The 142,388-nt window shown below is 33.4% G+C and overlaps 15 protein-coding genes and 2 long non-coding RNA genes across 37 annotated transcripts in view; 8 read left to right on the top strand and 9 right to left on the bottom strand.

The window, feature by feature from the left end:
• The window catches only part of LOC132036160 (putative pentatricopeptide repeat-containing protein At4g17915), an 8,306-nt gene extending 4,125 nt beyond the window's left edge, over positions 1–4,181 (top strand). For 4 of the 10 annotated variants that reach the window (XM_059426417.1, XM_059426419.1, XM_059426416.1 and 1 more), the window contains 6 exons: positions 1–945; positions 1,083–1,143; positions 1,944–2,140; positions 2,231–2,311; positions 3,646–3,813; positions 3,895–4,181. The exon at positions 1–945 is cut by the window's left edge and continues 769 nt beyond it. In XM_059426417.1, coding sequence (XP_059282400.1) covers positions 1–640 — 640 coding nt within the window. In that variant the 3' untranslated portion in view covers positions 641–945; positions 1,083–1,143; positions 1,944–2,140; ... (1 more) ...; positions 3,646–3,813; positions 3,895–4,181. Of the gene's footprint in view, positions 963–1,082; positions 1,144–1,943; positions 2,141–2,230; positions 2,312–2,543; positions 2,788–3,645; positions 3,814–3,894 lie in introns of those variants that run through there. The other 6 variants (XM_059426418.1, XM_059426420.1, XM_059426422.1 and 3 more) reach the window with 6 other exon arrangements.
• On the bottom strand, positions 4,126–6,292 carry LOC132036162 (uncharacterized). Its single transcript, XM_059426425.1, has 2 exons — positions 5,738–6,292; positions 4,126–4,929 (listed from the first exon to the last, which is right to left on the bottom strand). The coding sequence occupies exons 1-2, from the start codon at positions 6,079–6,081 to the stop codon at positions 4,677–4,679; spliced, it is 597 nt and encodes a 198-aa protein (XP_059282408.1). The 5' UTR covers positions 6,082–6,292; the 3' UTR covers positions 4,126–4,676.
• A 3,196-nt stretch (positions 6,293–9,488) lies between these two features.
• On the top strand, positions 9,489–14,090 carry LOC132036289 (aspartate aminotransferase, mitochondrial). The gene is made up of 10 exons (XM_059426592.1): positions 9,489–9,760; positions 10,118–10,203; positions 11,508–11,714; positions 11,849–11,954; positions 12,071–12,175; positions 12,248–12,420; positions 13,032–13,191; positions 13,326–13,421; positions 13,531–13,625; positions 13,737–14,090. Exons 1-10 carry the CDS (start codon positions 9,587–9,589, stop codon positions 13,807–13,809), a joined length of 1,275 nt encoding a protein of 424 aa, XP_059282575.1. The 5' UTR covers positions 9,489–9,586; the 3' UTR covers positions 13,810–14,090.
• A 934-nt stretch (positions 14,091–15,024) lies between these two features.
• Positions 15,025–21,047, bottom strand: LOC132035967 (shaggy-related protein kinase eta-like). 2 transcript variants are annotated; one of them, XM_059426151.1, is made up of 13 exons: positions 20,878–21,047; positions 20,819–20,841; positions 19,258–19,347; positions 18,970–19,029; positions 18,621–18,893; positions 18,470–18,544; positions 18,337–18,393; positions 17,237–17,377; positions 17,083–17,133; positions 16,896–16,991; positions 16,680–16,763; positions 16,476–16,577; positions 15,025–15,570 (listed from the first exon to the last, which is right to left on the bottom strand). In XM_059426151.1, exons 1-13 carry the CDS (start codon positions 20,927–20,929, stop codon positions 15,475–15,477), a joined length of 1,200 nt encoding a protein of 399 aa, XP_059282134.1. In that variant the 5' UTR covers positions 20,930–21,047; the 3' UTR covers positions 15,025–15,474. The 2 variants fall into 2 exon arrangements, with proteins under 2 accessions (XP_059282134.1, XP_059282133.1); XM_059426150.1 differs by having other exon boundaries at positions 20,819–21,047.
• A 9,421-nt stretch (positions 21,048–30,468) lies between these two features.
• On the top strand, positions 30,469–32,810 carry LOC132036170 (peroxidase P7-like). 2 transcript variants are annotated; one of them, XM_059426434.1, is made up of 3 exons: positions 30,469–30,716; positions 31,254–31,445; positions 32,128–32,810. In XM_059426434.1, the coding sequence occupies exons 1-3, from the start codon at positions 30,495–30,497 to the stop codon at positions 32,677–32,679; spliced, it is 966 nt and encodes a 321-aa protein (XP_059282417.1). In that variant the 5' UTR covers positions 30,469–30,494; the 3' UTR covers positions 32,680–32,810. The 2 variants fall into 2 exon arrangements, with proteins under 2 accessions (XP_059282417.1, XP_059282418.1); XM_059426435.1 differs by lacking the exon at positions 31,254–31,445 and having other exon boundaries at positions 32,128–32,796.
• A 6,763-nt stretch (positions 32,811–39,573) lies between these two features.
• LOC132037067 (peroxidase P7-like) lies at positions 39,574–42,891 on the bottom strand. The gene is made up of 3 exons (XM_059427504.1): positions 42,618–42,891; positions 41,864–42,055; positions 39,574–40,205 (listed from the first exon to the last, which is right to left on the bottom strand). Exons 1-3 carry the CDS (start codon positions 42,831–42,833, stop codon positions 39,654–39,656), a joined length of 960 nt encoding a protein of 319 aa, XP_059283487.1. The 5' UTR covers positions 42,834–42,891; the 3' UTR covers positions 39,574–39,653.
• An 8,204-nt stretch (positions 42,892–51,095) lies between these two features.
• On the bottom strand, positions 51,096–56,142 carry LOC132037049 (probable serine/threonine-protein kinase PBL7). The gene is made up of 6 exons (XM_059427481.1): positions 55,840–56,142; positions 54,440–54,687; positions 53,396–53,531; positions 52,723–52,981; positions 52,479–52,611; positions 51,096–51,641 (listed from the first exon to the last, which is right to left on the bottom strand). Exons 1-6 carry the CDS (start codon positions 55,994–55,996, stop codon positions 51,390–51,392), a joined length of 1,185 nt encoding a protein of 394 aa, XP_059283464.1. The 5' UTR covers positions 55,997–56,142; the 3' UTR covers positions 51,096–51,389.
• Positions 56,143–59,099: 2,957 nt separating this feature from the next.
• Positions 59,100–60,513, bottom strand: LOC132036977 (DNA repair protein XRCC3 homolog). The gene has a single exon (XM_059427400.1). It carries the CDS (start codon positions 60,399–60,401, stop codon positions 59,532–59,534), a length of 870 nt encoding a protein of 289 aa, XP_059283383.1. The 5' UTR covers positions 60,402–60,513; the 3' UTR covers positions 59,100–59,531.
• Positions 60,514–70,500: 9,987 nt separating this feature from the next.
• On the top strand, positions 70,501–74,040 carry LOC132036540 (phospholipase A1-IIdelta). 2 transcript variants are annotated; one of them, XM_059426896.1, is made up of 3 exons: positions 70,501–71,725; positions 72,498–72,718; positions 73,752–74,040. In XM_059426896.1, the coding sequence occupies exons 1-3, from the start codon at positions 70,718–70,720 to the stop codon at positions 73,957–73,959; spliced, it is 1,437 nt and encodes a 478-aa protein (XP_059282879.1). In that variant the 5' UTR covers positions 70,501–70,717; the 3' UTR covers positions 73,960–74,040. The 2 variants fall into 2 exon arrangements, with proteins under 2 accessions (XP_059282879.1, XP_059282880.1); XM_059426897.1 differs by having other exon boundaries at positions 72,498–72,755; positions 73,752–73,877.
• Positions 74,041–79,011: 4,971 nt separating this feature from the next.
• Positions 79,012–85,068, top strand: LOC132036248 (plant cysteine oxidase 4-like). 2 transcript variants are annotated; one of them, XM_059426531.1, is made up of 6 exons: positions 79,012–79,176; positions 80,108–80,483; positions 83,099–83,244; positions 83,470–83,617; positions 84,497–84,703; positions 84,794–85,068. In XM_059426531.1, the coding sequence occupies exons 2-6, from the start codon at positions 80,384–80,386 to the stop codon at positions 84,910–84,912; spliced, it is 720 nt and encodes a 239-aa protein (XP_059282514.1). In that variant the 5' UTR covers positions 79,012–79,176; positions 80,108–80,383; the 3' UTR covers positions 84,913–85,068. The 2 variants fall into 2 exon arrangements, with proteins under 2 accessions (XP_059282514.1, XP_059282516.1); XM_059426533.1 differs by lacking the exon at positions 79,012–79,176 and adding an exon at positions 79,206–79,224.
• A 4,372-nt stretch (positions 85,069–89,440) lies between these two features.
• Positions 89,441–92,958, top strand: LOC132037551 (uncharacterized). Of its 5 annotated transcripts, none has more exons than XM_059428078.1 (4): positions 89,763–90,121; positions 91,141–91,292; positions 91,360–91,404; positions 92,762–92,958. In XM_059428078.1, the coding sequence occupies exons 1-4, from the start codon at positions 90,023–90,025 to the stop codon at positions 92,805–92,807; spliced, it is 342 nt and encodes a 113-aa protein (XP_059284061.1). In that variant the 5' UTR covers positions 89,763–90,022; the 3' UTR covers positions 92,808–92,958. The 5 variants fall into 5 exon arrangements, 2 of the variants coding, with proteins under 2 accessions (XP_059284061.1, XP_059284062.1); XM_059428079.1 differs by having other exon boundaries at positions 89,763–90,082; XR_009409919.1 differs by lacking the exons at positions 89,763–90,121; positions 92,762–92,958 and adding an exon at positions 89,441–89,606 and having other exon boundaries at positions 91,141–91,522.
• Positions 92,959–98,075: 5,117 nt separating this feature from the next.
• On the top strand, positions 98,076–100,388 carry LOC132036592 (probable transcription factor KAN2). Its single transcript, XM_059426960.1, has 6 exons — positions 98,076–98,376; positions 98,680–98,756; positions 98,865–98,898; positions 99,008–99,149; positions 99,258–99,477; positions 99,566–100,388. Exons 1-6 carry the CDS (start codon positions 98,094–98,096, stop codon positions 99,722–99,724), a joined length of 915 nt encoding a protein of 304 aa, XP_059282943.1. The 5' UTR covers positions 98,076–98,093; the 3' UTR covers positions 99,725–100,388.
• Positions 100,389–100,618: 230 nt separating this feature from the next.
• Positions 100,619–100,969, bottom strand: LOC132038339 (glycine-rich cell wall structural protein-like). Its single transcript, XM_059429019.1, has one exon. The coding sequence runs from the start codon at positions 100,967–100,969 to the stop codon at positions 100,619–100,621; it is 351 nt and encodes a 116-aa protein (XP_059285002.1).
• Positions 100,970–115,089: 14,120 nt separating this feature from the next.
• LOC132037462 (uncharacterized) lies at positions 115,090–118,393 on the bottom strand. Its single transcript, XR_009409896.1, has 3 exons — positions 118,340–118,393; positions 117,904–118,039; positions 115,090–115,462 (listed from the first exon to the last, which is right to left on the bottom strand). It is a non-coding gene; the product is annotated as an uncharacterized LOC132037462 (long non-coding RNA).
• A 1,911-nt stretch (positions 118,394–120,304) lies between these two features.
• On the top strand, positions 120,305–121,749 carry LOC132036920 (uncharacterized). Its single transcript, XR_009409709.1, has 2 exons — positions 120,305–121,068; positions 121,164–121,749. It is a non-coding gene; the product is annotated as an uncharacterized LOC132036920 (long non-coding RNA).
• Positions 121,750–122,883: 1,134 nt separating this feature from the next.
• LOC132036430 (uncharacterized) lies at positions 122,884–127,125 on the bottom strand. 2 transcript variants are annotated; one of them, XM_059426771.1, is made up of 5 exons: positions 126,926–127,125; positions 126,737–126,815; positions 124,120–125,138; positions 123,373–124,035; positions 122,884–123,236 (listed from the first exon to the last, which is right to left on the bottom strand). In XM_059426771.1, the coding sequence occupies exons 3-5, from the start codon at positions 125,128–125,130 to the stop codon at positions 123,201–123,203; spliced, it is 1,710 nt and encodes a 569-aa protein (XP_059282754.1). In that variant the 5' UTR covers positions 125,131–125,138; positions 126,737–126,815; positions 126,926–127,125; the 3' UTR covers positions 122,884–123,200. The 2 variants fall into 2 exon arrangements, with proteins under 2 accessions (XP_059282754.1, XP_059282753.1); XM_059426770.1 differs by having other exon boundaries at positions 124,120–125,143.
• Positions 127,126–133,387: 6,262 nt separating this feature from the next.
• On the bottom strand, positions 133,388–137,135 carry LOC132037147 (pentatricopeptide repeat-containing protein At3g20730-like). 3 transcript variants are annotated; one of them, XM_059427606.1, is made up of 3 exons: positions 135,020–137,135; positions 134,433–134,699; positions 133,388–134,122 (listed from the first exon to the last, which is right to left on the bottom strand). In XM_059427606.1, the coding sequence occupies exon 1, from the start codon at positions 136,943–136,945 to the stop codon at positions 135,155–135,157; it is 1,791 nt and encodes a 596-aa protein (XP_059283589.1). In that variant the 5' UTR covers positions 136,946–137,135; the 3' UTR covers positions 133,388–134,122; positions 134,433–134,699; positions 135,020–135,154. The 3 variants fall into 3 exon arrangements, with proteins under 3 accessions (XP_059283589.1, XP_059283591.1, XP_059283590.1); XM_059427608.1 differs by having other exon boundaries at positions 133,388–134,211; XM_059427607.1 differs by having other exon boundaries at positions 134,418–134,699.
• Positions 137,136–142,388: the final 5,253 nt, after the last annotated feature.

Below are 142,388 nucleotides of genomic sequence, written 5' to 3' on the forward strand. Positions count from 1 at the left end.
GAAAGGATATACATATGATGCATTTGCTTACTGTACAGTTGCAAGTATGTTACTTAAAACTGGGAAGATGAATGAGGCCAATGAGTACCTGGGCTATATAATTACAAATGGTTTTGACCTTGATATGGTGTCTTTTAATACCATTGTTAATCTATATTGTAAAGACGGTCAGCTGGATAATGCTTATAAGTTATTGTACGAGGCAGAAAAAAAAGGGTTGGAGTCTGACAAGTACACCCACGCTATCTTGATTGATGGCTTGTGCAGGACTGGTAATTTCAAAGGGGCCCAGCAACATTTGGACCAAATGAGCATGATGGGTTTTGATTCTAACTTAGTTGCATTGAATTCTTTTATCAATGGGTTGTGTAAAGCTGGTCACCTTGATCATGCTTTACGGATGTTTGAATCAATGGATGCCAAAGATTCTATAACTTACTCCACTATGGTGCATACTTTTTGCAAAGCCAGGAGATTTCGTGCAGCATCTAAGCTGCTACTATCGTGTATAAGAGGTGGCATGAGGATTCTTAAATCAGATAAACGTGGTGTTATTGATGGACTTCGTTGTTCTGGATTTTCACAAGAAGCAAGGAAGGTCCAGTCTAAAATTCGATTGGCTAAGATACTGCAAAATTAATTAAGGATGATGATCAACTTTGCCAGTGAAGTATTAGCCTTATTTAATTGGCTAAGGTTTTGAATTATGACGCTTTATGGAAGCTGAAAAACCTCAGGGATCATGCAACTGAGAATACAACCTACACTAACCAGCTTTAAGTCAAGTACTCGATCCTATTGTAAGAGGCAAACACAGTGACGTTGCTGTCAGGAGGTGTCAATCATATACCTTTCTTCACCCGAAGGATAATGCTGACATGCTGTTAAAACTGTGAAGAGTTATTATGTGGAAGTAAAGGCATGCTTATTACAGATGCTAAACAAGTAGGTGCACCAAAACTGTCAGTCATTTACATTTCCAAATAATCTCTGTCCACTTATTTTTTTGTTATGTTTAGTATTGAATTTCAAACTAGATAGTAGAGTACAATCAATTTAATTAAGGATGCTCTTTTCTGCAGCATGCCAGGCTCTGAATCTGAAATCATTAGGCTGTTGCATTTGGCTGAAGATAAATCAAAGGTGAGGATTGTACTCCTCTTTTTCCTTAATAGGTAGAAATGAAGTGTTCTTACATATTTGAGCCAGATTTCTTCTTTCTCCTAGTTGAAGTTTCTTTAGATGTGTTGATTATAACTCTGGGAACAAAGGTCAGTTAAGCTAGATAGTTAGTAGGGATCACTGTTACATGATCAATAGATGCATCCGGTGTTGGTGCTCTTTGTCCTCCCCACTCCTTTTTTTAGACCTTTTAAAAATAACAGCTTAAGCATCTCAAACCAAAAGTTAACTGCCTCCGTTCTATTTTACATGATGATATTTCATTGGCATGTAATTTAAGATATTAATTGACTTATATATCAAATGCGCTACTATAAAAGAAAATGTTAAAGTAACATTAAGAAGTTCGTTTGATGGAGAAAAAATCACCTCAAAGATTTTGAATAATGTAATGAATTTGAATACTTGAAAGTTGTGAAAGTAGTTTATTTATGGAATTGGCGTCAAACATATTGGAACGTCCCAAATCGAAAGTCTTAGATCTGAGTCTGAAAAAGTAGTTCATGGATAGCCCTTTGGAAGTCAAAAACTTATACTTTGACTTCCACATTTTCCTCCAACGGCGAATTTTTTGTTTATATTCTTTCCTTGGAATTCTACTTCCTTTTCTTTCTGTAGTTTTCAAGCTCAACATATTTGCAGTTGTGTTGGTTGTAAACAAGAATGAAATTTCATGCACTAGGAAATAGATCCTCATGTGGAGTAATTATTTAAAATGTACCTGAATTAATTACTACCTGCTTTTACCCTGTTTGTCTTAGGATTTGATGAGAGCTACGGTATAAATGAATATGCAAACTCAGCTACTAGAAATGGCCAGACTGACCACAACTATTGCCTGTTGTCGAATTTATTGATAATTGATGTTGTGGTATGCCTGTGATTATTTATGGATTTTAATGTGGTTGCACAATGGGTTACTACTTGAGGAGAAGCTTGCCTATTGAAGTTTGAAGTTGTAAGTTTCCTTCATCTTCATTTTCCGAATTGATTTTCAGAGCGGTTTCAGTCGTGAACTTTTTCCTTGCTCTCTATTTCGTTTTGACAGGAGATTGCACAATTTCAAAGATTTGGGACAAGTACGCCAGCTTCTAAAGCTTCTTTTGTCCAACGCCATGAACTAAAAGTGGTGAGTTGAATATCTGTTTTTACTCCCTCACTTAGTTAAACTTTCATTGGTAGGAAAAGAAGGAAATTTATTTCTCTCAAATTTTGTTCCTTTAATAGTTCTCCTTAACGCCTGAGATATTTGTAAATTTTCTTGGTAAGATAGCACTTTGCTATCTTGATTTGAGAAGCGTTTACACATTCTTGGAGCAAGGCAGTGCACAAGTTTAAGTTATAAATGATTTCCATCTCAGGAGAAGGAGATAGCATCAAAATACTGTTAAAGGAACAGGTGTATTTTTCGGTTTCTTTTATGTTGCATGTCCTTTCCAAGGCAATGACTTAGTAAAGTAGTACTGCATCAAAGCTTTTAAATCCACTTACTGTCAGAGCTGACTCTTACAAGGTAACTTTGTCCTTAAATCTGCAAGAATAATAAAATGTGAGATTGAAAATTCGAAGACACTAGGAAACCCCAAAGCGAAAAAAAAAGAAAAAGTAGTGGGTCGGGCCTAGGTTACATGGAACTTATTTTACTGGTTTTCCTGTTCTAATTGAAGGTGAGTGGAAGGCTTACGCTGATATGTCTTTTGAAATCGTAGTAGTACTTTTGGAACATTAAGGAATAAAAGCAGTAAACGCATTTCTATCTTCTTTGGCTAATTGCATCGCTCAAAAGTCAAAACTTGATATACCGTAGAAAGCTGTCTCTCGCATAACTAAATGTGTTATACCTTCCCTCTTTCAGTTACCTTTTACCTTCTTATGCTTTCTGTATGCTCTCAGACTTTTGGGCATTCTCTGGTAGTGTTGAGTATTAAAAAAAGGTTTTGGAAAAACACTTGTCATTGGTTCTTTATATGCCCCACATTTTAGGATTTTCAGTCATTTCAAAGTAGAAGTGGATTGCCAACTGTTAAACCAAAGGCTAAAACTTTAGTTGATCAGCTAATATCTCCATATATATTTTCTTTGTTTCCTTTACCTCCTTCCGCTGCCTTTTTCAATATATGGTTCAGGTTATGTCAAGCTGAATAGGCTTCTGAAGTTTTATACTCTTCCTCTCGTTGTCAATGTGAAATCATGGATCTTAGGTTCAACTATTCACTTCTTGTGATTCAATTCCTTCTATTGCCCTTCACTTGTCTTTGGATTTAATTGACCTTGAGTGGCTTTTCTTTTAATATATATGCTTGGACTAAGTTCTTAGTGTAAACTATAAACTGTCCTTGTTTGGTTCACAAGATGAGATGGGATGAGGAGACACAAGGATGACATATCTTCTCGTCCTTTCTTTAGTGGTGAGATGAGGGGGAATCAAGCTGATGTATCATCTCATATTGTCTTTGGATGCAGAATGATCATTAGGAAGTCATTCTAAGCCCAATATAAAGGATTATTGGTATTAATCATCGAGAAATTCATCAAGGATGACTTAGCAGAGATGCCTCATCCTATCAGCACACAAATCAAACATGCATTTTGAGGTGGCGATACATAAACTGAGAATGGGATCTTTTTTAGGTACCCTCTGTTAAAATGTGTTCCATTAATTCATAGTTAAATTATTTTGGTTGCTTATCATGCTTTTGCCATTTCTAACAGCACTGCTCTGAAGCCAAAGGAAACCGAAGAGCTGTTGACGTAGCAGATTACACAAGCAAAGAAAGGGCTAGTCTGATATCAAGAAATCAGTCTCCAGCCAGACCAAGAGTTGAACTTCACAGTCGAAACACTCAAGTTGCTTATAAGGCTGGCTCAACCAAACTTCTACAAATAGATCTTTTATTACAAAATCATATTACATTTCCTTTTTTTCTTTTTTCGAAAGAAAGAATAATAATCTCTCTTTTTATATATTAATCGTTTATGATATGGTTCTTATTGTTTTCCTGGTAGGTGTCATTGCTTTTAGATGCAAAAAGACATTCTATGTTAGCATTACAACTTCCATGATATACTGCTTATTTGTTTCCCTGGTTTAGCCTTAGCGTCATTACTTTTAGATGAAAAAAAGTTCATTCTCCCTGAACACCGCAAACGGTGCTCAATAACTTGTGCTTCTTTACCTTATTCTTTATGTATACATTATGCAATTCACATATGAATTGTTGTGGAAGGTGCATCAAATTGGCTGTGTTGCCTTGAGCTGTCAAATTTAATCAGAGTATATATCGATGATTGTGATATGAAAATGTTACGGTAACCAAGTACTAGAAAATGACCACATCATGAAAAATGTTTTCATGAGAAATGACTTCCGTCGCACCAAATACACCTGTGAATTATTTCCTTTGGTGTGGCGATAGGAGTATAGTTGGCTAATAGTTTTAGCCTAGTAGTACTGTTTTATGTATTACCCATGAACAGAGATATTTGAGTGTGTATTAAGGTAAATTAAGTCGGAAAAACCATGGGAGAGTAAAGGCAACGACAAAGCAAGCAAGAAGGAAATTACAGCAAGATTGTTGACATCTCCATCTACAATCATTGTGTGTAGCAGAGGAATTGGATATATATGAACTTCTTCTGGCCTCTATTGCCCTGTGGTTCCATTCTACCACCATTATTCTGTTTTGCGTCTCTGGTAATGTTCTTGTTTCCACATTTTTGGCTGTCTTCCCACATATTTCGCATGATCTGTAACATCACAAGATACTGCTCTTACATACGTAAACTCAAGTAGACTTTTAAATCTTATTTGTATTAAGTATAACTCAATTCTAAGGTTGGCTGTTTGAATTTTCACTATTGTTCATGTCAATCCATTTAAAATCTTATTTGTATTAAGTACCCTAAGAAATTGACCCTTTTTTCTGTTTCACTTAATCATTTTAAGTACCTAATTTCAATTTTTTTTTTTATAACTGTGGTGTTGGGATCAACTTTCACACCTTTTGACTAATTTCATGGGGTACTTGTTACCTCCCACCAGGTACGGAGTAATTTTGTCCATCAGGAGTTGGACAGATGAGAAGAAATCACCTAATATTTGTCTCTGCTAAGATTTGAACCTGAAACCTCATGATTCTCGACTCACTTCAATAACTACTAAGTTGATGCGAGTACCTAATTCTTTAATACTATACTTTCCTTTTAAGGAGTATTTATTTTTTATCATACGTTAAGAGAGAGCAAGTGAAAGCACTAGTTGGATAGATAGACTAGGTCATACTTCTTATAGGGGTGACACGTTGGCTATCGAATCAAAGTAGGGTTCCAAACCTCGCTTATATTGACACACCCCGATTGTTCCAGCATCAACCCCTCAAATATGGATTATTTTCTAACGGTATTATTTTATTCACGTCCATATAGGGCAGTTATCTGCTACAAACAGGTTAAGATACACCACATGTAAGTATAATAACTCTTTCAGTATGTGTAAGTTAAAATCCTTTAAAGCATTAATACTTCAACAAAAAACAAGAGGATAATACAATGTTACCTGTTGCCTCTCTGATTGAACCAGGCTTCAGCACAATGGCGATGACAAACACCAAGCTCAGCTTTACAATCACAACCCAGCTCCAACATTTCCATGGATTGATCCTCATTCAAATGACATATTCGGCATACTTTTTCTGTTCCCTGATTTTCGTCATCACTCTCTAATTTGTCATCAATATTTATTACAACTTCACTACCTTTCTCTGTTTTTTCTCCGCATTTAGTATCTAAATTGTTAGTCTCCTTAACTTCTTCGTGTGTTATCTCAGCTTCTTTAATTTCTGCAATCCCTGGATTCTTCTGTGTTTTTAAGTCTCCACTGGTTGCTGCAACATCCTGCATAATTTGCTAGAGACCCTCTTAGGATTAAGGGTTTGTTTAGTGAAAAATTCAAACTTTTGAGGGGAATAAAGGAAGGAAACACAGACATGGAAGAAGGAATAAAGAAATGAATGTAAAAAGCATATGTTCTTTACAAAATGACCTGAACATGCTTTGCTTCAAGTCGTCATTTAGTATGCAGGAAGCTTTATTTCAGTGTAGAGTTTGTTTAAATTATGGAAATATTTTTCTAAACTTTTAAGATTTGCTTATTATGGAAAATATTTTTTGTCAAAGCGGTTTTCGAAAAAAATACTCTTTGTTTTGAGAAGCATTCGACTAATCAATTCAAAAATATATTTATCAATATTAGAGCAACAATTCTTTAAAATAATTATTTTTCTTAAAGAAATGAACATTTTTTACTTCCCAGAAGTTTAGCCAAACTTATACAGTGAATTCGACGCAAAAGGTTTTTAAGGAAACTACTACTATGATTTTACATGGAAGAAGCAAGGAAGAACGTGGATAAAATTCACAAATAATCATTTTAAGCATTTTTTTTTTTTTTTTTCCAAAGATAGGATCGGAAAGTGTTTAGTAAATAGTATTTCTACAACAATGTTGAGTATACTTTGAGGGGAAGAAATCTAGGGAGGAAATTAGTTAAAAGGGGTCTTTACAAAAATGAATAGATGTATATGACTCTCATAACCTGTGTATACATGGGAGATTCTGACATAACACAGAGGTAATCCGCTATATTTTGTAGAGGGTCATTTAATCCATTAGGAGTTCATTTTAGTAAATATTACTTTTAATTTAAAAGAAAAAACGTGGTAGAAAGAAATATTAACCAAAGTTAACAACTAAGATACCAAAACCAACTTCAAGCCCCGTGTGAAAGAAGTAAGATATGATTCTTCTACACTTGTCTAGTGTCTGAATTCCAGTTAATTAAGTTTCTAGACAGTATAGATCCTTATTTCCACCCAATTTACCGAACAAGTGCATATTAGCTAAATGCAAGTCATTCTGTTGGATCCTTTTTATATGAGCTTTATGTGATGGAAACTATATACAATGGAAGCAATCAAGATCATCTTCCAAGTAACATAAATAATTAGTAAAATGTAGATACATTTTAAATAAATATAAAATCGATACATACCTTTTAAAACTAGAAGACACCCACAAAATTCAATTTTATTTCTTTCTGGGATTTTTCTATTGTGTAAAACTAAGTAATGACCGGAGTCAAAGTTATGAAGGCAATTTCTAATTCAATTCTTCTTTGTTTCCAACTCCTTTACTTATTAAAGTTCTAAGTCAATTCGGGTGCAATAGGAACCGCAATACAATAGATAAGGGTTAGTAGAATTCTTTCAATCTGATATTCCCTATCATAATAAACTATATTATCTCACTAAACATTAGTAATTGCACTTCTTATTAATTTTGAATTCCACATTAAACACTGATTTGACTTCCCACAGATTACAACTTACAAGTATCAATCAGTTATATTAATATTGACCGTTTATTTAATTAATCAATAATTTTTTTATACTTTCGCTTAACTTATTTCATGTGTCGGATATAAAAATCACCAGCAGAACATACATAATACAATTTATAAGTTTCTTTTAAAAGTATTATCAATATATAACCGAACTGAGTCATGAATTGTATTAATAAATTTTTACATAATATATTGTTATCATCCAATTTATTAGGTTAATTGAGTTAGCCATAATGAAGCTCAACTATTAATAAATTAAATCACAATCACAAACAATATACATTATTCAAAATAACTATATTCAAATTAAGAGTATAAAACAAATTCTTATCTCTAACTGATCTTGTTAAATATATTGATAATAATGTGCTAGCATAATAAATTGAAATTAGACCTTTTAATTAAAATAAATTATATTTAATCTTGTATTACAATCATATTGATGGTGTGTCAAACTTTTCCTTTATAAAGAAACACACCATTATACAAATGATCTATTTAGTGGCAAACTTTATTAAGTTAAATAATCAATTGTTCCATCATAAATATTATGATTAATAATGAATCTTTTGCTTCTCGAGTGGTGTCTAACAATGGCGTTTGGGCTGCGGACGTAAAGCCTGACCTTATATCTATTTCTGTTATTTTAGTTTCCCCCTAAGCATTCGTTGGTCTTAAAAGTTTAGCTAAGATATATTCAAATTCTTTCTTATAAGTCAGATAAACCTCTCTACAATTGAATCTGACACAATTATTTTTTTAATTATTTATAATTCGTTAAGAACAAAGGGCTATTTACTCCTCACGACCAAAATTTTATTAAGAGATTCAAAGTATAACGAAGTAAATTTATGAAGAAGTCAGGGGGATACAATAAATATAAAAATAATTTTAACTATATATGTATAGTGTAATTTTCTGGCGATTATTTAAATGAAACCTCGAGTCCCCTTTTAACTCCCTTGACCTCGACCTTTCGTGATAACAAGAGCTTTAGCTTTTCTTTCTTTTTTTCTTTTGTCTCTTTGAGATTTGATTCTGTCCCTTCAATTCCTTGTTGAGATAGTGCCAACTGATTCGGAGTAATATTTTACTAATGTATCTACCATTTGGGGGTGATAATCGTAAATTCCAAAAAGAAGAATCCATCGTGTATTTATCAAACGTACGCTTATTAAGTTTATCAAGAAAATTTTGACTCCTTTTGAAATGAAAAAGAAATTATTATCTTCAAAATATTAGCCTAACATGGTTGGAAAGAAAATAGCCTTACATGCAATAAATTACAGTAAGAGTTATTCTAGCAGCAATTTCAGTTAGTTTTATCCTATCCATGTTCTACTATATGCTGCCGCTATTTTATTTTGAGATAACTTTTTTCGTTTCAAACACTTTTAAATGCATAAATTCTTCTTCATATGATTTTAATGTAATCTTAACATTGATATTATTATTATTTTTCCAGAAGAGAAAAAGATTAATGTCTACATTCATTTTAATGGTAAAATAATTTAATCTCCATATTTGAAAATTAGTCACTAATATAGTAAGTATTATTGTCCCTACTCCAAAATTCACAAATAAAAACTTTTCAACCCCCTATAATTATAAAATAGGCATTATTTTAAGAATTTAATCTTACAAGTAAAACTTAAATTTAAGGGCCTTTAACAGTTCGACAAAGATAATCACATCTGTTATAAAATTTAACATACATTAATTATATTTAACACATATATATAGTTGGGAGTAAATACGAGAAGCAGTAGAGATAAATGTTGGCAGATTAGTATCATTAATGCATCCATGTGTTTTGACTCATTTGCCCCTAAACAAAGCAACAACATGAGCTATTTTAGTGTTTAATGACAAGGTTACGCTTCTCAAGGGAAAAGGCCGTTAGTTACACATTGACGGCTCGCTCAGTCTTCTATATAAAGTCCAATCAGCTCTATCTTCGACAAACACGCCATTGATTATTTCTCTAAATCCTCTCACCGAGCCATGGCTATCCGAGCCGCTATTTCCGGTCGTAACCTCAAGCTTAGCTCGGCGTTAGGAGCGAGATCGTTGTCGTCGTGGTGGAGGAATGTTGAGCCGGCTCCTAAAGATCCTATCCTGGGCGTTACTGAAGCTTTTCTAGCCGATCCGAGTCCTGATAAAGTCAATGTTGGCGTTGTAAGTCTTACTTAGCTCCCTTCCTTTGCTGATTTTGTCTCTGTCTATAGGTTGAAAGTTTGTGTAAGAATAGTCATCTGTTATCTCATATAGTCGATCTCAAATATTTTCAATTTATTGGGATTGACATGTACTCTCCCTCCAAATTTACGCACACTCTTTAAATTAATAAACCCCAATTTTCCCTGAAACTTCCTATCTAGTATAAAATGGGAATGGGACGGAGGGAGTAGTAGTAATTCGTATGTCTTATACTTTTTCAGCTTGAGCTATTTAAGCAAAAATGAATGAACTTTTTTTTTTTTTAATTATATTTATTTATTTATTTTAATTAGTGTGTTGTTGTGATTGGTAAAGGGAGCTTACAGGGACGACAATGGAAAACCGGTGGTACTGGAGTGTGTCAGAGAAGCAGAGAGGAGGATAGCTGGCAGTCACAACATGTGAGTCATTTCTCTATGTTTGTCCTTCCTCGCTGGAAAACATTACTGTGTTTAAGTTTTTTGCTATTTTATACATTTATTAAGATAGGTGCATTTAATTTAATTCTTAGAAGAATACAAACTTGCAACAGTTGCCGACTAATCTAGGATTTAAAGGGGTAGTATATACAAATTTATACTACCCCTACGTGTCAATTTAAGTGTTTTATTTTTCTTCTTGGTCTGTTCCAAAAAGAATGTCTCTTTGTATATTTAGTAAGTTGACAATTCAAACATCCTACCTGACAAAACCATAAGATTCAAAGGACTTTATAATACATTATGCACATCTTTAATTTAAGACACAAGATCGAAAAATCTCTTTTTATTTTGCATAATGTTTTGACTTTTTAAAAGATATTATTAAATTATTTGTATAAACTAGTAGGAGTATATAATTGGAGTATGAGAACATGGGTGCAGGTGCACCACTAATTGTATAATCTGCTTCTAAACAAATGGTGGTGTCATGTGACTGTGAGAGTGTATCTGTGAGTGCATATTTGTGTATATAAAGCATCTTCTTTTAAGTCTCTACAGAAATAGTGGCCCCATATTTTCCACTAACCAGTTTGATTCTTGAGGTTTATATTCTCATTTTTATGGCTATATGGATGGTGGAGATGGATCCCTCCACTAATTCTATCTTCTGCTTTTGTATAACCTTTCTTCCAAGATGAATTATTAATATCAAATTTACCTTTGCACAATTTAATGGCGTTTTATTTTGAAAAGTTCTGCTCTTTAAGTCCCATTTCCACAGTATTACAGAGTTTGACTAGACACAGGGTACATTATTATTTGACTTGTGTATTTTATTCACTGTGGTAAAAGAATAATTAAAATAACAAGTGAAAAAGTTTTTTTTCCTTTTTGAAAGGAAAAAAGTATCACATCGACGTTTATTTTAAAATTTACATGAATTGAGTTCTTAAATTTTGTGATACTGTCTGTATGTATAGTAGTAATATTATTAGCAGAGTCTGTCAAACATTTTGTAATGTACCAAACTAGACAGTACTACTTTAACTTCTCTATGTCAAAGTTTTGATTTTGTCTTTAGAAATCTATTGGATTTGTTTAACACAGAGAGTTATGAAAGTACTTGATGTGGAAACATGACAATGAAGTTGAAAATTTAAGAATGAAAATGTTTTCAGTATTGCAAAAGAAGGCCAGGATTGTTACTTAAAAGAAAAAACCTGATAACATGTCGATATTTTAGCTTAATAACATGCTCACATTGACAATTCATCATTTACCAGGGAATATCTTCCTATGGGAGGTAGTGCCAACATGATCCAGGACTCGCTGAAGTTAGCCTATGGGGAGAACTCAGACTTGATAAAAGATAAACGCATCGCTGCAATTCAAGCATTGTCTGGGACTGGTGCATGCCGAATTTTTGCAGATTTCCAAAAGCGCTTTTGTCCTGATTCACAGATTTATATTCCTGTTCCTACATGGTCTAAGTAAGTACATCTTGCTGCATCATTGTAACTTCTTGATTGATCTTCCTCAATTTTTTGCACAGTAAAAATGAGTATGAAATTGCCATCAAAATTTCCTAATTTCATGTCATTTACTAATATGAGATTCTTGGCAGTCATCATAACATTTGGAGAGATGCTCATGTCACTCAGAGAACATATCATTATTATCATCCTGAAACAAAGGGTTTGGACTTTGCTGCTATGATGGATGATATAAAGGTATGAAAGCACACAGTTGTGATGTTTTCCTTGATGATTGGTTCCCCTGTTTCATTGCTCCCTCAGATTGCCATTATATGTTCTATCCTGACCTAATACAATTTCCTTATACATAGAATGCCCCAAAAGGATCATTTTTTCTGCTTCATGCTTGTGCTCATAATCCCACTGGGGTGGATCCGACAGAGGAGCAATGGAAGGAGATCTCGTACCAGTTCAAGGTAATGACTTGTATATTTTCTCCCCTTTTATTTGTCATAAGTCTCATATTGAATTTATTACACTGGTTCCAGGTGAAGGGACATTTTGCTTTCTTTGACATGGCCTATCAAGGATTTGCTACTGGGAATCCAGAGAAGGATGCTAAGGCTATCAGGATATTTCTTGAGGATGGTCATCCCATAGGATGTGCCCAATCATATGCAAAAAATATGGGCCTATATGGCCAGAGAGTTGGTTGCCTAAGGTAAAATACTACTCCCAAGATCATATATTATTTGGCCTAGTTAAAATCTGGAGAGTCAAACTAACTTTTTAAAAATCATAGTTGGGTCTATCTTTTAAAATTATCTTCTATTTCCAAAATTAGCAATACTACTTCTTCATGTAGTTTCTAGATCTGTCTTTTTCTCTTTCGAATAACCAAAACTTTAAACTTTTTCTTATACTTCATCATTTATACTCACTAATTAATTATACCATTAATCATATTTGTCATAACTCTGACATACCACATAAAAGTCCATATAATAAAATCTCGTACTTATCCCTATATTGCCCCTGTACAAGTCTCTTACGACAAAAAGGTCTCCTTTCAAACACGGGATCTGATATCAATGTAACAACAACTAAATTCTAATTCAAACTAGTTGGTATCACATATATGGATCTGATGCTTCCATTGTGTATGTGGTGGCCTGAAGCAGAAAATTTTGTTCTATGCATCAAGCTTGTTACACATTTAAAGAATATCGGAGAAATTTTTGGATTATTTGATAAATTTCATTTGTTGTTAATACACAACACAAAGTTAAAAGACTTCTAATGCTTTTGCTGTGATGCCTCAATTCACTGCAGTGTGGTCTGTGAGGATGATAAACAAGCAGTGGCAGTGAAAAGTCAGTTGCAGCAACTTGCCAGGCCCATGTACAGCAATCCACCTGTTCATGGTGCTCTCGTTGTTTCTACCATCCTTGGTGATCCAAACTTGAAAAACCTATGGCTTGGGGAAGTGAAGGTAAAAATCTTGTTAAACCTCATATTTCTCCAAGGCCAAGTTGTTTGGTGTTGTGTGGCTACTCTTTAGCTTTCTACCAATTTCGGAGCATCATATGTTAAACGTGAAAGTTTGACTAAGAGTTCTTTTTCCAGGGCATGGCTGATCGCATCATCGGGATGAGAACTGCTTTAAGAGAAAACCTTGAGAAGTTGGGTTCACCTCTATCCTGGGAGCACATAACCAAACAGGTATTGAAATCAATGACTTCTATCATTTTCTATTCTTGCATATATGTAAACTATAAGAAAATTACTATGGTTCACCTACTGCCCCATTAACGTTCAATACTGCCTACAGATTGGCATGTTCTGCTATAGTGGGATGACACCCGAACAAGTTGACCGATTGACAAAAGAGTATCACATCTACATGACTCGTAATGGTCGTATCAGGTATAGTTAGTTATATTCAGTCACCAATTTCTGCTTAATGCTCCTGTGTTCTTATAGAAATTACATCTGATTGTGTTTCCACTGTTTTTTTTATGATTCTTGTATGTGCAGTATGGCAGGAGTTACTACTGGAAATGTTGGTTACTTGGCAAACGCTATTCATGAGGTTACTAAATCTGCTTAAGGTCTAATATGATGGATTCAATTCGAATAACCAGCTAGAGGAGGCTGTGGAAACAACATTTTGTGAATTTCTTTTCTGATATTGGAAAAGTAAATTGAGATAACAACATTGTTGTAATAGCTAAGTTAAAATAATCGCACTGACAGAGGGACAGAGAGTTATGATTCTGTGAGAATTTTGAGGTGTAGACTTAGTCATTAGCAACGAACGTTGAGGCGGCGAAGTTTATATACTATTGTTTGAAGGAACTCCTATTTTTCACATACAACGTATTTACATGATATTTATGCCTTGGAAGTATATTTGCCGTTATATAAAATTAATTAATTCAGGAATTTTAACAAAGAAAATTATTAAACCATTGGATATTACGATATTGTGATTTCCAACTAGTTGGAAGGTTTTCTAATGTGGACACCAGAGCCTTATCGAGATTTTAGTTTGCTCGAAGAAGATGTATTTGGGTCAAAATCTCTTACGACTTCGTTAGCTACTACTCTTCCTGCATACTTGATGGTTTATTACTTTATATATATGCATGTACATATAACAATTGTTATATTTAAAAACATGTAAAAATGCCAAGTTTTGAAAAATTTATAGACCATAGGATTACCAAATAAAAGATTAAAATAACTAACCTAATTAACACACACTTCTACCAGGGAGATCTTTTTGATGGCTAGCTTTACCGGACAAAGATTAAACGCAAACTAGACCGAACTAAATAAGATTTAATCTCGTCAAGTGGGCTTATTCTGTTTACCAAGTTAGCTTATTAGCGCCTAACTTTTACTGGACAATGATTACACAAATTAGACTGAACTAAAATGTGTATCAATATCATACCAAACATTACAAAAATAAGATTGAATAAAATTACTTAAAAGATTTCCAAAAAGATGAAGGTTTTTCAATTGTGGACAACAGTAATTTCTGACTACTTCCTCATTTGCTGATTTTCCTATTTTTTTCCAATTAAAGATAACGTAATAATATTTTGAAAATTCCTGACATCTTTGACTCCTCAAGAGCGTAACCAGACTAAAAGTTTGGGAGCAAGTTATTTTTCCTTTATAGAATTATTCAAAACGTACATTTTTCTTCTTTATGACCTTTGGTTCCCTGCTAATTTTGCTCTAATAATACACATCTACCTACAATGTTTAATTGTCAAGTTGGTACTTTCAAAACTGCATTTAACCATCATTAGTATAAGAGAAACAATCAAATATACTTCAAAGGCAAAAAACAAACCAAAGGTTGCAGAGGAATAGCATATATGCCTTACATTCAAGAAACAAAAAAACAGAGCTAGAAACAACTGCATATAAATACAACTACAACCAAAAGCTAAAGTCCTAGTGCACCAGTAGGTCTCTCAAGGAAATCTGCTTAACTAGACATTACAATATTTATCATTTTATACTCCTATCTAAAATCTTCTTATCAAAAACAATGTACAGAAGAGGCAACAGGTTGCTACTATTAGCTAAGATGACATAGGTAGGCAGGATCACTTCCTTGTAAGCCAAACAGCGACTATACGCATACAACTTTTACGTGCGTATATAGCCGCTGGTTACGCCAAAATGCATGGTTACATTAATCCACAAGGACTCCCTATATTTTCTGATACACCAACTCTATATTACATTAGTACAATTACGTTGCAGCGGGCAAGGGAAAATTCAAACCAATTTGCCTCCACACATGCTCAGGGATCAGCTTGTTGACCAAATCAGGTGAAGCTCCAGTTAACTGCAAGAAACACGAATAACATAAACACAACTTTCATGATCTTCAATATCTTGCAAGAAGGGAAAAGTTTTGACTCTTGAATCAATTTATAAAAGGATCCTCTTAATCGCAAAGAAAGAAAGGTTCAATACCCCAGTCCACTAGTAATAATGAGAATGTATATCCAATGCAATGGGGACCTCTGTTATTGGTCAATATATTTCTGCTAAGTATAGGGAAATAGAAGCTTTTAATAAGTGATAACTTTCTAAAACCCATCAATTATTTGAGATGAATTCTCATGACAAACAATCACTAAAACCAGTTTCATTAAATGATTCCGCAATAATTGGCAACACTATTAATATGATAGCTAGATCCATGCACGTGTAGACAATCTTTAGGTCTCGTGTTTTGAAGTGGCGGAAGGACAAAAGAATACGTGAGTGACTGTTATTGAGAGGATAAGACAACGGATTATCAAAAGTAAAGGAAGAAACAAGATATGCGACAAGATGATGATGCACTTATAAGTACAAGAAAAAAAAAGGACAACACGCAGAAGTCATGAGCTAATATGTAACGCATCATTTTTCTGTATTATTCGCTTTGAAAATCCTTTTTCACGAAAGGATTTACTTTAGTATTTTGTTTCTTGTATTTATCACTTCGAATGAGAACAACATGTGCCGCTCCACCGCTAATCCAACCTCCTTCCCTTTTCATTTATAACAAACATCTAAATAATGGAGAAGGAAAAAATTGCTCTAAGTAATGAAATAAATCTTTACATGGTTGCATAGAACTTCATAATCATAAACGCAGCTAGTAAGTCAACAATTCTTCAAAAACTCAAAAGGTAACTTTCTAGATAATAGTTACGAAGAAATATAATATTAGTAAAGAGAAGATTTCAAAAAATTTACCTCTTGTTTAAAGTTGAAAAGAGGTGGAAATGGACGTCCATTTGGGAGACGGGCATTGGGCTCACGAAGTTCATCAAAGAATTGATGTGCACATGCCTCTAGCTGCAAGGAGTAAAAGCGGGTGAATAGACTGATACAACAAATGGTTTGTAGATGAAACAACAATACTTTCAAGAATATCACTTCTAAAATGAGATAACTCACCGCAGTACAGCGAAGACTTGGTGAATATTGGAGAAGCCGTGAGGCAAGATCAATTGCTTCAGGAGGCATTCTTTTATGGAATACCTGAAACAACGGAAATCTTTTGGCTCTCTTTCAACTAAACCTGATCTTAGGGGTAGTTAACGTAAAAATATTTCAACAAGAGAATGATCTAGTGCAGAATAACTATCAAAATACAATAATAACACATAATACCTTGTGCCAAGGATGAGCTTTTATCTGTGGGAATCTGAAATCCGTGTAGTTTGGGTTCATACATCGAATTTCTTCCCGAGTAGGAGTACCAAGGACCTGTGACAAGGATTCTCATTAGCAAAAAGAGAACCATGTAAGTGTGTTGTCTGAGATTACTAGGATGTCCAAATAAAGTACAAAGACGCACCTTGATTATCTCTACAAGTTGGTCTACTGCATTTTCGCCAGGAAAGAGTGGCTGTCATAGTTTATGATTGATGAAAGCTCAATTAAGTAACAAACTTCTATCAAGTAATAGATGATAAACTATCCACTTGAAAACAAAGATAAATAACACAAACCTGCCCCAGAAGAAGCTCAGCAAGCACGCAGCCTGCTGACCAAATATCAATTGATGTTGTATATTCTGTGGCACCAAATATGAGTTCTGGGGCTCTATAGTAGCGAGAGCAAATGTATGAAATATTTGCTTCACCATTCACCTGTGCATCATAAAGTTCGTTAGTATCAAAATGCATCTCATGAAATGCTTCCGTTTCTGTTATGCGCAAAACAATTCTCCTGGCGAAAAGAGACGCAAAAAGAATAAAAAAACATGGATGAATGTATTGCAGTTTTCGACCTGAGAAATCTGAAATGCTAGAGCTAGTTTGCTCTCACTCCCACAGTTAAAGAGTAAAAATACATCCACACTGTGCATGTCAAAACCTAATTGTATTCGCAAAAAACTTCTCTTTAATTGCAAACAAGAGTCGTAGGAACCTGACAGTCAAGTGTCAAAAGTATCAGATGTCTAAAAACTGAAGGTCCAAACAGTATCCTGCTCACGAACTTCTCTAGCACAACACTCGAGGATGGCCTCCAGTAGAAGAACTGAATATTCATAACTCACAAGGGACCTGAACTATGGTTGGCGTCAACAAACTTAAAGCGCAAAAGATAATGGTTCAGAAAATAAAAGCAGACAAAGGCAGAGGCGGATGTTGTAAGCTGAGACCTTCTACAGAACCTCAAATAATCTAGAGATATATTCACTTCGAAGTTATTTATTTCTCAAGGTTGTTTCCATATATCCAGGTTATTCTCTTTCAGTTTCATCTCTAGGGCAACTATAAAGTAGTCATGAGATTCTGCATCCTTCGGGTGTTAATTCTCCACCCACCAACCAATATTATCTCAAAATATAAAGAACTAAATCTTGCTCCGAAATGTCTTCAGACAGTGCCTTAATCAGCGCCCATTCATGCAAATCTAGCATATAAAACTCGGAGTACATGAAAAATAGCCTAATAACATGAAACTAAGCATACTCAACGAAACCTTCACAGCACAAGACCCAACAAAGATTGGAAGACACATTAACAACATTGAAGGTGGCAACTTTTTAACTGCAAATTGCAGCACTTACAAGGACACATTAATAATGAAAGAACAAACCTACCAGGACTTTTGCACTTCCAAAGTCACACAGCTTGACTTGATGGGTCAGAGGATCAACCTTCAAATGACATACAATTTAGATTTAGGTCAATGTTATCATACAATAGGAATGAAGTGGACTCTTGTTCACATACCAAAAGATTTTGAGGTTTCACATCTCTATGGCAAATCCTTGGAACATTATGAATGTAAGCCAGCCCCCTGAATATCTGACAATAACAACTTATCAGAATCACATAATATCCAGTTGCAGAAGAGGCATAAAAAGAAAGGAGAGATGTAAACCTGATACATGTAAAGTTTGACATATATGAGTGGCATCCTTTGATTTGAATTGCTATAGTGCTTTAAAACCTTGTATAAACTTTCAGGGACATAATCCATGACCAAATTAAGAAAAAGCTCATCTCTACTTGTTGTGGAAAAGAAGCAGTGCTTTAGAGTAATGACATTTGGGTGATCCATCAAGCGCATCAGCTGTAGTTCACGATTTTTATACCGTTTGTCCTGCAAAACCTTCTTGATGGCTACATTCTCTCCAGTTTCCAAGCATTTTGCCTAGAGACAACAACGTTAGGTCATTTCTATGTACAAGAGGACTGATGCAAATTTACAATCAAGTCAGCTCACAAACCTGAAACACTATTCCAAATGATCCTGTACCGACAACTCGCTCTGCCATATAACTAATGGTCTGCAGAAAAGTAATATGAACAAAGGTTAAATATTTCTAAAAATAGCTTGTTTAGCGAAGGAGAATGCAGAAACAATCACATGATTCTCTCACTTAATTATCACGAGCTTTGACACCAAAGATTAGGATCATCTTAAGTATGTTCATAGATTAGAACTAAGATATTACAAAACATTGAATCTCAAAAAGAATAAGAACCAAAGAAACTGATGTATCTCAGGTACACACCCTTTTTGGTTCTCCATTCTTGCCTCCAATTGTGGTGGAGATTATGTGACCAGTCACCGCACCATTACCCTCAACAACAGCTGACATTTCCTACAAAGAAAACCAAGCAAGGTCAAACTGAAACGCCAAAAGAACTCCAACTCATTTAGAAAATACTAAGAAGCTGTAGTTACCATAAACTGTGAGACGACCTTACAGATTGTTCAACAGAAATAGAAAAGCAGCTAATGGCAAATATATATATATATATATATAGGCTTTAAGAAAGCATCACATGCTAGAGGCTTGTAATGTAACTAAGACAAATACACTATTTAAGGAGAATCAGCCATCACAATTCACATGAAGCAAACACTAATAAAAACTTGAAGCACAATTTACCTAAATATGAAGAAAAGCAGCTAAAAAGCTTTTTTAGAAAGAGGGACTTGCAAGCTACCTAATCAACCCAAGAAAACATCCCATGTAATCCCAAACACACAAAGTAGATAAAAGGGTAAATAAGTCACTAAAACAAAAAAAGAAAGAAAAAAAAAAAACTCATGGATCTAACCTTAAATATGCACTTCATACCAACAGCAAGAAAACTAATACTGTAATTATTTTTCAGGTAAATCAAACCAAAAACCCTGAAGCATAAGCTACTCAAATGTACAATTTTTAACATGTTAAAGAGCTAAAAGAAAAATATCTAAAAGGAAAACAAAAAAACAAAAAACACTTTTGATGTCTCTCTCATTTTGCTTCAGAAATACAATATTTTCACCAAGAATTATTTTCAATGTAAATCAAACCAAAAACCTGAAGCACAAGCCACTCAAAAGTACATTTTTTTAACATGTTAACAGCTAAAAGAAAAATGTAAGATGGAAAAATAAAACTAAAAACACTGGTCCTTATGCTGGCCGTATGACAACTCCTGAAGCTTAAAACGATGAATATACGCTGATATACAGCAGATATACTGTTGATATACGGATTGTATATGTGCTCTCTCATTTTGTTTGGGAAATACAATATTTTCACCAACAAGATCAAGACCAGCTGAAGAAACACCTCATTGAAGCAACAAACTCAAAAAAAAAAAAGGAAAATAAAACTAGAAACACTGGGCCTTATACTGGCCGTATGTCAACTCCTGATGCTTAAAACGATGGATATACAGCACATATACGGTTGATATACGGATCGTATATTGTGTTCTCTCATTTTTCTTTGGAAATCAACTGAGCAAGAAGACTATTTACTTGTAAATCAAACAAAAAGCTTGAAGCAGAATCTACTCAAGAGTAAAATTTTTTAAGAGCTAATAAAAATGTCCAAAAGAAAACAAAACTAAAACATTCTGTGCTCTCTCATTTTTCTTCGAAAATACAATATTATTTTCTCCAACAATCTCAATTCCAGCTGAAGAAACACCTCATTGAAGCAACAAAAAAATTCGCCGGAAAATACTCCGGCGAACTTTCCGATGACCGGAGAACAAAGGAGATCGAGCTAAGATCGAAACACAGAAGAAAGAGAGTGTGAGTCTCTAACATTAAAGTAGTAGTAGTAGTACCTTTTCGGATTCCGGTGGTGCGCCGGCGGCGGTGTTTCTTAAGGCTGTGGCTCCGCCTTGGTCCGGCGGATGATTTTCGGGGGGCTGAGGACCCAGTGGTAAAGAGGCCATGTGATATGCTCTTTCTTCTTCTTCTTGTTCCAATGCTGCTTGGCTTTGCTACCACACTTGTTTCCTTTACTAATAGAGAGTAAGTAATAATTTGCTTTATTTTCCCCCAGCCTTAACCCCCCACTACGATTTCTCTCTCTCTCTCTCTCGATATTTGTGTTAGTTAAATGGAAAATTTCTTAAATAGCTAGAGTTTATTTACGGTGTAATTACGAAACATAGCTATACTTTGTGTATTTTTAAAATATAGCTACAGTTACTGTATCAGATAGAAAGTTGTGTCAAGTGTGTATCAGCTATATCAGCGAAAGAGTCGTATCAAGCGATACTATCTCTATCAATGTGAAATTGGGCGAAAGAATTGTATCAGCATTGATAGCTACGTTTTGTACACAGTAACTACGTTTTGTATTTTTTTTTTTTTAAAACAATAGTTACTTTTCGTAAATACAATTTAAAAGCTTGCCATATTGCCTAACCACATTAAGTCTTGAGAAAGTGATTTCCCCAAAATAACACATTAAACTCTTGTCTTTTACATTAAAAGTAATTATATTTAATGAAATTTATTAATCTTTCAAATTGTGACTATTTTTTAATATATAATAGTTTTGCTTTGGTAAAAATAATGGGTGAAAAGATTATTTTTTTTATTTTGAATAAATTGATATGGACTAACTGTGAGCTTGCTTATATTGTCGAATTCGTATCCGAATAGAGAAGGAGAGATTACAATAGGCTGATGATCATCATAAAGCTAATCAATTCACGATGATTCTTGTGATACAAATAAATTATGGCCCTAGTTTAAATTTGCATTATGAGGTATAAGAGATTTTAAATTCAACAATTTTTTAAAATGAGTCATATTCGTTTATAATTTGTTTAATGAACTCATTGAATCTTACACTTACCATTATAAAGTTTTCATTAAGGTTCCATAACTATATACATATTTGTTCTATTTTATAGCAATTTTATTATGACAATCGGTATAAACAAATCAATTTATCTTTGTCAATTCTTGTAATACATATTGATATACTATAGGTTTCATGTCCAGATCGACAATCAACATACAGCTAATCAATTCACGATAAATGTTCACACATAAATTCATACGGACTCAACTTAATTTAAACTCGAATAATTAGGTATAATAAGAGAGTATAAATCTACCGATCAACATTAATGTAAAAGTCATATTTGCTTACAATTTTTTCTGACCGTAATCATTTAGGCATGCATAACATTTATCCTTAAAGTCTTAGATAATGTTCCGTAGTATATACATAGTACACTTTAGCTCTTTCTATCTATATATATTGCAATTTTAACGTCATTAGTGCCTCAACAACTTTTGCTGCTATTTTATGGTACACCCACTGAGGCGTACAGTACAATAGTCTGTTAAGCTTTTAGCTTTTTTGACTAGCAATAGTGATAATTCTTCACCTTTTTTGAAATTTGGCTCTTTTGTTTGGCAGTGGCTTTGCATACTTTAGCTTTTCAAACTTTCAACTTCAATCATTTAACAGCACTATGCTAATAGTTTGTCCCTTAAAATAATATATTAGGCAGCAAAAAGTGTTATTGAATTACTTTTTCTTTAATCCTAAATTATGCTTGCTACTTTTTATTTTATATTGTCTAAAAAGTGTTATTTATTTTTCTACATTTCATTATAATGCAATATTTCTTTTCTTTATAAAATATTTCATTTCTCAACCAAAAAATGAAAAATAATTGCATATTTGTATGCCAGCCAAAGACAAATACAAGTATCAAATTATGATTCCGGAGTTTTAAAAATACAATATGTTCGAGCTAAGAATATCAATAGTTGAACTCGTCAAGTTTAAATTATGGATCTGTCGCTGATAACAAATAGTTATGGAGTAGAGTCGGTAGGGGTGTGCATAGTTTGGATAAACCCGAAATTCGAATATTTTGGACTTATATTTTGAAATTTTCAAATTCTGGATTGGATTTCGGATTTAATTCTTAAAATTTTTGGATAATGGATCGGATTTTGGATTTGGAACATCTGATTTTTGGATATCCGAAAACTAAATTGCTTATACCTTATGTTTAGCCTACCCGACTATCCATTAGATACTAGTGGCATTTCCTATATGTCCAATCTAATAAGTCAAATATACTCTACTCATTACACATCAACCCATATATTAAAAAAATTACTAAGTTGCCTATATGAATGTCATTCTTTATTTATATGATTGTTATAGCAACAAGGAACTACTATATATTAAGGCAATTTAGTATGAATATTTTATTTGGTTGTTCATTTTTGTAAAAAGAAGAAGACAATTCAACTTATCGACCGAATCGAAAATCTGAATTATCCAAATCGATTTATCCAAAACCAAATTTGAAAAATTCGATCCAATTCGAACGCATTTGGATCAGATTTGGATTACATTTTGCAAAATCCGAAAGCCAAAATTATAATCCGAAATATACTAAACCCGATCCGATCGATGAACAGGCCTAGAGTCGGACCCTAACCAACTCTCTGAATAATAATATTCCAAGTTTGTTTCAGATTTCTATGTCATCAAATAATCTTAATGGCATTGTACTAGTTGGTTTTTCTCTTAGATTTATTCTTGCCATTATTTGTCACTCATTAATTTTGATTGTTTGGCGTCTGACTTCTTTAGGAAATGTATACCTTTGTTTAAATGTCTTAATTTATCCAAGCTAATAAGTAACTAGTTTTTCTTTATTTGATGCTATGTCTGAATTTGTCTTGGGCTTGGCTAACAAGTTACTATACATACTTTTTATTTGTAACTAATCTTTTCCTCTTATGAATTTAGGACAAAAACATTCCCAAGTACATTGGAAGAAATCTTTTTGGTATTGCATGTGATGTGTTTCTCAAAAGTCAATAGTTGTTTAAATAACTAATCAATGTTTTCTTTCTTTTCTTTTTGGCAGAAACAATGTTTTTAATATATTTGTGTTTTTTGTATATCGTTTGTTCATCAACGTTAGAATGAAGAGAGTACATTAAAAATTAGCAAACAGACAAGAGTTAATTTTTTAAGGGAAAAGGTGCAAATATAACCCTTAACTTTGCCATTCAGAGCAGATATGCCCAGAGGCGGAGCCAGGATTCGAAATTTGTGGGTTCGGGATTTTAATTCGATTAAGTTACTAAGTTCTATATTAACAATTTATACATATTCAATGATTTTTTCAAGACAAATACATGGTTTAGACCAAAGTTATTGGGTTCGGCCGAACCCCCGTGTCGTATGCTAGCTCCGCCCTTGGATATGGCCCTCGTTTAAAAAGTGGTGTATATATGCCCTGCCGTTACAAAATGGTGCAAATATAATCTTTTGCTGACGAAATTTTTTGTAAAAATCATTTAGCTTATTTTTTAATTAAAAAAACTACGTTAACAATTGGAAAACGTTTATATTATACTTCCTCTGATCCTATTTACCTGTCATGTTAATCTAATACTAAATTCACTAATTAACCCTATCTATTCTTTATCTTTCACCAAATTAATCTCTCTAAAATAAATACTCAGTCTATTAGGCAACTATTTTACCTTCAAGAACAATTAACCGAAGGTAAAATTAGAAGAAAAAAATATTTCTTGATTTATTAATATGAAAAGTATATATCTCGAAACAATAATAAATATAACAAGTAAATAGGATCGAAGGGAAACTAAAACTGATAAGAAAAACATTGAGAACTGGTACTCTAAAGGGTCGTTTGGTTTTGTGGATAAGAAATAATAATCCCAGGATAAAACGCGGGATATTGGTTGAATTTTTATTTGAGATTAGTTATACCACTATCACTACCGAATAATAATTTAGGTTATAATTTCAGGATAAAACACCAAAATGATCAAGATGCCCTTTCCAAGACTCATCTCCCAAAGTCCTTTAGAAAATCTAAGTTAAAATTGAAAATACAAATTTATCCCAACTAAAGCTAGTGTAAAACCGAACATATATTTTGTATTTTATCCTGTATATCTCATTTTTACTCCATAAACCAAATATCTACAAATAAAAGTATATTTACTACATAATTGTGTATATAATTTTGTTATAATAATCTCGATATAACTTTGTCACCAACCAAACGACCCCTAGAAACTACATACGCCATTTGGGTATTCCCAAACTCAACTTTTGAAATGTTGAGAATAATTAACTGGTATGAGGGTATAATATTTCCAAAATTTAAAAACTACTGTACACAAACCGAAACAATAAATTCATAGGGAAAGTTATTTGGATAGAGACGAGCAGACAATATAGGAACAAGAAATTAAGACCAAAGCATTAGAGGACGAGTGTTTTAGAAGGTCCATTGCATGTGCCATAACATTGGGCCTGGGACCTATCTATCTCCAAGGTAAACAATGTCACTAGTTTAAAATCAACAACATACATAGAAGTTTATTTTATAACCCCACTTAAAATTACTCCTCTTATGTTTTATAAATAAATGATACTCCAATTATTATAACCAGTGGAAAAGTCGAAAACATATGCATTATATTAATCCAATGACAGAACTTTTTCAATGTTATAATTATTTCATTTTAGAAGTTGAATATGCCTTTTCTATAATCTCGAGCAATAAATGATTTTGCAAAGAAAAGAAAGTCATGTAGGAAGTATTCACTTAGAAATTATATAGTTACTTTTAGAGCTTGTATGGATGGGCTAGAAGCCAAAAGCCATAAGTTGGATTTCTAGCTTATGACTTTTTGCTTATTTTTGTTATTTTGGCTTAAAAATAAGTGCTTAAATACATTTCTTTATTTTACTCAAACAGGACAAAAGTGCTTAAAAGCTATTTTGACTTAAAAGCACCTACTTATAATATAAGCCAATCTAAACAGGCACTTAATTCTTATATCAATGTTCCTTATGTTCCATTTAAAAGCACCTTCTTATATGTTCCAATTTATGTATCATGTTCCAATTTATGTATCACCCGTCGGAGAGAGTCAAACGAGTTTTATTTGTTACCGTGATTTTTTAATATGTCCTTCAAATATTTCGACTTATAATACCTTTTACATAATTTTCAAATGTATAAATCTTATTTCTAAAACCTAAAGATGTCCATTTTTGAATTTACTGTCAAAATTAAACAGTTTAGCTCTCGAAATTTGAATGGTGTCACATAAATCGAAATAAAGGGATTAATATTTGTCGAGCAACTACATGAAATGCAATTTGTTGCCTTTTTTATTTAAAAAGAACGCTTTATAAATGTGTTTCGTAGTCAAAAGCTGGCAAGAAAGAATAATATTGTTCCCAAATGCCACAGATGTTTATGACAAAACTTTTCACACGTTGCCTAAATTAAAGCTAATATGGTCTTAAGCCAAATTTATTGCAGTATCAATTGAGATTATAGATCAAAGATGGCATTGAATGTAAAAAAAGAAGTCTTGGGTATATAAGAAATAAATAATCCTTATATAAGGTGTCTTTTAATTGTCAGAGTAAAATGAATAAATAATGATCAGTACTTCACAATTTAGAAAAGAACCGTGTCAATAGTGTAAAAAAAAAAAAAAAAAAAAAAAAGGCCAGCACAATTACAACGAAATAGGACATACATAAATTGGTCATGCAACATAGGAGGATTAGGGGGAATTAAGTATGAGTATAAAAAATTCATTCTCAGGTTGCATGTATAGTTTTGTTTATTTAAGGATATTCAAAACAATACAATGGACATGACATGATAGTTCAGGACCTATTTTCTTCGAATGTTATAGAAGATATTTTTAAAATTTCTTATCATGTTAGTTTCCATCATTGTGACCAGATTATTTGACCATCCAACTACAACAAACTATTACATCAGTCAGTAGATAATTATTTTAATCCATTATTTGTATTTTTAAGATAGCTAAATTTTGCTAGAGTTTAAGTTTTATGCACTGACAGTGTATAAGATTCTTTACACCATCATGTAATTCAAGAACATTTACCGTGCACAACACTTAAACTCTTATATGAACTGTAACTTGCGGAAGACATTTATAATTATTCAATATATAAACTGTTTGGGATCTTGGCACTTTTAGTCCCTTAAATATGGATAAATTTTGATTTTGATTCTTGCGAATTATGGTTAATTATATTCAATCTTCAATTAATTAATATGTTTCCCTTTAATCTATAGGATTGGGAATCATCATAAATTTAACAAATTATTAAGTGTTATTAATACTACTATTTTGGTCTCCTGAAGTTAATGTATATATGGCATTTGTAGCATTAGATGCAATAATTTGAAGCATGTTACTGAGAAATTTAAAACGTCCAAATATACCTCTAAACAAGGTTCATACATATCCTAATGTAGATTTCATTGTTAATGCGAAGGACATATTTGAACCTTTTCAATTGTTCATAGTGTATTTTGAGACAAAAGATGACGTTGGTGCTTCTATGAGCCAATAGGCTAACAAATATACTCTCTATGTCTCAATAGGGGCAAATTTATAGACTAAAATATGGGATACGTGAACTCATGGTCTCTCCGTAAAATTAGATATTTCATGTATATATTTTTTAAAATTGATATAATATTGTCTGTTGGCACCCATACTACAAGCAGGGGTGGTGGAGCTACAGTGTAACGTGGGGGTTTGGACGAACTCAGTAGCTTTGTGTAGACTCGGTATTAACATTAGAAATTTCAGGTATATGACAATAACTGTGGATAGGAAAGGCCATTGTATCCCGAGTTTTGTGGATTCGAAACCTACTTTCTGCAGTTTGTTTCTTTTTAGCTAAGAAAACACAAAGCTGCATGTATGCGCAAATTTCTTTTTAAAACTTTTAGCTTGCGTTTGGCCATAGATTTCCAAGTAAAATTTGAAAAACTTGATTTGGGTGAAGTTTTTCAAAATTTGAAAATGTGTTTGGCCATAATTTTTCAAAACATATTTCACCTTTTTGCTTGAAAAACATGAAACATGATGTATACCCATTCTAAAAACTATCAAGAATGTGCAGATCTCATTTAAAAACATTAGTTTCTTTTCTTCCTTGTTACGTTTTCTCAGCAATATATTAAAATAAAAGAAAAAAAAGCATAAAATTGACAATTAGAAAATTAAAAATCATGTTTAAATGCAATTATAATGATAACGTTTATATTTATATAATGTTTAAGTGGTTCGTTGCTTTTTAAAATATATATTGAGTATTGGTACTCATTTAGTTTGACGGTTATTAATATATTAACTTGAGGTCATTGTCCTGTCTTAAAATTCAGAACCCACAAGCCTCAAATTCTGGCTCCGCCTCTGACTACAAGAGGATTAAATGGTGCACTTGAATGAATTTGAATTATATACTTAGAGGACTAGAGATAAATTCACGCTTAACATATACTTGCCTTCTCTGTTGCATTTTTGCGGTACACACATATTCTAGAAATCTTAGATTCGCCTCTGATTTCAATTTATCACTCTTTTTTTTAATCAGTTAAAAAAAAAGACACGTTTCTATAGGTTTGAGTACTGCTATACTAGTCGGCAACAATTAAGTGACGAAAATTAGCGACATGCAGGAAAATGAGACATAACTATAACTTTTGAGTAAAAAGCCATCTCATTAATTTCAGGAAAATGAGACATAACTATAACTTTTGGGTTTTTGCATGTTTTTCCTACTCTTTGGATTTGTAATCCGGAAAATGAGACATAACTATAAATTTTGGGTTTTTGCATGTTTTTCCTACTCTATAAGATAGACATAACTATAAATTTTGGGTTTTTGCATGTTTTTCCCACTCTTTGGAAACCAGCCCCCCACGTTTAAGGGACCCTGCCAGCTTGCAGTACTCTTGATGTCTTCTTTGATCTATTCGTCACAATACGTACCTCGATGATTTTCGCTTGCTAGTACATAGAGTAATAGTAGGTTTTAGTAAAATTTATTTTTTGCATATATTTAGTATACGAATACAAGGTTTCAACAAAGTTATGAGTTCGGCCTAACACGTAAGTCTGACTTTTACATTCGCCGTTGTAGAGACAGATCCAATATTTAAAGTTTATGAGTTTCTATCGCAATTTTAAGTTAATACCACCACAGCTGTCCACAGGACTGTAGTTGTTACTGGAAGAAACTTAATGGCCTGAAGGATGGTATGAGGGAGTGGTCTGTGCAAGATAGATATGCTCTCACTTCTGGGGGTAAGTATTCTATTGCAAGGAGTTACATTGCTATCATTGGAACTCAAAGAAGACTTGATGTGGCTGAAAATATTTGGAGTGCTGCTATACAGCCTAAACACAGGATTATAGCGTGGCTTGCAGCTCAGAACAAGTTATTGACTAAAGAAAGGCTGCTGAAAATTAAATTCATATTCCAGTTGAGAATGTACATTGTTGTTTATGCACATCTCAGCCCTGGAGACTGCTGAGCATTTGTTCACTGATTGTCCTCGCATAATTTCAGTAAGAGATGCACGGGGGGGTATGGTTGCACCACTGCAAACCGGAGAGGTGCATCTGATTCTAAGGAAGATCAAAGGGAAACATTGGCCTCAATTCAAGAAGGAAGCTATTGCAGCTATCTGGAGTGCTATGATTTATCATACATGGAGAGCCAGGAATTGGAAACTGTTCAAAGGAGTAAATTTACATAGTGAGTTGGCTGTTACACAGATAATGAAGGAAGTAGTAGAAAGAATTAGGTCATTAAAGATGTCTAGGAAGATACATAGGTGTAGGAATTTTTTACAAGTTCTTACTGTGTAATTAGTTATCCCTGAGGCTTAGATTCCTTTTCACCTATGTATCCCTGAGGCTTAGATTCCTTTTCACCCTTCCTAGAAGGTGGTTAACGGAACTAGGTTCTCTTTAGTTTGTTATTTATTTTTTATTAATAGTAATTTTCACAGTTACCAAAAAAAAAAAAATTGAGTTCACGATAAAATATTTAAAGATATTTGATACTATATTTTTTTTATTTCCGCACACACACACACACTCTCCATTTGTTCCAAATTAACAGTCACTTTAGTTCAATAAACTTATCCCAAAATAATTATCACTTTAAAATTTAAGACTAAAGTTGTCATTTGTTTCCAATTACATCCTTAATACTAAAAAGTATGCACACTTTTTATTAAATAGAAGTTAATTAGTAAACTTTTTTGTACTATTTGTTATTTTCTTGGCATAATATGCGACAGTTAAAATGAAAAAGATAAAATATATATTTGCAAAAATTATTGAGTTCCTGAAAATCAGAATGCTCCCGGGCCCCGGGTGCATGCTAACCAATCAAAGAAAAAACGCGGCTCGGCAGCTAAGTTTGAATATCATACTAGGCTTTAATTTGTACACATGCATATTTTCTCTCTAGGTAGTACTTGGTTACTCAAAAGTAAACGGAAAAGAAGACTCAAAACACTTTTTGTGACTCTCAGTGCACGTAGCTACTTGTATATAAAGGGCCTCATGCATGGTCATAATATACAATCATTCAATTAGTTTTATCTTTGCATTAGAGAAAATAATATGGCATCCTTAACTAGGAACGTCTTTGTCGTTTTGACATTTTTATGTGTTTTATTGAGCTTTGTTTGCTTTAGCAATGCCCAATTGTCGACCAACTTTTATGGCAGCTCGTGCCGTAATGTGGCGGTAATAGTGAGGAATGCGATGAGACAAGCCGTGAGTAGAGAGCAAAGACTTGGTGCCTCGATTCTTCGCTTGTTCTTCCATGATTGCTTTGTTAATGTAAGTTCCCTTTTTCATTTCTATTATCCTTAACGTATTTTAATACGTTGTAACATGTTATAAATCTATCTTATTTTTTAGATTACTAATTCTGTTTAGGTATAATTTAGATAACTTGACAGTGGAAAAAATCTTTTACCCCGTCAATTTATAAGATCAGTAAATTACTTTTAATACCAACAGATTAATAAGTGGGCCAACTTAATCCTAAGTAATATTCATTTGAGTTTAATTAAGTTTTATACTCTATCAGCGTAAATAATTTTTACACCATCAGATTATTCGAAGGATATCTACAAGTACACGATCATTTTAAGATATTAATCTGAAATCTTAAAACTAAGTTATGTTACCTATTACAATGGGTAATATTTTTACTGACCATTTATATTTGTTAAACGCTATTCGATCACTTACCCTTAAAAAGGTTTTAAATGTACGTAGATGTGAACGCAATATCCGGCTAAAAGTTGAAGGAATGCACGAAGAATTTGTATATTCTAATATTGTCTTTTTGCTATGGTTACAATTACTTAGGGGTGCGATGCATCAATACTGCTGGATGACACAGCAACATTCACGGGAGAAAAGAATGCAAACCCAAACAGGAACTCAGCAAGAGGATATGAAGTGATAGACGCCATTAAAACTCAAGTTGAAGCCGCTTGTCCTAATGTTGTCTCTTGTGCCGACATCCTCGCTCTTGCTGCCCGAGAGGGCGTTTTTCAGGTCAGTGAAAAGGAAAATCTATTTATAGTATAAAGTACAAATAAAAAGGAACGGAGGGCGTACCATATTTAGTTGGTGCAACATAACTACTTATAGTAGTGAATTAAAACGAGTTTAAATCCTATGCTTTGGGTGGGGGTAAAAAATATGTTTATAACATTTAAGCAATTAAGGATAAATCTCTATTATACACATTAACATTTAACTATAATAACCTGTTAACCTGAATAAAATTGAGACTTAATTCACATACGCTTAGCATATAGTACATAATATTTTCACTATCTTTAGATTTTAATCAATTGTAGAGCAGGTAACCTATACCTTATTTTTTATGTTACTTTATTCACTTCTGTGGATAATTGCGCACATGCATCTGTTTTGTAAGCAACGTGATAATGTCACGTTGTCAAAGATAAAAAATGAGTTCCAAGTCCAATGTAACTTATACATGTAACTCTTTTTTAATAACCACTAATTAAAAATGTAACTAACATACTATTATAATTTAAAATTCGCTGATAGTGTGAACAAATCTTTATAAATGTAATATGGATAACTTAAATCCTTAAATATTTAACTCACTAACGTGTTATGATATGTTTACACTAAACTAATATTGTATTTTTTTATATATATATATATAAACTTAAAATCTTTGTGACAATATATATACGTACAGGTAGGAGGGCCAACATGGACCGTGCCATTGGGCAGAAGAGACGCAAGGACCGCAAGCCAAAGCGCAGCCAACACCCAAATCCCCGCGCCAACTTCCAGCCTTTCAACTTTGATCTCCATGTTTTCCGCAAAAGGCCTAAGCGCCGCCGACATGACGGCGCTTTCTGGGTCCCACACAATCGGTCAAGCCCGTTGCACCACTTTCCGGACCCACATCTACAATGAGACCAACATCGACACGCAGTTCGCCGCCACACGCAGGGCCACGTGCCCTGCTTCTGGCGGCGACGCGAATTTGGCCCCGTTGGATATACAGACACCGAACCGGTTCAATAACGATTATTATGAGAACTTAGTGGCTCGACGTGGGTTGCTTCACTCGGATCAAGAATTGTTTAACGGTGGATCTCAGGATGCGTTAGTGAGGAGTTATAGTACTAATGCTGTTGCTTTCAGACGTGATTTTGCAGCAGCTATGGTGAAAATGGGGAATATTAGTCCACTTACTGGAACTAATGGAGAGATTAGAAGGAACTGCAGGGCTATTAATTAACCAATAAAATAATTATATAATTAAAATAAATTATCATGTACTGCTTTGTTTCTCTTTTCATAAATACTCTGATTTGCAGTACTTGAAATGATGTATTTCGGAAACAACTTCTCTATCTCCACAAAATAGGGTAAGGTCTGTGTACACTCTACTCTCCCCACCCTATTTATGAGATTGCACTTGGTACGTTGTTGTTTTCACATATAGACTTTGATTACTAGCAAGTTGTAGTAGTTATTTTATGGTACTTAAGAGTTTGCAAAAAGTATAATAATGTCAGTCGCTATGAAATAAATTGTAACCTGCGGAAGACACTCATAATTATTTAATATTATAGATTATTTTGGTATCTCGAAGGGTGCAGGTAAGTACTTAATTACCATTCATTATTTACATTTCATTAAGTTATGTCATTTTAATTTTTAAGATTGTGAATTATCTTCACACATTTAACGAATTATTAAGTGCTAAATCATTTAATTATCGATACTAAACGATTACTTTATTAAGTACTACATATTTAATTTTTTTAGTAGCATGTACATTACTTTTTAACAAATACAATTATTTAAAAATACAATTTTACGAACTTTAAGATAAGTGTTGTGTCACCTAAACTTAAAACCAATAATTTTTTTTTGACAAAGCATATAAATAAATGTTAAATCTCTTTGAGAATGAATAAATAATAAAAAAGGGAAAAACTTAATTTTTTTTTCCTTAAAAAGGTGCATTTTCTTAAAAATTTGAAAATAAATCTAGTCTTCCACATTTAGTTTTAAAAAACGGGTTTTCCACATGTTAAGAAAATAATTAATTTTTTTCAAAATTTTATAAAAATTCAGTTTTTTTCACATTTTGGCAAGAAAAACATTTTTCCGGATTTTATTTGAAAAATAAAAGTGTCCTAAGAAAATGAAATCAAGATTTTTTAAGACATTTTAAAAAAATAATCAAGTTTTCCATATTTTTAACAAATCCATTTTTCCATATTTAAAAAAAAAATCATTTTTCGAGCTTTTTTTTTTCTTTTTCAAAAACGGGTTTTAAAAAAAAAAACAAATTTTCAATTTTTTTTTTTTAAAAAGAGTTTTAAAAATCCTTTTTTTAAAAGAAAATTGATTTTTTAATCCATGTTTTTAGTTTTTTTTTTTTTATTTTTTAAATGGGTTTAAAAAAAAATCAAATTTTCAAATTTAAAAAAAAGACGGGTTTTAAAACTCATTTTTTTTAATGAAAATTCGCTTTTTATTTTTATTTTAAAAAAAATTGACACGTTTTCCGAAAAAATTAAAAAAAAAAAAAAAGAAGAAAACAAATAAATACACATGTGGCAAGGAGAGTGTATGTCACTCTCCCATATGAGAAATCGGCGTTTGGGGGGTATTATTCGTTTTAAATAAGTTTAGGGGGTAATCAGGAAAGGTAAGATGTGTGAGACACACATTCGGGTATAGTTCTGGGTAATGCCTTATCCCTATTTAAAACATGTTTCTGAGCAATTGAAAAGTCCAAATAATACCTCTAAACAAAGGTATAAATATATATATCCCGATGTAGTTTTCGTTGTTAGTGTGAAGGGCACATTTGAATTCTTTTAAATACATTATTTAGAGTATATTTGAGTCAGCAGATCATCAAGATAACATTGATATTTCTATAAGCCGATAAGTTTACAAATGACATATATATAAAATAAATCGCAAACATTAGAACATTTGCGGTCGTTTTCAGGTTGTTAAATCTTGTGATATAAAGAATTTACAGATATTTCAAATGTCGGCTGAAAAATTGATAAAATGCCAATGGATTTAAGCAACAACTTTTAGAAAGGTAACTCTGTTTACCCCGAAATTAGGTAATAAGTTGAATTTGTAAATGAGGTATAGGATATGTGGATACTTCAATCTATTTGGACTAATGAGGAATGTATAGGCAAATTCGTTTATAATGACTTATAAACCAACGTGCTAATAACTTGAATGAATACGTTAAGATTATGGATTTGAGCTAGATATATATGTATATTTCAGTGCTATATTGAATGTGGTTGAATGAAGTTAACAATACTACAACCCGGACCAAAATTAGTAAGAGAGAGTGAGAGAGAGAGAGCTTCAATATAAATTCTAATACAATGTTTTTAGATCTGAAAAGCTAACCACTAAAAGTGGGGAAGTGCCCCCTATTTATAGTTTTTCTCTATGGGCCTTTCATACATCATAAAGCTTTTTTAGAATAAAGGAAGTCCTAATATGGATAAGGTTGGATCGTATAAGTCGACACCGTATGTCGGGCGATGAAGGTGGCAAAACGGTCTTCACACGTGGTAATTGAATGAGATTGGCCCAGGACTAACGGCCACGATCAACGGTTGAAAATGAAGAACTAAAAGTTAATGAATCTCCTACGAAGAAACCGGACTAGGCGTGATAAGTAGTTTGCCCGGTATATAATATATATATATATATATATATATATATATATATATATATTAAATATCCTTCATGCATTGCTACCCTTCGTGCCCGAGCGCTCGTGCTTGTTTTCTTCCTTTCTTGGTGTCTCACCGCCAAATTAATCCGACTTTTACCGTATACAAATAGTCCACACACTTTTGAGAAGATGTTTGCCGGAGTAACGGGAAGTGGATGAGTCACGAAATCGGTGGTTCCATAGGCTCGTTCTTATCTTTTCATTTTGGCGAGAAATTAGCGTCACGTCACAAATAGCCACATGTCACACCCCGATGAATTTCCTAACCACCGTTCGCACGTCTTTTCAAATCACATCTCTTAATTATGGGACACGTGGCATCCCCGGTTCTTGGGAAGCGCCTCGGACCCCATGCCTATATAAAACGTTTTACCCTTCACTTCTTCACTTTTAGAAAAATTTTTTTACCTCAATTCATCATCTTCACTTTCCTCGTTGATTCAACCGCTCTTAGGGTTTTATTCGTTGCTTACATTTGTTAAAAAGAACCTTGTTTAAAAAATTTGCTATTTTTCGATTAAGATAAATTACGCTCCCTCGCCACTATCATTTTCAATTCCTTTCAATTGTTGTTTCTCTTTTCTTAACTTGGAACCTTTATATATATATATATATATATATATATATATATATATATATATATATATATATATATATATATATATATATATATATATATATATATATTCTTTAGACATAGTACCGTCTAAGCCCAACTACAATAAAGAATTGTCGAAGCCTTAGATTTGCGGACGATAAATACGACGTAGCGACATCCCTCGTTTGCGAAGGTAAACTTGATCGAGTTGTGGATGGAATAACCGTCGGTGCAAGTGTTATCTTGATGAATCAATTCCGACCATACAAAGGTTTTTGTATGTTTACACCTATCCCTTCACAAGTCGAACCTCAATTGATCATTTATATTGGAGATGTGCCTACTTATAATGTTACCCTTGCTCAAATTGGTCCGATAACGGAGACCGTAGCCCGAGTGTTGGCAACAACGCCAAAAAGGAATCACACGATGACCCATTGATAAATATTCCCCGAGACGATTCCAAGGGTGTGAAGCTTCATGCGATAATCCGATCTTCTAAAAAATGGATCTTCAGAGCGCGGTTAAGCGCTTCGTTCGGCGAAAACATTACAAAGTATATGCCCTTCCGGAAAAATGGAATGATAACGTAAGTTTCTCGGTTCTCCTTCATTAATTTATTCTTGGATTGTTTCATCAAACCCTTTGTATTAACGCTTCCCCTTTTCTTTTATCGGTAGTGGCGTGGATACCTCCGAAAACCGTTCCACTACGTAACGATGGGTTTAACGTTTCTCGACCAACACACCTTAAAATTCGACGTGGGGAATCCTATCAAATGGCCGATGGGTTGCCCAAAATCATGGTGATACTTTGAATTAGAATATAACGTATTTTTTATATTAACCTCTTCGATATTTAGGTTTAAGGGCTCGGTGGACAACGGGGGTGGCGGCCGAAAAACTTGTGCGCATCGAAAATCACTTCGGGTCATCCCGCATCATCAATTAACAAAAAAAGACGAAGGAAAAGACAATGGCCAAGGAAAGAGACCTTTCAACTTTGATCTCCAAGCAAAGAGATAGCGCCGCCGACATGACGGCGCTTTGTCCCACAATTGGGCAAGCCCAATGCACCGTTTCATGACCCACATCTACAATGAGACCAACATCGACACGGAGCCACGCGCAGGCCACGTACATTCGAATTTGGCCCCGTTGGATATGACACCGAACTGGTTCAATAACGATTATTATGAGAACTTAGTGGCTCAACGGGGGTTGCTTCACTCGGATCAAGAATTGTTTAACGGTGGATCTCAGGATGCGTTAGTGAGGAGTTATAGTACTAATTCTGTTGCTTTTAGACGTGATTTTGCAGCAGCTATGGTGAAAATGGGGAATATTAGTCCACTTACTGGAACTAATGGAGAGATTAGAAGGAACTGCAGGGCTATTAATTAACCAATAAAATAATTATATAATTAAAATAAATTATCATGTACTGCTTTGTTTCTCTTTTTCATAAATACTACGATTTGCTATACTTGAAATGATGTATTACAGGAAACAACTTTTCTATCTCCACAAATAGGATAACCCCACGAATACGACACTTTACTCTCCCCACCCTATTTATGGAATTGCACTTGGTACGTTGTTGTTGTCACATATAGACTTTGATTACTAGCAAGTTGTAGTAGTTATGTTATGGCACTTAAGAGTTTGCAAAAAGTATAATAATGTCAGTCGCTATGAAATAAATTGTAACCTGCGGAAGACATTCATAATTATTTAATATTATAGATTATTTTGGTATCTCGGAAGGGTGCAGGTAAGTACTTAATTACCATTCATTATTTACATTTCATTAAGTTATGTCATTTTAATTTTTAAGATTGTGAATTATCTTCACACATTTAACGAATTATTAAGTGCTAAATCATTTAATTATCGATACTAAACGATTACTATTAAGTACTACATTTTTTGGCCTCCTGAAGTTACTGTAGACATTACTTTTATAGCAGCAAATACAATTATTTAAAACATGTTTCTGAGCAATTGAAAAGTCCAAATAATACCTCTAAACAAAGGTATAAATATATCCCGAGGTAGTTTTCGTTGTTAGTGTGAAGGGCACATTTGAATTCTTTTAAATACATTATTTAGAGTATATTTGAGTCAGAAGTCATCAAGATAACATTAATATTTCTATAAGCCGATAAGTTTACAAATGACATATATATAAAATAAATCGCAAACATTAGAACATTTGCGGTCGTTTTCAGGTTGTTAAATCTTGTGATATAAAGAATTTACAGATATTTCAAATGTCGGCTGAAAAATTGATAAAATGCCAATGGATTTAAGCAACAACTTTTAGAAAGGTAACTCCATAGACTATGATAGGTGCTGACGATTCTAGTTGATAAATATTAGGATAAAATTTAAATCTTCTCTCTCGATCTTCATCTTTGATTTAAACTGACGAAATTAAAGAATGATGAATTCAAGGGAGAAAAAGATGAAGGCGTTTGGGGAAAAAAAAAAAGTGTGACTACACAAAAGTGACATATATTTTCCGGTATGAATAAATTAAAATTTACCACTATCTTTGACCGACTCAATAAAAGATATATAAGCCATATGTGTGAATTTTATCCGGAGCAATGCATGCTCAAAGGAGAAAAGCCAATCAGAAAGCATTTTGTGAAACTAAATGAAATAAAACCAAATAGTCATGTTTAAAGGAGAGGGACAAATGGCACGTTTAGAGAGAGAATTTAAGTCCAAAGTTCTGCCGCATTGCGACTGACACTATTATTGGTATCGAAATAATCATGGCGTCACGAGAAACCAAACAAAAGAAGCTTTTAATAATGATAATAAAAAAATATAATAAAAAGACCCATAATATAATAAACTGGTTTGGTCAATTGACCTACCTATGAATGATAAGAAAATGTAAAACTATTGAGAGAATAATCTCCCCCTAAACAAGACTTAATAACTACATTGTAGATCTTTATTGTGTTGTTCGTGAGAAGAAAATGATAGATATAGAAGAGTCCTTTTCCACAAAGAAACCCTTTGATACTACGTAAACCTTTTTGAAGTAAAACACAATTATAATAGAATCCAAACTAGATTGAAAATTCAGGGCATACTCTAACAAATCTCCTTTGGCCTAAATTTTCTAACAAAATAATCTTGATTCTCCTTTTTCACATAATCTTCATCACTGGTGCTTGTCATGATTAAAAATATTATGGGTTAAAAGTTGGTTTAAAATATTTTGCTTTATTTTGACGATGCAACATCGGGGATGTTGAAAACTCATCTCTACATGTAGTACTCTGGACAAAATCTTCATTATCGTGAGATTAGTTTGCAGCTTGATTTGAACTTGCCTTAAACATGTTTTCAACCTCGTTGAACCATTGGCTTTGATATCACTTGTTGGGATTGAAATAATCAAGGCGTCATGCGGAAGCAAACAAAACAAGCCTTTAACGATGATAACAAAGAGAAATAATAAAAAGACTCATAGTATAATAAACTAATTTGGTCAACTGGCCTACATATGACTGATAAAAAATATAAAACTATTGAGAGAATAATCTCCCCCTAAACAAGACTCTTTAATGACTATAATGTAGATGCTATTGTGTTGTTTGTGAGAAAAAAAATCTCTTATTTATAGAAGTCCAAAACTTCACAAGAAAAATATAGATACTAAACGGTCCTTTTCCACAAAGAAACTTTCTTCTGCCCAGTAACATTTTTAGAGTAAAATACAATTGTAATAAAATTCAAATAAGATAGAAAATTCAGGACAAATCGTAACAATTACTATCATTCATGCAAACTTTATCTTAAGTCTCATAACATAACTACTACAACTTGCTATTAATCAAAGTCTATTTATGACATTTTAATTAATTAATAGCCCTGCAGTTCCTTCTAATCTCTCCATTAGTTCCAGTAAGTGGACTAATATTCCCCATCTTCACCATAGCTGCAGCAAAATCACTTCTAAAAGTCCCAGCATTAGTACTATAACTCCCCACTAACGCATCTTGGGACCCACCATTAAACAATTCCTGATCCGAATGAAGCAACCCGCGCCGAGCCACTAAGTTCTGATAATAACCATTATCGAACCGGCTCGGCGTCTGTATATCCAACGGGGCTAAATTTGCGTCGCCGCCTGATGCAGGGCACGTGGTCCTGCGCGTGGCGGCGAACTGCGCGTCAATGTTGGTCTCATTGTAGATGCGGGTTCGGAAAGTGGTGCAACGGGCTTGACCGATAGTGTGGGACCCGGAGAGAGCCGTCATGTCGGCTGCGCTTAGGCCTTTTGCGGAGAACATGGAGATCAAAGTTGATAGGCTGGAAGTTGGTGCGGGGATTTGGGTGTTTGCGGCGCTTTGGCTTGCGGTCCTTGCGTCTCTTCTGCCCAATGGCACTGCCCATGTTGGCCCTCCTAGCTGCACATATATATTGCCACAAGGATTTTAATTTTGAGTTATATATACACCCACACCGATATTATAATTTTTAACACTGTTAGTTTATATAACATATTACATCATGTTACTGAGTTAAACTTTATAGATCTAAGTTATAAACGTAGACTATAATATAAAGATTTGTTACTATAAATTTTAACATGCGGTAGCAAATTAGTTACATTTTCAATCAATAAACGTTTATCAAGAAAATTTTCTTGTAATTATTCAATAAGTAACTCGATTGTGTAAATATTTTTTACCCTGTCAAAACATAAAACTTAAACTCAATTCTAATTTTTCAAAGGGTGAAAAGAAATCTACATTAGCACGTCACTAAAAGATAATAGCATACACATAATTGTCCCTAAAATGTGAAATTTTAGTGACATAGAAGATAAGATACAAGTTACCTGCTATACAATTGGTTAAAATTTTGCGTCATTAGTGTAATAAGTAAAATCTCATTTTTGTGAGGTTAATGGTTAATGCTAGATTAATGATCTATAATTATCTAGTTGTTTATTGGAACAACCTCTCTACCCCCACAAAGATAGGGGTAAAGTATCAGTACACCTCACCCTCCCCAAATCCCACTTGTAGGACTACACTAGTATGCTATTGTTGTTGCAATTATCTAGTTGTCTGCGTACATATTTTGCCCCAAAGCATAGGACTTAAAACTCGTCTAATTCACAATATTATTAGTTGCACCAACGTAAATATGTATGGTGTTAATTAGGGGTGGGCACGGTACGGTATATACCGAATACCATACCGATACCGAAGTTTTTAATACCGCGGTTTTGGTATTAAGATATTTGGTATGGTATTTGGTATGAATTTAAATTTTTTTTGGTATTCGGTACGGTATTTGGTATTTATAAAATGGATACCGAGATACCGTATACCATACCGAAGTTTATACTACATATATACAATCCATATATATTATATTTACTACTGCTAAATATATAGACTAGTTTTCGTAGAAAAAATTACATCACATCTCATTTAATGCCAATTTGTATCTAATAGAAAATTGTACCATCAAAGCTAACCTTTTATCCAATAGTTTCATGCTTTCAGATGTGCTGAGGCCTAGAAGCTGCCTTTAATTTGTATCTGCTATTTTTCCAATACATTAAGACTCGAAATGGTGGAAATGGCCTATTCTCTCTGCTTCTGAATGAAATTTTGGTGTAAAATTGTATAGGACTGAAGATTATGCTTAATTTTGGCTAATGTTGTTTAGGTTTTGGAACTTTGACTACTCTATCGTGATTTAAATGTCCTTTGTGTAATCCGTTGTGTAATTGATTAACGAAGAAAACTACTTGTACTTTCTTTTAAATATGTTTATTTGTGTGTATGGTGTTAGTTTAATATAATTGAGAAAAGTCGAAGTCACAATCCTTTATTACATGAGTATATACGTAAGTCGAAGGTTCTAATTACCGTATAAACTTAAAAATCGAACCATACCGAATTAGTTTGGTATGATAATGGTACCATATTTTTAAAAACCGAATACCGAACCAAAGTTTCAAATACCGTACCATGCCCACCCCCAGTGTTAATAATATAAGAATGAAAGTTTTGATGGAAGCATGCGTTTGATTAAGTAGGGGACTAACCAGAACAGCGCCTTCTCTAGCAGCAAGAGCGAGGATGTCGGCACAAGAGACAACATTAGGACAAGCAGCTTCAACTTGAGTTTTAATGGTATCTATAACTTCAAATCCTCTTGCTGAATTTCTGTTTGGATTTGCATTCTTTTCTCCTGTGAATGTTGCTGTGTCATCCAGTAGTATTGATGCATCGCACCCCTAAGTAATTGTAACCACAGAAAAAGACACATTAGAACATACAAATTCTTCGTGCATTCCTTCAAACTTTAAGCTGGATACTACGTCCCACTAACATTCCTAATTAAATCACATCTACATTTAAGACTTTCTTTAGGGTAAATGAACAAAATTTAAGTGTAATAAATATATACATTGTTAGTATAAATAACTTTTTTACATTAGGTTACTCAAAGGATAAATATGGAATATATAATATTCTTGAAAATAAGACAGGTTACTTGCTACAATAGATAAAAAGTGAGTTGGGGTGTAAATATTTCCTAAAGTGACAGTGTATATAACTTAAACTTAGGTGAATATTACTCACGATTATGTTGGCCTCACTTATCAATTCGTTTGTCTCTTAAAACATATACTTTTAAAAAATGACGGGTAAAAGAATTTTTCACTACAAAATTATCTAAGCGTAATTATAAGTCAAAATAACTAAGATTAATAATTTAAATAATAAGATAGATTATCTGTTACAATGTGTTAAAATACAATACTAATAATGGAAATGAAGATGGGGTGAGCTTACATTAACAAAGCAATCATGGAAGAACAAGCGAAGAATAGAGGCACCAAGTCTTGCCTCTCTATTCACAGCTTGTCTCATTCCATTGCTAACAATTGTCTGAAGATTTGAGCACGACGTCCCATAAAAATTGGCCGACAATTGGGCATTGCTAAAGCAAACAAAGCCAAATAAAACACACAAAAATGTCATAACAATGTTCCTAATTAGAGATGCCATAATTGAAATATAACTTCTTCTAGTGCAAAGATAGAAGTAATTGAGTGATTGTATATTATGACAATGCATGAGGCCCTTTATATACAAGTAAGCTACGTGCACTGAGAGTCACAAAAAATGCAAGTTGTCTTTACTTAAATTTTAGCGTTTACTTTTTTGAGTAAGCAATTGTACTAGTTAGAAAATTTCATGTGTACAAATTAAAGTCTAGTGTATATTCAAACTTAGCTGCCGAGCGGCGTTTTTACTTCGATTTGATTGGGATGCGCCACGGGCGGATCGATAGGATTTATTAGTAGTTTATGTTCAAATTCAGTACATACATATATAGATTAAGAAATGTACTAAATCTTAAATAAATTTTTTATTGTAAGCCCACTTTTTATGTAAAAATTTCGTTAGACAGCCTGTTTTGACACCACCATTTAACTTGTAACCACCTCTTTTTTTTTGGTTGCATATACTCCCTTCTAACTTGCGGTGTCTAAAGTTAAGCTTGACAAAATCAAACTTAAGACACGGTGTCTGAAGTTACATATGAGTGAAATTCATGCATTTCTGCCGGAAGTGCATGCAAAAAATGGTTGAACTTCAGCTAATTTTGCTTGAACTTCAGCCATATGTGCATGAACTTCTGACAGAAATGACTGAAATCAGGTGAAAACGACTGAACTTTAGCCACATGTTACTGAAATTCAAACAAAATGGCTAAAATGAGGCAAAAGTAACGGAAATTAAGCCACATATATATGGTTGAAGTTCACACAAAATGGCTGAATTCAACTGTATAAAACTTCAGACATTGTGTTAATACGAGTTAGACTTTGTCAAGACTAAATTCAAACACCATATGTAGTCTGAAGTTGTCCCGAATTGGATACATGTGCAAAAAAATTTATAAGCGGGCACAAGTTAAACGAAAGCTTCAAAATCGAGTATCCGTGCACTTTACCCAACTACTTTTATTGTATTAACTTGAAATACCGTAAAAATTCATAAACTTGAAATTCTAAATCCGTTTTTAAATAGCAATAGACAAAAGAAGAAAATCAAGAGAACTAGAAGGTAGGGTCCCTTAAATTGGGGGCCGGTTTGACTTCTATCTTTGAAAATTACAAATCCAGAAGAGTAGGAACAACACGCAAAAGAATAAAAGTTATAGGTATGTCTCATTTTCCTGAAATTAATGAGATGTCTTTTTATTCAAAGAAGTGTTCCAGCTGCATGTCGGTTTTGATTTGTTCAAAATTAAAAGAGCAAACTTCATGAGAGAGTTTGACGAATTTCATCCGCAAGTGATATATAAGATATAGTCACCCTAGCTATTAATTGTTGTTGACTAGTTTAGCAATACTTTATTCTGACTAATTATTTAATTAGCTACTTCTTAAGCGGGAAGGGAGTCTATCTACGTATACTAGTTTAAGTGTATGAAATAATAGTGTAGAAATTATTTATACTACTATGTCACTGCTTAAAAGGTGATTAAAATAAATATAATTAATAATATTAACTGATAACTTATAATAAATGTTATATAATACATAACAATAGGCAAGAGCGGAGCCAGTAAAGGCCAAGGGGGTTCACCCCTTCGGCCAAAAATTACACTGTATATACAAGGTGAAAATTATTTTTTTATGTATATATAGTAGCGTTGAATCCCCTTGGCTTAATTATTTGTCTGCTTCTTTATATTTTTGAACCCCTTTATTAAAATTCTGGCTCCGCCACTGAGAATAGGTTAAATTACAAAATCTATCTATATATATATATATATATATATATATATACGGAAAAGGGCCAAAATTACCCTTGAACTTTGAAAAATAGTTTATTCATACCCTTCGTTATACTATAGGGCCAATTATACCCTTACCGTTATACTATGGGATCAATTATACCCTTATGTCTAACGGATGCCACGTGTCATCATCCCAGGCCTTCAAAATTATTTTCCCCTCAAATTATTATTTACCCACTATAATAACCCAACCCGACCCGGATTCATTTTTTTCAGCCAAAAATATACGGAACCAACTGTGCAAAAGATGAATCCGGGTCGGGTTGGGTTATTATATGGCCTGGGATGATTTCAACAAAATAAAATTACAATTTCTTAATTTCCCAAAATTCAGATTTCTAATAATTCAATCAATAATCAACATCTTCTTGTTGTTTATTCCTTCTAATAACAAGAGCAAAATAACCAAGAAAAAGACAAAAGAGCAACAACAACATTCCCTTCTTTAATCAAAAACCTTAACCACAAATCCAATAATATCACTGTCAATTTCTTTCCTTCCAACACCAAATCCCTTCTATTTTTACCAAGAAATGTTAACAAAACCAAAATAGTAATCCAAGTCACCAAAGTAGCTCGTACTGCAATAGCTAAAGCTGACCGGTGATAGAACACCAAAAGCTAAACCTAATAACACGAGATGCATATAAAAGCCAATTAGAGAAAAGCGAGTTTGTGGGGTTTAAGGAATTAGCTGACATAGTTGATTCATACCAAGAAAGAACTGTTTTGAGAAAATTCCAAGAAATTGATAGTAAAATTGTGTAAACTGTGACAAATAGTAACACCCATGTTCTTCTTTTGCTCATGATTTTTATGAAGAACACAGAAGAGATTATCGATTGATTTTGTGGAATTTGAGATTCTTGTTGTTGTTTTGTTTCTGCCATTTTGAATGGTTTTTTTTTGGGTATGATTTGGTTAGCTTTTTGGACTTTGATTTTTCTCAATGGGTTTCTATTCAAAACCCTACGGGTCCGTATATTTTTGGCTGAAAAAATGAATCCGGGTCGGATTAGATTATTATAGTGGGTAAATAATAATTTGAGAGGAAAATAATTTTGAAGGTCTGGGATGATGACACGTGGCATCCGTTAGACATAAGGGTACAATTGATCCCATAGTATAACGGTAAGGGTATAATTGGCCCTATAGTATAACGAAGGGTATGGATGAACTATTTTCCAAAGCTTAGGGGTAATTTTGGCCCTTTTCCGATATATATATATATATCATCAGTGGGCGGATAACTTAAATCCGAGCCAATATAATTGGAAAATGCAACATTAGGCAGGATCTCCATGCATGCAAATACGGAAAGATCTTATTGATCTTACTGTACTTTCTAGTTTCTAGATAGGAGTATATTTTGACAAACTCAACACTTTTTCAATCCTTTAATTTTTTTTTTCTTATTTAGGGACTTATCTTGCATATAGTTGGGCCAAGTCTTTTTCACTATTTGAATAAGCAAATTGGATACGTTCAAGTCATGTGAAGGCTGAAACTTTTGCCTGCTCAAACACTTCCATACAAATTCAAATGTTAAAAGATATTAGGACAACATTTTGTGAAAGAAATCAAAACATATCTACACGCTAGCTTCTTCGTAAAAATAAACATCACTACGCCAAAAGACTTTTTAGTGGTAATATATTTTTCTTTTAGCGGCAATAGTTATTGCCACAAAAACATTTACCAGCAATTGATTAATGCCATTAGATCCAAGGTTGCTAAAGCCTTTAGTGGCATTTATTGTTAAGGCTAAAGTTTGGTAATGCCGATAATAATTGATTCTAGAATATAATTAGCGGCAATTAAGTTATTGCCGCAAATTAATTGTCGCTAAAAGCATATTTTGTTGTAGTGCGTTCAGAGCTCTTCTATGAAGGCATTGTTTGTAGTAATCTTGTTGCATTCTAGAGGAGAGTCGCACGAAAATAATTCTATAAAAGGAAAATCCCAACTCCAAGTAGTATATGTTCTTTTTCGTATCATGTTTTTAAATGCATGCAAAAGAATCTGAACATTTAACTCAAAACCTTAAGATAATGCGTGAAATGAACCCCATATATTATAAATCTCTTTGAAAACCTAGACACAACAATGAGGGATAGCAATACCCAATTTCCTTTTCGAGAAAATATATAGTAGTAAGTAGTAGACAAGATGTCCAGCAAACCATAGGGTACAATGTCATTTGCCCTCACTTTAATATCTACCATACTAATAGAATATAAGGTGGGCCCTTCATAAATTTCACAAGAACAAAACGGATTTTAGAGGAAGATAAACATTAAGTTCACTTTATAATATAATGAAACGCTCACTCTCACATTACAAAATCACAAAAGCGGTACTTATATGCTATAACACACACATTATAAACTTAGCAACATCGAAACACCAAATTCATGCACCTAAATATCTTAATAGTCATATGAATAATACCAAATATATGAACCTAGACATTTTAAGATTAAGTTTATTATTTTCAATACATACAATATCATGGTGATTTGGTGCTAATTTAAGACAGAATCTGTAAAAACTTAAGACAAATTGGGGTATAACCTTAACAGGCAATAATGGAGGGCAATGGGCCAGTGGCTATAAAAATATGGCAGACAAAGAAAATAGGAGCACACCAAATGAAGAAAGATAAACCTATAATTCTATCCAATTAGCTAACATATGGCATGCGCTGCTCTGTACGCAAACGACATACAAAAATAATGTGGAACCTACTTTTTATTTTACCCAAATAAGTTTATAATATTCACAAAAGGTGTTTCGTGCTTCAACTTTTTTGTGCTAGTTAATAAAATTAGGTTTTAAGGTTAAAAAATTTAATAGGACAGCTATAAGAATAAAAAGGAATCGATATCTTAATAATCTCTATTTGCATGTGCACTAGATAGACAAACTTCTTAGATTTGAGAGAAAGGAGGAGAGCATTAGTATTAAAGGAGAACTTATATATATGGGGAGAATATGTGCAGGGAAATAGTACAAAATAATCCGTTATAATTTAAACAAAAGTCGTGAAGTTTGAACTTCTCAAATTTTTTGGAATCGAGCGAGATGATATGCTAAAACGGTGCTAGCTTGAAAACCGCCGCAGAACAAAGCAGGACTGTAGGTTGAGGCTAGCAACCGACTTCGGATTCTCCTAAGGTAGCGTGATGAGTAAGGATTTGTTGAGAAATATTTTTTGAAGCTTAAATTGCACGAGTTCAAACTCCAATAAAAAAGATTTTTGAGTTTGAACAAACTTCAAACTCTCATAAACTAGTGCTCCCAAGTAGCTCATGTTTCTTTATCGTCTCGGAGTTTCTTTATGTAATAAATGTAGAGTGATATTTCTAGACATCTTGATTTGCTTGTTTGCGTCTAATTATTGTATAAGTTAGTCTATAGACTTGTTGTTTATAAACGCAAGAAAATCAGTCTATACATTTATTGAACCTTGAGTAACGACTCAGCTCGTAAAAAGATCATTATTTTCCCACTGAAAATTATTCAATGGCTATTATCACTGAATGCCGGTGTGAAAATCTAAATAGTAGTGTTTTCACATGAAAAAATTAGGAAGTTTCTTAGCATTTCAATTGGAACCTGTTTCCTACCCCCGCGTTTCTCAAAATTTCGATTCAGCGCAAATTTCCAATGTCGGTAAGAAGTACCTATGTTTCTAGTAGTGAGCCGTCAAAATGATCTTGATCTGTGAGGGGATGATTATAAGAATGGCCCTAGAGGTGTTGGTATTGAACATTTAACCCTGCTTGCCGTTTAAGTAAAATTTCAAGTTCAAGACATTTTGACTTTTAATCTTGAAGATTTGCTCATGAGACAAGCGAGAATAAATAGTTCAAGACCACTCCTCCAAGATCATTGGGCGTAATTTCCTATATGTGAGGTCAATCCAACTCAAGCCGCTACTTGAGTGGGATAGGGATAAGGTTTTCTAAGATGTAAACTAAGAAAATGAGATAATCAAAACATATTTTTTCCCATCTGTTTAAGTCTTTATGAGCCCATCTGTTTAAGTCTTTATGAGCAAAGCAATTTTTTGCGCGGAGTGCCCTTCTTTTGGGGTGGTCTTTAAATTTTGCCCCTCATATTTGTGGTCTTTAAATTATGCCCCTCATATTCCGGTCTTTAATTTTTGCCCTTCGCGCAGTTCCGATGCTCAAGCAAAAATTAAAAAAAAAATCGCAAGACAAGGTTGAATCGCGTGCCCGGCATACTTTTTGTTAAGGAATTACAAATTTTATGCCGGTGTACCTTTGCAGACTTGGCGTATGCGGCCCCAGATAACTTTTTTTGGGCATACTTTTTGGGCAAACTTTCTTCATCACAACACTTGCACATAACACAAATTGGTTCTACACTAAGCCCCATTGTATGAACAATAGATCTTTGTAAGCACAATCACATTGTGAAATATATTTTGTCGAGTGGCATGTTGAAACACCATAAATTTTTTGACTCTTTCGGGATTACCTAATAATTGCAAGAATTTAGTTCGAATCAAGCTTTTTCCAAGTTGAGAAGAAGTATGCACTTGCTCCGAGGATTCTCCAAGAACCAATAATTTGTCTAACCATCAATATAGTTAAATTGGTCAAATCCTACTCTTTGACATAGTAGGCATGGATCCACTTTATCCATAAACTTTTATCGGACCGCATATCTTTGTGAAGGAATTATCAAAGTTATGCCGATAATTTCTTATGCCCCCTAGGCATGCATAAGTATGTGAGGATAACTTTGATAATTCCTTCACAAAGTTATGCGGTGGGGGCATACTTTTAATGGGCAAACTTTCTTCATCACAACACTTGCACATAACACAAATTGGTTCTACACTCGAGCCCCGTTGTATGGGTCTTCCGTAAGCACAATCACATTGTGAAATATATTTTAGTCGAGTAAACACCATAAATTTTGATTACCTAATAATTGCAAGAATTTAGTTCGAATCAATGAGAAGAGTATGCACTTGCTCAAAACCAATAATTTGTCTTCGGCCCGTTTAAATTGGTCAAATCCTACTCTTTGACATAGTAGGCATGGATCCACTTTATCCATAAACTTTTATCTGGGAGCATAACTTTGTGAAGGAATTATCCGATGACATACTTATGCCTAGTTAAGTAAAAATACTTTGGTAATTCCTTAACAAAAGTATGCGGGTCCAGATAGCGAAATTTAAAGCCTTTGCGAATTTTTTTTTGGGTTCGAAAAAGCAAATTTTAAAGATTTCAAAATGAGGGCAAAATTTACTGCCCGAGCAAAGTATCCGATGTCTATGCTAGTTAAAAAAATACTCTCTCCGGATCAAAAAAAAGTGTCCAATTAGCCTTTATTTTTTGGGTCAAAAAGAGTATCCACTTATCAAATCAAGAAAGAATTAACCTTATTTTTTCAGATTTGCCGCTATTAAATGTTATGCGATCAAATTCCAATACCTATTTAATTAGAGACAGTTTAATCAAATTACCTATTTTTGTCTAGAAGTTAGTATTTTCTTAAGGAGTGTGCAAATGGCTAAGTGGACACTCTTTTTTATTCAGATGGAGTAGTAAATATCCGATAAATTAGTCAAAGATAAGAAAAATAAATTTGGGCTACCAGCTCGCCTGGAATCTTTTCGGGGAAAGAACGTGTGTGCCCCCTCAAACAAAAATAATTACTCGCCCATACCCCTATTACTTTCGTACCCTCAGAAAAAGTTAAAACTATTTACCCGAGATGCCCCCAAATTACGATACCAACATGGTATGTAAATATATTGAGATGGTATCATCGAAGACTGCTTCAGTCCTTCTCTTAGTTCTCTATGATACCATCATGGTATATAAATATACTGAGATGTTATTATGGATGATCATATTCATTTATTTAAAAAGACACTTTTCTCGCAAAAAAATCTCTATGATACCATCGACTTGTATACATATACTGTGATGGAATCATGAAGGATTGCTTCAGTTCTTCAATGAGACACTCCTCAGAACCATGATATCATTGTGGTATATAAATATACTGAAATGGTATCACGGAAGACTGCTTCAGTTCTTCTCTTAGTCCTCCGTGATACCATCACGATATATAAATATATTACAATGATAGCATGGAGGAAGGGGTTTGGGCGAGGGGACACGTCGGGTAACTAATTTGGGCTGGGCTGGACAGAAGCGAAAATAGTTTGGGAGAGGGCATGGGCGGGTAATTAGTTTGGATTGGGCGAACAATTAGTGATGTTTTCCCAATCTTTTCCCTGTTCAATTCGGGTCACACTTCATAACAGGCACTAATGACATTTCAGGGAGCTAAACAACCATGGCCTTGAATATCATTTTGTACAAGGAAAATAAATTTACTAGAACATTTTGACAAGTTATTAGACTAGTATTAGGAACAGAAAACAGCAACTAATAAAGACTCAATCCTCCAGTCAAAGATTACCTTTATTCTGGAAAAGATACAATCCCCACATTTGATGAGAGCTTTAACATATTACATACAGAAACTATTCTCTAACATACTAATAGTTCCTCCACCTGGTTTAGCACCACCTGGTTTAGCAGGAGAAATGATTACACCAGCTGGCTTGTTAGATTAAAGTTACTCATGAAAGGTGTCCATAAGCTAGATAGTCCATAGACAAACTAAGTGGCTATTAGTTATAAACGTTGGGAGTAGAATTAAGGATCAAGATATGCCCGTTTTAGCTTGAGGAGAGTTTAAGCCTTGGGAGATTGTGTGGCGTGAAAGCTAGAGCAACTACCAGGCTTCACTGCTGGTCGAGGTTGTTTCACCAGTGGAACCAACGACTGCACAACATCGGCCATCAGTGGCCTGTAATCAGCCTCCGGTTGTACACACATTGCAGCAATAGCAGCAACTTGAATAACTTCTTTCATTGAATACTGACCTTCCAGCGCTGGATCCATTATCTCTACAACTTTTTCCCTATCGGTGAGACGGGGCAATGCCTAACACAGAAATGGGAATAGGAAGAGTTCAGTAAGACCTTAAGTAGTCCAACTGAGTAATGTTTATATTCATTAGTAGGGACTGGGGGCATTTGACAGAAGAATGAACATGGGATAATCTAAGGGATGGTTTGGTATGATGGATAAGAAAAAATAGTAATGGGAAAAAAAATTTAATACCACCTTATCCTTTGTTTGGTTACTAATCGTGGGATAAGTTATCCCAGGATTAAAAATAGTCTTTGGGATAACTTATACCCATCGAGAGAGTGGAATAGTAATCACGGGATAAGTTATCCCGGGGATAAAACGATGAAATTGACTAAAATAGCCCTGAAGGTCTCAAAACCCTTTTTCTACTATATAAGGTGGAGGGTATTTTTGTAAACAAACAACTTTTTCTTAAAAGTTATGCAATGCATGTTACTTTCAATACAACAAACTAAACAATCAATAAGAAATAATATCAGGATAACTAATCCAACATAAATAATCCCAGTATAACTTATCCCAACATAATTAATCCCATCATAACTTGTGTTCAAACCAAACAACCCGTAAGGCTTTTTTCATTTTGGCCCCTCGGCCGAAATGAGCTACGGGCGCAAGCCAAAATATACTAAACCTATACACTGATTATGTATATCATATGTATATTACATGTATATTCTACGTATACAATATGTATATTTATATTTAATATACAAAACCTATACATTTGCTGGCTATTATTCTTTTGAGCGGTCCAAAAATGTAATTACTTAGGATATTATGTCTTAAAACTATTACGGAATCCTACTTATCAACAAAAAAGAAGAAACAATTAAGGGAACCTACCCAAGAAACAAGAACGCCTTCGCCAGGAGATCTCTTCATATCAACTGGAACTCTGCCTGTCAATAACTCTAGGAGGACAACCCCATAACTGTAAACATCTGATTTGGTAGTCAAGTGCCCTGTTAATGCATATCTGCAAGGGTTTAACGGAAGAAATTTGACATCGACACATGTTAAAATCGAAGATAAGAAGGTACTGGTAAGTTAAGAAAAAACATAATTCAGCTAAATGAAGGGTTCTTACTCTGGAGCAACATATCCCTGTGTCCCCAAAACTCGAGTAGAGACATGCCCACCAGCTTTATCAGATCCAAGCTTGGCCAAACCGAAGTCAGAAACTTTGGCATGGAAATTCTTGTCCAAAAGAATATTGCTACTTTTGAGGTCTCTGTGTATAACTGGGGGATTGACATGTTCATGGAGATATTCCAAACCTTTAGCAGCCTCCAAAGCTATTCTCAACCGAGTCTTCCAGTCCAACTTTGGACAAAAATTATTAGAACCTTCAGAATGGAATGTAACACCTTTCATAAATGAGTTGATGACTTCCAAAGAAAAACTTGAAACAATGAGAACTAAGATTTTTAAACTGAGCTTCCTCTTTTACACGGCATTAATAGCTTTAATGAATGGATTTTTAGTTATTGCTCCTTGCAGGTAAGAAACGGTGGGGGGTGAAATAGAACTGGATGTTCAGATAATATCTATCAGATTTGGAACTGCCTTTTGAGAAAGATTCCGTGAGCAATGCATTTTCTAAGCTGATGTAGAGACAATATACATTGAATTTACTTTTCTCAGGTTGCACATTGACTATCTTTACATGTTATACTTATCGGTATAATTTCTTATGTAATATGGTGTCTTACTGCATTAAGAAAAAACCTTTATCTGAACGATGTATTACCACTACATACCTTTGATTGGATACAAGTGCTCCTGCAAACCACCGTTTGCCATGAACTCATAAACAAGCAGTTTATGGCTGGTTTCTGAACAATAGCCAATCAATGACAGCAAATACGGTGAGCGCAAGCGGCATAGCAACTCCACCTGACATTTTATGCCAGCAATCAATCACCAAAGTAAAGGAGAGCATGTAAAAGAATAATCGGAGTCATTCAACTCTTCTTGAGGTCTCAAAAAGGGTTCAAGGGTTTCACTGAAACTCTGTACTTTGTAACTGTTTGACACAACGGTTGAAATGTTTAGAAAATCATATAACATTTGAAAGACTTTGTTGAGACTTTGTAACTTGTGTTTGTTAGATTCACATCTGCAATTTGTTTTATATTAGATTACATCTTAACGTGTAATCTTCCGAAGATCAGGACTTTTGCATCCTTGTTTTCTTGCTAATGATGACAATAACAGATCTTCTTTTGGATTGTATTGAATTTATATTTGCAATTACTTACTAAAACTTGTTTGTAGGTAAATTACACCAACACATCAGTGGCTTTAATCAACCTAACAATTAGTTCTATTTAATGCTCCAAAACATGAATTAAGATACATTGAGACTAAAACTCACAAGATTATACATGCAACTTAACTCCTCAGAACTTAAGAACCTTTTATTAGATTAATAGTAAAAAATATGTAATGCTATCTACAGATTATAAATTTAAGACAAATATAAAGTCTTAACAATGCCCTCAACTGAATTTAGGTTAGACTCAATGAAACCCTTCAGATTTTCAATTGATAACATTAAAACCCTTGCGTTAAGGGTTAAAAACTGTGAAAAAATACCAACAAAGTGCTTAACCTTGTTTTAGACTTGATAAACCCTTGAACTTTTTGTTGGGAAGCACTCAAATTCTTCCATTGATGAAGGGTTAAACAAAAGGTTGATTGACACTTTGTAGACTAAAATTTAAGGGTTGAGGAAATTTTTCCCTTTCAACATTATAGAGTTCACTATATTGTGTCAGAAAAAGTATTGACTGATATCTTACCTCCACCTTAAATTCTTCCTCCCCTTGTTTTCCAGCCTGATCCATCAGCTTAATTGCAACCTTCCTCCCATCTTGAAGCACTCCTCTGTACACTGACCCGAAAGCACCGTGTCCAATCACATTAGATTTTCCAAATCCACCGGTGGCTGAATGCAGCTGCTTGAATGTGAAAACCTGAAGTCCCTTCTCTGCAATGACTTTCAGATTGGAAAAACTGTTTCCCTTTTCCTCACATGCACTCTCTTTATCTGGATGGAGTAACAAAAATGTATCAAGACTTTAGCTTTTCCAATTCTTAAAGTCACACAGAAGAAGACACAATGCACAGGCTGTAAATTTGTAACTTAGGAAGCATTTTCTCTGTAAAAACAAGCTGAACAGTTGGTGCTAATTTTATGAGCAACTACTAGAGCAGTGCCCAGGGTAAAAATTTGTGCATTAGGAGGCATTTTCTCAGTAAAACACGCCGGACAATTTAGTGCTAATTTTATAAACAACTACTAGAGCACAGTGCACAAGGTAAATTTTGTGCAGCATTTTCTCAGTAAAACAAGCTGGACACTTAGTGCTAATTTCATTAACAACTCCTAAAGCACAGTGAGCAGAGTGTAAGTTTGTCCATTAGAAAGCATTTTCTCAGTAAAACAAGCTGGACAATTAGTGCTAATTTCATTAACAACTCCAAAAGCACAGTGAGCAGAGTGTAAGTTTGTCCATTAGGAAGCATTTTCTCAGTAAAACAAGTAGGACAATTAGCGCTAATTTCATTTACAACTACTAAAGCATAGTGAGCAGGGTGTAAATTTGTGCACTGCAAAGCATTTTCTCAGTAAAACAAGCCAGATAATTAGTGCTAATTTTATTAACAACTACTAAATCACAGTGAGCAGGTTGTAAATTTGTGCATTAGGAGGCATTTTCTCAGTAAAAAAGGTCAGACAGTTAGTAGTGCTAAATTTATTAATAACAACTATTACTACAACTAAGGCTCAACTCCAAAACAGTTGAGGTCATTTAGATGAATCTTGTCCACCTAAGTTGAAAAAACTCTCCAACTAAGTATCTGTTTCCAGTCATTAACACATTTTACTCAGTTTTTCAACATTCAGTAACCAAGATTAAATCTTTTCCATTTGTCACAGTAACAATTCAAGTTTCTTCTTTTCTTTTCCTAAAAAAGAAAAAAAAAACTGAAAACCCCCCAACCCCATCCCACCCCACCACCACGCTCATCTTCTTTTTCCCATTTGCTTACTGCAATCCCATTTTGACCCATATCTTCATAAAAATCAAAACTTTCTACAACACATTCAAGAACCCCTTAACAAATGCACCTAATTCTTGAAATACTTCTAACCAACTTAAAGAAATGTAAAGCTGAGAAAGTTATAAAGACTTACAAGTGCGGTTCTTGAAACGCTTGGCAACTTTGTTCCTGATATAGCAATAGTAGCTAAAAGCAACAAACAAAGAACCAACAGCAAGAGAGGCAACAACCACTATTGTAACTGCAGTGGCCCTTTCTTTCTTATGGTACTCATCATTTTGTGGTTCCATTAGTGCAAAAATGTTAGCAAAAAAGGGAACTAAAGAGGGTTATAAGGAAGCCATTGTTGGAGAGAGAAGTTTAAAGGTACTCCTGTGAGGTTGACAGGACTAATGGGACTGAAGCAGTCTTTTTCTTACCTCTCTCCTCTTTGATTTCTGTTTTTTCCCAGGTTTGTATTTGTCTTGTTGTGTGAGCGCGGGGAATAGCTGAACAATGTTACTAAAAAGGGACAATTTTTTTGCTTAGAAGTCCCTAGGATCATTGAGGGTCTAAAAAAGAATGTTTGTCTTTAGTAGTGAAAAAATAATTAAAGAGTGATTACAGTTTTTTGTAAAGCTGCAAGTTGCTTTAACACCTGTAAAGGCTATTACCAAGGTCCCCGTGGATTTTAGAAGCTCAACAGATTAACCCCTCGATTAAGCTTTATTAACCCTTCTAATTCAATAGGAGTTTTTTTGTTTTTTCCAGTAAACAGCTGCATTTTATTACTCATTTCCATTGACTTTCAAACAGTTCGTTATTAGCTCTCGGAAATTTATTAGAGTAGTTACTAAAAGTTCAGTAAATTCGAGCCAACTTTCAATTCTAAATCATTTATCCTTTAGGGAAATCAATAATATTATTTCAAAACTAAAAGCTTTTTACAATCTCACATTTATCCTTTATAAACAACTTACACGTGTCTAATCAAATTAGTAAAAATACTTTTGTCTAGCACCGGATTTGATGAAAGCGCAACAACAACAATTAAATCTTAATATTTAAAGCTACTTGATTGGATGGTTCAAAGTGAAAAATCTATAGTAATAGAAAACAAGCATGCTGAAAAATTTGCGACCAGTTTGAAGTAGCTAGTATAAAAAAATTAGTATTGATTAATTTACTAGAGGGATTAAATTATCAAATTTGCCAGGATAAACCTTAAAAGTACAAAATCAACATCAATCGGTAATATTAGTTTAAAAAATTATCAGAAAAATTAAACTGATAATACTTAACACGATACACATGCCAAATCGCAATTCACAACACACACATGAAGACTGCTAATATCATTATTAATCAAACTATGAAATTATTTCATTACACAAAACTCGTCTGTTTTCTATCTTCCTTCTCTTTTTGGCTAAAAATTAGTCTTGATAAAATTGAGCATGGCCTTAATGTTGAAAACAAAGTTTCAGTTGCGCTTCGTGAAGCCAATGAAAACTAGGAGGATCTTAAAGCAAAAAATACAAAGGCAAATAACAAGGACAACACGTGCGTGCACTATTCACTAAGGCTAAAATCAATTCCAAAGGGGGGTAAATTTAAGTTATATACATTCACTATTTAATTTTTTTTTATATAATTAGGTCAACAAGAAAGATAGTAAGGGTACGTAATGTAATAAATATTGATTGATAATCTGAAATAATTGATAAATTACCTGTTATAACAGGGTAAATCATAAAGATGATATACATATTCCTTATATTGTCAGAAGTGATGGATGTAGCAAGTGATTATTGTGTCGATTGAGTCAGTATTTGAACTCATAATCATAAAGACAAGTTACATTATTCTTCTTTTCTTTATATCCTTTACTATTAGTAGTTGCTAATTTTATTTTACCCACTACCATCACTCTTTAGCTGACTCTACCTTATACCTACTTTGTCCTTACTCCTTGTATTATAAGTGGTTCTTGTCAGATTTCTTGTTCTGTCGTTGCTGCCTTTTCTATAGTAGCACAACACAATTCTCTAAATAGCAAGCATAATAATTCATTACCTATACATCAAAGATCAAACAACCATTGCATATTTGCATTATCTGTCTTTCAGTCTCGCTAAAAATTAATACTAGTACTAATGATTATATGAGTGAGCATAGAATTGAAAATGTTAAATTAATTGATGTTACGCTCCGTTGACCCTGTATTCTCGAAAGCGAATCTAGAATTTCAAATTTATAAATCATACAACAATCTTACGTTAATATACAATAATCATTGCGTTTATGATCAAATATTCATAGATATTTAATAGATATTTTTAATACATTTATAGTGTCTTGACTGTAATGAACCCATAACTTCTAAGCTCAAGTCTGCCCTGCATATTCAGTTGGGTCCTTGTTGCTGCACCTTCGAGCCTTTATGTGCATATAGAGGAGAGACTCTTAGATATGGATCTTATGCACCAAGGATTTAAAAAGTAGAGAAAATACTTATCCACATCTTGTTACATCAAATCAAATAATTTCACCTTCACATTTATAAAATAAAGCGAAAATATATACAAAACCACGTATCTTTTCAAATAGAATATGAAAACATATGGCTTATGTTCATTCATTTGGTATAAATACCTGGTGGAGAAACCCCCTGGTCATACATGCTTAATAAGCAACCACTGTACAGAATTTTAAGTAGGTTAGCTTTACTACATTAAAGATGTTGCTGTGCAAAAAATTGTAGTTTAGCTAATTGGGACCAGTTGGCCTGAGGTTTTCCTCTGTACCTAACTTGGGACAAGATTGCTCGGACTCTTCAAATTGTTGTCTCATTCGTGGTAGATCCTTAAAAATATACTACTATAGAGGATATGATATGCCGTTGCGTCGATATTTTTTAAAAGTCTTACGATATTTTTCAAATATTCATAGATATTTAATGACATAGCACTTAAGCTCAACCCACCTAGAGCCTTTATTTTAGCCTGAGGTCTTCATTACTACATTATAATCTTGTGATCGTGTTTCTTCTCTTCTTTTCCTGAAAAAGAAAAAACTGAAACCACCTTCCCCTATCTTCTTGCTTTCTGCAATCCCCTTGTGACCCATATCTTAATAAAGACCAAAACTTTCTGCGATATATTGAAGAACCTCAAAGCCATAGAACCAAAGCCTTCTCTGTATAGCAGCACAAAAATCTACACCTTTGCTAATTCTCCACAACTCAACACATGCACCTAATTCTTGAAATAGTTGTGACCAACTTACAGAAATGTAAAGCTGAGAAAGTAAAGACTTACAAGTGCAGTTCTTGAGATGCTCGGCAACAAACAAAGAAGCAATGGCAAGAGAGGCAAAGACTAGTATTGTGAATGCAGTGATCCTTTGCTTACCTCTTTGGTCAATTCTCTCTTCATTCTTTGACAAGAACAACCTCGTATTAACACAATTCGCCCACGACAAACCCAAAGCAGCACTTACTTTCCTCTCAGATGTATACAAACAATTTGAATTCCCAATCCTTAAACCATCCGAATCATCCATTACATCAACATCCTGATTAATCACCACTACAGCCAACCCAAATCGCCTCGCTTGCTCCTTCAGTTTACACGAAATCTTAAAAAACAACCCCGATCTCTCCTTAAGATCATGTGGGTTGTTTTCAAATTCAAACAGAAACAAAGCATCAATTGAATGAATCACAATTAACTTTAACAGGAATAAAGAGTCTAGTTGGGACAATTGAACAGGTAGTGTCCATAATAAGAGATTCTTTTTTCTGTTAAATAGATAATCAGTACATAGTTTGTTCAAGCCGATGTTTTATCTTCCTAAACCAAAAACTTTTTCTCTGGTAATAACAAACTCACAGTAAGAATCAGGCAGATGAGGAGCAAAAACAACGCGTATAAACCTCCGAGTTCGCGTAGCAAAACAATCATCCCCAATTACCTCTTGATCAATTCTCTCTTCATTCCTCGACAAGAACAACCTCGTATTAACACAATTCGCCCACGACACCCCCAAAGCAGCACTTACTTTCCTCTCAGACGTATACAAACACGTCGAATTCCCAATCCTTAAACCATCCGAATCATCCATTACATCAACAACCTGATTAATCACCACTACGGCCAACCCAAATCGCCTCGCTTGTTCCTTCAATTTACTCGAAATCTTAAAAAACAACCCCGATCTCTGCTTAAGATCACGGGGATTGTTTTCAAATTCAAACCTAAACAAAGCAGCAATAGAATCAATCACAATTAGCTTAATAGGGGATGATAATAAGAAGGAGTCTAGTTGGGACAATACGTCGAACAGGTGGTGTGCAGAGTGAAGAGGATGAGTTAAAATATTATCTAAGGGGTTTTTGAGAGTGGGAAATGAGGAAGAGAGTTGGTGAAGGCGACGAAGGGGGAATGGTGACTCGGAGTAGAGATATAAGGAGGTAGATGAGAGGCCGCCAAGTGAAACGGGAAGTTGAGCGGTGAGGAGGAGTTGGAGGGATATTTGGGTCTTGCCGCAACCACTTTCGGCGACTAATTCGGTTATTGAATTGCAAGGAATGCCGCCGTTGAGGAGGCCGTCAAGAATTGGGCAGCCGAGAGTGCATTTTTGGGTGGGGATAGGGGTGAGTTGTTGGAGGAGATTTTCAGGTTTCATCAAATGTGTGATTCTTGTTTGGTTCATTTGAAAGTTTAGGAAGGCGCCAATTTACTGATGTTTTGCTTCTAGTGGAAGGTTAATTAGTAAAAGATGCTGACAAATTTAACAAGAAACGCGTAAATGCTTTTTCCTCTATTGGAGTATGATTTATGAACGGAACTTTAATTTTAAACTCTAGGTTTTTTTTTTCCACACGATTTTATAACTCTCAAATTCATGTTTTTTTCATACTTTGACGCAAGATTAGTCATGTTTCAAAACTCCGAAATATTAGTATTTTATATAGAACTTGATATCTTTTTTTGCGGACAATAATGTCGGCTCATTACATCAAGTTTACCTAAACATTTGAATCGTCGTTTTAGAGATTGTAAGGTGCCCCGAAGTAAGTTTTGTTTGTTTGAATCTTGTTATGTTTAGGTTTAAGTCTTTTATTTTATAAGGTTTTGTTTTAAATGTTTTATTTTTTAGTCAAGGCATTACTTTTTTTCGAGAGGTTCAAAATAATTTATCCAATACGAGAGGTTCAAAATAATTCATTGGAATAACCAAATAATACATCATTATTTACAATAACAAAATATTTAAAACACTACATCAAGTACAGGAGGCTCTTGTATTACGAGACGTAGTTGGACCACCACGGCCTCGTAGACTACACAAACGCTTATCATGGCCAAACTGCTTACATGTCGAGCACCTTTAAGAGTATGTCCTATCCAGAACATCCATTTGATTGGGAATTCGAGTTCGTGCGTGAACCCGAATTTTACGGATATACTCCTTGTTAGCAACCATTGAAAATGACTCGTCTGGCCTATAAGCTTGGTCACCAAGTGGGTAGAAACGGCCTTCATATGCTTTAGCGTAACTTTTAGAGCTGTATTCCGATGCCACATAACTTGTTACCGTATTTCCCATTGCCTCGAAACACTTGATGGCATGATAACACAACATGTGGTATGTTTACCACTTACCACAACTGCACGTTCTCGTGCCCTCATAAATGGTATGTGTGTTTCCTCCCTTACCATGGTAATAACCTATTGTGATTTTATACACACGTTCAATCGTGCCGTACTCGGTCATCTTGTGCAGCTGACTTTTTTGCCTGTGATGCTCCATCATTTTGAAAGGTTTTGGCATCCATCTCCCACCCTTTGCTAATATGGCTCTGGCTTGCTTCTTGTCACAAACCGCTCCACAACTTGCATGAAAGTCATTCTTACCATTGGCAAGAACGGCAGTCCCCGAGCAGATTTTAGCAAACCATTGAATGACTTCGAGCTGTTTGTTGTGAGCATCCCCATCTCCTGCCTTCATCAGCGTGGAATGTCCATTTTTCAACTTCGATTTTCTTCAACCAAGTATATGCTTTTGGACTCACTTCCTTGATCGTCTCCATCCTAGCAAGCCATTTTTTTTGTTGATGCTCCATCGCAGCCGCCCACATCAATTTGTTGAGTGTGCCGTTTCCAAACTTCGTTTGAAAATTTGCCTTGATGTGCCTTAGACAATAGCGATGGTAACCAAAGGGAGGCTACCACCCCTCCAAAGTAGTCATGCAGTGCATTATTCCTTGATGTCTATCAGATATCATGCATATGCCCATACGATCCTTAATAATATGCCACCTCAAATGTGTCAAAAACATCTCCCATGTGTCGTTGCCCTCGTTAGCGGCAATTGCAAAAGTAAGAGGGAATATCGACCCATTGGCATCCATTCCTACTGCAGTGAGTAGTTTGATGTCGTATGCACCATATACATATGTGCCATCTATAGATATGACTGGCCGGCAGTGACCAAAACCATCAATAGATGGTTTGAATCCCCAAAACACATAGTTGAAAATTGTACCGCCCTGAAGCCTCCACTCTACAACAGTTCCTGCATTGAATTTTTGTAGAGTTGCCATATACCTGGGCAACGTCTTGAAAGAGCCCTCCCAATTTCCATAAATCATCTCAAACGCACGCTTACGCCCAAGAAATCCCTTTCTCTTGCTTATTGTTTTTTAATATACCTGTTTAACGTTTCTAATGCAATCTTTGGTGGGGATCCTGCACAAGTTTAAACAAACAACACTTAGCAATGACAATTTAATTGATGTAAGAATTATAATGAACTAGGTCGAATAGGTTACCTCGGGGTTTTCGGCAACGTCTTTAAGTAGCACTTCGAGCAATCATATTTATATCTAAATTAAAATGATCTCGTCGATTCTCTCCATATCACAAATGTGACGTTTGTGGAATTTTGTGATAACCCACATGCCATCGTTTTTCAATCCCCAGAAGCATCCATTGATGCCTTGATATCGTCGTCTACAAACTAGTCTCCCTATTTTTCTGGTTGAATCATCAACCCTATACTCCCTCATATCCTTGTAACAATAAATTTTTACTGACCTTTGCAATGCTTTTTTTTATCCGAACACCATCCCTTTTTCAAGATAACAATCATCTTTTATAAGATCGGCCGGTTCTTTCCACATTTTTTGATGACATTGATCATCTTCTCTTGTGAAAACAACGGCATCAGCCCGACCTTGAAGATTGTCTAGATATGGAATATTATCAGAATGCCACTGCATTGGGCTTTCGGGAGGGCTTTCGGGAGTTGGGTTTTCCGGCAGTGGACTTTGCATCAATGCTATTAAATTTGCTTGCTGCCCACGAGATTGAACATCGACCTCTTCGTTTTTATCATCATCATCGGTTTGTTCTGCATTATTCGGTTCGCTATCACTTGATGATGTCTCTCAATAATTTGGACAATCATCACCATCTAAGAAAGGCCTCTTCCTACACGAAAAGTAACATATTTTAAATACCAACATAAGATAGATATGAATTATTTAATATGAAGGTGATGAACCTACCGATACTGATCTACATTGACATGGTTTGGAGAAAGATCATCTCCACCGAACTGAGTGGATTGCCCAAAATCATCATTTGGTACCATTGGCGAGTTTTGAATAATCTTCAACTCCACCAAACTGAGAGTTTTGCCCAATATTACTCATATCAGGTGTGTAACCCCTACAGAGATACCAAAAAAGGATATTTAGTAATAAATAAAATAAACACGTGCTACTACACAAAATAATAATTTAAAAATGAATATTTACCAATTCTCAGTGTTTGTTTGATTAAATTGATGGCTTAGAGTTTCCAGCGGGACTTGACCACTCAAAATATGTGTATAAGAACTAAAGTCTCCATAAGTGTTATCATGAGGAGGCTGGACTTGAGGGACTTCTTCAGGTATTTTTTCCATATACATTTCAAGGACATAAATGGCGACTACATCCCTATAGTCTTCAAGCGCCCTCAAATACTCCCTCAAAGAGTCATCATCATTGATATTTCACGCACCATAAAGTACTAAGCCTTGTGAAATGGTGTTTGGATATCTGCCAGTTACAGATAATCCATACTCTGTGGGATCAGTTTTCATTTTTTTATGTAGGTAAGTGACTAATGTTTCGTAGTTTAAGGTTTTGTTGAAAACTTAACATAGACTTTTGGTTTGATACTATAACGAACGGTATTATTGTTATTAAGTAAAACTCCATCCCAAAATAGAGAAATCCTAACGGTTGAAGAAGAATAAGACATTTTTTCTTTGAAGATTGAGTTTTTTTCAAGAACTTAAAAGACTTAAACTTATGAAATCGATGTGTTTTTACCTCATCCAACATTCATATTAAATAGGCAAAATATGAGTGCAAAAGTGAACATTTAAAAAACGTGGGAACCCTATTGCACATGAAAATGTTGCGCAAGCAATACTTTTGCACATGAAAATGTTGCGCAATAGGATAAGATTTTTGAAATAATGCAGCATGGTGTTGTCAAATCAAGCATAGTGTGTCATAAAAAGCAGACAAATAATGAAGCATTGTGTTGTCAAATCAAGCATAGTGTGTCATAAAAAGCGGACAAGTATAGTGTGTCATCTATGGCTGATATATTGCGCAATACAAGTTAGTGTCATAAAAAGCGATCAAATAATGGTGGGAAAACGTGTTGTCACATCAAGCAGAGTGTGTCACAAAAAGCGGACACACTATATTGCGCATTTAGATGTTGCGCAATACAAGTTAGTGTCATAAAGAATAATATATAACATGATTGATGAAAAACTAGCATTCACATTAAAACGAGTTATCATGTCATTCTATACCCAATTTGCTGATATTGGTTCTATTACATGTTTTACCCCACAAGACATATTTGAAGCAATGGGTAGGACATGGGAACTAGATGATGATTTTAAATACTCAAATAACCCGAACAATGGATTCAATCGACAATATAATAACACAATGAGAGAGGAGTGGGATTGGCGTGTCAGGGAGGTTGCAGTGCTTGAACAAAACTTGAGGTCATTAGGGCTTAAACGCCCAAAAAAAGTGCTATGTCAATGCCTCGTGACACTCCACAAGAGTTGAATTTTGCTCTTAACTGTTTTTGCGAAGAGAACAATCGGATGAAAATACGTTGCCTAAGGGTAGAATATGGTCAACATGGTTACGCAAGATTCAGATCCAAGTGGGATTCGGATTGTGAGATGTCCGATGAAGATTAATATTTTTTTAAAATAAAGTAAGTAGGTAGGGTCATCATGACCACCCCTGAGGGTACTTGAGGGTTTCCATCTATATAAGTAGCCTTTCATTTGTTATTAGACTACAACATTTTCAATGTCGAGTAGTAGAAATGTAGATTGGTCTTTATTCCTTCCAAAGGATTCGAATAGCAGGTGATGATAGTTCAAATCTTAAAGTGACTATTCCGGTGAATCAAGTTTTCTTAATAACAATGATTTCCAACTAGACTATATGAAACCCCACCTTCTTATAAAGCGTAATAATGATTTTTGCAGCATGAAATATTCAGATCCACGAGAATATTATTGCGGGTTATGCCGAGAATGGGCGCATAGGCTTGCTGAATCAGAACGTCTTGTTCGTGACTTGAAAAATCTCAACACTCAAATCCCAACAAGGTACTCAATAACCATGCCTCGAGTAGGTCCGTAAACTTTGACTTGCCGTATAAAAGATTAGAAAAGAAAACAACAAAATGCTACCAAGACGTTGTAGATTTTACATGCTAAAGTTGGCCAAAGAACAAGCATCATCAACAAGTAGAGAATTAACATCTACAGAAAAAAGATGTCTTAAGAAACCCAAATTATTGTTCTGAGGATGATATTGAAGACTTCTATTCTGATGATGATTAGGGGTTATTTTGGTTCACTCTATTAGATTTTGGGTAATTTAAGTTTCGGACTTGTGCGGTTAATTTGTATTTTTAGTTTATGATGAAGTCACCAATTTGAATATTTTTAGTATGTTTTTAATTTGCGTTGATTGTTATAGTCTTTTATTAATTTAAATAATCTTCTTAAAACAAAGTACATAAAAATAATAAACAACAGAAACAAAGTACATAAAAATAACAAAATAAATAGAAAATACATAGAAAAAACAAATTACATAGAAATATTAAACTTAATAAACAAAATACATAGAAATAATAAACAACAACAACATAGCACAAATAGTCTTCCAAAATTTCAGTTTTTCTTTCAAAGCATTTTTCTCATGTTGAGTTTCTCTAAGGTTGGCCTTGAGAAAACTTTGTTTTTCTTTGGATTCTTTTAGCAACACCTGCAATAGGTCAATCTTTTCTTTAGCTTCCATAAGCTTCAATTGCAAGTCAAACTTCACGGTATCTCTTGAGATACGTGAAGTTACGGTATCTCTATCAACAGGAGGCTTTTTAATCTTCGCCGCCACCGTTTTATCCACGGGAATGCTATCTTCCCAACGAAAATGTTTGCAACCGCCCATATCCTATAAACATTACAAGAAAATCAGTTTTTAAACGTATAATATGTAGATAATGTGAAAAAAATTTAAACCCTAAAAAAATGTAAAAACACTTACTTCGGGCACTTTACAACGCCAAAAACGACGCCCCAGATTATCTTTGGTCCTTGATTTTTTAGCGTACAATAACGACCACATTCACAAACATTGGGTTCTATAGAAAAGTTTGACGTTTCAAAGCTTTGAGACATGATTTGGTGTGTGTGTGTGTGGGGGGGAGGGGGGGGGGGGAGGGGGGGCTAAAGTATCCGAAAGAGTGAAAATAGAGGAGGTGAAGAAGAGTAGCTTGGAAAAAGAAATGGGCGGAGTTTATTGAAGGCCTTTGCGCACTAAATTAGTTAGTGCGCAATAGGGCAAAACTGCAAAATTGCAGGTTGGTCCTATTGCGCACTAAAATAGTACGCAAAAGGTAGTTTGGTTCTTCTTCTTTTTTAGCAGGGTATTTTGGTAACTTTAGACACTGTTGGTGTTAAAAAAGTTGCGGACTCATATGAAATAGATAATTCTAAGTTTTGGTGTAAATTTCATTCTGGTTTAGCAAATACCCAAATTTTATATTGGGTTAATTCTAGTGACGGAATCAAAATTTTTATTAAGAAAAATAAAAATATAAAAAAATAAATTCAACAGAAAGATTAAAAAATTTAACGTCTAATACTATAAATTTGACGTCTAATACAATACTTATTCCTCATGTTTTCTTTGGACCATATCTTTTATGATACTAAGTTCTATTAATATATTCTTTGTAATAACATTTCGCTATAGCCGTAAAAAAGATATCGAGACAAATAATATTATTATAGAGAAATTTGACTGTATATACTTGAAGGGGTTGTGAAGAGTGGGAAATGAGGAAGAGAGTTGGTGAAGGCGGTGAAAGGTAATGGGTGATTCGGAGTAGAGGTATAAGGAGGTAGCTGAGAGACCACCAAGCGAAACGGGAAGCTGAGCGGTGAGGAGGAGGAGTTGAAGGGATATTTGGGTTTTGCCGCAACCACTTTCGGTGCCTAATTAGGTTATCGAATTGTAAGGAATGCCGCCGGCGAGGCGGTCGAGATTTGGGCAGTCGAATGTGCATTTTTGGGTGGGGTGAGTTGGTTGAGTCTTGTGTGGTCCATTTGGAGAGGGGAACTAAATGTGGATTTTGAAAATTTGGGGGATGCGCCAAAAATTAGAAGTAGGTTGAAATGGAGTCATAATCAAGCCAGTAATGTAATTGGCCACACTCAAACTTGTCTAGTAATTTATGTGAAATGACCTGTTTGATCATGAAATTTTTTCACTTTTTTCCTAATTTTTTTTCACTTTATTTGGAAATCAGCGCTTGGCCACGAAATTTCCAAATACGACTTACTTTGAAAACACCTAAAATCATGTTTTAACTTTTTTCACTTTCGATACATTCAAACAACCAAATATCCTTTGCAAACACTATAACCAAACACAATTCCATCTTCAACTCCAACTCCAACTGCAAAATTCAAATAAAGTGAAAAATATTTGATTTTCATGGCCAAACGCCTACTAAGAATATGGGTATTAGAAATGTAGAGATTAAGTAGGCGTTTGGACCCTGGCCATGAAAACCAAATATTTTTCACTTTTTTTGAAATTTCATGGCCAAACGCCTACTTAATCTCTACATTGCTAATACCCATATTCTTAGTAGGCGTTTGGCCATGAAAACCAAATATTTTTCACTTTATTTGAAATTTTGAAGTTGGAGTTGAATATAGAGTTGTGTTTGGTTATAGTTTTTGCATAGAATATTTGATTTTTTGAATGTACTGAAAGTGAAAACGGATTTTAAGGTGTTTTCTAAATTCCGTGCAATTCTGTATAGAAAATCAAGATGAATTGTATCATTTTGTTGCACTTTTGGTGTAAAGAAAACTATGTAGAGGAGGCTGAATCACTAGCTGATATGATAGGTTCCTTGCGAAGCACTAGTCCTAAGCATGGTGGGGTTTTTGTAAGTATGGCTGCACTGTGCATATATATATATATATATATATATATATATATATATATATATATATATATATAATAATGACAATGTAATGAGTTTTAGTAGTCCTTAGTTACTTTTCAATTTTCTTGTTGGGGAGCTTGCTAACCAAATGGTTTGTACTTACAATTTTGCCCTTGTATTTGATATTTATTGCATCATATGCCAAAGTATGTTTTCAATAAATCAAGATACTTTCAAACCTATTTTGATAATACATGGTCCCTCAATTTAACTTTTTGTAGGTGTATGTACTTTTTCATTCCCACAATTTTACCCCTGCTTTATTGCTTTATTACTTGAATTGCCATATTCATTTCAATTGGGTAAATATAACAAAATTGAGATCCTTTAAAATGCTTCAAAAATTGTCCAAAATGATGATGTCATATATGACAAAAACAATTGTGACAAAGATAAGCAAATACAATAATTTTAGAGAATTTATTTACTATTGAAAAGGTACTCTGTGGTAAATTGTAAGACTTGTTAAATTTTCCATTCTCTTATTTATTAATGATCTTTAATTTGTATTTTGAAAATATAAATTTAGGTATTATATTTTAGCACTATTTTGTATAATAGAAAATAAGTTTATGATCCTCAAAATAATAGAAATGGAAGGAACAAATCATTAGTTATGTCGCCGCATTGAGGTATGATTAAATTATTTAAATTTTGTCGATCCTAACTTATTTGAGAATGATAGCTTAGTTATAAGGTTATTATGACGTAAAATTTACAAAATAATATTTCACTAAAACTAAGAAAAACGAAAAAGAAATACCATTTCCTAAATGCGTTTTTTGAAAGGAAAAGAAAGTTTAAATTAAGAAAAACATTTTTTTTTATACTTTTAATAATTTTTTATAATTTAATTCGAATTAGCATCTATTAAAATAAGTTAAGACTCAATTTTTTAATTTTATCTTTATTTATAGTTAAGTTCGCTGAATCTCTCAATGAAAGAACAAATATAGTGTGTAAAGATGTATTTAGACCTAGGCTTTAATCATATTTTACTAGCGTAATCCTATGAAATTACGAGGGGCTTATCAATATATATCAAAACAATCTATTTTTATTTTAAACTAAAAATTATATGTTAACAAACTCATAAAATGTTCAAATGTCTTTTCATACAATTTTATTTAATTTGAAATTGTTTTACCTACTTCAAATTATGTTAGTTTACAATCCATCAAGTTATCTATGCCTATTTAATACTTATTTCCTACAATATTTGCTTCCTCATAAACAAATTCTTTTAGTAAGTTATCCAATTATATGACCATCTTAAATAATTAACAATACATAATTAAGAAGCTATCATATTAAAGGAGTTGTGCCAAAAAAGAACGCAAAATCTAATATATATATATATATATATATATATATATATATATATATATATTACTAGTCAAAAAAACAAAAACAAAAATAAAAAGGTGTTTTCCAAATTCCATCCAAACGCTGATTTTCAAACAAAATGAAAAAAATTCCAAAAAAAAAAAAGTGAAAACTTTTCATGGTCAAACAAGTTAACTATTAAAAAGTTTAAATCGCCTTTTTAGAGTGATTAATTTATGTACAACATTTTCTTAGTTATCAATCGCCACATAACATTACATTCATTATTAATTACTATACAAATAATCTTTGCATTATTAATCGCTCCATAATTTACTTTTGTACCAAATGACCCCTAATTGTTAAAAAAAGGTGTTTTGACATTGGAACTTATAAGGTGTGCTTCATTTTTGTTTTATAATTTCTCTTTTTTCTTCAGTAAAATACTTTATTAGCTCCTAATGCATGCCGCAGAGTATTAGATGTTTGCTATAGAGTGACCTTAACTTATGTTGTTATAAAATTTTTTATTAATAAAAGCTATATTGATGTAAAGACTCGCTGCAGTTAATTTTTTTTTCTTTTCTAGAAGAACATTGTTAACTATTCTTGTATGAGGTGAGAAATTTTAAAAGAAACGCGTAAACGTCTTTCTTGTATTATGAAGAAAACTTCAATTTTATACTCTAATTGAATCAACTATTATATTTTAACCGGAGCAGTCGAGAGGAAAGTACCAATTATGTTCCCTGTTCCCACTATGCATTCACATCTTTTTGTCCAATCATTTCTTAATTAAAATCATTTGTTATTTAAACCAATTCGATTAATTTAGATTTGTACCTTAGTAGGACCATTACAGTCAATCATCTAACAAAATCCCACTCCTCTTTGCTGATCGTTGAAAAGTATCAATATAGTCATAATTAATCATCATTTTGATTAAAGTATGGAAGAAAAAGACACTGTTTTTCTTCATAAATCCCTCTGGCATTAGCCCCATCACCTCTAAATTTCAACCCAAATTTCCACCACAAAGAATTAGTCTTATCTACATTTCTATTACCCAAAATGGGGACAGAACCAACATGGCATGAATTATTAGGAAGCAACAACTGGGAAGGCCTTCTTGATCCACTAGACCTCAATCTCCGGCAACTCATTCTCCGGTGTGGTGACTTTTGTCAAGCAACATACGACGCTTTCAACAATGACGAAAACTCCAAGTACTGTGGCAGTAGCCGTTACGGTAAAAGTTCATTTTTCCACAAAGTCATGTTCCCATCCTCCTCAAATTACCATGTCTATAGCTTCCTCTATGCAACAGCTCGCGTTGGTGCTCACAAAGCACTTTTCCTCCACTCTCTATCTCGCGATTCATGGGATCGCGAATCCAATTGGATTGGTTACATAGCTGTAACGAACGATGAAGTCAGTGAAAAACTCGGTCGTAGAGAAATTTATATAGCGTTTCGTGGCACAACGAGGAATTATGAATGGATCAATGTTCTTGGTGCCCGACCTGAATCTGCTGAACCTCTGTTTCATCCCAAATCGCTAAATAAAGCTGACCCTGAAGATGATAATGATGATGATGATGATGATGCTGATGAAAATGAACCCAAAGTGATGAATGGGTGGCTAAAGATTTATGTTTCCAGTGACCCAAATTCGTCATTTACAAGATTAAGTGCTAGAGCACAACTTCAGATAATGATTGAAGATTTAAGAGAACAATATAAAGATGAGAATCTGAGTATAACTTTTACAGGTCACAGTCTTGGTGCAAGTTTATCAATTTTAGCTGCTTTTGATCTTGTTGAAAATGGGGTTACTGATATTCCGGTATCCGCCATTATTTTCGGTAGTCCACAGGTAGGAAACAGGGCATTCAACGAAAAGCTGAAAGATTTCCCAAATTTGAAGATCTTACATGTTAAGAACAAGATTGATCTCATAACTCATTATCCAAGTTCTTTATTGGGGTATGTCAATTCTGGGATTGAGCTAGTGATTGACTCCAGAAAATCCCCAAGTTTGAAGGACTCCAAAAATCCAAGTGACTGGCATAATTTGCAGGTAAGGTTATTAAACCTAGCGGGCTGAGATGAATTTAGACGAATCAAAATGAGTTGCGTTAATAAATAAACATTTTATTGTGGGGATTGCCCTTCAAAGGCACTGGTCTTTAATTTTTGTCCTTCGCCTAATATCTCGAGGTTCTGGGTTTTAACCCTGGCTCAGTAAAAAAAAAAAAGGAATTTCGCAAGACAAAGTTTTGCATGCAAAACTTTACCTTAAGGTAGAGTTTGAAACTTTGCTTGTGCAGAGTTCCTGAGGCCTAACTTTGTTACGAAACTCGCTCGCGATTTTTTTTTTGACCGAGCCGGCTCGAACCTCAAACTCACAGATTAGCGAAGAGCGTAAATTAAAGACCACCAATTCGAGGGGCAAAAATTAAAGACCAGTGTCTTTGAAGGGTAATCGTGCAAATGACCCATAAATATATGGGTTAAATAACCCGTCGAAAGTTATTTGGACTGAAATAGGCCGAGATATGGGTTATAACTCAACCGATCCAATTCTTACAATTTTTTTTTTAATTTTTAATTGTTTAAATATCTAATAAAACTTATTTTTCTTTATTTGACTATATAGAGGAGTAGAAAACATATTAATAAAATAAAGTACTTTTTAAAATAGTTTGACAAAGTTTCTCGTGGGTAAATTTAAGTCCCATATCAGCTCACAATTTTAGATGCATGGAATTGGGCTAATAAATGGGCGAGCTATTTTGAATGGATGAGCAGATCATATTTTTATGGGCTAATTTTGTGCCTCCTATTTGCAGGCAATGTTGCATATTGTAGCTGGTTGGAATGGGGAAGATGAAGAATTTGAGCTGAAAGTAAAGAGAAGTTTGGCTCTAGTGAATAAGTCAAGTTCAATATTGAAAGATGAGATATTGATTCCAGGATCATGGTGGGTTGAGAAGAATAAAGGGGTGGTTCTTGATGAAGATGGAGAATGGACTCTTGCACCACCTTCAGATGAGGATATTCCAATCCCTGAGTATTGACTTTTTCTCTGAGTGGCTTGTTAATTATTGGTTTGTTCTCTTTTTATTTTTCTAAATTTGTCTTTGTTTATTTGTGCATAGTTTGGTTGACTAAGTTTTTGGAAGGCAATTTTTTAAATTTTATTTGTCTATTTATTTTACGCAGTTGCAGTGGTTGACCAATTTTTTATTTTAAAAAAAAAAGTATTTTTAAGTAGTAGCAAAAATAACTTTTAGAAACTGAAAAAGGTAAATTCTTTATAAAAGTACTTTCGGAACATTGACTAATTGTGATTCTAATATTGACTAAACAAATTCTGCTTCGATACAAAAGACAAATACTAATTTTTCGATATTTTTCAAATAAAATTTTAAAATTTTGTAAACAAGCTATTAGACTTGTCAAATACGTCCAATCCCTATCTTGCAATAATTTTGAGAAAAAGGGTTTAAACATGTCTTTAATGAATTAGAAATGGCTCAAAAATGACCTCCTTTCACGTTTGCATTAAATTCGCCCTAGTGTTATTTTTGGGCTTAAAAGTATCCTTCTATTAACGGCAAAATAATATGTAGCTTTTATTTATTGGTCTACATAAAATTCTGTTTCAACCTAAAAGGCCCCAACCATCCATGACCCAAGCTAACAGAAAACGAATTTTAACTTAGTTAAGCGATAAAATCATTTTCACCTCCCGTTTTCAACTGGTTCATGTACGGTTGTACCAACAACTTTACTTAACCCTTGTTCATGCTCCTGGCCACTCTATTAAAAGATCGATAGAACTTGTAATCACAGACAAAACCATTAAAAATAGTCCAGATGATTAAAAGCAATTCATGTGATCACTTCCTAGCATTCTACCTTCTTCTTTTTTTGTGTGCGTGTGTGTGTGTGACAACATACTCGCTCTAAGCATAAAAATGTACTATGTTTTTACGAAATTTTCAATTAGAAATTTCAGTCGAAGTTAAATGTGTCTCCACTTGGTGCTTTTCAAAGTCGTAATTTTAATTGGTCTACTCTTTTTGCATTATGTGTGCTAGGGTTTATTCACTGGAAAATGATGCCATAAGTAAACTGGCCGAAGATGGAGTATCACAAATTCCTGATGATGGAATCGAGAATGAGGAGCATCGGCATATTGCTATCCTGAAAGAGAGTCGTTTCTTCATTCACAGAACAAAAGCAGTATTAAAACAGAGTTATAAAGAAGGACACTTTGTGTTTAGACAATTTGGCAAACACGGCTAGCTAGAAGCAGTTCTGTTTTACAGTGTTCATCGTGAAAAAGAAGATTGTATGAAGTTAAATTGACTTATTATATTGCTTAAATTAATTGGGAAGCATTTCATTGAACTCGTCGCGAATGTAAACTGGGAAAACCACTTGCTGTCTTGCATTAAGTCCGTGTTCAATTTTATGCTTCATTGCCGAGAAAATGACAAAAATGGTCGCTAATGTTTGAGGGTAGGTTAAAAAAAGTTCCTTTAGCAACTTTTACATGAATTTTCAAGTGGATGAAATCAGTCGAGTGGTCTCAGTTGGAGATGGGATTGCACGTTTGTCATCATTCTCATCGTGACTTGAAAAAAGAAAAAAGAAAAGGAACTTAGAGTTAACGCCCACATAACGGATTGCTTGCTTACCTAGCCATTAAGTATACACTGAACAATTTTGCTCCTTTAAGTTTGAGAAAGTTAACACCGTCAAATATTTAACAATTTATGTTCGTTAGCTTTGACGCAAATAGTGAGAATTTTTTTTTAATCATAAACACTAGAAATCTTTTCAAACCTAAAATATGCAACACAAAAATCACATTACACACTAAAACAATATAAAAATAGCAGAAATTATATCTCAAAGGCATTAGACTCTAGAAATAAATTAAATATAGGAGAATTCACTATAGTTCTCGAACTTATTTATGAGTTGAATAGACTGACATCATTTAAGCAAAATTCAGGTATGTCACAAAATATGCGTCGAAACGTGCCCCTCATTTTCATTATTGTAAATAGTGTCCTCACAGTTCAACTTAAACGCTTGTTCAAATGAATCAATTAGGTAATTACTTAATTTCGCTTTAGATTCCATATTTTACATGTGCATTGATGCATTCTTAGACTAGCAAATGGTGCATGAACCAATTTGGTACACTCACTTAGTGTCACTTAAATTCCTGATCTGACATGTTGTCGGTAATTAATGCACTGTAACGTTAGTTCTTAATGTAAATAACAATACCCTATTCAACTGTTTTATTTTCTTATTTAACCCCACTTACATATTAGTAACACAAGAACACCACTGAAAAATTGCCAAATGAAAGAATCATAAGTCTATAAAGCATGAAAAATAAATCCAGTTTTCTATTGCTTTTTGCCATTTGAAATAACAAAGGATGCACATATATAAAAGCAATGTTACGGTTTACTAGTTAAGCAATATTTTTTCGGTAACACTTCTTCTAAAGCTTACTAAATTAAAAGTGGTTAATTAAAAACCAGAAAAAAAGAAAAAGAAAATAGAGAGAACTAACAACTCTTTTATTTAATTTTTATTATTTGATTAATCCATTAATTAAATTACGTGAAGAAAACAAAATTGAAAAAACAAAAACACTATGAAAAAATATAATCTCTACTCTTTTTAAACTTCTGTTTTCTTTTTAAATTTACCATTCTTATCCCAACAATATATTATGAAGTATTATTAATGAAAAAAGTTCATATTATTTTATATAAGTAAACGGGTTTACAAGTGCTTTTTATTTTTAAGGTTAAAAAAAAAAAAAGTGTTATATTAACACCAACCAATATTAAAAAAAAAAAAAAAAAAAAACACCAATCAATATTAAAAAAAAAAAAAACCAACCAATATTTAAAAAAGAAGTAAAAAAAGTGGAACCCACCATCTCCAAACTCACGGAAAAAAAAAAAGTGAACCCCGTATTAACAAAATCAAGCAATAAAAAAAAGTGAATCCCATATTAAAAAACAAACAATGTCAAAAAAAAGTTAAACTTTATATTTTAGCAAACACTAATATAATAAAGTTTTAGATATGACAATAAACAATGTTATATTAATCGTATTTTGAATACGTATATATATATATATATATATATATATATATATATATGCCCATAAACTAATTTCGATTTTAAACAACACCCAATATAAAAAAATAATGAACCATATAAAGTTTTATTTATGAAAAAAAAAAAAAAAAAAGGGGTGGGCCCCATACTAAATAACACCGAGCAATACAAAAAAAAAAAACAAAACAAAGGAAGAAAAAAAAAGTGGAACTCACCATCTCCGAACTCATAAAAAAAAAAGTGGACCCCATATTAAAAAAATCAATGCAATATCAAAAAAAAAAAAAGAACCCCATATTAAAAAAAATATAATGTTAAAAAAAAAGTAAGTTTTTTCGTAAAGCAAACACTAATATAATAAAGTTTTAGAAAACACAAATTACAATGTTATATTAATCGTGTTTTTCAACATAATATATATATATATATATATATTGACGATCCGAGTACAAACTAATAATGTCCAAGAAAAAAAGTGCACCTCACATTATTGGACCCCAAAAACATCAAGCAATATAAAAAAAAAAAAAAAAGGTGCAACCCACCATCTATTCAGAAAAACACGACATATTAAAATCGAAAGAATATCAAAAAAAAAAAAGTGCACACATGTTAAAAAAAAAATAATGTCAAAAAAAAAAATTTAGAATTTTGTATTTGTAGTAAACACTAATATAATAAAAAAAAAAAAAAAAATGTTATATAAATCGTTTTGAACATATGTGTGTATATATATATATGCATAAAAATAGTGCAAATTAATAATGTCCAAAAAAAAAAAAAATTGCACCCCATATTAAAAAATTAAATAATATTCACGATCCATTAAGTCAATAATATGGATTGTATAATCCATTAGGGAGTAAATGATTGCTTTTCTTAAGTAAGAGTCAAACCATATAATTTTTTTTTTTGCTATTCCACCATGTCATTTATTTGTTATGTTTACTAAAATAAATATACTTAAAATATTTATATTTTAAAATAAGATAAAATTTAATTACTTTTTTATTTTTATTCTTATTCTAATAAATGTGAAAAGAGATTAATGTGTAAAAAAAAATATATCAAATGGAGATCAAATAATGAATAAGGTAAGTTAGTCAAATTATAATTTTGCTCCTTTTAAGGACACATTGAGAAAGTTAAATCGAGAATATTTATCAAAAATTAAAAAATAGTATTTCTTCGTTTAAATAGAAAATCAATTTATACTTTGTTTTTTTAAACATGTAAAATTAATTTAATAATTTGAATTAGAATTATCCAAATCAAAATGATAAAAAATAATAAATCACTTTAAATTAATCGAATTAAAACAATATAAAAATAGCTAAAATTTATTGTTTTATCTCAAAGGCATTAGACTCTAGAAATAAAGTCTTCTCTTTTAAAAAATATTAATAAATTTCAATTTTGTTCTCGAACTTAATATAATAAAGTTGAATAGACTGACATCATATAATGTTATATTAATCGTGTTTTGAACATATATATATATATATATAGGGATAAACGTGCCCCTCATTTTCATTATTGTACAATAGTGTCCTCACAGTTCAACTTATTTAAAACATTTGTTCAAATGAATCAATTATATGGGAGAGTGACATAACTCTCCTTAATTGTATTTATTTATTTTCTTCTTTTTTTTTAATTTTTGCATTGACGTGTTAATTTTTTAAAAATAAAAAATAAAAAATTAAATTTTCATTAAAAAAAAATGAGTTTTAAAACTCACGTTTTTTTTTTAATTTGAAAATTTGATTTTTTTTAAACCCATTTAAAAAAAATAAAAAATAAAAAATAAAAACATGGTTAAAAATTGAATTTTCTTTTAAAAAAATGAAAAACCCTTTAAAAAAAAAATTGAAAATTTGTTTTTTTTTTTAAACCCCGTTTTTGAAAAAGAAAAAAAAACAAAAATGATTTTTTTTTTTTAAATATGGAAAAATGGATTTGTTAAAAATATGGAAAACTTGATTATTTTTTAAAATGTCTTTAAAAATTGATTTTCATGATTTCATTTTCTTAGTACACTTTTATTTTTCAAATAAAACAAAGGTTTTTCTTGCCAAACATATAAAAAAGCAATTTTTATACGGTTTTAAAAAATTAATTATTTTCTTAACATGTGGAAACACTTCTTTAAAACTAAATTAAAAGATGGTTAATTCAAATTTTAAGAAAAAAAGAAAAAAAAAATAGAGAGAACTAACAACCCTTTTATTTAATTTTTATTATTTGATTAATCCATTAATTAAATTACGTGAAGAAAACAAAATTGAAAAAACAAAAACACTATGAAAAATATAATCTCTACTCTTATATATATATATATATATATATATATATATATATATATATATATATATATACCATTCTTATCCCAACAATATATTATGAAGTATTATTAATGAAAAAAGTTCATATTTACCCCTAATTTATTCGATGTACCTTAACTTTTTTTTTTGTCTACCTTTCAGTCTAAGAAAGTCCCTCACATTTGTCCCCCTATAACGGCTATTTAGCTTGACTCTGACATTTACCACAATGAAGCTACCAAAAAAAAATAAATGAAAAGGTTAAAATATACTCTTAAAAACTATAAATATAACCCTACATGGCTTGATAACATTTTCAAGGTAAAGAATTATTAGTGGACAAAAAAGAAATATTAGAGGGTATATTTAGATCTTGTCCTTAGAGTAAATGAGAATGGAGAATATTGACATTCCTGTGAATAATTTAAAAAGTTGGAATATATCCTACATGGCTTGACCAACATTTTTAAAGTACAATTTTATTAGTGGACGGAAAATCGCAAATATTCGGGGTATATTTGAGAGAAGCCAGAAGAAAATCTATACATGATACGAGTAAATTATCTATTCTGCATTTCAAATTTCGAAATTTTATAAATTTTATCCCCAGACCTCATTTTATGCTCCAAATTAGTAAACAACTATATGATTAATCTCCATACAGATTTTGTTATAAGGTATATTTTATTATTATTGTAAGAGATGAATTTTAAAAATTCGTTTACAAGAACATCAAAATTTATCATGATTAATATTTTTTATTATTGACCGCACATCGCTCGGGTACTAATACTAGTCAAAGTAAATAAGAATGGAGAATAATGGCATTCCTGTGATTTCCACCTCAACCGAGGACAATAATTTCAAGTAGTCAAAGAAGGGTCGGTTTACCCATAACGATAGATAACTCCGACCCATACCGGAGCCCCGAGTTTCCCAAAAGGCTCCGAAAACAATTTTTACGCAAACGCAATCCATCTTCTTCTTCATTCTAATAACAAAAATCTCTCTGTAATTTAATTAATCTCTCATTTTCTCAAGGTATGATAGCATCATTTTATGCTTAAAACTTGGCAGTCACTGGTTTGTGTACGTGTGTATTATTATTATTATTATTATTATTATTGTTTTGCTTTTTTCATGTTCAATTTTGTGCGTTTTGCAGTTTCATTATAACTCTCGTTAGTACTATTTTTCATTTCAATTGTTGATCGTATATTTGTATAACTCTTTTACAATTGAATAACGCATCTACTGAAACACATCGATTTCGCTTGGAGTATACTTATTTCAATCCTCTTCATTTCAAGCTTGCTTTTTTATTGTTATGTATAATTTATAAACTTGAGTTTTCAATTTTTGATAAATTGCTTTGTTTATGTGTCTTCATGTGCAATTTGTGCGTTTTGCAATTTCATTGTAACTCTCTTTAGTACTATTTTCCATTTTAATTGTTTATCTTATAGTTGTATAAGTCTTTTTCCAATTGAATTATGCATCTACTGAAAACACATCGATTTCGCTTCGAATATGTACTTCCTTCAGTTCTCTTCATTTCGATCTTGCTTCTATTTTTATTTAATTTATAAACTTGAGTTTTCAATTCTTGATATTAAATTGCATATCTAGATTTGTTGCTGGTGCCTGGTGAAGAGCACAATAGCTGGAGTCTAAGTTGATAATTTTAATCTGAGGCCTTAAATATATACACATACACAAAAATTTAGTGTTGCTTTAATAGACTCATCCTTGAGCTAGCCCTGCTTTTAATTGGAAATGGATTGTAGCGTATAAGGGAGTTATTTTTGGATGTTGTAAATATTCCGCTCGGATTTAGGGCTCTAGAGATGGAATTTGGAAATGCAAATGTGATTTTGAATAGCAGTTTTTTTCCAAATCCTACTGATTATCTTCATGAATTTATATGGATTAGAAATGTTTGAGTTTAATGGTGATTTCTTCTGTTCGTTAGGTGACATTGATAATAGAAAGTAAAACTGGATCAGTTAAGGACCACATGGATGTGTGATCGCCGGTTTGGTTTGAATCATAAAGTCCAGTTTGTGCCCAATTGTGTTCTCGAAGGATCTTCTCGAAGGATCTTCTGCTTGAAAAGCTGTTCTTGAAGGGTCTTCGAGAATAGAGGACCCTTCAAGCAGGATTTTTGGTTTAGTTCGAAGCCGTTAGCCACAGTGAGATAAGTTTTGTCGTATAGGCGGTGGGTATAATTGTACTCGATTTGCTGAACATGCCAGCTGTACAAAAGCTTTATAACGCTTGTAAAGCATCACTTTCACCTAACGGACCTGTTTCAGAAGATGCTCTCGACAAAGTCCGTTCCCTATTGGGTATGTGTTTATGTTGATTAATTAGTTAAACACCTTGTGGTTTAAATGGTTATTTAATTTGTCTTCTATTTTATCAACTCAAGTTACTTCTAGATGTAATAAAAAATAGTTTTCTGGAAGATCATGTGGTAAAATTTTATCTCTCTTTTTATGTTCAATGAGAATCTCCTTAACCTATTTGAGTGACTATCTTTTTGGCCATTTCAAGATAGAAAGCTATAGCTTCTCTTGAATCTAACTTAGGTTTGATAGATGTAACAGTATTATGTTAATAAGGCCTTAGAAATACTAGATTGTAAAATTAGGCATGAGATTATGTAATACGTTGGAGTTTTAATGGGCTTATATATATCTCATGTTCAATAAACTGATATCATCTTTTGAAATTGACGACAATTTGTTTAGGAGATCTAATTATCTGAAAACCAATTGTGATTGGTGTATATGTCGTCGGTCCGTGTTGTGAAGTTAATAACTTTAATGTGCCTCTCTGATACATTAGACAAAAAATCCACCATTCAACCGCCCTTTCTCAAGATTTCTTTGTTAATCTTTTTGTGTGATAATGTAACTCTTTTTCATTGTCAATCGAGTTTCTAGATTTCAGGCTCTTATGTGCTATAATCTAGTTTACCATTCAGGATGGACATGGTATATCAATCCGTACCTCCTTAACTCCATACTAACATTTGAAACTACACTTTTCGTCTTTGATAACTTTGATTTACAAGCTCTGGACCTCACCTTACAATTCCTAGGCTCTCTGCCAGCTAATAAATGTAGTTCTAGTTGGAATAGTAGGCCTCTTGAGGATCTTCAAGTATATTGTTTCGGCAATACGAATGCAGTAGCATCTTTAATACATCCAAATTATGCAAGCATTACTCCAGTTTTTCACACTCATGCTAGTAGATTGGGAGTGTAGGGAAATAGCGCTTGTATTTCATGAAACCTATGAGGTGTAAGAATCTTGGATGTATCTAAGATCGGAGGGACTTGAAAGTGGCAAGGAAGGGGATTGGTGCACTTCACTATTAGAGTATCAAAGGTGGCACCAATGGTGTAGTGGTCAATGAAGTGGGTTGAGAGTCATGAGGTCTTAGGTTCAAACTGGTACTTGTTGCTGGTGGGAGGTGGCAGGTATCCCGTGGAATTAGTTGAGGTGCACACAAGCTGGCCCAAACACCAGGATTATCAAAATAAATAAATATAGGTAGGTAAAAAAACGATGTTATATCTTATATGTGCTAAAATTTGGTGCTAAAAATTTTGTCAGAGTAGTGTTAAATGCTAGAATGAAGTTGGTCCCTCATTGGTTAATTGTAGGATCGGAATGTATCTTACTCCTACAAATAGTTGTGTTTTGTATTCTACTATCACCAAGTCTTCAATACTCTCTCTTTTATTTCTTCACAATCTAGACCAAGGGAATGGCTATTAATTTTATGTATATGTGATGGTAAAGTTTTAGCGACTTTCAATATGTTTTGATGGATTTTTGTGCAGTAACCACATTCTATCCTTCTCCTTTGCCATTGGTGGATTGAGACTAATGGAGGGTCTTAATATTATCTCTAAAATGTAAAGAAACTTGAAGAATGAGTGTCTAACCATTGAATCACACTGTTTGTTTTCTTTGTTAAGCAATGAATAAGATTGCTCATAGCTTATCGAGCTATCGGCAAGGTCAAGTGGAGAACATTTATCTAAACACCCTTTGAGGACGATATGCTCTTTTTGTAATGGTCCAATTGGATAATATATGTAGGATGGCGTCAGAGAGAGAAATCAATGCGGCAGGTCTTCAGTGAGTAAATCTTGAAATCACTAGATTACTTCACGACAGCTACCAAAAGATGTGAAATTTTATGTGATCAATCTATTTTTCACACATTTATCACATTTTGCAAAATACTATAATATTTAAAGCTGACAGCAATTCCATGCAGCTCTTTGGAGACTGGATGGTAGTTAATTTTTTCTTCTTTTATTTCTTCTGTAGTGGTGGTAGTTGGGGACAGATCTAGACTGGTTTTTACGTGAAGGTAAAAGGTTCAGGTTTGTATTATTTAATCTGTAACAGGAATTGAGAATTTAGCTTACATTATAATTTACAGCAGTGAAGTGGAAAACTTTGGAAAACGTGAGATTGAGACCTCTACTCTGTTTTAAGGGTGCTAAACATGGTGTAGATTTATCCCATATCCAGTCTCAAGCTCAGATAGGTAACTGAAGCAGTCAATATGGTTTTGCAAGCAGTCTTTATTTAACGTTTGGCTTGTTCAGTGTTTGATCGTGGAGGTGGGTTTGGCAGTAATTGGGTTTGAAGTGGAGCTTTTCTCATGGATCGCATTGCACTATTATAATCATATTTTTGTGTTTCTCATTTTTTCTTAAAAGATATTGCATAGAACTGCAAAATTCAAGATTTAAGATGATTTTGGTTTTATTCCTTAGTCTCTAAACTCTCATTTACAGTAAGTTTATTTGGGCCATGAGTTGAACTGTCAATTCTGTGATAATTGGCCTTCCCATGAGATTTCAGGCTCATTTTGGCATATGCTTCCATTAATGACTTATATTACTGACAATTCGGCTATTCGTTTGGGCTACAGATAAAATCAAGCCCTCTGATGTCGGTCTTGAGCAAGAAGCACAACTTGTACGGAGTTGGAATGGTACTCTGCTCGAGCGCAATGGGGGACCACGGTCACCGCCGGCAATCACATACCTGCACTTACATGAATGCGACAGTTTCTCTGTAAGTGTTGCATAAGGCTTTTACCCTCTCTCTCTTTTTTTTTTTTTTTTTTTTTTTGGGTTTGTGGGGGGGGGGGGGGGGGTGGGGGTGGGGGATGTGTGGCGGTCGTAGAGGAGTGCTGGTATTTGGATAATATGGATGATCAACGTCAATTTGTAGGGTTCCAGTAGTAGAGGAATGAAAGCAGCATGATTGAATTTGTTTTCTTGTTTGGTGTTTTCACAGATGGGGATATTTTGCATGCCACCTTCCTCTATCATACCTCTACACAATCACCCTGGGATGACTGTTTTAAGTAAGCTGGTATATGGTTCCTTTCACGTGAAAGCCTATGATTGGATCAATATTCCAGGTCCTTCGATTCCATCGGAAGGTGCGTACTATCTTAATTAGATGTCTAGGATGTACTTGGTGAATGTGTAATAGCATTTCATTGCAGCACATAGGGTTTTTTGATTAGATGCTTTTGATGTGCCATTAATTTTGAGGCCTTGCATGTGCTTGTTTTTTGCTATGTTTTTTTTAATTGGGTGGCAGGTCCTTTCTCATCTCTGGTCCTGTTGGCATGGTTTGTCAAGCCTTTACATTTTATCCATAGATATCTTTTTTAGTTTGAATATGATAACTCAGAATCATGTATTATTTGTTTCATATGATATGGCTATTTTTGCCTCATGAACTCCTCTCTTAAGAATTCAACCATAAAGACTTGCTGACTGAGAGCTATACTAAGTTTGAGGGTTTAATTGTATTATCTGCAGAATTCGTGCTTGCTTGTACTAATAATCACTTGGTTGAGTTGAGTAGACTTGCAAAGTCAAGGGTTCAATTCACATCTTGTGCAGAATTTTGTATCCCATGCTTCAACTGGAACACAAAATGTGAGAACTATGTGCACGTAATTATATTACTTGTGGATAGTTGAGTGCAACTGGTGACCAAAGATTATGAACGGAGAGATACTATGTATTAATTGTAGATGGTTGGCTGCGGTGACCAAAGATTTATGACCTGAGAGATACTAGCAATTATTTTAAGTCAATTGGAAGAGTCACTTTTATGAGTTTATTTTCTTTTTTCTTTATTAATAGTTTATCTGGGGTATTATTGTCTGGGATTAATGTTCGTTATAAAGGATTCTACTGCTACTTCTTCTCGACCCACTTCAATTCATATACAGTTACATGTATACATTGCATACACACACATCGATGTTTGCTATCTTCAGTTGCTCGCTCCTAATGTTGCTCAGGTACAAGACCGGCAAAGCTTGTTAAAGACTGTGACATGACTGCTCCGTGTGGGACGACTACTCTGTATCCTACTTTTGGAGGCAACATCCATTGTTTCAAAGCCATAACTCCTTGTGCTATTTTTGACATCCTTTCTCCACCTTACTCCTCTGAGGATGGACGGCATTGCACTTATTTCCGGAGGTCTCCCGTAGGGGATCTACCAGGTAGTTGCATTGTGAGAAATTTTGCACAGATATGACATGAAATTTTATTGTACTGAAAATCTGAAGTATTTTGACATGCTTTTTTTAAAGGTGAGCTCGAGGTGGATGGAGTGACATTCTCAGATGTGACTTGGTTGGAAGAGATTCAACCTCCTGACGACTTTGTGGTCGGTAGAGGGCAATATAAGGGCCGTGTCATCAAAACTTGAGATGTTCCATTTTTGGTTCTGTCCCAACTTTTATAATGCATTTAGGTGAATCAGTAATGTGTCAACCGGTCTGAGAATAATGATTTTTATTGGTGAGAAAATAGGGGCATTTGATATGTAAATATCATTATATACCATACACTAATTTACTGACCTCACCTTAAATTAGTGAATGGTTAAGACAGAGTATAAGCAAGTTCCTCGAAGTTTTGATCGATAAAAAACCAGCTCGCTTAATCTTGTTGTGCCTGTTATTCTGCCTCATGCCCATGTGGGTGGATAATGAGCTGCGATATGGTTTAGATTTTTGTGGAACTAGCACTCGTGGACGGAAATTGAGTCACAGAGAAATTTACGATAATAATTCAAACTATGGAGAAAGCTTTAGAATAATAATCTGTCCTATATTAATCTGTTAATCTCTTCTTTATGTAGCCTTAACGAGTAAGAGATCCCTAGTTTGTGTATCACATCACTTAAGCTGTCACGTGTCCTCCTTAGGTAGCTAGCATTAACAAGCAAGTGATTCCTAGTTTGTGCATCACCTAAACTGTCACTTGTCCTCCTTAGGTAGCTAGCATTAACAAGCGAGTGAAGTAACTAACTTCTGTTTATTGCTTGAAGTGGCTGTCTAACACAACCGTTTAAATTATTGAACTCATTACTTTTTCTTTTTACTCTTTTAAAGAGTAGTCTTGAATACCTTTTGCCAATTGAGGGGTTTGTGGAATGGGAACCGTTTAGTGCTTTGTATATAAGCTAGCTTAGCATGCTCTGCTTGTTAGGTGCAATTTGGTGAAGAGGCCATCAGATGCAGTTTTAACCATTCTCATATAAACAAGAGCGGAAGCTCAAATATGCTATCGAACTATCAGAATAGGTTCATTCATGCCACTCGTTAATAGTTGGGCTCAAAAATGCTACCGCCGTTACCATTTTAGGTTATATATGCCATTACTTACTAATAAAACTCTACTACTACCAGATTTTGCCACGTGGCGTTATCTAAACCCTTCATTTTACGAGTGGCATATATGAGCCATTTAGTAGTTCAGTGGCATATTTGAGCCTTTTCCTAATTTCTATATAAAGCTCCATCTTTTTTAATTTTATGTAACAAGCTTATTAGGGAAATTTGTCCCTTATAGTAACATTATTATTTTACATGGAAAAACTATGTTCTCTTATTTAATTGGATTATAAATCTAATCTTATTCTACATCCTTCAAAAATTTTATGTACTTTATGGCTCTTTAAAAAGATTTAAAACATAAAATATTTATTTAAGGAAAAAAAGAGACATTTAAAAGAGATTACACTAATGATGTGTAGATGAAAATGAAGAGTTACATATGAGTGAAATTTGGGACGTTAATCGTGGTTGGGAGAGCGTCAAATTTGCTCATATGTATTTTTCATACCATCGATCTCATCTCATTAGTGTACTCTCTTTTAAACCCGTCTCTTTTTTTCTTAAACAAATTTTATGTTTTTTTTACTCTTTCATGTTTTTTTTACTCTTTCTAAAGAGTCATAAAGTACGTGAAAATTGTGAATGATGTACAATAAGATTAGATTCATAATATAACTAAATAAGAGAGTATAGCTTTTCCATGTAAAAATAATAATGTTATTAGTATAAGGGACAAACTTGTTGTTATAAGCTTGTTACATAAAATATGAAAAAAATGGAGCTTTATTTAGAAAAAAGACTCAAATATGCCATTGAACTATGAAATGACTCATATACGCCACTCATAAAATGAAGGGTTTAGATAATGTCACGTGGCAAAATCTGAAAGTAGTAGAGTTCCACTACAAGAGAACATGCGATTAGCTAGGAATTTTAGCTAGGACAATCAAATTCCTAGCTAATAGTTCATATTAGCTAGGGATTTAGCTAGAAAACTCCTATATCCTAGCACACTATCTTGTTCGAAAATTTGGCCACGTTATAGCTAGGAATTAGCTAGGGACACCTCCTAGCTAAAATATAGCAAGGGAAGTTTCCTAGCCAGGTTTGTAGCTAAATTTTTGCGGGAAATCCAGTTTGTCGGTAATTCTATTTTTCAAAGGATTACACTTTAGCTAGGGATATAATCCGTAGCTAATTTCTAGCTAAAATTAAAGTTTTCTAATCTGTAGCTTACTTTTTGTGGGAATTCAAATCTAATGCTATTGTAAAAAAATTTAAAAATTGTTATGATCTCTAGCAATTTTGTTACTACTACTATTTATTACTACTATATTATATTTATCAGATCTATTTATTTTTTGTTTTACATTTAAATATTTTCATTTATGTAGTGTAATTTATATTGGTAAATTTATTCCATGAGTGGTATTTTATTTTATTCATGATAAATAAAATAATAAAAAAAAGAAAAAAATATGGGCAAAGACCTCAAACCTCTTACCGACTAAACCTTTTTAATCCCCAAATTCTCAATTGATCCTTTGGTGCACAAATAGAACACTCAATTATTTGACAACCACTTAAATTGAAGACTTCAACTCAATTTAAGGCCGTGGAAGATATAATTTAGATAAAAATATTTTTTTCTAATCACTTAAACTTTTAGATGAGATGACCACACACTTCAACATGATATTAAAGCAGATAGAGGTTCTGAGTTCACATTTCAGTGTCATCCATTATTGAATTTTTGACGTGTTTGGCTCATAAAAAGAATTAGGCCTGCACTATTGCGTTGAAGACATCATTAATTACACGAAAATGGGTCAAAAAAAGCCCTTAGTGTATTAAAATGACTTTAATGTGTCATCCTTCCACCTACTGTACTCCAACTGCCTTAATTTCGGGTTAAGAATGCCCTTTTAAATTCCACCTATTGAATCCCAATTACTCTTAAAGTTAGTTTTTCGAGTTAAAATTGTACCTTATTGTAATTAAATAATGAGAAAGCACATGTGAATCTTTAATTAAACAGGTTGCACTAATTTATTGGTCCAAGTGGCCCCAATAATAAACAACCTGACCATTTGCATTAACATAAAACAACTAGAAACTTATTTGAGTTCCGAAATGGTGGATTTGACTTACCAGACTAGAAACATTGAGTTCAACAACCAACAAGCTTCAAACGAAAATAACTCTAGTGTATGCAACAACTCAAGAGTTCAACGAAACTCGATCGTTATAATTCAAATTTCTCATTGGCATTCCATATAGAAATGATATTCAAAAATCAGAAATATCTCAATATCTCAGATCCAAAAACACCCAATTGACCACAAAATAACTTTTCGGGTTTAAAATTCAACTCCAGCTTCGATGATTGTTCAACAATGACAATCCAACGCAGATTCAATTCCAAACAAGAATTTGTGATGCCCCTAAAGGGGAGCGGGCTGGTGTAGGCGGGTCAAGCAGGACTGACATGTTTCTAGGTAGGTAAGCTTATGAAGAAGAGGTGCACATGACACACCTTAGGCAAATCCCACATAAGAATGGAAAAAGAAATTGAAGAGATTTATAAGGCATAACTCAAATTCACATCTTGCGCATTCTTTTGGCAGTCGATATGGCGAAGTCCGAAAAACAAATTCATGACGGTTATATTGGTCAAAATGTGTCGAGCCGTTAGATGGACACGCGTAGCATGAAAAGATCAAGATTGAGACAAGCAGAGGAGTCCAAGGACTGCGCTCCCTAAGGCAGAGCATTGTGTGCATGAGTTTCCGACTATAGGTGCCCAGACTTTGTTTTGAACATGCACGACGCATTGTGACCTGGAGAGTCATCTAGTACATCCGGTAGGCGGAAGTTGAGGATATTGCTTACTATTGCTCATTGCGAATTCACGACTATTTACGAGCATTCGATTTATCACTCAAGCAACCTGTTTTAAGGTTCCAGTAGATAGAATAAGAATTTATTTCTCTTCTAATTCAGTTATTTTAATTATATTTCACTGCTTCGCCGAGTCTCTTATTATTACTTGCTGCTTCAACTCTAACATCAAACATTTATGACATAGTTGAATTTATTTTATTGTTATAGATCCCTTTCAAATAAATTCAACCGATTTTCCAAATAATTAAATTTTAGGCTAAACACCGGCCTATGTTCAAAGTGGACAATTTGTGCCATAGACTTGGATCGTGACAACTTCATTCAGCCTGGGCTTAAGCTTCTGTCTTGATATTCTTATCTACGTTAATTTGTTTGTATAACTTCATTTTATCATTTTAGTTACTACATCATATTAGCTATTCGTAATAGTTATTGACTATTATAATTTATTATATATAATGACTATTGTTATTTTATTCAAAAAATTATCAATTTACACAAAGTAGAAGTAGCACTTTTATTTTTTTGTGATGGTATATTTTCATCTTTCCTTACTACATAATATTCTTAAATGGTTATAGTATAATGATGCTAGATTTTTTTTAAGTTTATGTCATTATTTTCATTTAAGCTTTTTAGAAAAGAAAAAAGAAGAAAAAATTTAAGCAAATAAAAAAAGAAAAGTCTAAGATCTGAAATTGGGGAAATTGGCTCCAAAAATCAAAACTCCCTCCCAAATTTTAATTTCATTTTCATCTCAATCTCTCTCCCATTAACCCCGTCTCCCTCCCAAATTTTCCCTCATTTGAGATATCACACGAACCCCTTCACAGTCGGATGTCACCACCACAATTTTCAATCGGCGAACTCTCCTGAGGTAACTTCCTCCTTCCTAATTACCACCTCTCCCTCGTTCTTATCTCATATTTTCCCTAATTTCATGTAAATGATTAACTCCTGCCCATTGGATAGCTGTCATCACCCTTTCGCCAGCGAACAACAACTTATAAGTTCTCAAAACGAAGAGGTGGGATGATAGATTATGAAAGAAATATGTAAAAGATTAGGGATGACATACGATGAACTAATTTGTAAAATATTAGTGCTGATATCTACTCAGTTTTAATTTTTAAGTCTAAAATTTCTTTGATTCATGCTTTCACATATTATTTTACTGGAAATTGGTCAATTTTTGTGCTTATGCTACTTTTGGTGTTTCTATTAGTGGCCAGATTCAGGGGCTGGATTTCCCCATTAACGGATCTGTCAAGTCTGCTAATCTTGATAATATAGATGCAGAGGAGACCAGTTCTAATAGCAGCAATGATAGAGCGAAATTATGGCATAATTGCAGTTGAGTTATATCCCCAAATCCATGTGATCCAGTTCATGGTAATTTTTCTTAAAAGCTTTAAGCTAAGTAACTTATCAAAAATAATTGCTCCTATAAACTTTAAGCTTAGCTAATCCTACTATGTGTTAGAAATTTCTTAACGTGCATTAATTGTACTACTTGGTTGGGATGTTGGTAAAAGTTGTTTGATGAAGAACTTTTTATTATAATGTTGTATTGGGTTGATGCTTGCATGATTACTGTTTTTATGCCCATCTAAGAAAATTGCAAAGGGGATTAGTCATATACATTGGGATGGCTTCAGACAGTATTAGTCAAACAATCAAGTCACTATTTTGAAAATCTTCTCAGGAAGATTTAAGGGAATGGATACTAATAATGTAGAGAGGGGTATGGTGTCTTTCCTTCTTTGGTTTCTCTCTAACTTCTACCTCAATGATTAAAAAAATGAGGAAATTACTACCCTAATTTGCTTTGTGATATTTTAGCTTAATATCACATTTCTTTTGAGCTGAGGGTCTATCGGATTCAGCTTGCATGTCCCCATTAACTCTATGCTAATCTTGATAAAGGTAGAGGTATGGCTGCGTACATCTTACCTCTCCCCAATGTGACAGTTCATGGTAATTTCCCCACGCATGGGATTATACTGGGTTTGTTGTTGCTGTATTTTAGCTTAATACTTTAATAAAGCTTCTCAAATTGTTGGGACTTAGAACAACAACGAAACAGACCTGAGAGAAAAAAAAATCCAATTTAGTAGGAATCTTGTATTTTATCATGGTAGAAGTCTTGTATTGGTTATATATATTTTTCATTGACTGCTTCTATTACAGAAGTCTACTTTTTCTTTCTATGCATCCATGTTAACAACATTCTTGCTTTGCTGAAACAGAAAGAAAATAGCTTATAAGAGGTAACAAGTGACTTTTGTCGATTCATCGCTTTTGCTTCTTTTTCTCTTTTTTGAATTACAGTTTTCATATGCTAATGACATTTTTGCTACTTACCAGAATTTTTTATTTTACGTAACAACTAATTACTTCAATTTTTTCAGAACATATTCACAAAGATTATCAAGGAAAAACTGGGTGAGACGTCAACATCTAAGAATGAAGATAGTTTTGAAGTATATGATGGAGCCATAGAAAGAAACATAACAACAAATGAAAATGAGGAAGGAGAAAATCAAATGACCAAGTGTCTCAAGTACAGTGTTCTCATAAAGTTGAATTTTTATTTTAAGCTCTAATAAAGGAGTTAAATCTTTGTTCAGGCTGTTGATGCTTGCGTTGTGCGTTTACCGGCAGACCCCAAAGAGGTAATCATTAAAAGTTTTATCAATTCAACATGCTAAAACACTTCGGTTATCTGAGTAAAATATTGTTGTATTACCAGTTAACCTGCATTTATGCAATGTTTCGTATGTTTTGCTTGTGGATATTACTTTCACTTATTTCATGCATATTCCGTGGTAGAGGAAAATTCATCATGTCATTTCTGATTAGAACCATTAGCAACTTTCATGATTAGAGAAGTGCATTGACTCACTGATACCTGAATTTTCATATTTATTTGTGTTCGAGGTGGGATTCGAGAAGTTCACTTCCTTCCTTTTAAACAACAAGCGCACAACTGTTACTTACATAGACTCAATGGCAATTGACATAGGGTAAGCAAAGGTGACCTAAATAGGTAAGCCATATCTTGACAATCATGACTTTTTACTACAAGAATAGTATGACTCCTGATTGTAAAAATAACTGCACATCATATAAATTATCAAAAATGGAACTACATATAACTGATTAGTTTAGAACGCCTTGAAGAGTTTCGACTGCCAGAGCTTGCTTAACCCAAACTAAAGGACTATTTCTAGAGATAGCCTTGCCGCAAGTGTATTGAAGCTTTTTGTGTAACTGTAATCATGAGATTCTATTGCATCACTGTCTTTAATTGCGCATAATGATTCTTAAGTCTTTTTATCCAAGTGAACTTAAATGCTTTATTGCATCCTAGCATTCTTTCGACCTTGTTTGGTCAATTCACTATGAACTTTCAGTTTGCTTTGGTCAAATCATTATGAACTTGGCTCTAGGTTGAAGTCGTGAAATTTACTCTAGCAGAGCTTGAGCTTGGTTCTTAGCATATACTTGGAAAACCACATAGTTTTGAGAGAATAAAAAAAAAAAATTCTCTTGTAATCAGGTTGTGATAAATTGAGAGGGCATATACTTGAATTTGTTCCTGCTTGTATATCCTGAATCTCTCTTCCGTTGACCTCAATCAAATAACTCCCATTCTTTTTGGTGGCTAGTAGGGACGAGACTCTTGTGATTTTACTGGTATTACTTCTTGTTTATGTATTCTGGAAGGGTAAACAACAATAGTAAAAGGACTCAGACCCCACCTTGTGGGACTATACTGGGTATGTTGCTGTATTCTGAAAGGACCTGTTTTTCTGTTCTTATTTTGTTCTGTTCCCCTTTTGTCTTTGCCTCTTAAAGGGGTTTTATATCTCTTTCTGTAGAATCAATGGGAATTAGTGATGGTCATGTATATAGGTGCTCTTAGAAACTAGTAACCATAAAGATTAAGCCATGCTGTATTTGTGTACTGTTAACTTTATTTTTTGTTATTTGATACAATAACTAATTACCTTAATTTTTTGTTCACAGAGTATATTACAAGAACAAAGGAGTTGGATGTGAAACCAAGGAATGAAGATAGTGTTGAAGTTGTGGAGGTAGAGACGGAAAGAAAATGGCAATAAATGGAGACAATGTTTCTAGTTTTCCTTTGGACCTACCTTAATGGAGTTAACACGTGTTGTAAACATGTACTTCATCTTTTTTAGGATTAATGATACTATTTGAGACATTTGTACAAATACAAATGCATCAATAATAGTAATTTGTTGAAACACGAATGGCTTTTATTGTTGTTTTTATCATATCTCAAATTATATAAGAAATCATTGTGTTCTTTGTTTAAGCTAAAATTTAGCAATTTACCAAATTAGCTTGAAATGCTAGGATGAGCCTAGCAAAAAATGTTTTAGCTAGGGACGTTCCTAGCTGATTGTAATGTAAAGTCAATATCCTCTACATAAATTAGCTATGAGTTTAGCTAGGATTATTCCTAGCTAGCATTTGCTTCGGATTGTTGCCTAGCAAAACATCCTAGCTAAATTAGCTACGGATAACCAAATATCCCTAGCTAAGATTTAGCTATGAGCGTATTAGCCACGGACGATAGCTAGGCTCATTTTCCTAGCTAAAACAGTGTTAGCTAGGGATTTCTACAAGTTAGCTAGGAATTTTGTCCCTAGCTAATTCGATGTTCTCTTGTAGTGAATTCTGTACTTAGTAAGTAATGGCACATATGACCCAAAATGGAAATACGATGACATTTTTGAGCCAACTATTAACGAGTGGCATAAATGAGCCTTTCTGATGGTTGGATGACAAATTTGAGCTTTTTCGCTATAAACAATTTCAATTTTATTGGTAAGAAGGGAGAACACTCGTACACACTAGTATTTTAATGTTAGATTTAATTAAATGGACAATATAGACTCAGTGGTCATGAGTTCATTAGAGCTGCGATTCATGACCATCCCTAGCCAACGGAGTCAGCGTGCATGATACATTAGATCGTCACTGCATATGTCAAAGAAAATTTGATATATATATATATATATATATACACACTTTTTGGTACAGATTCTTATATGTATTCTTTTAGTCCCCTTTATTACTTAGGTTGATTCTGATTTAAGTTGTATCTGTTAAGGATGTTTAAACTTACTCAAACTTAAGTCTGGTGCAGTCCCATATGAACAGATCTCTTTATTTCTTTGCGTTCATATACAGGTGTGCAAACAGACAAATTAAACAAGAGGAAGATGGAAAAGAAAAGTAGGATATATTGGAACTCTATTATAAAATGTAATGAAGATCCAACTACCACTTTTTCGTGTGTTATGTGAGCACAATTATATGTGAAAGGTTCTTAATTTGTTTTATGAGGCTATAACGCCTTAAAATAGTGAATATTGTCAACGCCCATATTTATGCAACACAAAATGACAAGACACAAACTGTTCCCTGAAAACGTTAGCAGTTTGGAAGGAGTTTTAAGGTAGTAGTATAAAATAATATTTGTATTGTATGGTCACTTAAAAGATAATTGCAAGTAATCTTGCATAAAAAGTGGACTAGTGACATGAAGACATGAAAAATAAGGCATTTTGTACTATTGAATCACTTAAAAGATAACTACAAAATAATAATCTTTGCATAAAAAGCGGACTAGAGCTAGCCACATGAAAAATAAAGTCAGTTACTTGCTATAACATATTACATATGTTATTAATGTAAAATGCTGATGTATATATAATGTTCTCTTATTTGTCCCTCTCCACCCCACCCCCTTGTGTGCATGCATGATGCATATATAAGAATTGTCATGTAATTTTTTTGAGCATCTCCTGTGAGGTTAGTGTGTCCTTTAGCCAAACCTACCACTGAAATTTGAGATATATAATTCCTGTGTAAAAAGAGGAGTCCGGCGCCGAAATGGCACAATAGTGGACCAAAATTTCCAAAAGGGGTTGTGGAATTTGTGATAGACCAAAAAGGGTTAATCGTGCACTGCTACACGATTTACCCCCAATTCATTAATGCCCTGCTTTCCTTCCGTTAACTTAAAAAAAATAATGTTAAAGCGCAAATCGTGGATTAGTACACAATTTGCCATAATTCTTTTTGCTAATCGTGTACATGCACACGATTTGCAAAATTAATTTTGGCAAATCATATCCATGTACACGATTTGCATACTGGTGTATATCATGTGAAACTTTATATTCACTTTTATCCTGTTGAAGAAATATATGGTGATGGTAAGAAGAATATGAAATACATTTGAGGTTAAATGATGGTTGGAGGTTGAGAATTCTATAGATGTTGTGTCAAAGGAGTTTAAAATTCCTCAAAATGCTTATAGGGCTTTATTGGAAATTTATGTTTCATTTCATGAGAATGATGAGTTTTGGTATAGTAATCCACCGAATGATTATATTGTTTTCATGAAATGATGATTCCCTAGCAAGTCATAAGTTGTTCTTACACTCGATTTGCGAAATATATTAAGGTAAAACGTGTACATGGACACGATTTGCCAAAATTAATTTTGCAAATCGTATCCAGGCACACGATTTGCAAAATTAATTTTGGCAAATCGTGTTCTGGTCCACGATTTGCCCTTTAACTTTTTTTTTTTTTTTTTTTTTTTTTTTTAAAGTTAACAGACGGAAAACAGGCGTTATTGAATTGGGGGTAAATCGTGTAGCAGTGCACGATTAACCCCTTTTGGTCTATCACAAATTTCACAACCTCTTTTGGAAATTTTGGTCCAATTTTGTGCCATTTTGGCGCCGGACTTGTAAAAAGAGTATTAATCGGGATTCCGGAAAAGAAAAGCCTTATAAAGTAAATATTTGTACAAGCGCTTGAAGTTAAAATCCCCATACTGTAATATCCAAGCACCCTTTTCTGATCGTAACTCGTAATTTTGTGTTATGGTTTTATTTTACCGAGATGCAACGTTTATTGAATTTTAGCAATAATATCACAGAATTCTACAACACTATCTTGGAGTTTCACTTGTAAAAGTTCGATATATTCCAGGATATTGCATTGGAGTTAAAATCCAGGACACTGTTCTATGATTCGAACTTGAAATGAAGAAGAAAAAGAAGAAGCAGCTGATGCATCGTCAAGTTATATCTCAGCGGACGGCCCTAAAATTTCAAGATCTCTCGAGATTTTTTAACACTAAAGGTTGATAATAATTTCAAAGGATTAGTTGGAGCAATTCAAGTAATTACATGAAGTTGAGGAAAATGACTTCCAGCAAAAGCGATGAGAGATGTTACCTTTTTTCTTCTGATGGGAGATTAACTTTTTAGTAGCCAATAATTTAGGAAAACCTATTCTAAAATATTATCTCCGACATGAAACACATTCCTGGAAATTAGTCGGTTTCAAGAAATCTATTAGAATCTGTCCCTTAACATTTTTCCATATTACAAGTGAGAGAATAATATTGATCATTAATTCTGGACTATCTTCGAACCTCATCTGCGAAGTTCGATAGTTTGTGCAAAGGAAAAAAGAACTTAATTTTTCGTTTTCGACATTTGCTTCTTCCTTTTAATTTACTTTAATACAGTTCACACGGGTTACTCAATTGACGATTTAAGTTGTTTTTTGTATATTTTAATACCAATTACCCTTTTCTTGATTAAAAGCAAGAAAAACTTTGGTTAGCTAACAAACTTGCTCAAGAAGTAGATTTTTGAAATAAGACATTCCAATCATTCTCTAGGCCTCTCCAAATTATACACGGGGATTTTTGTATATTCCTAGAGAAAAAATAAAATAAAACTAAAACTATGTTAAGACGTGTGGAACTGAACATAAGCTGGCTTTCCATTTCTACCATTGAATTTACTTAAAATGTTCAACAATTTGGGTAAAGAATTTTTGTCATGTTTTCTCCAGAGGTAGATTGACATAGAACATTCCAATAATAATTATTATAGTCCTCTCCGAAATAAACAACATACTGCTAAGAATTTGTGAATTCCTAGGGAAAATGTTTGGTGAATGTGCAAAGACGAGGGCAACTGAACATAATTAGCCAGCCAGCTTTCCATTTCTAACACTGAAGTTAAAATGTTCAACTATTCTGGTAAAAATTGTGTCATCAACATGACACGAAAACTAAATCAAAGCTTGTAGCTAACCTATATTTTGTACGGAGAGATAACCTAATTATTAATTCCATAATTAGAACTACGAAAGTTATTCTTTTTTTCTTTTTCTTAATTGACGATGGTCGAGCTAGTACTGCCAGGGACCTATCCTCGCAACAGGTTTTATGAGCTTTAATTTGATAAAATGAGCACCAATTATACAATATTGCGTAAAAATGGCAAGTGATTTGATATTTACAATATTGTAATTAATTGTATCAACATTTTACACGATCAGGTCATCAAATAAATATCTACAACAAACAATTTTAAAATGTGGGATTTATAATCTTTTTTAAAAAAAGAGACAAATTACTTAAATTGGTGTATGTTGCACCGAAGAGGGTGGCAAATCATTCGGAATTTGTTCTTACATAATTGTTATCCCATGCATGGTCCATTCTAGGCTTATTTTCCCTGTCAATAAAACGTCCTTTTCATAATAACAAAGACTACGGTTATGAAAATTTTATTCCCTTGTATCTTTGTGTATATAAGCACGAGGGAAAAAAACCCTGAGCAGTGAGCACCCAGTATATATATTTATAGGTCAAAGAGGAAAATGTGAAACAATGTGAAAGCTTTGAAAGGCACACGAGTCCAATAAGTCAAAGGGTTTGGTCGTATCTGTATTTGCATGATAATAATTCCAACAATTATTCCTAAATAATTGAAGTTTACGTAGTGAAACAAGTTAGTGACAACTTAAAGGGGCTAGTTATGTATTTCGCCTTTTTCGTATAATTTTGTCTGTATTTATATGACGCAATTATTATTTGGAGATGAGTAAATGAGTTTTTTCTTTAACACGATTTTTTATATGTCTTTTAAATATTTTAAATTGTTTACTTTTTATGTACTTTCCAAATATCTATATTTGAAATTTTATTTCACAAAACTTGAAGATTTTATGTCCGAATTTACCATAAAATTAAATAGTTTGATCTTCGTACTCTAAATTGTGCAGGAAGGGGCAGTATATAATATGATCGATCTGATAGACGATGGATATAGAGCCACGTTATGATATTGCACAAATTCCACAAAGAACAGCGCAAAGAAGAAATGTGGTAATTACCTTGTTTTTTCTCTTAACAACTCATACGATACACCTGTCGTATTCTCACATACCCAAAAAGAAAGTATAAATATTACACTGTAAGTGCATCAGCAGTCATTGCAGTAACATGCAAGACTCTTGTGCATCATTAGGAAAGTCCCCTCTCTTCGATTTGAATGAGGTTGCTACCAATATTACTATTGAAGAACATGAAGATAAAGTATCTACTACTTGTAGTGGTAGTTATGAAAATGAGTTGTCAATGGAAAGAGGTAAAATCGTCCCAGTGAACGAGCAAAAAACCAGGAGATTTAGGCGATATGTTCGATCAAAAGCTCCTCGGCTTCGCTGGACTCCTGATCTCCATCTTGCCTTCGTAAATGCTGTGGAAACACTAGGAGGCCAAGAGAGTAAGTCTAAGTTTCTGGTACTAAAGATTTTAACATATTCACACTGTATTATACAATTTCTTTACAATATTCATAACTTCTTGTAGCAGATAACCTGTCTTATTTTCCGGATTAATAATTTTAATGTTTTTGGCTGGACAGTTACTTATAGTTATCTTTTAGATAGCATGATAATATTAAAATTCTTTTGTATTGTTAGTATATAGAAGTTAAATTCAATCTACAATCTTAACATAACGTAATTGTTGATAAGTTTGAGGAGGAATTCAAAATTTCCAACTTTTTCTCTTTGCTGTTAATTAGGAGCTACTCCTAAGCTGGTTCTTGAGCTGATGAATGTAAGAGGACTTCAAATTACTCATGTAAAGAGTCACTTGCAGGTAACAAATAATTGAATGCATATTTTTATCAGAGGCTTCTTTTCTTCTTTATATCTTTTCCGCATGGTTTCAGTTTGATCAGTTCCAATCGTTCATTTTCTCTTCCAGATGTATAGGAATAAGTTTCAAGACTCAGCTAGCGGTAAGCTGAAGAAAAAATGATTTTTTTCTATGCTTTTAATTATACAAAAATAAATTTTCCAGTTCTGCTGCTGGAAATTTGAAAACAATTTGCTCTATGCTTTATACAGTTTTATCTTCCTCAAGTGGATGTATAAATAGGAAACCTCATATTATGGAAATGTACCGAAGGGTCAAAGGTTCCTGGTACTTGAGAAGGGATCATGGAAACCATTTGCTGTCATCTCTCCTTCAAGAACCACTAGATCCAAGGTAAAGCTACTGAATATATCACAATACCCTGAGCTGAAACAGGAATGTGGATGCCAATATTTTTGCGCTGTTCAATCAGAAACAAGTACACTAATTCTTACCTTTCAGTTATGCAATGTTAAGGTCTACTGCTTCACAAGGGAAAAATGATACAGGATTGGTACTAGCAGGATATAAGCAACTAAAGCGTAGTCGATTTGTTGAAGACAAGAAGAGGTCTTCTCATGAAACCTGCTGTGAACTATTTCTTCAGCAAGGTTTTGTTACTTCAACAGCCAGTTCCGCATACAAATCTTTTGAACCAAACTATGAACCCCTTGGGCTAAACGTAATGCTCTTTTTCATATCCTGCTTTGATTTCCTCTCTGTATGAGATGTTTTTCACTGACTTTGAATTTTAACATTTCTTGATGCAGCTTCATGAAGCATGTAAATTACAAGAAACTCCAAAGCACGACGGATTATCAAAATTACAGTTAAGCTTGAGCCATGGTTGTGATCAGACTGGTGTCAAACAGAGTAGTCTACAGAGCTCAAAAGATGTTAATACCATACTTTCTCTTTCTTTCTCTTGATATAACTAAACAAACAGAATACTATGGCAAATTCAGGAAAACACAAGACAAGTACTTGGGATCTCACTATGCAATTCAAATATTGTGCATTGGAATGAGATCTTGCAAGTACTAGACTTGTAGGCCTCATACACAGAAGGATATTCATGATATTAGAAAAGATTTATGTTCATTAATTCTATGAGCAAAGAAGTATAGCTGAAAGAGAAGTGGTTACCTTCCTTAAACAATTCATGTTATTACTAGTGGTAGTAATTTTCTTCCTTATAAGAAGTTCCGCTACTCCGAATCCCTATAAAAATGAGAGATGGTGCAACATCGAGTTTTATTAGTGTAAAAAATTATTCAACTTGACTTTGTTGCTATATAGAACTGATCTTACCTCATTAATGCTGTTCAATTTCCTGTCACGAATGTAAAAAAATTGTGGCAGAGCAACTGCTTCAACTCTTTAAAACAGGGGGTCTTTCCTGCAACTATAGTAAAATTCAGGGGCTAATTAAAATTAATCCAGGTTGCTGAACGCCTGAACCCTTTTTTGCACACAATATGCAAGTGATATTCTATTTGTTTTTTAATATGTTTCCAGGTGATTAATAAGGGCGTAAACTTTTTGTACGTAGCGTGCCTTTCTTTTTTTGAACATTTCTAGCGCTTTGATAGACGGTGATGGAATTTTTAGAATCGATGTTCCTTTTAGAAGCGCAAAATCAAAGCATAGTATTGAACAAGTAGATGCGATTGTTGAGTAAGCATGTTGTGATAGGGTTTAAAATGAACAAAATTAGCTGACATAAGAAAGAAAATAAAAAGGTAACATAACAAAGCACTTCAGCCTATAATATATAATCATTCATAAGTCATAGCAGAGTAAGATTACAAGTTTACAATCACTCAGCAACCACCACCGCCACCACAGCCACCGCCGCCACAGCCGCCACCTCCACCACTGCCGCCACAGCAAGCACCACCGCCACCGCCAGCACCAGAATACATGATCATGCTACCAGCACCACCAATATTAGAAGCACAAGTACCAACGGACTTAGGCTTGTTTTTCTTTTTCTTCATAGATACTGTGTCTTTTTCAGGATGATCAGTACATACAAATACAACTACTGACACCACCAAAACGGAGAAAATGATAACACAAAGCAAAAACAGGCCTTCAGAGTAGCTAATCATAGCACCAGCTTTACTAGAACTGTCATCAACGTCCAAAGAAGAAATCAAGAACCTAGCCATTATATTCTTAATTACTCTGTTCTGTAGAACATGAACGCAATTAAATATAGAGGACTTATTCCCTAAAATAATTGTAACTGTTGGTTAGGATCACGTCACATAATTTTTTCTAGTTTTCGACAGAAAGGACGATTGTTTATTGATCATCAAATTCTTCACTATTTAAAGTAATAATTTCCCTCGTTAGAAAGAAGAAACCAAAAAAGCTAGCAGTTCTTAACATGAAAGCATTTACAGTGGACTGATTTCTTACCTAAAATACAATATTTACAACTATTTGTTACGATAATTCATGTTTACATAGTTTTAGTAGTTTTTCTAACTTTTGCGAGAAAGACAATTGTTTGTTTGTCAACCTCCCTTCACAATTAAAAATAACTAGATGGCGTATGCCCGTGCTGCGCACGGACCCAATATTTTAGATTATAGTGTATTTATGTGTATGTAGTTATTTTTTGATATTGCTTGATTTTTTTTAATATGGGGTCTACCTTTTTTTTTATATATTGCTTTTTTTTTTTAATATGGGATTCACTTTTTTTTTTTTTGTAACATGAGTTGGAGGTGGATGACGATACCACCTCCAATGCTCGTGTTGCGCACGGGCTAAACACTTTAGATTATAGTATATCTATGTCTATGTAGCTTTGTTTGGGTAGTGATAAGATATATATATTATGTTCAAAACACGATTAATATAACATTATAGTTTGTGCTCCGTATCCAAAACCTTATTATCTTAGTGTTTGCTACGAATACAAAGTTTGCAAAAATTTATTAATACTTTTTAAAAGAGAAGACTTGTTTAAAACGAAACTATTTTTCTCTCATTCAGACAAAATAATAGCAATATTTAAGCATCAGTTAATACTTTAAATTTTAATTCGATTAATTTAAAGGTGTAAAATATTCTATTGTTAATATATATAGATTAGACCTAAACAATACTTATTATTTTTTTATCAAATTTTGATTTGGATAATTCTAATTCAAATTATTAAATTAATTTTACATGTTTAAAATGAAACAAAGTAGAAATTTGATTTTCTATTTAAACGAAGAACTATTATTTTTTAATTTTTGGTGAATATTCTTGGTTTAGCTCATTTTACTTGTCATGTTGTCTTTTGCACATTTTTTTTAAGGAAACGTCAATTAGAATTATAATTTGACTAATTTACCTTATTTATTATTTGATCTCCATTTAATATTATTTTTTTCTTTTACGACATTAATCTCTTTTCACATTTATTAGAGTAAGAATAAAAATTAAAATATAAATATTTTAAGTATATTTATTTTAGTAAACATAACAAATAAGTGACATGGCGGAATAGCAAATACAACAGTTAAATATCTAGATTAGATCTCAAGCTAATATAAGAAAAGAAAGGAAATTACATGGTTTGACTACTTAACCTTTTAAAGAAAAGCAATAATATGAGGTCTACATTTTTTGCTGTACAATAATTTCATTTTCTCTCATTAATGGGTTGATACGCATGTGGCAATGAATCCACCATTATTGACTTAATAGGAATACTTTGGGAATTACATGAATATTGCTTGATTTTTTAATATGAGAAGCACGTTTTTTTTTATATTGCTTAATTTTTTTAATATGAGGTCCACCATTTTTTTTTACATGAGTTTGGAGGATTTTTTTTTTTTATATTTTTTTGATTTTTTAACATGGGGTCCACTCTTTTTTTTTTTTTTTGTTTAATACATGAGTTGGGGACGGGCGACGATCCATCCCCCAACTCATGCTTATATATAGTGAGGATTTTTTTTTTTATTGTAAAATCAAACTAAAAGAGTAACAATATTAAAGGATGAAAGCAACATAATCAGAGAGATAAAGAGAGACAAGAGAGGAGAGTATTTCTTATTTCTTCCAAGTATCAAGTGTTTTCAAGTATGTCTTCATATCACATCATATACCTCTATTTATACTATTACATAGAGGTAGAGTTACAAAGGATGTCTTAAAGGTGACATTTACCAATTGACATCATGGGATAGTTATGGCGGAGATCATGGAGGTGTGGGAGTAATAACTACATAATGGTGAGGAAGTAATGGAGGATTAACTATGCATCATGGAGAAGAGTTGTGGGAGTTAAATCTTTAGGAGTTGGACATCCACCATATTATTCTAATATTTCATAACACTCCCCCTTGGATGTCCATATAGATAATGTGCTTCGTTAAAACCTTATTAGGAAAAACTCAGTGGGAAAAATCTAGTGAAGGAAAAAGAGTACACATATCTTGTAACACGCATTGCTTCTTTGCCTCGTTAAAAACCTTGCAAGGAAAACCCAATGGGACAAAACCTCGGCTAAGGGAAAAAGAGTACAGCACGGATTATACTCCCCCTGATTAAAATATCACTAAATTCTAGGAGATGACGCATCCAAATCTTGTATACCAGCTTCTCAACTTTCTGTTGAAGATCATGTCTGGAAAAGAACTTTGACAAAATGTGTTGTATTCTGTCTCCTTTGTTATATCCTTCTTTCAATTGAGCTATGCAAGCTTCATACAATATTGTTGAAATCTTTCTTCGTACAATATTGTTGAAATCTTCATTTCCAAATAAACATCATACTATTGCAAAATATGCCGAATCAGTCAGACACGCATTCTTGACTTGCTTTGTAAGTAGCTATCACCTTGGCAGGACTTGAATAAGTATCAACAGTTGACCGACATATCAAACGTCATAATGCGGCAGTATCTTCACATGCAAATAAGTAACTTGCTTGAAGAACAAACTTTATGTAATAACACAAATAATGTCCTGCATTTTATACATAATCAACAAAACCTTGATAATATTTGTTAGGATAAACAAATCTATATCAAATATTTCTTTTGTATTATATAATCCGATATACCCACTATTTGCACGAGGTCATCTTTATTTATATCTAGCGACGTCACAACCATTGGGGTACTCAATGGAATCGCTTTAACCCATATAAATATTTGCTAAAGCTTTAGTTTCGTAAACCTTTATATGCTTCAGAACAAATTAAATTCCGCATAGATTTCTTTCGTTGTCTATATAGCCATATTGATAACATTAATTATACGCATTCAAAATTTTCATATATTGCCAGACTGATAAGAAACCCCATTGCATACACCACAGGAGAATACATACATCTCCATACAATAATGTCAGGACTTTTACGAAAAACCTTTATGCCACAAGGCACAAGCCGTACTTTATATTTACGGTTTTTATTTCTCATTTTACTTTTCGCACAAGAACCCATTTGTGCCCACGACATTGTACCTTGAGGTCCTTCGACTATAGGTCCAAAACATCAATTTTTCAAGTGAAACAAAATATACTTGGCTACGTATTTTATTTGGCCAATCATTATATCTATCCACATTCTTTGACAAATTTGAATTCAAGATCCTCATCACCATTTATAATGTCGAGCGCTACATTATTTCAAAGATACGTCGACGATCATTTGATATCGGTTCCAATTTGACATAAGTTATCGAGATCTCTCTTCGTTTTTTTTTTTTTTTTTTTTATCATTTTCATGTATATGAACCTTTCCAAAGGTCTTATGAAGTGTTATGTCGTGATGCTCTTTTAAAGCACTTGCCTCATTATTATGACCATCTTGATCATTTGCTTCTCTCCTTCTTCAAGGAGTTTTATGGTTGGAACCGATTGGTCTATCGTTATAGATTCTGTCCTTCCAGGACTTTAATTCTAACTGGAGCATTTGCAGCTGGAAAATATTTAATTTTGGATCAGCAATACGTCTGGCAGTTAACCTGAATTATCTTTTCAAGAAGGATCATATCAGTGATAATTCATGACATATACCTTATTTTTCAGCCACTTATCATCCCTCCCCCTAATGTTAGGAAATCTAACATTTACCTTCCAACCTTATTTGGGGACCCATCTTTCTGCGTTGTGGTGGAGCAATTGAATCATATACCGCATTCAAATTTTTAGATAGGAATCATTTGGTTCACGACCACGAATCAATTATGATGGAGGAACTTTTTATAACTTGTTGGCTTGATGCTTACAAATGCTGCTACATATTAAATAACATATCTCATCGCAAAATTTCTTTTTGGGAGTTTATTCTCATAACCAATTGTTTAGCTATAATTGGAGGCATACAATTTCTACTAAACCAACTTGGATATAAACTAGCATTATCAACATTATTTCATAATTTGGAATGGTGCTCTTAATTTAAGAATTTGAGCAAACAATCTTGCAAAAATCAAATTGCAAATTGATATCATATGCACATGTGACCATAACATAGATGCATCTATCAAAACCATATAATAGTAAACCGGTCCACATGGCAGGTGACTGGGCCCATATATATATATATATATCACCTTTTATACGTTCCAAAATCATGGGATACAATCCCAACCTTAGCTGGTAAATTAATCAATTTGTCATCATGAAAACAAGTAGCACAAGAGAATTCTTGAAGAATCTCTTTATTTCTTCAAAAGATAACCACATGAATTCTCAATTATTTTCGCATCACATTTGAACCGGGATGGTCAACCGGTCATGCCAACCTCCATAGCATGTGATTCCATCATGCTTATATTTATGTGATACAAATTCAAAGGAAAAACGGGCAACATTTCACATACATTTTGTTTCCCAGCATTTGTCTGTAGTAATATGAAGATATTAAACCTTCCCATAATTTATAGTCTCAATATAATTCATTTTGTCAATGCCTTTGAAACTTAAAAAGTTTCTTTTGAGACTTACTACAACACCAATATTATGGATAATTTCATTCCTTCGGGTAATAACATATTAGCTTTTCCAGAGCTCCTAATTAATTATGTACTACCACATAGTTCATAATACCATCCATTTGGTGAACATCTCCTTTTAGGGAGTAATTGTCATTATGGTCATGGTCAAAACCTTTATATGCAAGATTTATTTCTGGCTATTACCCTTCAGCAATTCAAGACGAGGCATACCACAATATTTATGACGTACTAAAAATACGTGACCAATGACCGTTTATGCCAATATAAAATTTCTTTATTTTTTTCGAACCTCTGTGGGGAGAGTTGTAGTATTTATCCAACCATACATGAGCACGTCCTTATCCATAATGTATCCATTTCACTTTCAAAATGGGCGAGCATTCACGATGCTCATCACAAGTCACAATATTACATTAAAAGGGAATGGACTATAGTCATATATACGTGCTTCATAAATTTTCATTATAAGCCCATTGTCTTTATCATGTTCATAGACCCACCTCGACATCACTTTGAAATTGTATCCTTTGCTTTGACGGAGGATTTATAAATTTTCATCAAGTTAGGTCGCACGACAACGCGTAGCCAACTTTCATACCATATTGATGACAAAAATCACCTTCACCTTTATTAAGACCATTTTGAGAACCCATAATGTTCTTCCTTTTATAATCATCACAATGATGGTTATTATTATTTCCGTCCATTGGCACGCCCACATTCATTCACATATTTAACCATTTATCTTCTTTCAGACTTATTATGCACTGCTACCACATTCCCCTCACAGAATGGAGCATATCAAGTGGAACGGCCTTTATGATTTTTTTCATCAAATACACATTATTTTGCCTTAGTCATCTATATCATTAATATTGTGCATCGGGACTCAAACCCAACGTCTTATCCATATAAGGGCGTGTTAGGCCATAAATCGATGGGACTCAAACCAAACATCTTATAATCATGGTGCACCGAGACTTTAACCCGATGTCTTATCCTCAAGGTGCGGTAGGACTTGAATCCACCGTCTTACCCTCAACCAATAACATACTAGGCCAAAGTACAGTGAGATCAATCTCGAACCTTTTAAAAATATTACCACTTTATGATTATAAACATAAACAAAGATTATAAAATATATAACCATTTACATATGTACTGAATGAACAAAATATTTAACACATCCTAATTGACTATTTGAAGACTTACCAATAATTTCTTTGGAAGGAAAGATTATCCAGACACAAAGATCTATACAGATTGTCATGCTCATAAGTTCAGAAATTGTATTAAAATATAAAACTTCAAGATCAATAAATTAAACATCAAAAGGTGTCAATACTAGCCTTTTTTTTTTCTGGATCGGAAAACTAACACGTAAAAGACATTTAATTGAAGATAGTGGATATTAACATACCTCTCAATCTGGCATTTATTCATCATCTTGATGTTATAGCATCCTTTTGGCTATCACTATTGTAACTCATGCACTCTCAATTATTAGAAATACTTATTACTCATATATTATATAAGCAGTCTCAATTATATCAACGAAATAGAGAGAAAATTTATCAACGAAAATTTTTTACTCATAGGTAGACTAATATTTGTATTACCAGGTATACTAAACAAATATCAGCTTTGTAATTGACAACAAATCAATAAACATATATAACTGATAAAGAATTCTTTCCGTAGATTATATAATCTACTGCCACTTAAAAATCCTAAATCTTTCAATGTGAATATGTTGACAAAGGGCCAAGCAGACAGGGAAATGGAAACAACCAAACATTTAATAAATAATCAACCTATTACATAGCCTGATAACTTGTCAAGTTGTGGTTGATAATTGTCATAAAAGTAGAATCTTTTAGATGAGAACTTACTTACCAGCATATGTATGAGATATCATATTCTGGTTTCTGCTTAGTTTATATGCCAGAATAGCTTTAATTAAAGAACAGTAGTATAATATCAATCTTAGAGTATATAAAATTTCTACTGGACAATCACGTAAAGGAAATGATAGCACATCCATATATGTGTCACATTTTCTGCTAATTTGGAAACATAATTTTTCTTTGATCCTTAAAAATTTGTGGTTACAAACAGTGGTTTTAAGAACAGATGAAGGAGCGAAGCATAGCTTTGAGAAAAACAGTTCAATGTAGAACAACTTCGTAGACATACATAACTCAACAGGTTAGAGACTCGTGCTGATAATGTATTGTAAAATCAAACTAAAAGAGTAACAATATTAAAGGATGAAAGCAACATAATTAGAGAGATAAAGAGAGACAAGAGAGGAGAGTATTTCTTATTTCTTCCAAGCATCAAGTGTGTACAAGTGTTTTCAAGTATACCTCTATTTATACTATTACATAGAGGTAGAGTTACAAAGGATGTCTTAAAGGTGACATTTACCAATTGACATCATGGGATAGTTATGGGGGAGATCATGGAGGTGTGGGAGTAATAACCACATAATGGTGAGGAAGTAATGGAGGATTAACTATACATCATGGAGAAGAGTTGTGGGAGTTAAATCTTTAGGAGTTGGACATCCACCATATTATTCTAATATTTCATAACATTTTTATATTTTTTTGATTTTTTAACATGGGATCCACTCTTTTTTTTTTTTTTTTTTTTAACACATGAGTTGGGGACGGACGACGATCCATCCCCCAACTCATGCTTATATATAGTACTAGCGGTCTGTATGCCCGTCTTTGCGCATAACACTTTAGATTATATGTGCATCATGTGTATATAGTTGTCTTTGAATGGTGATTATATATATATATATATATATATATATGTTCAAAAACACAATTAATATAACATTGTAGTTTGTGCTCCGTATCTAAAACTTTATTATACTAATGGTTGCTACGAATATAAAATCGGCAAATTTATTAATATTTTTTAAAAAGAAAGACTTGTTTAAAAAGAAACTATTTTCGTCTCTTTGAGATAAAACAATAGCAATATTTAAGCATCGATTGATACTTTTAATTTTAATTCGATTAATTTAAAAGTGTAAAATACTTATTATATTTTATCAAATTTTGATTTGGATAATTCTAATTTAAATTATTAAATTAATTTTACATGTTTAAAACAAAACAAAGTAGAAATTGATTTTCTATTTAAACTAAGAAATACTATTTTTATAATTTTTGGTAAATATTCTCGGTTTTAGCTCATTTTACTTGTCATGTTGTCTTTTGCATGGTTTTTAAGAAAACATCGATTAGAATTATGATTTGACTAATTTACCTTATTCATTATTTGATTTTCATTTGATATATATTTTTCTCTGACATTAATCTCTTTCACATTTATTGGAGTAAGAATAAAAATAAAAAAGTAATTAAATTCTATCTTATTTTAAAATATAAATATTTTAAAGTATATTTATTTTAGTAAACCTAACAAATAAATGACATGGCGGAATAGCAAATACAACGGTTAAATAGCTAGATTAGATCTCGAGGCTAATATAAAAAAAGAAAAGAAAATTGTATGGTTTGACTACCTAACCTTTTGAAGAAAAGCAATTTCGTTGTCCCCACTAATGAATTGATACGCACGTGGCAATGAATCATCATTATTGACTCAATGAGATACTTTGGAAATTACATGAATATTGTTTGATTTTTTAATATGGGGTGCATTTTTTTTTTTGGACATTATTAATTTGCACTATTTTTATGCATATATATATACACACACACACACACACACACTATGTTCAAAATACGATTAATATAACATTGTAGTTTGTACTTTAGTATCTAAAACTTTATAATATTAGTGTTTACTACGAATACAAAGTACGCACTTTTTTTTTGACATTATTTTTTAATATGGGTTCACTTATTTTTTTATATACTTGATTTTGTTAATATGGGGTCCACTTTTTTTTATCGTGAGTTTGGAGATGGTGGGTTCCCTTTTTTTTTTTTTTTTTTATATATATATATATATATTGCTTGATGTTGTTTAGTATGGGGTCCACCCTTTATGGGGTGCACTTTTTTTTTTTTGGACATTATTAGTTTGTACTATTTTTATGCATATAATATATATACATATATTATGTTAAAAACACGATTAATATAACATTGTAGTTTGTGCTCTGTATCTAAAACTTTATTATATTAGTGTTTGCTACGAATAAAAAGTCTACACTTCTTTTTTTTAATATTATATTTTTTTAATATGGGGTTAATTTTTTTTTTAATATTGCTTGATTTCATTAATATGGGGTCCACTTTATTTTTTTCCATGAGTTTGGAGATGGTGAGTTTCAATTTTGTTTGCTCGGTGTTATTTAGTATGGGGCCCTTTTTTTTTTTTAGGGACAACGGACGATGAAGCATGAGTCTAAACATGCTTTATATAGTTTCTTCCTTTTTTATTTTTTATTTTTTATATTACTTGGTGTTATTTAGTATGGGGCCGCCCCTTTTGGGACATTATTAGTTTGCACTATTATTTTTGCATATATATATATATATATATATATATATATATATATATATATATACTTTATGTTCAAAATACGATTAATATAACGTTGTAGTTTGTCTTCGTATCTAATCTTTGTTATATTAGTGTTTGCTACGAATACGCATCGTGTTTAATATGGGGCCCACATTTTTTTTAACAGTGTTTGTTTTTTAAATATGGGATTCACTTTTTTTTTTCAATATTGCTTGATTTTGTTAATATGGGGTCTTTTTTTTTCTACGATTTTGGATGTGGTGAGTTTCACTTTTTTTAGTGCACTTTTTTTTTTTTTGGACATTATTAGTTTGTACTATTTTTATGCATATAATATATATACATATATTATGTTAAAAACACGATTAATATAACATTGTAGTTTTGTCTTTCTTGTGTCTAAAACTTTATTATATTAGTGTTTGCCTACGAATAAAAAGTCTACACTTCTTTTTTTAATATTATATTTTTTTAATATGGGGTTCATTTTTTTTTTTAATATTGCTTGATTTCATTAATATGGGGTCCACTTTTATTTTTTTCCATGAGTTTGGAGATGGTGAGTTCCAATTTTTTTTGCTCGGTGTTATTTAGTATGGGGCCCACCCCTTTTTTTTTAAGGGACAACGGACGATGAACGTGTAGTCTAAACCCATGCTTTATATAGTTTCTTCCTTTTTATTTTTATTTTTTATATTGCTTGGTGTTATTTAGTATGGGGCCCATCCTTTTGGACATTATTAGTTTGCACTATTTTTATAAATATATATATATATATATATATATATATATATATATATATATATATATATATATATAGACTATGTTGAAAATACGATTAATATAACATTGTAGTTTGTCTTGTATCTAAATCTTTGTTATATTAGTGTTTGCTACGAATACGCATCGTGTTTAATATGGGACCCCATTTTTTTTAACGGTGTTTGTTTTTTAAATATGGGATTCACTTTTTTTTTTCAATATTGTGATTTTGTTAATATAGGGTCCACTTTTTTTTTTTCTTGATTTTGGATGTGGTGAGTTCAGCTTTTTTTAATCTTTCGATGTTGTTTAATAACGTTTTTTTTTTTTTTAGGGCTTGATTAATATGGGGCCCAAAAAAAAAATTTTTTTACAATTTTTTTTTTTTTTTTTTTAGAGGGTTGATTAATATGGGGCCCAAAATTTTTTTTTTTTTTTTATGGGGGGTCCACAAACGGACGACGAAAAATGCCCCAACTCCCTCTTAAATATTCTTGATTTTGTTAATATAGGGTCATTTTTTTTTCCTCGATTTTGGATGTGTGAGTTCCTTTTTTTAATACTCGATGTTGTTTAATATGGGCTCACCTTTTTTTTTTTTTTTTTGATTAATATAAATTTAAAAAAATTTTTTTTTTTTTTTTATGGGGGGGGGTCCACAAACGGACGACGAAAAGTTTAACTCCTCTTCTAAATAGTAGTAATATAAATAATGTAATTTCCCTCGTTAATGGAAATGTTTTCCAATATATAACAAGTAGTCACGTTACGTCTTACAAGATCCTAGTACTTTTGTGGAAATCTTTGACCATTCATTCTAAAAGAATCAGTCATATTGAATAATGTAGATTTTCAGGGATTGAAGAAGAGAAAGTGTTAAGAAGTGGACGAATTTCGTAGAGCTTTCTCTGAGAATTGGATTCATTATTCTGGCCATTTTTGTTGTGATGACTGACCATTTCAGCTTACTAAATTGGAAGGTCACAGTTGTTCCCAATAGTGTTTTTTTTTTTTTTTTTTGGGTTTCTCACGGTGTCCGACATCCGTATTGGAGCCCGGTTAAATTTAGATAGCACGTTGCAGGGCCAATTTTGGAGACAGCGCTCCCCAATAGAATTTAATCCATGCCCAGGGGCCAAACCCGAGACCTCTGATTATTTTGATTTGTTCATTAATTCTCTACTTTAAAATTATCTTAAATTTACTTTTAGTTAGATGAAGTTTCATGTGTAGGATTTTTATTATTTAAATAATTTTAGAAAAATAGGAAAAACGTCATTATATTTGGGATCTTCGAAGATAAAAATAGTTTGCCACATACACAAAAATTTTAGTCATCTTATTAAGTAAATTGTGTTAATTTCTTATTCAAACATCTCAAAAAATATTTTTTCTATTTTAATCAAAAGCGTAAACAAATATTTTCAACAAAAGAATTATCCTCTTTTCAAATTTCAAGCAAAGTTATATTTATAATTTCCGTTTTTCTTTTCCAATATACAAGAAATGTAAGTCTAGGATTTTCATACTATATTTTAAAGTTAAAATATAATAATTATATCCAGAATATATAGTACAATATGTTTAGCGTAGTTATAGTTAATTAATCTTAACACTCCCTCCATTTCAAAATAACTTGTGCTTTTTTCTTTTCATTTTCTTTCGTAATAAATAGTGTTTCACATAATTAAGAAGATATTAATGATGTTTAACCAATTTTATCCTTCTCTAAATAAAGGGAAAACTACTTCATCTTTTTTAGGACCCGTTTGGTCATGAGAATTTTTAAATTTTTTTCCGGAATATTTTTTCACCTTATTTGGAAATCAGCATTTGATCATAAAAACAAATACAACATGAAGTTCTATTTGAATTTTGTGAAACATCTAAAACCTTATTTTCAGTATTTTTCACTTTCATTACATTCAAATAATCAAATATTCTTTGCAAAAACTATAACCAAACACAACTCCATCTTCAACTCCAACTTCAAAATTTCAAATAAAGTGAAAAATATTTGGTTTTCATGGCCAAACGCCTACTCAAAATATTTATTAAGGATAAATTAGTAAAAATACATCTTACTCTTTAGGAATAAATAATATTTTTACTTATTTTGAAATAATGGAGGGAGTAAGAAAATCCAAACCCGCCAAAAATTCCATCCGGAAATAAAGGGTGTGTTCAGTATGGAGGAAAATGTTTTCTAAGGAAAATGTTTTCCTAGAAAATAAGTGCATTTCCACTTATTTTCTCATATTCGTTTGGGTAGTGGAAAATAAGTGAATTTCTTACTTATTTTCTCATGTTCGTTTGGTTGATAGAAAACGTTTTCCGGAAAATACTCATCGAAGCCTCACCAACTCCAACCCAACCCCACTCACACCCCACTCCCACGCCCCCACCTACGCCCCCACACCCCCTCCTCCAAAAAAAATTTCTTTTGATTTTTTTTAAAAATTTTTTTAACCCCACCCCAACCTCACCAACTCCAACCCCCCTAACCCCCACCCCCCCTCCCCGCTCCCACCACCCACCCCTACGCCCCCCCCCCCTCCATTTTTTTTTTTTTTGTTTTTTGCACCCCCACCCCCAACCACTCCCGTAACCCATACACCCACCCCCTTCCACAAAATTATTTTTTTGACATATTTTCTTACTTGAACATAATTTCTTTCCACGAAAAGAAAGGAAATGGTTCATTCCACAAAATAAAAAGCTTTTATTTTTTTGCGGAGAGGGGGGGGGGGTAGGGGTGCCGGGCGGGGTGCAAAAAAAAGTCAACTTTTTTTTTTAAAAAAATAATTTTTTTGCCAGGGGAGGGGGGGGTTAAGGTGCAGGGTTTGTGTGGGGGGTGAAAAAAATCAAAAATAATGTCAAAACTTTTTTTCCAAAAAAAAAGTCAACTTTTTTCAAAAAAAATTTTTTTTTTGCCGAGGGGGGGGTGGTGGGGGGTGAAAAAAATCAAAAATAATGTCACCAAAAAAAAATTATTTTTGGGCCGGAGGAGTGGTGGTGGGGTGGCGTGGTGGCGTGGGTGGGGGGTTGGGAGTGGTTGGGATTGGGTTGGATGGTGGTAGGGTGGTTGGTGGAATAAACTTGTGAACTTGTTTTCCCTACTTTTATTAGGAAAGTCATTTTTTACAATTTTGAGAAAAATATTTTTTAAAATTTTTAACCAAACAAACATGAGAAAATTAGAAAAGAAAATGTTTTTCTCCGTACCGGACACACCCAAAGTGATACAATCAAGGCAAAGCACCAAGATTAATAGTAATGTAAACTAGTATACGTACCCGCGCGACGCGCGGAGTGTATCAAAGTAAATTAATCACATAAAATATCATGCGTGGAAAATAATAAAGACAAGCGGACCAAAAATTGGTTCATACCAAAAACTACTTTTGAGAAATGAAATTATGACCCTTTACAATGTTTTTTTAGTTTTATGACCCTTTCACAAGAGATCTTCATTTTTTACACATAAGAGATCTGAAAAAAAACACATAAGAGATCTAAAAAGTCCATTTTCTTCTATTCAAATTATAAGAGCCAAGAGATCATTTCCTCCGTACTCCTTAATAATACTGTCCTACAGCTTCATCGGAAATTTAACTTGCGTATCAAAAGCTACAACGGAATAGGAACTTTTTGACTGCATTTCAAGTAGTAAGTTCAATAAGTTTTGAGGGTGACATTTTTTTTTTTTTTTTTTGGGTTGAAGACTTTTGGTATGACTGCCAGTAAATATCAATATATGGCTTGTGCTGTTGACATACAATTAAATCACCGTTATTCGTGAAGAGCTTATGTGACTGCGCATATTAGAGTCACATACAAACTTCATTTCATGGTTTTTGCAGCGAACTATAAGCAACTGGATTCTTGAAACTACTTCTCTATACATTTCCATTAATCTAAATCTAGTAGAAACCAACACAAGTTCAGTGGAAATGCATCAACAATCCCTCAAGAAAAGATCAAACAAACTGCGTAATGAGTAGAAAGCAGATGATATACCAAGCAATAAATATTCAAATTAACTATATTCGTCACAGGATGAAGTGCTTCAATAATTTCTTTACCAAGTGATTGTAAAATTTTCTGAAAATTAACTATATTCCGTCACATGTTAAGCACACCAACAAAATTTTAAATCTGTTAAAAGTAATTATGTTGTGGTTATTTGAGAATAAAGGAAATGTTTACTCCTCCATACGATTTTTGTTGGACTTTTGATATGAAATTGACGGCAAGGTTTCTATATAAATCGTATTGTTTTGACATGTAACTCAGCTTTATGTATTCGACGTTCAGTTCCAAGGTCCGACATGGCTCCTTGTTGGGTGAATCAGGAGCTTTGACCATATGAATGCTTACCTCGAGCTCCTTTGTTGCTTCTCTCAGCTCTTTGGCTTTCTTTCCTTTCATCCTGTCCAATTTGCCCCAGCTGATTTTAGTAGTAAAAACAGACAAAATAAAACTAAGTCATGCAAATTAGTACAAGAAGACATCACAAAAAGGAAATGCATGTTTGTATTTTCACACGACAAAAAAATGTAACATTAAGACTTCCGAAAAAAGATTTCGGGCATCATAAACTTGAAGAACTGACTAATAACTGACCATGGGTGACCCTTTTCCTCTTCAAGTGACTAACAGTATTATGGAAGGATTTCAAGCTAATAATATTAATATCTGACAATGTAGCAAGAGCAAGAGATTTGATTTTGCTAGTTTAAGCTCATAAATTAATGCGGTATGATAAATATCACAGTGTTTAATTAGAAATCAACTGATTTCTCTTAAGGCAGAAGTGCTTGATCCAACCCTCGTATGCTTGCACTTTAATACTTTCTTACCGGGACTTCCTTACTTACAATACACTACTGCCACAAGACTTTTAAAGATAACACTTCAAATAGATGAATTTGACGTAATAAAAGAAACAAAATCAGAGAATTTACCTGATGGTCAAAGTCAATACGTTCAACAACCCTAACATCACTGTGCAACACCAAATCAATTAGCCTCATGCTCTTTAACAAATTGCAGTAAATTTTTGCAAACCCCGAGACCGTTAAAACAAAATATTTCAGCTATAATATCCTTAACTCGCAAGAAATAGATCATCAGAATTTTAAAAACAAAAAGCGTGTCGCAGAGCAACTACTCTCTAACTCAACATTTAATTAGGTCTACTGAGAAATCAATGTACTAATTTTGCTTCAATATTAATAAGCTTGTAATCAATACCTCTTTAACGCATAAATTGGATAAACGTTCTCATTGCCAGAGGCCTTTACTCTCTATGTGCAACCAAGTATTTGGAGCCAGCACAGGTTCCTGTTCACCTTTAAAGTCCATGGTGATGTCTAGGATCTCTTTTTAATTAAGCTATTTATACAGGGAAAGCTCTTTGCTAGTGTATTTTGGGGAGATTATTTGCTTCAACATAGAGAATTTTCCAAGAGTACTATGTGAAGATGTCAGTTTGATCCTTCTTTGAACAAAAGAAAAATAGAGCAGCAGAGATAATGGAGAAATGTAGACAGAGTAGGAATAGCACATTACAAAATCGTGAGCCTCAAAATCAAGGAGCTTAATACATTCTTGAATGTAGAGTTCTATGGAATATAATCGAATGCAATGTGACATGAAACTAATGCAACAATCATTGGATTAAATAAGGACCATCATATTGAGAAAAGGATGTTTTTTTGATGATTGAATTAGTCATTGTCTGAAATCAACTACTGCACTCTATACTTAACATTTGCAAGTACAGACACCCACATGCCAACAGAAGTTGCAGCAAGGAAGATATAGCGTCAGACTTGTTTTATTATCATCCATACAGGAGATATAGCTAAATTTTGGTCTCTAATATCGAAGACTCCTTACCTCGTCCAAAATTCACTTACATTCACAATTCACTCTACATTCACAATTCACTCTACAACATTGGCTATTTGATGAATTCATGACCACTCGTTCCTTAATGAGCATACAAATCAAACTGTGATTTTTCTTTATAAGTGGAAATGTAATCATCCATGTATATCGTCTGCAATGTTTCAAAATTTAACTCAAGTAAGTTTTGAGAGATGTAACAATAGTGTATATTTGCTTTGGAACTACGGTTGCACTTGTGTAAAGAAGTTTGATAGATAGATAATACAACTTTTAAAAATCAAACATCTTTCATCAGGAATAAACAATTCATTGTTATTACGTGTAACTTAAACAGAAATCAAAATTTCAAACTACATAATTTCTAAAGGAAAAGCTATTTTATGATTCTTCAAATAAGTATTTCAAGGAATTTACTCTCTCTCTCTGTCTGAATATTGGGCCTGAGGATACATAGCATTTGTCGTTCTCCCATAGTTCCTCCATAACTATATGACTAAAGGATGCAATAAAACTATCATCCTAACCCATTTACCCCAAAATTACTTGAGACCAAGCAGCAAAGCCCAAAGTTTTTAGAAAGTTTCCTAACGAATATGTATAACCAATTAACTTTTGCATAGAGATTAATATCATTCTAAGAAAAAAAAAAAAAAAAAAAGAGCCAGCAGTAATATCATTATCAAAAGATCTTGCGCTCACAAATATATCATTAAAGTTTATGAAGTAGTCAATGAAAATTGGACTTCATTCAGCAACAACAACAGTTGATCACTCTAGAACCTAACATACTCATCATCACGTGGAACGATGGCTCAGACTTCCTTCAACTATTCTCTGTCTAGTCCTCTCTCGAGAAAAAGAAAGAAAATATAAAATTGAAAAAAGTTGAGTTTTTTTCTTTTTTTGACAATTGGTTTCCGATGAAAATTTACCTTGTCTTTTCATTCTATAGCACCAATAGAGTCGAATGACACAGTTCACTCCTCCATCAATCCAGTGCCCTTGGTTTGTCTCCCTAACTATCGACATAAAGCCACCGTTTTCTCCCCTGGTACCAAGGGACATGGCCTGTAGGCAAGAGTCAAAAGATAGTTGCCATTAATTTTTTTTTAAACAAAAATATGTCCAAGTTCTGAGGACTTCTTTATGTTCTTGTTAAGAGAACCAACAAACTGGAGAGCATTGTTAAAGAACTGATTCTTATTCCATATAAAGGAGATCTTTTTCTTTTGATCATTTCTCACTCTTCTTTATGTTCACATTGTAGCAATTCTTTATGTTCACATTGTAGCAATAGTAAACCAAAACACAACAACAACATGCCCAGTGTGATCCCATATAAAACTAAAATCAAAATTAGCACGATACCTTTGTTGTAGATTGAGAGAACACAATCAGCCCATCTGAAAGCATACTTGTAAAGGCTTATGTCTTGAATTAACATCTATGTGTCTGCGACCCGCGCGTGGATCGCTTGGAATCAAAAGAAAACCCTTGAATTGTACCCACTTTTGAATTTTATCTTTTATATGAATGAATGTTGTTGGACATTCCTCTTCCCTCGATTATCACCCAAAACATTTTCTTCCAGGTTCCCTGTCCGTTTTGCTAATTACAATTTGTGTTGTTGAGATTTTAGGTACCTTCAGATTCAGAAATGGGTAAATCATTTTCTTTTTGGCTTTTGCATTGGGATTTTGTTGATGAGGTTGCGAAGGCGGCCCGCATATTTTCCTCAATTTGAAGTTGAAATTCCTTAAGCGAAGCGGTTGACAAAACGTGTCTTCCCCATTACTGAGGGTGTCCTCAATTATGTTTTAATTTTATTTAAATGATATATTTATTATTTCAATTTAAGAGCCCCGGATTTTTTTATTTTTATTTTTTTTTATATATCTGAAAGACTTTCAAATGCGAAAGTCATGGGTGTGGCTGACCGATCAATTCTTTGAGAAGAGGTGATCATGGGACAGTTGTTATTTTTTTTTTAAATTGTTAAATGCTGTAATATTCAAGGAAGTTGAATCTATTTTTAATCTTTAAAATTTAATGTTAAAATATGCAAATTTTAAAATTTCGAAGAGAATTCACAAACCGATCAGTTATTCACAATTTTCTTTGTTTGAATTTTCTAGTTTAAATTTAAATTTTAAAACTGTAACTAACTATCAACTAATTAACTAATTTTTGTCCTAAAACTATCCTCTTTTATATAGATTCCCATAAACTATTTCACTCTTTCACTTTTCTTTATCTTTCTTCCTCTTTCTCCACTATCATTCACCTCCGTTACTGAAGTAAGTTTTCTTCTTTCTTTTCTTTTTGTTTAAAAAAAAAAAAAAAAACCCAGTTTTTCCTTTTATAGATCTGTATTCACTACAGTTTATATTGAGTTACTGGTCAAAATCACACTTAAACTATTACCATGTTCAGATAGGAGTGGGAACAACTAATAGTTGGGTCAGTGGCGGAGCAGGATTTTCATAAAAGAGTAAACAAATGAAGAAGTTAAAGGGTTCAACATCTACTATCTAAACATAAAAATAATTTTAACCTTATATATAAATGGTAATTTTTTCATCAAAGGGGGTTCTGAACCCCTTACCCACTACCTAGCTCCGCCCTGGTTGAAGAGTGTTTTGATAAATAGTTAGTGATAGTTCAGGTGGAAAACTCGCATACCTGATAGTTCAGATAGAAAACTCACGAAATGATAGTTCATTGTTTTTTTTACCATTATCTCTAGTTTATTGTTTAGGTAGTTTAGTGGTGATATCTGTTTTAGTTTTTTTGTTTATATAGATGTTTAGATTTTTGGGTTTAGTTTATACGTGGTGCTTTTGTTTATTGTTTATTCTATATATTATATATTTACTGTTTAAGCATGTGGAGTTAGGATTTAGTTTTTTTTGTGTGAAAGTAAATGACTAAAAATAATAGAAAATTGATTTGTGTTAGTTATTTGAATTGATATTTACAGTTTGTTTGCTATCTTTGTGACAATTGTTGAGTTTTTCAATTTCATTTAGTTGATGAGAAATTTATATTGTAAAGTTGACGTTGGCTAAATAGTTTAGAAGTGAGTAAAGTATTCAAGCTAAAAAATTGTAGGGGATATATTCTTTATACACCAAAAAATTGTATTTGACTTTACTATAAAGGCACAAGATATTCAATTTTTATGAATTAGAGATGTATTGCAACTTAATGCTTTAGTCACAGATAATTACTAGCATTTTTGAGAATATCTAAAAGATTGCTTTATTGAAAAAAAAAATGGATAATAAAAAGCCTAGCAAGTAACATGGCCACAAAAATCTGAAGCATGAGAAAAAAAGGGGTGGAAGCACTAAATTAGAGAAAATAGTAGGGTTATTCCTTCTCAGATTTTAACTTGCACCTTATCTAAGAATATCTAAAAGATTGCTTTATTTGAAAAGTTTAAGAAGTGAATTTATCTTCTTCTTTTTTTTTTTTTCCTTGGTTGTGTAGATGGAGCTGGAACATCGTAAATGGATGTATAATAGGAAGTATCCTAATAGTAGGAGAATGAGGGAAGAGTTTGTACAAGGGGTTGATGGATTTATAGATTATGCAATATCGCTTTATCCATTTCTTAGTGACGGGTTGATTAGGTGTCCTTGTGCGAAGTGTAAGTGCCTAAATTTCGAGAAGCCGGAGGGTGTTAAACTTCATCTATATAAGAAGGGGTTTAAAGATAATTATTATGTGTGGACTGCTCATTAAGAGATTGATCATCGTGTGTATGTGAATTTTCAAAATTTTCGTACTAGTGAGGCCTTTCAGAAGAAGAGCACCCAGGCAAAGGCTGCCCGAGCATCTAAAAAGGGTGGCTCATTGCACGCTGAGGGTTTAGTCACTAAGAGGACTAAGAGGAAATTGGTAACTTATTTGATATATTTATCTTGGTTTTTAACTATATCCATTAGAACTTCGAATGAACTCATATTCTCTCTTTTTTGCATAAAAAGACTTATGAGAGACCTATGTCTCATGAAGAGGCCTTCCCGGAGATCCATAGAAAGAAAAAGGATGGAAAAAAGTTTCGGGTTGAACCAAATGTTGAGCAAATATATGTAAGATCCAAACCTCTTATTTCATTTTCTGTAGAAAAGAAAAAAACTGTTTATACTATATAATAAATGATAATAGCTGTTCTTGCAGAATCAAGATGGGCCAAGCAAACCATCAGAGCGTTCATTCAACCGTCAGTCGCTAAGATTGTCTGGTGCTTCTTCTTCTTCAAAGTCCTCCGTGAATCAGGATGAGTTGGCAACACGAAGGAAATTGGAGGCAACGGAGAGGAAGTTGGAAGTAACACAAAGGCTATTGAAGGTAACACAAAAGTCTTACAATGCTTTGGAAGCGCATACCAAGCGCATTGACAAAGATATTGACCTCCTCAAGTATCAGTTGAATTTTCTGGTGAACTATGTCCAGAAAAAAGGTTTTCATTTGCCCCCTCCTCCACAGACCGACTTTGATAACAGTGAGCCCGTAAAAGATGCTGCACCCGGTGATAATTGATGTCTAGTTTCATGTCCTTGTAATTTTCCGAACAATTATTACTATTTTGATGCAATTCAGATGTTCCCAGATCTCACTTGCGGGACTACACTGGGGTATGTTGTTGTTGTATGTAATTCGGATGTTACTAATTTACTGTAACTATAGTAGTGTGAATTGTATTTGGATGTTTTAGTTTGAAACTTTAATGTATATGTTTAAGGATGTAATAGTTGGAATTTGATTGGTAAGTGTGTCTTGGGGTGGATAATTTTTGAAATTTAGGAATTTGATTGTGGTTGGAATGGAATTGGGGGTTTGGTTGACTGATTGGGGCTTTGATCGTTGGCTTGTTGTTTCCTTTGTTTAGCAGATGGTGTGACTTATAAAAGAGCACCGTCCGTACTATCTTCAACCAAAATTTTGACGGATTTCTTACAGAAACATTAGGAAATCTCAGTGAACGATTTCCAGATCTGAAAATATGGACCATGAAGATTGATAAGGATCTCAAGAATAGAAATGTTTAGAGCTGGACAAAATCTCTGATATTTTTGACTGAATCTGTAGTGTCTTTGGAGTTCATTGTTCTGACCATAATATGAGATTCCTGATAATTCCAGTTTCCTGAATTTGTTAAGGACGCAGCATTGGTGTCTTGTGAGAATGTTGCAAAGAATTTTTCATGATATAGGACAATTATAGTCGCGGCAAGTTAGTGGTGGAGCCAGAATTTTCATAGGGGGTTCAAAACATTAAAAGGTATACATAAAAAAATAACTTTAACCTTATATATACAGTATAATTTTTCTGCGAAAGATGAACCTCTTTGCACCCTTCTAGCTCCACCCACACTGGTAGTACACTTTTATTCCTAGGACGATATCTAAATAAAAGACAGTCAATGGCTGTAGATTAAAAATACTGTTGCATGAACATTGTTGGAAATATATAAGGTATCAAGAGTGTTCTAAGTAAATTGATATAAACACCCAGATCTAAAATATCTATTTACTGTTTCATCCACTCGTCCAATGACCTGAAATGGGAGTGACCAATTCTGTATGAGCTTTGAAGATTGTCTTATTAGACATCAGAATTAAAGTACGTGTAACCATTCAAGTTTTCCACACAGGTTCAAGTGTTCAACCGGTGTGCTAACAAAGCCAAACAGAAATAAAAATGATTTTATGTGCGACGCTGCATTGACTTGGAAAAAGTATGACAAACAAATAGAGATTGCAGGATGTAATTACAATTTACAGGAGCTAATATAGCCAAGACACCGTAAATATTCTTCACGGGAAGATACGTTAACTTGTACGAGTATGATCAACATACAGAAATGGTGCGGTGTAAGCTTAACGTGCATAGAAGATAGAATGTATACATGGAAACCAGAAATGTTCTTATTATGAATCGATCATATAGGGGATTCAAGTCTACTCTCACGCATACCTGTACAAAGACTTTTATTCCGTGGTGTAATTACATAATATGAATTGGGCACAAAACTTACAGTTACAAACCCATCATAACTGGACAACAGAAGTGTAAAATCAGACAAAAACTGAATATTTTCCACCACCTTGCAACCCATTGTACCGATTGATTTACCCCGAGAAACTAGTTCATTTACACGGGAAACGGGGAAAGATTGGGAAACAACCAGCCATATTCAGAAAAGTCTATACATCTTCTATTAAGCTTCTGGTATAGGTGTCAATGCCATCATTTCCTGGTAGATTGGAAATAAATTTTAAAACACAGAGAAAAGATTACACATAAATATAGCAGACAAACAGCCTTACCCCCAGAATACCGAGAAAGAGAAGAGAAGTGCACAAACTTGAACACTGAGAAAGAGAATTTACCTCTGTATACCGCAAATGTTGTTTATGTCCCTTTGTTGTTTTAACGATTGTTTCCCACTTGGGATCATTAGATAGTGGCTTACAAGATTGATTGTTAGGACTTATTCCTGTCCCAACATATGATCTCGAAGATGGATTTTTTGTGGAAAGTGAAGGCAAAGTACGGCAAAGCCATGAATCTGATGGAGATTTTGGTAAAGGAGGGGGAGCAAGAAGATTTGAATTCATTAAGCATGAGTTCTCCAACATTTCTTTTCTTACAGTTTGCTTTTTGGTACTTCGTTTAACATCATTTTTGGGTTTCACTGAGGCGACTGCATCCTTGTAACCATCTTGAGCTTGTCCAGAAACCATCATTTCCCCTCCATTGGAAACTTCTTTTTGAGTATTTGTCTTTGAAGCTCTACCATCCACAGGCTTAGCTACATAACCAAGCGAAGAATCTAACAAGGGCTTTTGTTCTGTTGTCTTTTTAAGAGTCTCATGGTCCTTATCGTGGAAGTTAAGTGGTCTCTCTGCTTTAGGAGAACATGAGTTCATAATTGGAGATTCCACCTTATGTATAATATCTACATGCAGAGTTTTCTCTGCCAGAGGAGCTGCTAAATCCACTTCGCTTGCATCGTTCCGATAATCGAATAATTCTTGAAAGCGAGTATACTTCTGCAAGAGAGGAAGTTAGCACAACATAGGTGGCTGCAGTAGAGCAATGGAAGTGACAGGAAGAAAGACAGTGGAAATTGATACCTCATTCTCGGATCCGCTACAGGAAGTGGTAGATGATGATCCTGTCCGTGTTCTACTAGCAGGAGACATGGGTACTTTGGTTCTAACACTCATTCCAGGTACAGGATTCATAAGACAAAATGAACTTTTCAAGCAAAAACGAGGCAATAATCCACAAACTTTATAAGGTAGATTTCCATCATAACAACTGTCATCATCACTTTCTTCTTCTTCTTCATAATTATCATGAGCTTGGGAATAACGAAGTGCAAAACTAGGTCCGTAACGCAGTTGAGGCCGTTTATCCCCATTTACAACCATCTTGAGTTGTCTCGGTTGCTCCTGAACAGCAGCTGGTTGCTTCTTGGGAGCATAGTGAGGAGGCGTTTCTAAAGTCTTTTCTGAAGCCATGGCCTTGGCTGCTGGTAAAAACCGATCAATCATGAAATCTCTAGCTTGTGGATCTGTTAAAGAAGTACCAGATGGTTTTGCTTCTGGTTCGTCTAATCCACTTAAGCCACTTACACTACAATTCAGAAAGAACGATTCAGTTCTTGTAAGCTCGTTGAGGGCATCCATATAGACTTCATCAACATTCTCCGATTCACGTTCTTCTTTATCCTGTTTCATTTCTTTCGGCTTTTCGTCCAAATTCATGCAGCTCGGTGTCGAATCTCGAGCATTTTGAGTTTCATGAGACTTATCAGAATCCTGGTTTTCTTTCAGCTTCCTCCCTGGGGGAAGTCTCGGGGCAATTGGCGGTTTTTCGGTAGCACGAATTTGGCGTTTGCTTTCATACTTAGGTTTTCCAGGGCTCTGTTCCCAGCGGAAAGGTACAACTCCTGGGTTCCTCACCGGGCCTGATTTCAGTTCTGATTTGTAACGAGGAGGATGAGTTACCGTGGGCAGAAAATATTCAGTTTTTTTTGTCTCGTCTCTCCCAGAAGCCACTGTTGGAGAGGCTCGTCTTACTGAGAGAAAGGGTTGATTCAAATTCAGTTGCTTATCCTCCATGATATTCTTTTGCAACATATAAACACCTATTCTGCAGATATAACCATCAGTCACACTTACTGCTATATACAACAATAAGGACAATATAACGAACGATACTTCCCTTAACAATAACAAGAAGATACTTAGTAATAAAACAATATCTAAACCAGCTGCTACATTTTTCCGAACTGATGTTACTCCTTGTAACAGCAGATTATGTTAGGTCCAATACTAAATATTTTATCTCTTAAGCCAAACTAACTGTTCGTTAGATTTCAAAATCTCATAGTTATCTAAAGACGGAATAAACATCGTTAACTAGACTACAAATACTCCTGAAAAAAAAAAAAAAAAAAAAAAAAAAGAGAAACCTAACATAAGTGCAATACCAACTACATTATGTTATCTAATCAAAAAGCCTTTTTCTAAATGCTTACAGGATTATTTATTTTGGGGCTAAGATCTCAAAGCAAACACCATATGTCTCTTGTTACAGACCCACATATTCACCAGTTTGTGCTGGCAACTGGCACCAAAATTTAGACAAGGATGCTAACAGGTGGGGCCTTAACAGCAAAATCTGTCATGTATTTCATGAGTTTTCTGCCACTAGCTTAAAATTTCGACCACAACCAACTAAACTCATTTATACACCTGTGAGGCTGTGACTCTCCCCTCACCCAACCTAAATAAAGCAATCTCCCTGTCTACAAGACTATGCAGAGTCAGGATTTTCTCTAAGGAGATTCAAAATATAAAAGAGTAAACACACGAAAAAATTAAAGGGATTCAACAGTTACTATATTTACATAAAATAATTTTGACCTTATACATACAGTAATTTTCAGTCGAAGGGGGGTTTGGATGAACCCCTAGGTCTGCCCATGCTATCAGATATACATCCATGATCCAACCATATCATACTTTAATATACTTGGATTGACTCACACAAATTGAATATGAATGAAAGATTTGAAAGAAAAAAATGAGATAAATTTCTGGATAATCATAAGGAAAAGCTCATAGTTACAAGATTCCGAGGTAAAAGGACTGCAGATTCATAGCAGTGTCTCCATAGAAATTCCATTTACTTTGAAAATTACCGATTAAATTTAAAAAAAAAAAAAAAAATGCATTCCACAAGCCTAACTTGGAATTTTTATTCTTGTAGATCCCATTGAACTAAACTTCATAGAAGTTGCCCTCTGTTTTGTTATCTGAACCAACATTTTTATCAATTCAAATGTTTTTTCCCTTAATGCATCACCCCATTTTCCCAAACCCAATAATCTCCATTTCTACATGCAGCATACCTACCACAAGAACACACACACAAAAAAATAAAAAATAATAAAAATGAAAGAACCTTGACCCCTTCCAACCACCCAACCCCCCCCCACCCCCCCACACACACACCCCCTCTTCTTTCTTCCTGAGTTGCAAGACAATAAAAAGATCAAAACTTGGAAGTTCCCTGTACTTATAAAGAACTCTTAGCACCAAATGGAAATTGAACAATACCAAAATCCAAGAAATACCTCTTAAACAAAATTAGCAAACCCCTCAAGAAATCAAGACAGGAAAACCAATGGTAATACATTTTTCAAGAAAAAAGAATAAAACAGTGAGAAGTTAATACTACCTCTGATAAATGGATGATCTTGAACTGCAAAGTGACTTTCTTGGCTGAATGAATAAGCATAAATGCTATGTATACATAGCTGTAAAACACCCAAGAATCAGAAATCTATAAAAAGAAAAAAGAGAGAGAAAAAAAGACAGAGATGAGTTAATACAGAAAGACAAGAATAAAGGACTAAACCAAACTTACATATACTAATTTCTTGATTCTCCTTGAGAACTTAAGAGAAACTCAAATTGTTTATTGTAACACTTATAAACTATAGCAAATACTGTACCAAATATAGTTTTTTAAATTCAAAGAAACAACTTGAAGTTAGCTAAAGAGAATCAATACTACGTTCCTTAGTTTAATTTACTGATGATATTTTTTTATACTTAGTCTTATGGTCACTGGGTTTTTGGATCATGTGATGGCATTTATTAAAATAGAGGTTAGGCCCCTCAAAAGTCATAGTCATACACATGCATCATTGTCATTCATTTAAGAGTGAAATCTTGGGAAATAGAATTTTATTTACTTTATTATGACCCATCCAACTTGTCTTTGAATAATTGGTTTATAATCATTCATGTATTATTCTAGGTTCTTCAACACCTCATTCTCTAATAATTAAGGGGCTCCTTCCTTTTGCCAAAAAATCATCTTTTGCTCCACTATAAAGGGTAAAAGATTAAATGATTAGTTAGCTTACTTTAAATTTCTAATTATGCTCCTAATTATTTGGGCCATCCCGACAATTATATACATACTAATCCGATGTCCGTTGATATGACATGCTATTTTTACCATTTATTATCTTTAGTGTTTACGCCAAATCAATTCAACTTATCATGATTAAGCAATTTAATACAGTAAAGATATGCATAACTTAACCATGATTAAGTGTATGCGACAAATATCATGCATTTATTGATTTATTGTAAACACCCGATGCAGTCAATTTTTTTTAACTAATCTACTTCCTTTGTACCATTTTATTTGTCTGTGTTGCATTTTGTATTCTTCTTAAGAAAGTATTGATTAATTATTTATTTTACTCAATTATGCTTATTAATGGTACCTTGAAAATTTAAATTTGACTATTAATACTTCAATTATAACTGTTTGTTCTTCTAAAAGTTTATTTTTTTTTTTTTTTAAAGTCTTTTCAAAAAAGTATTTAAAATTAATATATATATATATATATATATATATATATATATATCTTCGAAAAAGTCTTTTGCTACTCCCCAAAAATATTTTCTTCGGCCAAAAACCTACCAAACACCTCATTAGTTTGAGAAATTGTTACTTAATGATAAATGTAAAATTAAAAAATATATATATCTTTCCATTTGCTAAATGGATAATAAAAGGATTTTTTTTTTTAATATACTTGACAATCAAAACGGAACGGAGCAACTGCTCTTTTCTTGAATTTTAAATTGGACTAGTGAAATAATTTGGTGCATTTCAAATGATGATACCTAATACATTGTATTTTGATTTCTGGCAAAAATTAGGGAGAGTTAAGGTGTACGTAAGTACTATGCTTATTATTAGTGAGAGCATTAATTATCCTGGTTCTAATCGATCTCATTTAAATTGATTAACCCTCTGACTAAATGATTTAATTTACTTCACCCAAGAAAGGGAAATTGACAATAACATAGCAAAAGAATCGTTCTGTTAAGCGATGCATGTGCAAAGTATGTTTGTTTATTGTACTTTTGCAATATTTGCAATGCACATATTAATATCATAGAGTATTTTTGCTGCTATGATATTAACAATGGAAAAATAAAAATTCAATAATTTGGTTTCCTTATTTAGCAATCAATGGTTAATTTACTTGAGAATTAAATCTAGTATCTAGGGGAAGACCAAAATCCCGTCAATCCTAAAAAAGGAAAACGATTCCCTGTAAATATTTTGAAAATACTCCTTCCAAAATACTGATTAATTTATTTCTCCTTTTGAATTGTCGCAAGTATTATACATTTAATACGATTAAAAAAAAGATAGTAGGATGTAATCTATGCAAATAGTTTGAAATACCCCTTCCATAATATTGTTTTATTTCCTTTTTGAAAAGGGGCTAAAACTTTATTCTTATTTAATAAAATAAAGAAAATGTTATCATAAATGCTTCCCCACAAATATTATTCATCTTATATTTTCAATTCTCCATTTGATTTATCACTAGTGTCAAAGCAAAAGGTGTACTACTGCCAAATTGGAATGACAGAAGTAACTGTTTGAGCCAGACACATTATTCCCATTACTTTACCTTTTCGATATTTCTTCATCTACAAATTATCCTATATTTTTTTTTTTTTGGAAAAAAAGAAAAGAAAAATATGTTATATTAGAAAGGATTGTCACTTTCGTGGACAAAAAATACCAATCATTTTCTTCATAGCTTCTACAAGTAAAAGAAAATGAGTTGTGGGCTCTAAAAGAAGTACTAATAAAGGGAACTTGGAACAATTAAAAGGAGACTTTTCTTCTTAGTGGAGCATGTTCGGTAAAGAAGAAAATATCTTCTGAAAAATAATTCTAATGTTTTATTTTGATTAATTAAGATATTTTTCAAAAAAAATCTTTAAAAAAAAGAGTTTCAAAAAATGAGGAATATAATTTTCTTGCTAGTGTAGGGAAGAAAGTTTCATAAATGCCCTTTCACTCTAATTTTCTCGGGTGATTCGCACAAATGGCCCTCAAATTTGTTTTTTTCTCGGGTGGTCTTTAATTTTTTCCCCTCAAATTTGTGGTCTTGAATTTTCGTGCTTATCACTTTTTCTTGTAAAGATAAATTTATTTTTCATTCCCGCAACTTATGCCGGAAATAGTAAAATTTTCAAAACTCAATATAAAAATAATCAAAAACACATCAAATTCTACAAAAACATGCACGAAAAAGGATAAATAGCATATGCCCCAAAAGGTATAATTCCGATTGTACACTACATCAAATTCTAAAACTATTACAAGCATAATTTAATTCCTATAAAACCTATGTCGAGCGAGGCAAAAGTTTAGTTTCTGAAAATAAATGACCCGCAAGGACAACAATTTAAAAACCGTAGATACAAAAGGGCAAAAACTAAGAGGGTGTTTGGATTGACTTTTTAAAAATAGTATATAAGCTAAAAGTCATAAAGATAAGAATACCTAATTTTTAGCTTTTGACTTATTTTTTAATTTTTTTTAGCCTAAAAATAAGTGCTTAGAAGCACTTTTTATCATTTCAAAAAATCATAAAAATTAAAAAAGAATTTTAAAAGGATAAGCAGCTTAATAATCAATTCAAACGCCTCTAAAGACCCGGTGCATTTGAAGGACAATCGGTGCAGAAACTTCAACTGTCTCCTTTTACCCCCAACAGGCCAACACCCCACCCCGTATATAATTGGTCGTCTATGTAAGAAGTGATTAAGGTTCTGCCCATGATATACTATTGCTTTTTATCCTTTTGGACAATAACTTCATCTCCAAATTTTTGTTATAAGAACGATTTGCATGTTTAAAGTGTCTCTTTCTTGCTAAAGTGCCAATAATTTCCCTCATATAACCCTACAGGTGACATAAAATAAATCTGTGGGCTCCAAAAAAAGGTACAACGAAAGGAAAAATTAGGGGAAGATATTCTTTACTTTTTTGTTTTATACTCCGATGGAGACAGGTGAAATTCATAATTTAAATTAACTTTAACACACCAAATATTCTATCATAACGAATACGGATTTTATTTTGGCGAACGAGACGACCATGTCTTTTGTCAGTTGAAAAAACTACAGAAGTAAAAACATAAACATAGACAATAACAAATTGGTAGGTCCGATGGAAAATTACACTTCATCGCAGTAGTGAATTGTTTTGTGATGAAATGTATGTAAAACAGAGAAAATAGCCTAATTAATTACTCAACGATCAAGCGTCGGCAAGAGGGTTCCTTCGTTGGTAAGGATGGCAAGTAATGCAGTGCGGGTTCTGTAGGCGTTTGGACAACGAGATGGAATCAGGTTTGAACATGCATTTCGTCTTATGATTTTAAATCATGGTTTGAAATTCCAAATCATTCAAAAAGGCATGATTTTGGATTTCAAACTATAGTTTTAAAAATTTTAAATATAAAACTTGATATATAAAACTTGACCCATAAATTTATATTTTGTAAAAAAAGACTCATAAGTTGGTAGTTATTTTTAACAATTCCAACCATTTAACAACCTTTATTTATGTCTACCATGTGGGAGGATTATATTAAAGAGTAGTTACATTACTATCCATGTTAAATTTTCTTTTTTTATTGGTAAAGTTTGAGCAATTGATATTATATTTTTAGAAAGGCATACAGTAGAGTATTAATTTTGTTATAGTATAGCTGCATTTTTTGGTAAGATTGTATTAATTGAGAATATTTTAATAGTTTTTTGACATTTGTGGGGTTTTTATATCTAGTTAGAAAAAATACAACTTAAGAAATCAATTGCGTGAAACGTATTTAATTATGATTTAAATCTCATAGTTTCAAATCATGTCCAACCGGCTGCTTAACTAGGGCGGAGCCGGGTATGGGCAATGGGGTTCATCCGAGCCCCTTCAGCAGAAAATTACATTGTTTATACATAATTAAATATATTCTTTATGTATATACGTATGTTTACTTTTTAATATTTTGAAAAATTATACGCCGTTAATACCCCCCCCCCCCCCCCCCCCCTTATAAACAAATTTCAATTTGCCTGGTCACGCCCCACATAACATATTCACCTTATCTGCACCATACCCGCGTCCACCCGCCTTGTTAGTAGAAAGAGAAGCTTTATAAACTGGCTTTTGCAATCCTCTATAAGATACTCAGCCTCAAATTATTTGTCATTTTTAAAAGTTCAAGATAAAATTAATAAAAAATAAATGATTTTCATTTAATGCTTGGTAATAATTGTTCTTGAAGACCACACGTCTTAATAGAGTAAATATTTAATGAAGAGATTATATCTTAAGACATAAATAAGGGTAAAATAGTTTTAAAAAATCTCCTAATTGAATATTTTCTTAAGAGACATATAAAAAAATCAGTACAAATAATTTGAGGCACGGGGACTATGACTTTTGGGATATTATTTTTGAACTCTCTTCATTTTGTTATCCATTCTTCTGACTACTGGGGATACTCCGGTGTTTGAACTTTGAAATATACCAATATTACATAAGGTTGACATAGCACTATGAAATCACTTCGCATAGCATTGCCTTGTGTTGTCAAGATAGTTTCACCAAAGTTATTTCAGCTTTAAAAAGTTGAGATACCAGTTTTTCAACGAGGTACACCATGCAAGTTTGCATAGAATTGTCCTGTCTTTTCAAGATTGTTTAACAATCAGATGCTGAGAAAGCAGATTATCTTAATTATAAAGTGTTCAGATTTAACATCTAGTAATCGGATATTTGTTTGCACTTATTGAAAGTCTTGACTTTAGGTTTATTACGTTCGTTTATTTCGTTAAGATCTAAGCGGTTTTATTGGGTTTGCAGATGTTAGATCTTGTCATTAAGATTTTTAAACCAAGTCTTAGAGGTATTCTTGTATGAATTTTTTTTTACAAGCTCCCCAACCCCAACCCCAACCCCACCACCCACTCTCCACCCCAACCCTCCCCCACTCCCCGCCCTTGACCCTCATCAACCCCACCCCTTCCGACCCAAACCCCCCACTCCCCATCACCCCACCCCGACCAACCCCAATCCGCTGATCACCACCCCCGCTCCCCACCTCCCGCCACCGACCCACCCCCACTCTCACTCCCCAGCCCCCCCTCCCACCATGCAACTCGGCTCCACACCACTCCCGCCCGCTCTCTCCCCCGCCCACCCTACACCACCCACCCCCGCTCTCACTCACTACCCCCACCTCCCCGCTCACGCTGACTCCATCGCCCCTCCCGCCTGACGCCACCCCCACTACCTTCCACCCTTCACCCCAACCACCCCTCCACCTCCACTCACCACCCACCACGACTACAAATCATCTCCACCATTACTAGTGGATATAAGTGTTTCATTTTTTATCAAATAATATTTTATTTTATTTTATTGTATTTATTTTCTGATATTTAGTTATTTTTTATTTGAATTGTATATTTATTATGTTTAAATGAATACATTATACATCTTCAGATGTTGAAAAACAAACAGTCTTAATCATTCAGTATTTAGACGCAGAAACATCTTGTCATTCAGATGTGCATTCAGATTCAGACGTCTTAATCTTAATGAAAACAAATGAGGCCTTAAGAATCCTTACTGTCAAAAGTTTAGTCAACTTGCTTATACAGTACCTTTTATCCCTTGAGCATTTCTTTGTTTCACCGAAAATTAAATCTAGCTTCTTAAAAATTGTTCTCAGAAATCGACTCAAACTGATCTCGGCATCCAAAAATGTATTGAGATGCAAGTTAAATATTCTTTTTCTACTATGAATCTTGAGAAGAGTCTTTTAACTCTTAAAAAAGCTCAACAGTAGTGAACAAATAAGGAGGTTGTTTATATTCAGCTGTGACGGTCACATAATGATCAGAGTAATGTTTTCGACAATATGAACTGTATTCCCACATTTTATAGGACGATAAATGAAAAAACTTACTAAGCAAAGTACATCTGTCATGTTGGAAATCTCTTTCTTCTGCACACTGGCCATAATATTATACTTGACAGTATTACAATTTACATAATAGACAAGGAATCTCAGTCCTTAAACCTAGGGACAGATGAATTTGTGGGGACTTAGAATGTGCTGCCCATTTTATCTCGTCTTCTAAACACTGGCTATAATATACATGACAGTATTACAACACAAACAAGGGATCTCAGTCCTTAGACCAAAAAGGACAGCTGAATTTAAGGGAACTTAAATTAAAATCCACCTAGTTAAAGTTGTAAGAGGAAGCAAGCTATAGAAGCTGATCGTGTGGTCTACAAATGACCAAGCTCTTTCTTTGCAGCACTCTTAATTTGATTGACATAAGGAGTGCACATCCATCTTTTTCCCTTCTTAGATGATGAAGTTGGACCTTAAGGGGAGCAGCAGCAGCGAAATCTACTTTCTAGATCCAGCTTTCCCTGATTGGAAACATTGTAATCCCCTCAGAAACAATCTACTCTGTGTCACGGCAACAATAAATACAGCATCCTTTCATCCATTTGCCTGAAACCTCAACCAATTGTCCGTATTTAAATGGACTGTATTTCTCCTTATATGTACAGGAAAATGTTTTACGATCAATAGTTTCTGGTCTGGCTCAGTGGATCACATCACCAGCCTTGACAAACCGTCCCTTCACACACCTTCTCACGTCTGTCCTTGCCTTGTGAGGAACATATCTCTCTCGCTTCTCGAATCTATAAAAAGGAAAGTTTCAAAAAAGGAGAAACGAGAAAAGCAAAAAGCCTACAACCAAGAGATCTTCTTGAACCATGGTCTACATAACCTACATGGCCAAGATATCTTAATCAGTTTAAAATGCAGCACATAATGGTGGGAAAAGTTTATTGGGATTGAGTGTTGGATAGAAGGAATTGAAATTAGATGAGGAAAATTTGAGGACGAATAAAATGCCTAAACTCCACGAAATTCGGGTTGTGCGTGCCAAACCAGGGAGTGCATAATCACTAACTAGCTTTTTGATGTACTTACTAAAAGAAAACGTACTGTTGTGTCTTCTTCTTTTCCTTGTAGCGCAATACAGCGTTGCTCCTGCTAGTTAATGGCGTTGAATTTTCAGGACACCATGGTGACTCTCCCATGAGAAGCATTGAGGAGGCTCCACAGTCTTGATCATCTCCAGCGCTGCTCTCTCCAGTGACTTAGTAGCATATGGCTCCCAATAAGTGTCTTATACGTGCACCAGGTTGCTGTCTATCAATCCATTTCCAGTGCATTCAAATTTCAAAGTTTCAATTGCCCCCATAGGTCCACCTGCAAGATAGCTTAACACTCATTATCCTCATTAGCAATCTTTCAAATAACCTTTTTCTAGCTTAAATCTACCCAACATCATCTAACAGCTAGAAAATCCATAATTATAGAAGCAGTTTTTACTTTGTCAAGAAAAGAAAAATCTACTTATAGGAGCAGATAACAGCTACATAATCTACAACCTATAGGAGCCACTAAAAGAACGATCTATTCCTATTTTTTTTCTTCCTTTTCTCCGTTTTCTTTCTTGGTAGATTTTTCTTTAAAACGAATTGCCCATAAATAGGGGGAAATGCAAAAAGGGGAAAGAACCTTGGTACCTTATGAATATCCATAGCTGCATTGCATCATCGCTGCATGCTGAAACTACTATCAAAACTCACATTCAAAAAATACTTCCCAAAAATCTAGGTAGTATGAAACATTACAAGGAAGATCTGGATTAATTTTACGTATCAGCCAGTAGGAATAAGGGCTACCATATCATTGCCAGAATGAAAAAGGCTGTAACCAGGATCTTTTGGTAACCTTCTAGTTTGAACCACATCTCGTGCATTCCAAGCAATATCCCACAAGCCAGCTCCAGAATACATACTTGCTAGAACCACATAGCTAACGGCATTCGTAGGTTCAATATTGCATAAATGCTTGGCTGCTACCTCTCCAAGGTGCATATTTCCATATATGCTACATGCCCCAAGGACCGAACCCCAAAGAGAGGCACTGGGCTTTATATTAATCCTGCAAATCAAATCATGCGATTCATCCAAACAGCCGCTGCGCGCAAAAAGGTCCACAAGGCAAGAGTAATGCTCATCTCTTGGAACAATTTTATATTTTCTAACCATCATAGTGAAACATTCCCATCCTTCAGCAGTCAACCCATTATGGCTACAAGCAAACAGGAGAGACAAGAATGTTACATCATTTGGCTCAAAACCTTCACACTCCATCTTCTTAAAATATGAAACTGCATCGACTCCTCGACCATGCGCGCCATATGCAGAGATTATTGACGTCCATGATATTACATTTTTCTCTGTCATGTGATGAAAAACAATGTTGGCATCTTCAATTTCTCCTGTTTTTGCATACATATCAACCAAAGCATTACTCATAGCCACATCAACATTGCTCTGATATTTTATGGCAATAGCATGTAGCTGTCTCCCCAAAGACAGTGAAGCTGTATTGGCACATATGTTGATCATAGAGCATAAAATAATGCTATCGATTTCCCTATGATCCCGATGTAATTGACAAAAGAGTTGCAGACACTCACTGCTATTTTTACCTTCACGTGCATATCCAGTAATTAGCGCAGTGCATGAAATCCTGTCTTTGTTTTGCATCTTCTTATATACATAATTTGCATTGGCCAAGTTTCCACATTTCACATAGGCATCAACTAATGATCCACTAATAATACTATACGACTCATAACCAAGTCGAATAATACATCCATGTATCATACTTACTTTCGCTAGTCCACCACACTTGCCATCTCCTACAGACGCTTTGAGAACACTTCCCAATGTGAAGCAATCGGGTAGTATACCTTGTCTGAACATCCAACGAAACAATAAAACCGCATCAATATCATAACCTCGAAAAGCATATCCAGAAATCATGACATTCCAAGAAACCAAATCTCTCTCCGACATCGACTCAAAAACACGAAAAGCATCCTCCATCTCTCCACATTTGGCATTAAAATCAACCAACGCGCTCTGAACATACAAATTATCCACAAACCTACTCTTCTGAACACACCCTTGTATTTGTTTTCCTAAATTCATACACGTCACACTAGTACACGCCCTCAAGACACTTCCATAAGTAAACTGATTCGCCCTCATACCTTCCCTACGCATATCAACAAACACATTAATCGCTTCTTGTGAATACCCATTTCGAGAATAGCCCGATAAAAGTGAAGTCCATGAAACCACATTCCTTTCAGGCATTTTATCAAACACTTTGCGTGCAGACACCATGTCATCAAACATTGTATAGAAAATGATCAATTTGGTTCCCAAATGAACATTTGAAGGAAACCCACTAGTTATAATATGGGAATGAACCAAACGACCTTGTTTATGAGCCTTTAGATCAATACAAAGCTGAATTATATTTGAGTAAATAGTATAATCTGCTTTGTTGGGGTTGTTAAAATCAAGTATTAAAGCTTCTGTAAGCCTTTTAGCGTTCAAGTTCACTAAATTTCTATACGTTATATTCATCATTCTTTTGCATGGATAACTTTTTGCTTTCTGCACAGAAGAAACGCTATAGTAGATGAATTAAAATTGAAGAAAGAGAAGAATCACTTACATTGTGCTTAAGGCACAAGTATTACTAGTTGTGTGAGAGAATCAAATTTCTTCGTATTTTTTCACTGTAACCATAGATTCCGTTGGCCAGATTCTGCTGACGTGAAGAGGAGTTTTGTTTTACGGTAGCTGATTGACTTTAGAGTTTTTAGTTGTCCATTTTAAGTCCTTTTAATATAATCATAAGCATTTTAGTCCCTTAAATTTGCCAAAGTAAAACACTTTTAGTCCAACTAACATAATGAATTTAAAAATTACTGTTACTGTAACTGCAACTACCAAAAAGGTACTACTAAAAACACAACACTATGAGCCCAGTTGGATTAGCCGAAAAAAAATGATTTTTAAGTATAAGTGCTTAAAGTACTTTTTAAGTACTGAAAGTTATTTTATAAATAAGCAGTTGCGTGGTTGGAGAAAAGTACTTAAAGGACTTTTAGAGGTAAGGGTAATATTGAAATTAACAGAAAATATAAAGGATAAAGTTATTAGTCAAACCAAAATGGCTTTTAAGAGAAAAAATATGTTGGAGTGTAGCAACTTCTTGATTTTGGCTTATTTTAAGTACTTTTTAACTTAATTTAAGTTGTTTTCTATTTTATCAAACACTCAAATAAGTTAAAAACAACTTATAAGCTGGATCAGCTTATAAGCTAATCCAAACGGGCTCTATTTGACCGGAAAAAACCAACTAGCTCTCATACCAATCAAAAAACCGACCGAACTTGCAAAAATTTAGGAACTTAGGCTACGGCTTAAATATGAGTTTTGAAATCAACTATTTGTGCATTTCATCCTTGAAAATCCATATTAAAAATATAGTTTAAGGTTAATCGTTTTAAAATCAACTTCGAGACTCAAGTGAAGTTTTTAAAACTTCAACATGTAGATCCAAGCGGGCCTAACTTCATATATATATGGACGTCTAAACTTTTTTTACTGCAAATCTGTATATCTAAAAGTTTTTATCAACTACATTTGAAGCAGCTCAACATGTAAAAAGTTACTATAAATTTTGAGTATGCCTTAAATGGTGATCCTCAAACCGGCTATCTTTCTGCAAAGTACATCACTTTTCCATCATTTATATTTTACGTCAAATCTCAATCTTTTTGACAGATGTTATCCTACATCGCTTTGCTCCTTTTTTTAAAAGAAATTATGTTAATGACATTTAAGATTAACATTTAAGAAAATATATTATATTATGTATATATGTAATAGACAGATACCGTTAATAATGCAAATCTATATATATAATAAAGTTAGGCATAGACAAGGTGATGTGGCACCTCTCTATGGCCACCATTGCTATTTATCTTTTTTTCTCAAATTTTTGACATTTTTCTCTTCATTTCTCTATTTTACAAAATAAAATAAAATATTAAAGGCTTCATCCCTCCACCCATAATAAAGACTCACTCACCATTTAATAACATTATTTGTCATCATTTTCCCTATAACTATTGTGATTACTTTGTATTAAATTTATTAGTAAATGCAATGAACCACCCCTCATTCTACTCATTCAATTCAATTTGAAGGATGCAAAAATCACAAAAAACAGACAACCGTTTCCTATGGAGAAGTAGCAACGTGCAAAAGCCTCCTCAAATTTTACATTGTACTACTAGAAAGTCTAAAAGGCTTAATTTGAAAATCCAAAGGTCACTATAAGAAACGTTCATTGGTATTAATATTAACATTTAATAACTAATGATAAAAGAAATAAGAAAAACGGCACTTCACAACACCATAATGGTGATATATATATCTATATAAAAGGGTCTTGGATGTTTGTTTTTGGCTATTCAAATTAAAATATGCATAAGTTTTGGTGCACCATTGCTCCTCTTTCTGCGTGTGTATATATCATATGTAATTTATCTGTTATATGCTGGATTCTTGAATTCTCATATTAGGTTGTAATGCTGGATTTTACTGCTCTGGATATTTTACTTCCTCAAACCTATGATTGTCTTCAGATTTTTTTCTGTTTCTTTCTTTTCCTTTTAGTTTCTATAAACAAAATTGTGTCTTTAGTTACTGGAATTGTGTATTCTTATCAATAAAAAATTAACAACGATATGACTTATTGTTAGGAGGAGGTTGAGAAGTCGAGAAGAGGTTAGAGCCAATTTGTGAGTCGCGAGTGGGAGATTATTGAGGAGTCCAACAACTCTATCTCTTTACCTTTCCTATTTTTCTATTTTAATATTTCTGTTGTTTGAGTGTAGTTCCTTTGTTGGATCTGTTAATGCTTAGATTATTAGTGATTTAACGTTGCTGATGAATATTTGTATGATTTTAGGGATTTTGCAATTGCAAGAGTTTGGAAGAATTCATCATCAATTGCGTCATGTATGTTGACCTATTTGTCTTTTTCCCCCTTGTGATCTCCCTACGTATTTTGTTTATTCTGTTACTTTTTTTCCTTTTTTGTGTTTTTTCACTATTTCTTTAGATGACGAAATTAGTTATGTAGATTTATAGACTGGTTCTTGGATATCCAAATCCTATGTTTGAGTATTTCAAAATTGTTGAGAAGAACAAGTAAAGATTGAATAGCTCAACTTATGGTGCAAATATTGTTTGGTCGTGTATTCAGATTGCAGAAGATCAGAATATGTCAGTGTATTTCGTCGGAAAAGAGTGATTCAACTCCTAAGAATAACAAAGCAGTTCAAGATCATTTAAAACTCTCATGTGTAAGCGTTTCTTGAGAATGCTTATGTAATAATTCAATATTCTTGGAGTTCCTAATTGAGATACGTGTGACAGCGCCAAATATTTTATCAAGAGCAATACTCCTATATATAATCATTGGTTGGAGTTCCTTGTGACAAGCCTGGCAAATTTTATAACTCAAACATATATCTATATATGATATCACTATAAGTTTCACTTTTAGATGGAAATATATTTTCATCTCATCCCAATTTCTTATCATTTGGGTCATGATCCTATTGTTTAATGAAATATTTTTAATATCTTATATATGAATCTTGGACTTTTTTGTTATTCTTTGATATTCGAATATTACAAAAAGATTATTGGTAAATTAAAAATCACTTTTAAACCAAACCATTAAATATCAATTAGAGACAGGGAAAAATACCTTATGACTTCTACATGCCCAATTGGCCAATTCAAAATCACATACAAATTGAGTTGAACAGTAGACCAAACCTTACACAAAATGATGCACATGCCATTTTATATAATCATTCCGGGTTTTTCAAAAAATTAGATCATTGTTGACGCCCAATTTTGTCCTCCGTTATTCCAATTTATTTCGGCTTTTAAATTTATTAACGAGCTAAATACTTTGTTTTCACTACTATTTTTATTACTATTAACCTCGTTACTTTGATTTTTTCACAAATTTTAAATAGTTCGTCAACGTTTCATTTTGGGATTTCTACTCGTTAAATTAATCTTACTTTATTAAATCCTTTAATTTCTACATACTAATCACTATTTACCTTCACATAATATATATTGTACTAGATATTAAGTTAAAAGCCCAAAAATAATTAAAATGAAGGAGGAATGACCACAATTTATTCACATATTTTAAGTTCAGCAACCCATTACCCATTATCTTAAGACAAACACACAATAATGTGAGCCCAACCCGCCTTTGACCCGTGCCCATTTGTTTTAATCAGTTGAAACCAAAACTAAATCTAATCCCTCTCTCTCTTTAACCACGCACAGCCGACACCCCTCTTTCTCATCTCTCTCTTTCCCCTTTCAACTAAATGTCAAATCACAGAGCTGTGCCACCCATTTTAGCGCAAACACACAGCCCTCTCTCTCATCTCTTTCTTTTTTTTTTAGCAAAGGTTCAATTTTCTTTCAACCATGGCAGGTCTTGCCACCCCCTTTTCGTGCTAGTAGCTATATGGTCAAATGACCACGTTTTGAAATATAAAAAGCATTTGAACCCGTGACTTTGCCTTTACAAAATTTGAATTCAAAATCGGGAGAAACCCTAGAACTTCTACGCTATAAAAATGCGCTAAACATCAGCCGAAGGGGGGACACTGTTTTGGAGACGCGAGCATTTCCCTTCTTTTTTTTACAAAATTTTGAGTTCCCTTTATCTGGTCTGGAATCAGGGAGAAACAAGAAAGATTCTAGCCGACTCTAGCCCTCAAAAACTTGTTTTCTTCTCTCTCTAAAATTCTATCAATCTTCCTAAGAAATTTACTTGAGTTCGAGGTCGGAGTTTGTCGAATACCCCCGCCTCAGTTCACTGCACTTGAAAAAGGTCAGTGCAATCCCTTCCTTCCACTTTGTGGTTGATTTCTGATGTGTGTTCGGATTCCCTGTTTGCATATTTTCTTTTAGTTTCAAGTCGGTGCTGCGACAAAGTTTGTATGTCCGATGTCGAAAAATAGGAAGTTATGTCCGATGTTGTAAAATAGGAAGTTATATTTATCTTTTTGATAACGGTTGGTGCTCATTTAGTTTATTCAGTGTTTCACTTGAAAATATAGTGTAAGATCTCTATTTGATGGATATTTTCTGTGGACAAACTTATCTGACATCGTTTAGTATATTAATCATATTGTTTGTTGATAGTTGGTTTGGATTAGGCATCAAACCTGCTTATATGTTTGAATAATATGTTAATATATATCTATAGATTCGGCATGCTTAAAAACTATCAGGTGTTAAAAAAATTTAAGAAATATTTATAAATTATGTCATTACAATGATACCTGCAATGGTTTTTATTGAGTAGCATGCCCGTTTTTTATGTAAGAACAATAAAATGTGTTATAAAAATTGAATACCTAAATAAAGTCTATACCTGAATATCGTGAGGTATACTTGGTTTTTGCCCTTTTAGTCTCTCTCTAAAACCGAATTCAAACATTGATTCGTGTTAAAAAAAAAGATGGTGTACTGATATACACCAGTCATGGTAGCCCCCTGTGTGTTTGTAAGGTAGCATATCGTCTAAGAAAGCTCGTGATTGTAAGACTCTTGCTCTTTGAGTGTTTTGATTAAGGCTTGTTTCTTTCTATATTCTGTTGATTGGGTTTGGTTTTATCCCTTGATCATTTAAATCCATCTGGCTGCCACTACTCACGTGACTTTCTTTATCTAAGTTTTTTATCTTCTGTTTGGGCTGAATATTTTTCCTTCGTATATGAATATTAATCTTTAAATTTTCCGTGTCTAATGATCGTGCTCTACTTCTCTTCTTTTCCTTTTTTCCTTTTGCATGATATTCGGGATTGCGAGGAGTCTCGAATGAGACTCGACTTTGCTACGAGATCGAACAATTGTAATTCAGCCCACCCGCAAAGAAAAAGAAAAAGGAATTCTGGGCCAAGGCCCA

This window comes from Lycium ferocissimum, chromosome 11 (assembly GCF_029784015.1).
Source record: "Lycium ferocissimum isolate CSIRO_LF1 chromosome 11, AGI_CSIRO_Lferr_CH_V1, whole genome shotgun sequence".
NCBI lineage: Eukaryota > Viridiplantae > Streptophyta > Magnoliopsida > Solanales > Solanaceae > Lycium > Lycium ferocissimum.

Excerpts from the sequence above, each read along its gene's own strand:
- LOC132036977 (XM_059427400.1), bottom strand. The coding sequence starts at position 60,401 with ATGAACCAAACAAGAATCACACATTTGATGAAACCTGAAAATCTCCTC.
- LOC132037551 (XM_059428078.1), top strand. The coding sequence starts at position 90,023 with ATGCAGAGGAGACCAGTTCTAATAGCAGCAATGATAGAGCGAAATTAT. Across the intron at positions 90,122-91,140 it reads TCCATGTGATCCAGTTCATG|AACATATTCACAAAGATTAT; the intron begins GTAATTTTTCTT and ends CAATTTTTTCAG. Across the intron at positions 91,293-91,359 it reads CAAATGACCAAGTGTCTCAA|GCTGTTGATGCTTGCGTTGT; the intron begins GTACAGTGTTCT and ends ATCTTTGTTCAG.
- LOC132037147 (XM_059427606.1), bottom strand. The coding sequence starts at position 136,945 with ATGATGAATATAACGTATAGAAATTTAGTGAACTTGAACGCTAAAAGG.
- LOC132036170 (XM_059426434.1), top strand. The coding sequence starts at position 30,495 with ATGGCATCCTTAACTAGGAACGTCTTTGTCGTTTTGACATTTTTATGT. Across the intron at positions 30,717-31,253 it reads TCCATGATTGCTTTGTTAAT|GGGTGCGATGCATCAATACT; the intron begins GTAAGTTCCCTT and ends ACAATTACTTAG. Across the intron at positions 31,446-32,127 it reads CCCGAGAGGGCGTTTTTCAG|GTAGGAGGGCCAACATGGAC; the intron begins GTCAGTGAAAAG and ends ATATACGTACAG.
- LOC132036162 (XM_059426425.1), bottom strand. The coding sequence starts at position 6,081 with ATGCAGGATGTTGCAGCAACCAGTGGAGACTTAAAAACACAGAAGAAT. Across the intron at positions 4,930-5,737 it reads TTCAATCAGAGAGGCAACAG|ATCATGCGAAATATGTGGGA; the intron begins GTAACATTGTAT and ends GTGATGTTACAG.
- LOC132038339 (XM_059429019.1), bottom strand. The coding sequence starts at position 100,969 with ATGGCTAGGTTCTTGATTTCTTCTTTGGACGTTGATGACAGTTCTAGT.
- LOC132037049 (XM_059427481.1), bottom strand. The coding sequence starts at position 55,996 with ATGGAACCACAAAATGATGAGTACCATAAGAAAGAAAGGGCCACTGCA. Across the intron at positions 52,982-53,395 it reads GCACTTGTATCCAATCAAAG|GTTCTAATAATTTTTGTCCA; the intron begins GTATGTAGTGGT and ends TCCATTCTGAAG. Across the intron at positions 51,642-52,478 it reads AAGGCGTTCTTGTTTCTTGG|GCATTGCCCCGTCTCACCGA; the intron begins GTAGGTTCCCTT and ends TTTCTGTGTTAG.
- LOC132035967 (XM_059426150.1), bottom strand. The coding sequence starts at position 20,929 with ATGGCCTCTTTACCACTGGGTCCTCAGCCCCCCGAAAATCATCCGCCG. Across the intron at positions 19,348-20,818 it reads CACCACCGGAATCCGAAAAG|GAAATGTCAGCTGTTGTTGA; the intron begins GTACTACTACTA and ends TTTTCTTTGTAG. Across the intron at positions 15,571-16,475 it reads TTTTCAACTTTAAACAAGAG|TTAACTGGAGCTTCACCTGA; the intron begins GTAAATTTTTTG and ends TGTTTCTTGCAG.
- LOC132036592 (XM_059426960.1), top strand. The coding sequence starts at position 98,094 with ATGCAAGACTCTTGTGCATCATTAGGAAAGTCCCCTCTCTTCGATTTG. Across the intron at positions 99,150-99,257 it reads CAAGAACCACTAGATCCAAG|TTATGCAATGTTAAGGTCTA; the intron begins GTAAAGCTACTG and ends CTTACCTTTCAG. Across the intron at positions 99,478-99,565 it reads ATGAACCCCTTGGGCTAAAC|CTTCATGAAGCATGTAAATT; the intron begins GTAATGCTCTTT and ends TTCTTGATGCAG.
- LOC132036540 (XM_059426896.1), top strand. The coding sequence starts at position 70,718 with ATGGGGACAGAACCAACATGGCATGAATTATTAGGAAGCAACAACTGG. Across the intron at positions 71,726-72,497 it reads GTGACTGGCATAATTTGCAG|GCAATGTTGCATATTGTAGC; the intron begins GTAAGGTTATTA and ends TCCTATTTGCAG. Across the intron at positions 72,719-73,751 it reads GAGGATATTCCAATCCCTGA|GGTTTATTCACTGGAAAATG; the intron begins GTATTGACTTTT and ends TATGTGTGCTAG.
- LOC132036248 (XM_059426531.1), top strand. The coding sequence starts at position 80,384 with ATGCCAGCTGTACAAAAGCTTTATAACGCTTGTAAAGCATCACTTTCA. Across the intron at positions 83,245-83,469 it reads ATGAATGCGACAGTTTCTCT|ATGGGGATATTTTGCATGCC; the intron begins GTAAGTGTTGCA and ends GTGTTTTCACAG. Across the intron at positions 83,618-84,496 it reads TCCTTCGATTCCATCGGAAG|GTACAAGACCGGCAAAGCTT; the intron begins GTGCGTACTATC and ends AATGTTGCTCAG.
- LOC132037067 (XM_059427504.1), bottom strand. The coding sequence starts at position 42,833 with ATGGCATCTCTAATTAGGAACATTGTTATGACATTTTTGTGTGTTTTA. Across the intron at positions 42,056-42,617 it reads TCCATGATTGCTTTGTTAAT|GGGTGCGATGCATCAATACT; the intron begins GTAAGCTCACCC and ends ACAATTACTTAG. Across the intron at positions 40,206-41,863 it reads CTAGAGAAGGCGCTGTTCTG|CTAGGAGGGCCAACATGGGC; the intron begins GTTAGTCCCCTA and ends ATATATGTGCAG.
- LOC132036430 (XM_059426771.1), bottom strand. The coding sequence starts at position 125,130 with ATGTTGCAAAAGAATATCATGGAGGATAAGCAACTGAATTTGAATCAA. Across the intron at positions 124,036-124,119 it reads GTAGCGGATCCGAGAATGAG|AAGTATACTCGCTTTCAAGA; the intron begins GTATCAATTTCC and ends CCTCTCTTGCAG. Across the intron at positions 123,237-123,372 it reads AACATTTGCGGTATACAGAG|GAAATGATGGCATTGACACC; the intron begins GTAAATTCTCTT and ends CCAATCTACCAG.
- LOC132036289 (XM_059426592.1), top strand. The coding sequence starts at position 9,587 with ATGGCTATCCGAGCCGCTATTTCCGGTCGTAACCTCAAGCTTAGCTCG. Across the intron at positions 11,715-11,848 it reads CCTGTTCCTACATGGTCTAA|TCATCATAACATTTGGAGAG; the intron begins GTAAGTACATCT and ends GATTCTTGGCAG. Across the intron at positions 11,955-12,070 it reads CTATGATGGATGATATAAAG|AATGCCCCAAAAGGATCATT; the intron begins GTATGAAAGCAC and ends CCTTATACATAG.